At 32.7% G+C, this 130,957-nt stretch overlaps 7 protein-coding genes and 1 pseudogene across 12 annotated transcripts; 4 read left to right on the top strand and 4 right to left on the bottom strand.

Moving 5' to 3' along the window:
• Positions 1 to 5,883: 5,883 nt before the first annotated feature.
• On the bottom strand, positions 5,884 to 9,230 carry LOC114759654 (zinc finger BED domain-containing protein DAYSLEEPER-like). Of its 2 annotated transcripts, none has more exons than XM_028948866.1 (3): positions 8,852 to 9,230; positions 6,274 to 6,607; positions 5,884 to 6,172 (listed from the first exon to the last, which is right to left on the bottom strand). In XM_028948866.1, exons 2-3 carry the CDS (start codon positions 6,569 to 6,571, stop codon positions 6,075 to 6,077), a joined length of 396 nt encoding a protein of 131 aa, XP_028804699.1. In that variant the 5' UTR covers positions 6,572 to 6,607; positions 8,852 to 9,230; the 3' UTR covers positions 5,884 to 6,074. The 2 variants fall into 2 exon arrangements, with proteins under 2 accessions (XP_028804699.1, XP_028804698.1); XM_028948865.1 differs by lacking the exon at positions 8,852 to 9,230 and adding an exon at positions 6,749 to 6,771.
• Positions 9,231 to 20,181: 10,951 nt separating this feature from the next.
• LOC114759603 (uncharacterized) lies at positions 20,182 to 20,877 on the top strand. The gene has a single exon (XM_028948808.1). The coding sequence runs from the start codon at positions 20,182 to 20,184 to the stop codon at positions 20,746 to 20,748; it is 567 nt and encodes a 188-aa protein (XP_028804641.1). The 3' UTR covers positions 20,749 to 20,877.
• A 4,678-nt stretch (positions 20,878 to 25,555) lies between these two features.
• On the top strand, positions 25,556 to 28,087 carry LOC114759624 (uncharacterized; annotated as a pseudogene).
• A 10,613-nt stretch (positions 28,088 to 38,700) lies between these two features.
• LOC114759605 (probable dolichyl pyrophosphate Glc1Man9GlcNAc2 alpha-1,3-glucosyltransferase) lies at positions 38,701 to 43,650 on the top strand. Of its 3 annotated transcripts, none has more exons than XM_028948813.1 (5): positions 38,701 to 38,845; positions 39,357 to 40,268; positions 40,868 to 41,074; positions 42,433 to 42,670; positions 43,221 to 43,650. In XM_028948813.1, exons 2-5 carry the CDS (start codon positions 39,570 to 39,572, stop codon positions 43,637 to 43,639), a joined length of 1,563 nt encoding a protein of 520 aa, XP_028804646.1. In that variant the 5' UTR covers positions 38,701 to 38,845; positions 39,357 to 39,569; the 3' UTR covers positions 43,640 to 43,650. The 3 variants fall into 3 exon arrangements, with proteins under 3 accessions (XP_028804646.1, XP_028804644.1, XP_028804645.1); XM_028948811.1 differs by having other exon boundaries at positions 39,338 to 40,268; XM_028948812.1 differs by lacking the exon at positions 38,701 to 38,845 and having other exon boundaries at positions 39,230 to 40,268.
• Positions 43,651 to 51,630: 7,980 nt separating this feature from the next.
• On the bottom strand, positions 51,631 to 52,188 carry LOC114759623 (uncharacterized). The gene has a single exon (XM_028948832.1). The coding sequence runs from the start codon at positions 52,186 to 52,188 to the stop codon at positions 51,631 to 51,633; it is 558 nt and encodes a 185-aa protein (XP_028804665.1).
• A 17,099-nt stretch (positions 52,189 to 69,287) lies between these two features.
• Positions 69,288 to 73,192, bottom strand: LOC114759621 (E3 ubiquitin-protein ligase RNF181-like). Its single transcript, XM_028948831.1, has 2 exons — positions 72,895 to 73,192; positions 69,288 to 69,616 (listed from the first exon to the last, which is right to left on the bottom strand). Exons 1-2 carry the CDS (start codon positions 73,190 to 73,192, stop codon positions 69,288 to 69,290), a joined length of 627 nt encoding a protein of 208 aa, XP_028804664.1.
• A 1,455-nt stretch (positions 73,193 to 74,647) lies between these two features.
• LOC114759635 (dol-P-Man:Man(7)GlcNAc(2)-PP-Dol alpha-1,6-mannosyltransferase-like) lies at positions 74,648 to 94,446 on the top strand. Of its 3 annotated transcripts, none has more exons than XR_003741933.1 (19): positions 74,648 to 74,971; positions 75,594 to 75,635; positions 75,740 to 75,785; positions 76,361 to 76,447; positions 76,666 to 76,721; positions 79,241 to 79,358; positions 79,729 to 79,787; positions 83,228 to 83,299; positions 84,703 to 84,766; positions 84,909 to 85,012; positions 87,632 to 87,703; positions 88,671 to 88,757; positions 88,831 to 88,898; positions 89,462 to 89,530; positions 89,603 to 89,685; positions 90,943 to 91,023; positions 93,701 to 93,766; positions 93,993 to 94,086; positions 94,167 to 94,188. XR_003741933.1 is itself a non-coding variant. In XM_028948839.1 (19 exons), the coding sequence occupies exons 1-19, from the start codon at positions 74,849 to 74,851 to the stop codon at positions 94,242 to 94,244; spliced, it is 1,485 nt and encodes a 494-aa protein (XP_028804672.1). In that variant the 5' UTR covers positions 74,652 to 74,848; the 3' UTR covers positions 94,245 to 94,446. The 3 variants fall into 3 exon arrangements, 2 of the variants coding, with proteins under 2 accessions (XP_028804672.1, XP_028804673.1); XM_028948839.1 differs by having other exon boundaries at positions 74,652 to 74,971; positions 90,943 to 91,039; positions 94,167 to 94,446; XM_028948840.1 differs by lacking the exons at positions 75,594 to 75,635; positions 75,740 to 75,785; positions 76,361 to 76,447; positions 76,666 to 76,721 and having other exon boundaries at positions 74,653 to 74,971; positions 90,943 to 91,039; positions 94,167 to 94,446.
• A 1,350-nt stretch (positions 94,447 to 95,796) lies between these two features.
• On the bottom strand, positions 95,797 to 99,311 carry LOC114759620 (receptor-like protein EIX2). Its single transcript, XM_028948830.1, has 3 exons — positions 98,783 to 99,311; positions 97,163 to 97,967; positions 95,797 to 95,821 (listed from the first exon to the last, which is right to left on the bottom strand). The coding sequence occupies exons 1-3, from the start codon at positions 99,309 to 99,311 to the stop codon at positions 95,797 to 95,799; spliced, it is 1,359 nt and encodes a 452-aa protein (XP_028804663.1).
• Positions 99,312 to 130,957: the final 31,646 nt, after the last annotated feature.

Raw genomic sequence — 130,957 nt, 5'->3', positions numbered from 1 at the left:
ATTTTCTTGTTTGGCACAACTCTGACATTTACGAATCAATTAACAAGTCAATATACAAATGTCTATTGGGATTGTGGGGGAGAAAAGGACATATCATTTTGGATTGGACCAAAAGGATCTCAAGGACTTTCTATCCCTGGATCAGCTAGACATTACATGGATTCAACTAGTAATAATGTGATTCTATTTGATGATCTATATTTTTTGATTGCTCATTTTCAACTTATATGTATGAACTAATTTTTGTTTCATATCAAATTGATGATGATACATACTTTCACAACTTGTGCTCTTCTATGGGAAAGTGACATTTGTATGGATTCATTTGTCTAGCCGCTTTGCAACCTTTAAAGAATATTTTTGATAGGCGGATAAAGATACATGGATAATACCATTACAGACACTGACTTCCCTTGTTATTTTGCTCCAGTCATTGAAAAGTAAGTTGCTTATATCTATATTTGTATATTTATATATTTAATTTTTAATGAATCTTTACCGGTTTTCTTTTCTTTTTATATTTTAGTCGATATTGGTTATTGTGCATTCCTTGTCCTAGAGATAATGTCATTTACTGGTTTAATTCATTGGGCTATCCTCCAAGTGGTAAAATGAAATGTGTCTTCACCACGTAAGTTTTGTCATCATATATTTAGTTTTCCTACTTTATTAAGTTGTTATAATGTCTAGTCATTTCTGTTTCATCATAGCCTTTCAAGACATATTATATACAGGGTGGGAAGCACGAGGGAAAAAATAGCAAGACTGTTTGGCACAAACCAAAAGTAAGTGTTTTCATTTTCAATTCTTTAATGTCATCAACTATATATATACATATTCATCTTTACTACTCACTTTGATTTTACAGTGTCGTCTACAACCAGGAAGTGCAGAGTGCGGATATTTTATTATTCATTTCATGTACAAAATTTTGAGTCCCAATGTATAAAAATTTTGAGATGGTAATAATTAGTTTAATTATGATTATTTGTTTTTTTTCTATTGAATTGTTTTTCTTTTTAATTTAGAATCTTGATGAATTCAATATTCTTGTTGCTTACAGTTTTTTGATGATGACAACTGCTACAAGGATGAAGAGATTGGTGCTATTCGAGATCGTTTGGCAAGACAATCTCTGCAAGAGTTTTATTCTCAAAATGATACATGAGGTTAAAAGCGTTAGATGGTACTGAAGTTTTTTGTATCATGCATGTAGTGTAGGGTTATTTTGATGGTTAAAACATATAATGTTATTAAGATTGTGGATTCTTTTTGTATGGAATGGATCTGATTTTGCTGGCTTACTATTGTTATTTTAGTTGAATTCAACTTATACTCTCTATTTTGGTTCCATCTTTTAGGGTTTTTGGTAAAGAAAACAAACAATTTTGCATGTAGAAAACGTTTAGGCAATCATATTCATTTGTTTTCAACAGACACGTATCAAACTTCTATCTATGTCTCCTTCATCCACGTCCTCCCTTCAACAGACCAAAAAAGGCCCCAAAACAGACGAAAATGACCCTTTTTCAGTAGGGGTGGGACCAAGTAGGGAATGCGAGTACTAATTCCTTCTTTCCTTTTTACCAATCTATGAGCAATAGGAGCACCTTGAAAGTATCACTCAATCGTATTGGAGCATTTTGCAACTCTGCCATAGACAAGATAATGATGAGTAGTCCATGATTACGTTGGCTGCTATTTTGTTCTTGCCGCGCCGTTGCACTTTAAGATGCTCATGATGACAATGGCATCATTATTCCCAATCTACTACTTTCCTATAGTGTTAATGAAGGCACCTCATGTCATCCGTTCCAATTGTGGCAGTTTTGACATCCATGTTTTTTGGTTTACAGTCTTGGGAGCTTTGGGCTTTTCCCTTCTCCTAGGTATTGTCGTTAGAACTTTGCTTTACCTTGCTTGGAAGGTTATGATTAATTGATGATGGTGAGGGTATCTAGCCAAAAAAAGGTTAATATAATCGTTGGTCCCTCAAGTTCATCTTCATTTTAGTTTTAGTCTCTCAAGTTTTAAATAATAGATTTGGTCTCTCAAGGGGCAAAATGGTTCAAGTTTTTATTGGGTTAGAGGGACCAATATTTTTAATAAATAAAAACTTAAGTGATCAAAACCAAAATGAGGGTAAACTTAAAGGATCAAAGTTATGGTAACTGTATGATTTTAATTTTGTCCACTTTTGTTTATGTTTTAGATATGTGATTTGTAAAACCCTTAACCTCATAACATTATAATCTCGTCATAAAACCACTACTATGGTAGAAAAGGAAAGCTGTTAAAATGAACTACCATAGTAGAAAGAAATTTGCATAATTTTAGAAATTGACTTTCAACTCGGGTCAAACCCAAACTCCGTTGCATGCAACTAAGAATCATTCATTCATATGCACTGGGCCTCCGAGCCTCCGGCCCGGGTAACAACATACAACAAAACAGCCCATCCAATTAGTTTTCAACCATGTAACAAAGTTTCATAAAACAATAGAAATGGCCTCCGGCCAACTAAAACGAGGAGATAACATATTCTCCAATTTACAATAAGGCCGGGTAATCAAAATATTTCAAAGGACCCTAACTGTGGCAATATATAACTGGTCATACATAAACAAAGGCTAGAGGCCTAAAGCTAACCAAGCTCAAGCCTCTGCGTCTCTTCCCGAAGGCGCACGCCTAGAACCTTCATTTGAAAACATTGTAAACCACGGGGTGAGACAAAGTCCCAGTAGCTAACCTTTCCAATTCTAGGTACTACTAAATAGGTGCTCGTGAGGTGTCAAGTGGGGCAGTTCACAAGTAATATGATAACAAGATAGCCACAACAAGTTATGCAAGTGCGATGATGCAATTCTCATCAACCATATCCCTCACTTTGGGGGATTTTCAGAAGCCGAACCCGGCCTATCCCTCACTATGGGGGACGTAAGGAGCCCAAAAAGGCCTATCCCTCACTTTGGGGGACGTAGGGAGCCAAAAGGCCTATCCCTCGCTATGGGGGACGTACTGAGCCAACCATCATGCATTAATGGAGGCCTTACCATATGGTAGTAACTATCAAAAACTCTCACCAATTTCCAATTCATGCATCATGCTCAAACCATAATCAAATAGTAATTGAACATTTCATAAGTAACTTCATTCAGTGGCATATCCTTCACAATTTCAAGATTTCATTCATCATCAATCGAAACCCCACAAGACGGTTTTCCTTTTTATACACAACATACACTTTGAACATAATTACTACTTGGAGCACAAAACATAAATCTACTCACAATACCACAGAAGCAAGTACTAAGGATTGGAAAGTGGTTACCTCTCACCTGAGCAAGGAACAATAAACCAACAATGTGGCCCCGTGCACCAACAAGACTCACAACCGGTCTACACAAGCACACAAACACACAACCATCATGTATTAGCTTTCAAACTAATAATGTGGCCAACACAACATTTGGGGACACAAAATTCCTAGCTCCAACCAAAACTCTACCCAACTCAAAGGGTATAACCATCAAAACAACACTCTAAAGTCATAAAAGTCCATTAAAACATCAAATCCCCTTCCAAGCATCAATTAGAGTTCAAACCTCAAGGACCCACTATAGGAATTCTATACCCAAACATCCCATTTGAACAATTGAAGTTCCAACAACAATCTAAACCGATTAAACATCCAATTTAATCCTCCTTAACACAATCCAAATCACAAAACTCAGAATCAACCTCTACATTATCAACCTCAATCACAAACCTCCTATTTCCATAAACCCTAGCTTCAAAAACTCAAGATCCTTTAAATCCAAGAAAACTACACTGATTAAATACTTAAACTAACCCAAAGCAATCAATTAAACTCAAAACAATCGGTCAAAAACCTCAATTCCATTACAACTTAGAAAATCCTAGGGTTTTACCACAAATCCTCAGAAATTCCAAGAAAGAAAGTAGATTAGAGGTTAAAATCACTTACTTGAGGTAATGGATCCTTAGAAATGTCTTTCCCAAGCCTCAACACCGAAACCCTAGCAGAGCTCCTCTCTCCTCCTTCAGATTTTCTAATTTTCGCACACTGAACCCTCCAGCGTCTATATAGATTCGACACCTTTCGTTGCGGCGAACTAATCCCGAGAGGGATTACTCGCCTGAAAACTCGATTTTGCCGCAGCGAAAGCTTCCCAAGAGGAAACTCTCGCCCGCCCAGAAAAACTTCATCGCGACATGCCCTCACCTTTGCCGCGGCGAAACATTCCCGAAAGGATACTCTCCCCTGGAACTCTCGGTGCGCCGCGGTGAACATACCCTGATAGGGGTACGTTCACCTATTCCTCTAACATACCTCAAATCCAACCCAAACACCAAGATCAAGATTAAATCACTAATCTATCCTCAAAATCAACCAAAAGAGGTTATTAAAAACCCGATAAAACTTAGGGTGTTACATAAATCACTAATCTATCCTCAAAATCAACCAAAAGAGGTTATTAAAAACCTGATAAAAACTCAGGATGTTACGTGATTAGGTAGGGGTGGGTGTGGGTAAAGTAATGGGAGGGATCACACCTTTTTATTGTTTAAAAACATAGCGTCTGTGTAATTTTTGATTTTACTTATTTTAACATCTTTTTATTTAGAATTAATGTGTAAATTTGTCCTGAAAAATTTTACTCATAAGCTTTAGGCATCTAAAAATTTTTTTTGAGCAAATTTGCCCTAGAATTTTAAAATGATAGCAATATTGTTTCCAACCCTTAAAATCTAATATTGACCGTTGAAAGTTGCTCATTAAAATTTTTAACGGTAAAGCTTTTAAACTTTTGAGTAAATATATTTTCAAAAAAATTCCAAACACCAGCACTCTTGAGTAAAAACTCTGGGAACAAATTTGCACCTCGATCTTTTTACTTATGAACTATGTGCATTTACGATGCCAATTTATATGTTGAGAGGTTAGTTTTGGCATTATGGAAATCATTCTTCGTAGAGCCAAATTAAACTAGCTAGTGTAAGTGGAAAGCTGACAAACTAGAACTTGTTTGGATTGGTGGTAAGCGTTTTCAAAAATAGTTTTTAAATCATAATTTACAAAATATGAGATAATTATAGAGGGAGAGTTTTGTATTGGTTTGCATGAACGTACTTAGAAGTACATAAGATAAGTAGCTCTAAACAAATCCCTAGTCACTAGGTCGGTCTAAAATATGCAGCAAACCAGTGGACAAGAAAACTGGTGCTTTATTATCATGTTACATCGTAAACCAAAACTTGATCAACATGGTCAAGTCCAATCCAAATCTTTGGGAAAAAAAAACAAGAAGAAAAAGAAGAACAAGAACAAGAACAAGAAGAAAGGCAAGCCAAGCACTTGTTCAAGCAGTCCTTTCAGGCGGCCATGTCAACTGGGGCCAATGAAAAACTTTGTGGTTAACTAGTTATTCAACGGTAAAACAGGGACATGGGTAGATATTAAAATTTTAAATCTTGCTAACATAACAATAAAAAAAAAATTCAAATCACCACATGCAAGTAATGGAAAACGAATGAATGCCTTGCAGACACCATAACTACAAGTTTTTTTAGAGTTGCAAGTTTGATGATTACATCTAGAGCCGGTAATATGGGCCAACCTGCCGATTATGGGTTGGCCCGTGGCGGGCCTGAAGCTTGGCGGGCTGGGATTTTTAGGACCGCTTTTTGGCGGGCTGGAATTTTTCCAACCCAGCCCGTCAAGGTGAGTTGGCGGGTTAGGCCCACCAACCGGCCAACTTTTTTTAACTTTTTTTTTAAATAAAATCTACTCAAAGTCTCAAATTCCTAAATACCTAAAATAAAAATACAAATAGAAATTATCATAAATAAAACATGAAATCTATCCAAAGTTTCAACTTTTAAATATATCAAAATATTAAACATATGATTACATAAACATGATATGTCCTTAATAATTTAACAAACATCTCAAATTAAAACATAAATCCAAATTAACACCACTACAAAGTCACATGTCACTACATAAATCACTATCAACTATCAAGTGCTCAATCATCACTCATGAGCTATCAGTCAATATTGATAGTGTTGGAGTTGGAGGCATGATTTGAAGACATGAAATTATTTGGTTGAGCTTGAAAACCACCATCTTTTTGCTCAGCTGGTTCTGTCACAAATAAAATTCAAAATACAAAGTGAAAAATACATTACATGATTATAATTATAAATAATGAAAATGAGATAAAGAAATAAACATAATTATATTACCTTCATCAGAATCATCACATGGAAAACCAAGCATCCAATTACGGGTACAAATAAGGGCTTGCACATTTTGTGGAAGAAGACAACTTCTATATTTTGTGAGAACTCTTGAACCAATACTAAATGCTGATTCACTGGCCACTGTGGTGATTGGAATGCTCAAAATATCACATGCCATCTTTGATAGATAAGGAAAGCGAGCTGCATTGGTCCTCCAATAATCCAAAACATCCATCTCCAGAAACAGATTTGGATCCATTGTTGCTTCTTCTAAATAAAAGTCAAGTTCAGACTTTTCCATTGATGCAGTGTCCTTGCTCTTGCATTTGAGATAATCCTACAAAATAAAAAGTGTCAATAAAAAATCTGAATCATTATTTGGAGCAACAATAAGACTAGGAGGCCGATTTGATGTTCAACAAAATAAACAGATTTGGATCCATTATGACAAATAAAAATGAAAGAATATCAAACTTACCCCAAAAGCCATAGTGTTTAGGCGCCATGTCTTACAATACCACCTTTAGATGGATAAGAAGGAGGCCGATTTGATGTTCTTGGCAACATAATGTTCATGTCACTAACATTAGAAGAACCTGAATCATTATTTGGAGCAACAATAAGACTAGGAGTTGACGATGATGATCCAACCACACCCATGATTTTATATTCATTGAAAACACAGTACATCTTCTTCCTAATATGTTCAATCTTCTCAGTATGATTCACAGGATCAAGCTGTGCATAAGAAAACCTTATTATATCAAACTTCATACGTGGATCAAGAATGATTGCAATTGCAAGAATGACACTATAATCACTCCAATATTTGTCAAACTTTTCAAGCATATTTGCAGCCATATTTTGGATCACAACATCATCATGATCTAGAAATTCTTTCAACAGTAACTCAATTTTTGATATCTGCACAAAATACAAGTTTGAAGTTGGATATGATGTGCCAGAAATCAACTCCGTTATTGTTGCAAATGGAGCCAAGAATTCACAAATCATCTCTGCCCTAGACCACTCATCAATTGTCAAAGAATGGTGATAATTTGTATCATTGAAAGCCAAAGTAGCAAAAGCACGACGATAGTAAAGAGCACTTTCAAGCATTGAATGAGTTGAATTCCATCTAGTAGGAACATCCAACCTTAAACCCAAGGAACACCTAACACCAACCTGCTCAATGCACTTCTTGAAATTGATTGCCCTTGCCTCTGATGCCTTTACATATCTAATGCTATCCCTGATCTTTTGGATAGCACTACTTGCTACTTTCAATCCCTCTTGAACTATGAGATTTAAAATATGGGCACAACATCTCACATGAAAAAACTCACCATTACATATCAGGCTATTACTCAAATTCATCCTCTCTTTCAAAATGTTTTTCATACTATCATTTGCTGAAGCATTATCAACAGTAATAGAAAACACTTTCTTTTCAATCCCCCAATCTACTAACAATTCATACACCTTTTTAGCCAATTCAACTCCAGTGTGTGGTGGTTCCAAATGTGTGAATGCAAGTATTTTGCTATTGAGATTCCATTTCTCATCAACAAAGTGAGCAATCAAGCAAAGATATCCCTCGGTAGTTACTGAAGTCCAACAATCAGTGGTTAAACACACTCTACTTTGACTTTTTGCAATTGTCATTTTCAAAATTTCTTTTTGCTTAAGATACAAATTCCAAACATCAGCCACAGCAGTTTTTCTAGTAAAATACCTAGCCTCAGGATTCAAAAACTGATGTGTTTCCCTAACTACTTCGTATTCATAATAGGAATATGGCAAATCATGCACAATGATAGACTTAGCAAGCAATTCCCGGAATTTGTTATTATCAAGATGTCTAGCTCTCATTTTCCCAGCTTGGTCTAACATCATACTACCAATGTCATGGTATTTAGGGACTAAATGACATGAATCCACATAACGCCAAAGGGTGGAAGTGCCATAATTCTTACCCCCAACAACAAAAGCCTTTCCACAGCCATTACATGTAGCCTTTTCTTGCCCATCTACTTTGCCAATTTTAGTAAAATACCTCCACACTTTAGATGTACATTTTTTAGCTTTCTTTCCAGTTCCATTGTCATGCACAGAAGAGTCAGCTTCAGACCTTTTGTCTCCATCAACAACAACATTGGTTTGAGAGGGAGACTCATTAACAACATTCTTACTAGTACCACCATCATTAGGCACAGGCACATTAGGACTAGCAGATGACATCCTATATACAAAACCAACAGTCCAATACGTTATACAGCCACCAACACAGCAAGTTCAATTCGTTATAGTGTTATACAGCCAATTCAATCTATTTTACATTTCAGATTTCACAACAATAAACAATATATTAATTTACCAAAAATCCAAAGTGAAACCGTGATTGTGAAGAAGAGACAAAATCAGAACAAGTTCATATTTCATATTTAGACTCCAACACAAGCAACACTCGTGTCTGGAGTCTCGAGCTCGACCAGTCTCCAAACTCCAGAGTCCAGAGGCAGAGAGGGAGACGAAGACAGAGAAGGAACTAGGAACTACGAAGAGACAAAGTATGGTATACCTGATGATTGACAGACTCACGACTTGCCGAATGCCGATGCTCAGGTCTTGCGTGTAGGTGTGTAGCGCGCCAACGAGACTTGAGACTTGCCGGCGTTCAAGACTTCAAGTCGACCAGGGGAGGTAGATTCAGGTAGGGGCAACGCGGTGAGCCTGTGACGAGCTCTGAGATCTGAATGGGGGCGACGCAGCGACAAGCTCTGAAGTCTGAAATTGAATGGGGGCAACCGACTCTGGAGTCTGGACTGGACCTCTGAGGCTCTGATCGTGGAATGTGGAAGATTGGAAAATGAACTAGGGCAAAGGCGCAAGCGCAACACAGAGACAAAGAGCGGCCGAAGGCGAAGAGCTTGGGGCTTGCCGGCTTGGGACTGGCCGAGGGCGACGCGGTGATGCTGACTGGGAGACTGGGTCGAGGTCGAGGAGAGTGAGAGTGTTCAGTGTTGCGGGGGAGTCTGGCCGTCTGGGACTCTGGGACCGTGTTGCGGAGTTGCGGTGTTAGCTTAGCTGAATCACTGAATGGCTGTTGGGCGTTGGCTGTTGCCGACTTGCCGTGTTGAAACCTGTGGGACATAGACTTGGAGTGCTCGGTGAGTCAGTGTGGTGTGTGGAGTAGTGGACTGTGGAGTGTGGACTGGGCCGAGATTGATAGTGTAGCTGTATACAGACCAAGTGAAGAGTGACCAACTGAGTCTGACCAAGAGGCAAAAGAAAAAATTTACAAAAAAAAAAAAGGTTAAACGGGCTGGCCCGCCAACCCTGCGGGTTAGCCCGCGGCGGGTTTGGGTTTGGCGGTTATGGGCTCAAAACTTCCATTTTAAAATGGTCCTAATTTTTATCAACCCAACCCGCCACCAAGTGGCGGGTTGGTGGGTTGAGCCTATTACCGGCTCTAATTACATCTCATTTGATACCATCATATAGCTGCAATTTTTTGTATCAACATACAATACACAACATCAGGGTTTGATACTTACCGTAAATGATCTAATTAGGACATTCCAAAGAATCAGACGTGACTATGTTATATTAACCTCAATAATATGTCCTATTAAACTTAAAAGACTACACATAATTTGAAAAATGATTCCCACTGTTTATGCGCAACCCTCAATGCCCAAACCATTTTCTTATGTATGATAACGTGAAAGAGCTTAAGAGAGGTATTCCTAGGGTGAGGCTACAAATTGAGCCTGTGAAACTGAGTGTGAAATAACTCATAACCATGGTTGAAAGGAGATGTACCGTAATCTGCAAGCCACTGAATTGAGCACCAACAAGAAGCATTATTAAAAGGGACAAAAAATAGGCTGCGAAACTGATCATCCAAAACGATAAGGTTGGCCATCTGGACGAGGATTCTTGTGATTCTTTGAACTCAATTAGGTGGCTATCCATTGCTAACAACAAGATCACCAATGAATATGTCAAAACAGCTAGCCATGATGAGATCTTTTGAAGTTTTGCTCGGAGATCCCTTTTCATGTTCATTTTGATCGACATCTTCCAACGATGAAAATACAAAGAAAATCGAAAAGCCCAAAACAGAAGAGCTGCCAAAGCCATAAACCACAAGACTAACGTCTCTTGTAATGAGATAATGTAAATAGAAGATAGTAATGGCAATGTCAATATAGGCAATAATCGATCAATGGAAGTCATTGTGAAAATGACTTGTGTAACATCCTTATTTTTATCTAGTATTTAATTAAATTTATAAATAAATATATTTTAGTATTAAGTTAATAAAAAAAAGGTTAGATATAGGCAAATTATTATTATTATTATTTTAATAATGTTTTTATGTGTGATTGTGTGTGTGGATGGTATTCTAGAAAATTATACCATGGTATAGAAGTCCCACATCGACTAATCTTTAGAGCGAAGGAGTTTGAGGAGCTTATATATAGGAGATAGTGAGTGGAGCTTGAAGTGAGTAAATAATATTCGTACATATCTGAGGTAGTCTCAGAAAAGTGCTAGTTTTGAGTTTATTAACCGTTGGATCGGACTGAAATTTAGTCAGCCCATTTGGGACATCCAAATTGTTAATTTCAAGGGTTGGATCATCATTTTGATTTTCAAGTTACAAGTTATTAGGTACGTTTTTAACTTATATCTTTTGGATTTAGCAAATAGAGTCCTGAATAGTAAATTAGCATTTTAAAGTTCATTCACCGTTAGATTGGGCTATAATTTGGAGGATAGTATCATGATAGATAGGAAATTAAATTCAACGGTTAGATTAAGGGTTTAACTCTGTAGTGAGAATAACCTGGTTCATACTAAGTCTATTTGTCTAAGTCCTTCGAAGATGGAATATAAGTTATAAATTTATAGTTTGTCTATTTACATTATGAATTTGATGATTCTAATAATATAGTATAATAATTAAAGGATACTTAAGTAATGAAATTTTTGGAATCGGGTTTAAATCATCATATATATGTTCTTACCCTAAATCTTAGAAAAAGCCTTTCGAGCTAGAATTTCGAATAACAGCTAAATGTATTAGAGGGAGCGTTAAAGGTTAGAAATTTGTGAATAGTTTACTCTCATACTGTAGAAATAATATTTTAATTTTAATTGTAGATATAAATCCTATTGTGGCATTTTTGAGTACGGGCCTCGTTTGTACTTGATTGTTAGCTAGGAAACCAGGTAACTAAATTTCTATCTGTTACATGCATTGGTATGAGGTTGGTGAGTAATTTTATATCCAAGTTTTGTATACATATATTATGTTTTGTATGAACTGTCTGGTGGGATACTATTTTGAAAATGATTGAAATCGTTTGTATTATTAGAAATTAATGATTATGACTATCAGGTCTTATTCTAGAATTCGGTTAATTATGTATATAAATGTGTTATTTTGAACCCTATGCATCTAGTTTGGGTGGGGGAAGGAGATGATTGGAGTTATTGAGATTTATATACTTACCAAGTGGTATCGGCCTCCATACGGAGCTCTAGGGTTGGCCACTATTATTGTCCCACTAGTTCTTCGAGGGATTACGATACCCCACTAGTTCTTCGAGGGGGGACCCATGGTCCATCGAGTGCTCTGTGGTCTTTGGCCGGTCTATATCACTCGAGTGGTGAGCTTGTCAGAGTAGCCAGTCAAATGGAAAGAACTTAGCCCATGGGTCCAATCGGCGGAAATAAGGAGGATATAAGGATGAATTTGGGTTCATGGGTTTCATATGACATGGTATCTTCATTGATATTTATATCTTTGGAATAAATAAAAAGTATGTTATCTCTTTTGAAATCATCAGTTGCTTGAGATTGGCAAATATATTTCACCTATATGGTTATTGTGAGTTCAACTATTAGCTAAGTGTCTATTGACTATTATTAACTATGTATATCCCACCTGACACCTGCTAGCCCATGTAGTGTGTGTGATAGTTAGGGATTTAGTTACTGAGACGTTGTCTCATTCCTATTGTTTAACATTTTTCAGGTGAAACTTTAAAGGAGGGACGTCAGGGAAGGTTCAGGAGGAGTAAAGCTACATTAGCAACTTGTAGTGTCTCCTCGATTTATGAGCTATATTGTATCCTGTATATTGCCACCTTAGGATAAATTGGTTTTAATTGATTCATGCATTATTATTTCTTATGTCCTTTGAGTGTACTATTGTGGTATGTGTGCTGATAGGTGGCCAGAGGCCTAGGATCGCATATTCGCATGTGATTTATTTATGAATTTATTATAAAGTATGAATTAAGATTTAATTTTTAATATTTTGATTTATGAGCTACATTATATGTTGTTTCATAACCATATTAGACAAGATTGATCCTTTTTTATATAGTTTGTATTTAAATGAGTTAAGAAAAGTTCTTTTATCCATGATAGGATGTATAATTGGATGCTGCTCTTTTCTATCACGGATAACAATATTATATAATTAGTTAGTGTAGATGATTGTGATATAATTTGAGTTTGTATTTAGCATGGTTTGGTTATAAAAAGTTATTTCTTAAAGTTACTATAAAAAAAAAAGGGTTTATCTGTTTATTTAGGAAGGTTGTTTCAACTTGGATAATGGTAATTGAGCTTTTCAAATGTTTTGTTGAGTTAGAAAACACAACATAAACCGATCCAAACTGTGATTCTGTGTCGTGTGGGTATTCTAATTACTTTAGAAAACCCTGATAAGGAGGTTTTTGCCGATCGATGAACTTGAAATGAGTCAGATATATATCTCAAATATATGACGGGTGAATAGGGTGCATTTTGTATATACGATCTGAACTATACGAAGGAAATTTGATCGGTGTACATTTACAAAGGTGAAGAAAAATAATAAAATATAAACCATTTTGAAAAATCAAAATGTGTCTATGAGATTATTAGCCAGTCCTTGACTTTCTGGAACCGCACACCAATTTTGATAGTGCTTCTGACGAACGGTTCTCCTAGTTCACTTAGCATAAAAAAGTTGACTTTTTTCCAAAATTGCTTTGATTTCCAAACAAGGCACTGTTTAATAATATTGACTTCGACTTCCGCGGTCATTTGTCTTTCTTTCTTTTTTTCTTTTTCTGGCACAACGCGTGACCATTTGTTTTTTGTTCGAATGATTTAATATTTCTTCGATCCAGTAGCTTAATAGGAAACATGCTTAAAGAATTTTCCTCAAATTACTCTTAGCCCTTACATTATTGATAGTGAAATTCAAATTTACAATGTTATGTTAGATGAAAACCCAATCTTTTGTATCTGTTTGTTGGTTGTCTAATCTAATTAGAGTTTCTATTAATTGTTTCAACAAGTTAATACAATCTAGGTTGATTTCTATACTACAAAGTTAGCCTAGTTTAATTTGGTGCGCAATACAAATAATGACTTGAGTTGAATGACAAACTAAATCGAGTTGAAACACATAAACACAGGGAACATATTTTATGACACATTTTCTTATTTAAGTCATTATATTATCCTACGGAAATAAGTCTTCGCTAATTTTGTTATTGTTTGACTCTTGGTCCAAGTCCACCCTTGATGGGCTAGACTGTTTGATTAGCAATTGATTAAATAAATCCTAGTCAATCAAGAAAATAAATCGTCATTAAGAGATAATGAGTAATTGAATAGGGAACCAAATCAAGCATTAAGGTGCTTATTGAGAATTGAGGAGAAATCAATCAGGCTTTAATAGTTTGATTGTAAATCGGAATATATTATCCTGTAATTAGTAAGTGAGATTATATCTTTCTAAATTGTGGTCACCCTAACCCTATAAATAAGAGGTATCTCTCCCCTTTTGTCAACACCCAATCATTGAGTTTTCAGGTTATCTCTGCTTATCTCTTTGTTTTCTCTTGTGTGGTGTTATACTGTGCTATTCAAGTTTAAATTCTAGTAGTCTAAATTCTACGTAAGCATTGGTAGCTCAGGATAGATTTGACCCAGTACATACTTTTTGTTTTTATATTCTGTTAGTTATGTTATTCAAAACATTATATCTAACTATGGATTTTTTTTTTTTTTTTTGCTTATGATCTCTACATATGGGGATGTTTGTTCTCTGCTTTAGATTGGTTTGTTCTTTTCTTATAGTAATAAATAGATTTGTAATCATTTGGTAGTAAAATAAAAGAGGGACAAGATAAGCATATTTGGCGTACAATTTAGGTTGGATCACCAAATTCTCATGCAGATTTTAAACTACTAAGGTGAATATGCACCACACAAGAAAAGAAAATGAGGAGAGAAAAAAGGAGACAGTCAGAAAACTCATACGAACAAAAAGAGGGAGGCGCCGCTTATAATAGGAAAGTTGAAATCTCCATATAATGGGAAAGTTTGCCTACTCCTCATTTTAGGAAACCGGCATATTCCAATTTTTAGAAAATGATCCTTGTTTTTTCCTCAATTGACAATGTCACAATGAATACACTATTGTATAATAAATTAACAAATTCTAATTTGATTTATATATTTAATTAGGTAAGGAACTCTAATTAAATAATCTGACCCATCATCAAGGCATCAAGAGCTAATACAAAATCTAACATTTTTATATGTTGATGCTTATATTATGATCATAGCTTTTATTTTTAAGACAAAAACAAAAGTATTTTTTAAATTTGGAACGCTCAAATTGATGGTGCATCATTTTCTATTTTCCTTATGTTTTGAAAAAATTATTATTATATTTTTGCATAAATAAATTAAATATCTGATTTGAATAGTTCATAAATATAGTAAAAGAAAAATAGAATAAATTTACTCATAAAATATTTTAATAATAGTCTAAAGCTATAAACTGATCAATGAGAACGTTGTTTTTCAGAAGAAACGTCCCAGGGCACGACTTTGAAGCCATCGCAAAAGTCAAACGGCGGGTGGAGATGTGGGCTAATTTTTTGCACGCTTTTATAGAGTTTCGTAGAGTGCAATTTCTTTTCCCCGTAAAACTCATTTCAATATTTAATATTACCTCCTATCTTAATTATAAGAGTTAGTTAACTAATTAAATGAGATTAATAAAATAAGTTAAGTTAGTTATTTGTAATAAATAGATATTATCTTTCCTAAAAATCCTTACTAATCAAGTGTGTTGGCTTAAACTATCATTATTAGAAGAACTACCTTGAGAAAAAAATGCACAAATATTATAGATAAAAATATTGGAGTCTTATATTAGGACCAAAATAAAAGTCTAACGGGTCTTATATTAAGGATTGGAAGTAATATAAAAATCTGGACCTGGAAAAGAAAATATTTATTGTTTTGAATAGGTGAAATAGTGAAATTCACCTATATATAAGATATTAATTGGATATTTTCTAATTGAACAGAGGTACCATTCTATTCTACTGGTAGTGTGTTTGTTAGACGTAGGCCTAGTAAGGATTGAAAATTAGTTTATCACGTTATGATGAAGTAACCAATTCTAATAAATCCAATCCCCATCGGTAGAATGATTAGATATAATATACACAAATAGAAAAATATTTAGATCTAGTTAGTTAGTATATCCATTATGTTAAAGATCATTTATGATCATGTCTTTTATTTTTTTCATGTGGATTTATGATTAAATTATATTAAATGTTACTCAAATAATTTGTAATTAAATTATCTTTAAATTATATTAAAGAAGATGATTAGGATGTTTAAAAAAAGATATTAACTAATTTAACTAACATCATTAATCTACTCAAATTAATTAATTAAGTTTTACATTAAGAACTAGAGGAGTAATATTTCAAAAATAGAATACATGATTACATATAATTAAAGAATTTGACATAATGACATAAAAAACTTGACTTATACATTGTTGATATAAATGTACGGATGATTCTCATAATTTTATTAAAAATTCAAAATTGAATTGGAGAATTCATTTACTTTCATGTGGGGTGAGGATTAATTCAATTTGCATGCTTATTTTTATAATAATTCCAAAAATATTTCTTGGTAGATTAGTTAGGCCTCTAGATTGGGAGTACTGTTCATGAGCTAGCAATTCAAATGCATAGCACTGAGTTATTCAAAATGCAACACATTATTAAAAATTTTTTTTTTTAACTTACTGTCCTGCAAAGTTGAATCTTCATTTCCAAATTCGACTTTTACTCCCAGTTTGAATTTATTACAATTTTTCAAATAAAGTACGAAAATATAGGAAAATTACGTATATGTCCCTGATAAGAGACTTATATACAAATAAGACCCGTGAATTCGCTAAATGTCATTTTCTTACATGTGATAAAAAGTCTAAATGACCCTTTGACAAATGTAATGCGGCTTATCTGCAGATCAAAGAGGTCTTACCTCCGAAGTAATCAAAAATTATACAGATTCATGTGTAAATTAAATATATATTATGTTTGAGTTGTAAATTTAGGAAGTAGACTTGTACTATCCATTTATGTTTATCGAAAAATTAGTTAAAATCAGTTTAAAATAATAAATATGTAAGGCATATATTTTTTTAAATTAAAAAAAAGGAAAGAGAATATATGTTAGGATAAAATTGAAAAAAAAACCATTAAATACTTAGATGAAAATGAATGTTATCTTTAAAAAAAATAAGCCCCTCCACTAGAGTTTATCTTATATTTTGAACTAGAGGGGGTAGATTCATTCATATGTAAATTTTGAATGGTTAGCAATTGAAAATAGGCCATCCGTTTTTGGAGAAAAGGGGCATTAATTACAGGTTTGGAGCAGAGTAAGGTTTCTGTTTTAGAAATAATTGAGCTAAATAAAATACCCTGAAATACCTGCCTAGCTTCACTAGCCGGAAAAAAAGAAAAAAAGAGCATCGTTTATTATCCTGACATCCAAAATATAATAAGGAGAACGAAGAAAAAGAAGAAAAACGAAATCAATAACTCTACAAAGATATGATAAATTTTTATTGGTTTTTATGACATTTTTTAACCGAATTTGAACATGGTCAGTTTTGTAGAGATTTTTTTTAATAAAAGGAAAATTTGATTGATAGAGATTTCTATCAATTATCCAGATTCTCTGCTTCTATACACTTTTAGATAATAAAAAAATGAATGGTCTAAGGTTAATTTCTTATAAAATTATTATTATAATATTTTATCAATTAAAATTTTTCATTTTTTATATTATAGTTATGAAATGTGTAGATCAAAGTTTAATTTTTATTTATTTCTATAATGATAGCTATAAAAAATATTAGACTTTAGTCATCAATTTTTTATCCAAGGGCTATAAGAGTATGAAAGGCCAGTATAAAGAGGGAAATGAGAGGCTTTGGATTTTTTTTCCCCATATGAAACGATATTTGATTCAATTTTCATATCATAACACTACCAATTCTATAGCTGTGAATCCAAAATGCCTGACGTTAGTTCTTAACTCAACTCGAAGTTTAAATTGACGGGGTTTTTCTAGGTTATGTATTTATTTAATTTTTTGGGTTAATATATCGTTGTTGACCCTTACTATCAAACTCTAGTTTTGATCTTTTTAGTTTTAAATTGCAGTTTTTCATCTCTATAGTTTCTTCTATCTAAAATATTAGTCTCTATAATTTCATAGAGACTTCCATATGAGTTTAACGGTATAAAAACCACAGCAAAAAATCATTAAGAATATAGAGATTAGAACCAATGCTGGTTAAAAAATCATCAATAAAAAAGGCAACTTAAATGCAAAATAGAGGACAAGGAAATCGGCTTTGACAGAAAAATCTATTCTGAGTGGAAAATTCAATTTGCAACAGAAAATTGATTTTCAACGTGTCATTTCACGCTTTAATTTGGCTTCTTCTTTTTTTTTAACTTTCTAGTCAAAGTTCGTCAATTTGAAAACAATTTTAAGTACGTGTAACTCTTCTCTGTTTATGTGTAACATATTTTTAACTATGTGTAAATGACTTTTACATTAAAAACTTTTGCATATAGTTTAGAATATGTCACACAAAATTGAAAAATTGGAAAAAATTTTTATTTGTATTTTTAATGAGTTTTGGTTCTAGTCCCTATATTTTAATGAATATTTTAACTTTGGTCCCATGGCTATGAGTTTTGGTTTTAGTTTCAATACTTTAATATGTTTTGATTTCCTATAGTTTTAACGAATTTTGGTTTATAGGATTAAATTCTAATTCAAGTTCGTATGAAATATTGAAATTATAGGGACTAACAATTTGGATGGATAAAACTACATGGGGACGAAAAACTAAGATTTAAAACTATATGAACTAAAATCAAGATTTATTCAAAATATAAGAACCAATAATAATATTAACCATTAATTCTTGCCAAGTAAAACGGGAAATGAAATTTAAAATCAAGCCAAAGTATACTTTTGGTCTTTTTACAAAACTCGAATTGGCCCCTCAACTTTAAAAAGTATACTTTCAGTCATTTAATACTATTAAAAAAATATATGATATTGAGATATTAAATATTGATAAAATATTCCCAAATACTAAAATATAATTTTAATTTTCAAAATAATCATAATTGTTACAAAAGAATGCTATCTCCAGTCCTTAATATTAGAATTAATTGACCAATTTAAACAGATTAAGAAGGTTTGTTAAGTTAATTTTTTTCTTGAAAAATTTAATTATTATTAATTAGAACTACCATTTGATTAAACCTTTAATATGTGCAAATACTACAAGAATTATTTTTAAAAACAATGGATAAATGTGAGAGGTGAAGTAAATTGAGATTAATGTTAAACTAGCTCCTATATTAAAAAGAAGGTAGTATCATTTAAGCATAATGATTTTAAGATTAAAGAACTAAAATTTTTTTTTAATTAAGAGATCAAACTAAAATCTTATATAAGGTTAAAAGAATAAATGTATATTTTTTTGCCTTAAAATCGAGAGACCAGGGACGTTTTTGTTTTGACACTGGGCCTACCCAATAAATTAATAAAGAATTAAATTCAATATTTGAAAATTGGAACCACGTTAGTTTTTTATTTCGTTGTTTTGTTAATATGTAGTAGAACTCATCAAAAACAAAATATTTGAAACCACAAGAAACGTTCTGACATCTAATAATAATATATACTTATATGTCATTTCCAATGTTAAATGATATAGTTTAGGTCAACCAAGCCGTCTTTTTTGAATTCTATAATGAAAAGGATTAATATACAAGCTACTAAAATTTTATCTCATTTTTAATTAAATTTTTATAGGATTCTTATCCCTATATTATAATTTGTTAATTGTTTTGAGAGAGATGGTAGTAGCTGATGATGAGTTGACTCTCACTCAACATGCATCGGAATTAATTTTGCCAACATGAATCTAAATAAAATAAAATAAAAAATACTATATTACAAATTACACATAGATGAAAGTTGGAGAAGATTACAAGCCTAATATTTTTCAATTTTTACATTGATAATAAATAAATTTTATATTGTCATTTTATTTTTAAAAACTAATTTTTATTTGTATTTTGTAACAACTTACATATGACTCGTTGGTATCTATATCAATCATATTTAACGGATTATGAGCATAAGAACAATATCAATAGTTGAAAACGTTATAAAGACCCGTAAAAAGTATTACAAAAATTAATTAAAAATTAGGCTAAACCATGGGACTCGCTAATTAACTTTTCCTTCTATATCAATCTAATGACAAGTTACATTCAAAACAAAAACTATTATTGTAATTTCATGACCAAGTCTCTATTCAAATTTCAAAGTCTTCCACTAGGAAGTTTCTCTTTCCTCTTGAAGCTACAAATTAACACAGGCCTGATCGAAACCAAGCAAACAGAAAAGCTCTCTCTTTCAAAACTCTCTCTTAGAAGGTCACCTTAGAGTTTAATCCAAAATCACCAAATCATGGCAAGTTTTGGAACAACCCAGAGAATTCCCACATCATCAACACCAATATCTTCATCCACCAACGAACCTTATGAACCAAAAGCACCTCGTGAAAAGCAGTTCAAGGACTTCAACCTTTACTGTCCTGTTAATATTCCCCTAACCCCAGTATCTGCAGCTCTTCGGATCATCAGAAACTTGGGCAATTTAGGGTTATATTACACACTATTTGTCTGGATCATACTCTTCATAGCCTTAATCCCTGAGCGCAAGGTTTCTCTGATTCTTCTGGTTATTATGAGCTATGTGACAACCTTGTACTTGCTACTATTAAGGGCATACCCTAGTTCTTATGTCCTTCACAGAGTTATAGACAAAAGGTTTGTTTTGGCTCTACTTGCAATTGCCACTATGGTTCAACTAATTGTAACAAGAGCGGGAATTCATCTGGGTGTGACTTTGGCTTGTTCGATGCCTCTGGTCTTGTTTCATTCTGTTCTATGGATTAGTCATCAAGAGATTTCTGAGAATATTGAGGCTTCTGGTGTGGAAGAACTGGCTCCTCTTTCTGATGATAGGGTGTGATCATTTTTGGTTGTTGATATAATTTTAACAGAGTCTTTTAATTTGGATATACTACGTTATTGTCATGGATACTTTTCAAAGATTTATGCGATTAGTGTTGAATTTTGAGTAATAAATGTTGGATACTCGATCAGATTTTCCTGAACAGCTTGTACTAAGTTGAATTATATATTGGTGAATAATCACAGACCTCAATTTAAGGTCTCTTCTTTGCGAGCTTTTTTATGCTGGAACAATTGATGCATTAAGTATGGATAGGTTGATGTAGAAATTGAATAGTTGAAAATGATATGTAATATAATTTATGAACTAACTATTCTAAACTATTTTTTTGGCCAGCATTCTAAACTAGCATAAATATAAGTTATAAATAAAGCAATGTTAGAGGAGAGTAATATTCAAGAGCAATAATTGATCTAATGCAAAGTTGCATCTGGATTTGAGGCTTCTAATACTTCAACTTTTCAGATGCTTTTTCTGGTTTCTTTTGTTAATTAAATTCTACATAAAATGAGTGACATTTTGATATCTTATGAGCATCAAAGGGCATTGTTTTTATTTTTCCCAAAAAGAGAAAGAAAACTGCACAATTTTAATGTTTTGGAAAAATCATTTAAAAAAACTCAAAATTGCACCACTTTGTGCCTATAAAATATCAAAATATCACTCATTTAATGTAGAATTTATTGATTAAAAACCTGGCATTTTGAAGAACATTAGAGAGAGGCGCATTAGAAGCCACAAGCCGGTTTATTTCTGTAACTCAACAATACGACACCGCGTTTTGCAAAATGTAACACGTTATTGAAATTAAATAACTGAATAAATCCATAATCAGAAGAGGATGGTTCATTCATTGACAAAAGTGTGAAAAATATACGATATATATATTCATAGACACAAGCACACATAATAGCTGCTTTATAAGTATAGATTAATTAAATTTCATGTCTTGTGGTAACAAAAAAAAAAGTTTAAATTTCATGTGACTCCGGTCAGGTAATGCCAGAACAATGGGCGCGCGCATAATATGCTTATGGCGCCGCCAGGGTAGTTCGAAACTTCTAGTCGTTTGAAAATTTGTGTTTATGATATTACTACCTCCTATCCGTAATATAAAAACTTATTTGATTTTTATTTTAGTCTTAAATAAAAGATTTCAATCTACTTTATCTCTTACATTTATCCTTTTTTTTCAAAATAACCCTTGTAATAATAGTAATTCTAGCCAATACAATTGATTAGTAAGGATATTTTAGGAAAAATAACACCTATTTATTATAAATAACTAATTTAACTAATTTTTTTTAATTTACTCAAATTAATCAACTAGCTTTTATATTAAAGATCGGAAGTAGTACATCACTTCTCAGTATTAAAACGCCTACAAAGTGACGCACGCACCAACACACAAAATAAAGCATAACTGAATAAATGATAGTATAGTAATTATGTAAGCAATGAATATTTGAAAAACAGAGGAAAATAGGGCGATGAGAATCGAATTTGTAAATTAGCCAAACTTCAATTTGGGTTGTTAAAGTTGAGAGATCATTCATTTCAATTTACCTCAATGCTTGTGAGCTACTAGAAGAGAAAAATTGATGATAGTTTGGTATTGCAAATGGAATATTTTGAATTGTGAAATTTGACTTGTTAATTTTTAAGGTTGTCTTGTACTTGAGTTAAAAGAGGCTTATTGCCCAAATTTTGTTACAAACGAAAACTTATGAATTATGAATTGCGAAATTTGGATGTCAATTTCTAAGAATATCTTGAGATTGAGTTACAAGATGTTTATTGCAAAAGTTTTGTTATATGAATGCGAACATGCGAATTGTGAATGAAAACTTGTGAATTGAGAAATCAAACGTGTTAATTTACAATAAAGCTGTCTTGCGCACTTGAGTTATAAGAGGTTTAATGTAAATGTTTTGTTGTGAAATAGAACTTGTGAATTTCAAACGGGAACTTGTCAATTTCAAATGGGAACCTATTAATTTCTGTGGATGTATTGAGTTTAGGTTACAAGATCGTTGCAAAAATTTTATTACGAATGAGAACTTGTAAATTACAAATGAAAACTTATGGATTGAAAAATTTAACATGTTAATTTCTAAGGCTGTCTACAGATGAAAGGATACTAATACGAGCATAATACTTTTTAATTTTTACATTGATTATAAATTTAAATAAATTCTATTCTATCATTATATTCTTAAAATTAATTTTTATTTCTTATTTCGCAACAACATACAGATAGCTTGTTTAGTATCTATATCAATCAACTAATATGAATAACTGAGAAATTATAAAAACCTAATAAAAAATAGGGAAACATCTTAAAAAGTTAAATGAATAACCCAAATTTCAATATGGGTCACTAAACTTTTGAAATCTCTAATCAATTCAGACGAGCCAAAGAGAGATTTAGAAATTTGGCAAATTACGTTAATGCCCCCAGTTAGATTTTCAAGTTAATTTTGATTTTCAATCCTTAATAAATTAACAATTACCAATTTATGTTAAACAATTCACAAGTTTCAATTTAAAACTAATAACTTCCCTTTCCAAATGAAGCATTTTCAATAAATCTGCAAAAGAACTTAAAATGCATTCTTAAGAATTAACAATTTACATCACTCAGCTCATAAATTTTAATTTGAAGTTAACGACTTCCTTTTCCTACAAAATATTTCCAATGATTTCAAATAGGACTTAAGTACAATACATCCCTAACAGCTAAAAAGGTATATTATGCAGTTCACAGGTACTGATTTGAAATTAACAACTTTCCAAACTTACAAAACATTTTCACTGAATCTCAAAAAGAACTCAAGCATAATACATCCTTATATAAATTCCAATCAGTCTAAGAATGAAGGCACAACATTAAAAGCGCAGCAACGCACTAGCTAGGATAACTTCCTCTACAAACTCTATGGTCTTTGTTGTTCATAAAAATGGGGCAAATGGAAGAGCTAAAGGCTAAAAAGTGTAACTACAAACCACTGTCAATGTGACAAAGTGTTAACTTCAAAAGCTTCATATCTTTTTTTAACACATTTTCCTCCTTAATTTCCTGTTCTTAGAGGTAAATTGTGCTTAGAAATAGAGCCATTAAAAAAATATATGTTTAGTCTAGCTCCTTGGGATATCTTATGATAATTGTGATTATTTTGAGTTATTTAGAACTCATACTAATTAGAGTAGCTAGAAGGAAGCATGGAAAAGCTTTGAGGACTAATGTAACAAACTCTCAATTTCAAGTGTATTTGATGTTGGTTCAGCACAACCAATGCTACAACGAATGAAAGGAAAATTTAACCCGAGAGGGGTGAAATTTATGGCTACTGGTTGTTGGTTCGCCATGGCCAACCTAGAGCAAATGAAGAAAATATGTTACTGTGTCATTTGATTACTATCATGTTGTTAGGGTAAAAAGGGAGGAGAAACATGATGGCTAGACATTCTGGACAAAAGGAGAGGCGATTTCACACTACTAGGTCTCGGGAGAAAAGGGTTTTGAAGAGCTTGGGAGCCTTGAAGTGGATTCATGAAGAGATTTTTATAATTCTCACGCTTTTTTTTTATTTTGCTTTCCTTCTCTTTTCTACTTCAAATCCGATATGACTGAGATGTATTTGTATAGTTTTGGTTCATTTTGGATAATGAGTAGCTAATTAAACTCTTGGTTCTAGGATTGCTTCGAACTATTGTGAGGATTAGACTAGTTTATTCCTCTCTTTTAGTGATTAATGAAGTTATGTGTTAATTTTATCTTGTGCCTATTGCTTCTAAGTGTTTGATCACCACTTGTGTTGTTTTGTTTATTTGAATGGAGCCTGAGAGAGTCCATTTGGTTGCAGAACTTAGGTAGAATTGTGTTAGACTTAAAGTTTTTAAGTAAATGGATGGTTTGTTAGTAGATAGAGATATTCCTATTAACCTAAAATTGCTAAACTAAGAGTGGCATTTATTGAGATTCTTTAATTAACATTAAATAAGAGATTGTGAAAGTTTATTAAGATTGCAAAGCTTGGTTTTGACTTGAGAAAGCTTAATCAACATTTGTGAACCTCGGACTAATATAGATTATCATTAAAATACTAATGAGAAGTTTTTAATCAAGTTTTATGAACCATAGTACAAAGAAATAATCCTAAATCCTTTTTTGTCTTAAAGTCAAGTTTTCAAATACGATTTTAATCTTTGTTTTCAAAAATACTTTTCTTTAACAACTTCATTTGCAAAATGATTTCACTTAACCTAATCATGAACACAAGTGTGATTTTTTAACTAATTGCCTTAGTCTCTCAGAGAATGATACTTTTTATACTATTTGCAACCTTGTATGCTTGCAGTTAAGTTAAACAGCGAACACAGAGGGTAGTGAAGTCATTTTACTTACATTTCAAAATCCTAAATTCACTCAATGACCTAATTAAAAAAAATTATTGAATTTATCAAGCTCATTTGGGATTTCATTAGTCTAGTTGACTTCATATGGATTTTTTCCTAACAAATATTATAAAAAATTAATTAAAAATTAGGTTAGACCAAAAGACCGACGGATTAGTTTTTCCTTTCACAATAACCTAATGATAAGTTACGTTCAAAAAACAAAAACTACTATTGTAATTTCATGACCAAGTCTCTATTCAAAGTTTTCCACTAGGAAATTTCTCTTTCCTCTTGAAGCTATAAATTAACAAACCTGAACGAAACTAAGCAGACAGAGAAACTTTCTTTTTCAAAACTTTCTCTAGGAAAGTCAACTTAGAGTTTAATGCAAAATCACCAAATCATGGCAAGTTTTGGAACAACCGAATGAATTGCCACATCATCAACACCACCATCTTCATCCACTAATGAACTTAATGAACCAAAAACAACTCATGGAAAGCAATTCAAGGACTTCAACTTTTACTGTCCTATTAGTATTCCCTTAATCCCAAAATCTGCAGTTGTACAGATAATCAGAAACTTGGGCAATGTAGGGCTATATTACACACTCTTTGCATGGATCACGCTCTTCATAACCCTAGTCCCTCAACGCAAGGTTTCTCTAATTCTTCTGGTTATTATGAGTTATGTGACAACCTTGTACTTTCTTCTATAGGGCATACCCTAGTTCTTATGTCCTTCACATAGTTATGGATAAAAGGCTTGTTTTGGCTTTACTCTAGTCCCTCAAAGCAAGGTTTCTCTTATTCTTCTTGTTATTATGAGTTATGTGACAACATTGTACTTTCTGCTATAGGGCATACCCTAGTTCTTATTTCCTTCACAAAGTTATAGACAAAAGGTTTGTTTTGGCTTTACTCTACAAAAAAAAAAGCAATTAGCAACGAAATTAGTAACGGATTAACGATAGAATCATATTAGTAACGGAAGATTCTGTTGCTAATTCTTCTGTCACTAATTAGATTAGCGACAGAATTGAAATTCCCTCGTTGCTTATCAATGAATATTTTTTGTCAGTAGTCCACGCTAATTAGTGATGGAAAATGTTCATCACAAATTAGTGACGAACAATTCTATCCCTAATCAATCTCTAATTTGATTTTTTTTAAAAAAGATTAAAATGCCACGTGGTGCCTCCACATCATCACCGGTGACGGTCACCGGCTACCTCTGGTGTCGCTGCCACCTCACCCTCGCCTGTCATTTGTCACCATCTGGCATGTCATTTTATGACCCCACTTGTTGCCACCATCTAATCCTTCTTTAAAGTGACTTCTCCATGGCTCAAATCAGGAATCTTATCTTTGCACGCACGCAACTTTACCAATTGAACTGTAATGAACCTATTAACTTATTATGCAAAAGTGTATATATATATAGTATTCTTTTCCACAAATAATTATATATACATATATATTATTAAAAACTAAAAATAAGCTATATGATAGTTTTAATCCTAACAATTTTTATGACAAAATAATTTCTAAATATTCGTTTTACTATTTATTTTATAATGTTTTATTTTTAAAAAATATTTTTAATATAATATTAATTTCCAATGACACTAATTTTGAATCTTAAATCGTAATAATTTTTTCATAGGTATACTTTTTAAATTTAATTCTTTAATTAATATTGATAAGTTATATATATAATTTAATTATATATGTATTATATTACATTATATTAAATTATCTATATGTGTTTTGTCTATTTGATGAAAACCATTTATAATTAGTAAAAATATCTTGTTATTCAAAAAATAACTACTATAATAAAATTTAATAAATATTCCATAAATGATTTGGAAAGATATGTATCTTATATAATTTATCTTCTTAAAATCCTTTGCATATAACATTTGTTTTTGCATTGAAAACTAAAATCAATCTATAGCATAGGTATCAATTATATAATGATTAGATTTCATTGTTTACTTATTGAAATTTAAAATTCACTTCACCATTAGTTTGATTTGTAATCATAAATTGAGGCAATTGAGGCGTTCCTATAATTAAATTCATTTTTTAGTTTTACATTTCTATTATATATTACATCTTTCAATATATTATACATATAATAAAATTATTTCTTTCTTATATCAATTTATATAAAAAAATGTTATTAATATTGTTATCATATTTGTTTAATTATTATTAATAATCAAAAGGAATTGATCTTAATGGAATATAAACGAATTTTCAAAGAAATTGTCTTCTTATTCTCAATATGCATCTAATGATGAGATGAATGGGGATGATAACTTCATTAACATCAACTCTACAAATATATCAATTATTTTAAAATTAAAAATGTATTTAAATCATTATATTCTTAATTATGTTATTATATAAATTGTTGTAAGATTATAATCTAAAATAATGAAATTTAAAATTAGTGACGGATTAATGACAGAACTACGATGGAATAGACTTAATGACAAAATTAGTAACAAATGTGACAAACAATTTAGCAATAGAAAAATTCTGTCACTAAAAATTTTATAATTAAAATTAGTGACAGAATTATTTACAGAAATTTCTGACAGAAAAAATTCTGTCACTAATTCTGTCGCTACTGATAGATTTTTTTGATGGATTAATGATAAAATTTCATTCCATCACTAATCCACCACTTCTTGGTCATTAATCCATCACTAATAAACTGTTTTTTTTGTCGTGTTACTTGCAATCGCCACTATGGTTCAACTAATTGTGACAAGAGTAGGGATTCATCGACGTGTGACTTTAGCACTTGTTCTATGCCTCTTGTTTTGCTTCATGCAGTTTTATGGATTTGTTATCGAGAGATTTCTGAGAGTTTTGAGGCTTCTAGTGTGCCTGAACCTGCTCCTCTTTCTAATATGGTGTGATTTTTTTTGTTGTTGATATAATCTTAAGAGAGTCTTTTAATTTGGAGATACAATATATTCCTCTAGTTTTAAATATAAGAACCATTTTATAATATAAATTACTCTCCAAAATATGTTTTATATTTAAGATCGGACAAGTATGTTATATACATGCATGGATATTTTTCAAAGATTTATGTTAGTGTTGAATTTTGAGTGATAAATATTAGCTAGTCAGATTTTCCTCTGAGCAGCTTAAGTTGAATTATAAATAATAATAGACCTTAATTTAAGGCCTCTTCTTTTAATTTGCAAAGCTTTTTGATGTTGGAGAAAATCGATGCATTAAAGGATGAGGTTGATGTCGAAATTGGATAGCTCAATATGATGTTTGATATAATTTTCGAACATATTATATGTAAGTTATAAGCAAAGGAATATAAGAGGAGAGTGATTATTACTCAGGAGCAACTGATCAAGGGCAAAGGCCTAATTCTGTAACTAAAAAAACTGCACTGAATATTACAAAACGTTATTGAAATTAAATAATTCAATAAATCCATATTTGAAAATACGAAGGTTCGCTCATTGAAAAGATATGTGAAAAATATATCATATTAATATTATACACACGCAAACACAGCTGATTGAATTTTATGTCACTCCGACCACGGTAAGACTAGAAGTCTAAAACTATGGGGCCGCCCATATAAACATGTGGCGCGGCCGGGGTGGTTGTTCTAGTGGTTTCAAAATTTTTGTTTTTATTATAGTATTACTTCTCAATATTAAAAAGCCTACATTAATTAAACCAAACTTCAGAGGGTAAATTCGTCAATTACAAGCGGCTGAAGCTTTTGGCTTGATTGACCTTTTAATTTGCTTAATTGTAAAAAAAAAAAAAAAATCTTGAGATAAAAGTCTTTTTTTCCCTTAAAAAAATGATACCTACCGATACACAAAATAATACACAAATAAATCAATAATACTCCCTCCAGTCCTATTTATAAGTTTCAAATTAGGAGAGGAGTGTTGTTTATTTTATAAGCTTCAATCTCGTATTTGTCTTAACATTTTATGTATTTTTTTCTAATTTTATCCTTAATTATTCATTCTCTCTCTTTTGTCATAATCTCTCTTATCATATGTTCCCACACATTCTCTTTCTTGTTTTTTTCTCATTTATTACAAAAGCATATTTGAAAACAAGAATATATTTCTAACCTACTTATTACTTTTAACTAATTTTAACTAATTATTTATTATCCTCCAATTGGTTATCTATACTTGTAGGGGTTCATAAATACTCCTCTATCCCTTATTATAAGATCTAATTTTTTAAATGGGTTTGTCCTTTTTTATTAGATCCTTTTTGAGTTTCACTTGAGCATTTAATACATTATTACCTATTTTACCCCTAATTTAATACATTTAATACATTTTCTTTCTTTATTTATCTCATTATTACTCTCTCGCATTTACCCATTTATATATATGGTATATTTGGAAAAAATTGTATTTGCTACATATTAATTTCTTTTAACTAATGTTAACTGTTTTCTTAAACCACATAATTTAATTAAAAAGATCTTATAATAGGGGACGGAGGGAGTAATAATCAATCAAATTTCCTTCCTCTACATAGAGAGAATCCTGGAGAGAGAAACTCCTCCCTTCTTTGATTCTTGAGAAGAGTTCGTCGGCTTACCTTCATCCTTTCTAGTGTGTTTGTGCCATTTGGTTTTTCAATTTTCTTCGGTTTCTGTTCCTCCCTTATCTTCTTTCTATTGTTGTTTATTGGTGGCTACTGTCTTTTCCCTATTAGCCTGGGACTCCTTGATTACTAGTCCAGTTACTCCTTTGCCTCCGAGTGTCGTCGTCCACTCTACTTTCTACTTAAATACCTCCATTTTTTCTCTTTTTCAGTCGTCCCCCTCATTAGTCGTTGGTTGCTTTTGATCTTGGTTTCCTTTCATTGGCCTCTCATGACCTTCTTCTGCTTCTCTTATTCGCCCATCCTTCTTTATTAGTTATGGCAGGGGTTTGCAGACTACCTCCGCCCCTCCGCCTTCCTCCATTCCTCCTCCCCCGGCTAGCTAACACTTCTCCCCTTCCCCCTTATCCCATGCCTCTTACCTTTATCTTCAATTCCTTTTGCCTTTCTTCTTGCTTCCCGTGAAATTTCATCTCCTACTCATTTGGTTGTTCTATTATCACTAGAGAAAAAAAAACTTATAAACAACAAAATTAACGATAAAAAATTATTCTTTCCTTTCTGACAAATTATCTGTGAAAATTATGCCGCTAAATTTAGTCATAAATTAGCTATAAAAATTTCATTCTGTTGCTAATATTAATGACGGATTATAATGGAATTTCACTAAATTTTGTTGTTAATTTGTCAAAAAATCTGTTTGTAAATTTTTAGCAATGGAATTTTTCTGTCAGAAATTTCTGTTGCTAATCCGTTACTAATTTTAATTATTAAATTTTTAGTAACAGAATCTTTTAGTCACTAATTTCTGTCTTTAATTCCATCGCCAATTTCACCACTAAATTGTTTGCCACTAAAATTTTTATCGTTAATTTCATCGCTAAGTTTATTTTGTTGTAATTCTATTACTAATTTGTTGCTGACCTTAAATTTAATGACTTTAGATTATAATCCTCCAACAATTTATATAATAATATAATTAAGAATGTAATGATTTAATTATGTTTTCAATTGTAAAATAAATTGATATATTTATAGAGTTAGTGTTAATAAAGGTATCATCATTATTCATCTCATCATTAAATACATACTGAGATAGAAAAACAATTTCTTGGAAAACTTGTTTTATGTCTCATTAAAATCAATTCCCTGGATTATTAATAATAATTAAACAAATATGATAAGAATATTAATAACTTTCTTATACAAATCAATATAACAATGAAATTTGAGGATGATATAATTAATAACTCAAAGATTGATTTCGGTCTTCAATACAAAAACAAATTGTACATATAAAGGTATTTTCAGAAAAAGAAATTATGTAGGATATACATATAAGTAAGAGAAGGACGTTTATTATAATCTAATTCAAATCAATTAATTTTTTTTAATATAGCATAATTTAGGGAGAATTACAATAGGTCCTAAAAAAGGAACAAGCCCAGAAGTGGTTATTTTCTACTCATAAACTTGTTATTACTTGCTGCTTAAGTTGACGTTAGGATTTTTTAGTAATTATTTTTTTTTTTGAGACTCGATTGTAATTATCCCAATAATTTATTAGGTTTTATTATTATAATTATTTTTTAAATAACTATATTTTTTTACTAATTATAAATGGTTTTTTATCAAATATATAAAACACAAATAGATTATTATAATGTAATATAATATATAAAATTAAATTATATATCTAATCATTCTTAATTTAAAAAATTAAATATAAAAAATGTATTTATGAAAAAATGATTTACAATTTAAAATTCTAAATTGGTTTCATTAGAAATAAAAGTTATATTAAAAATAATTTTTAAAAGAAATAAAATTTTATAAAATAAATAAGTTTTTAATAATATATCTGCATAGTCTGGGTAAAAGAATATTATAAATGTTTAATATTAGTAGGTCCATCGCAGCTCAACTAGTAAAGATATGTGCATGGACACACAATGTCCTTTGTTCGAGCTGTAGCGATGAAAAAATTCCTAATTAGTGATGGAAATTTTCTGTCACAAAATGGAAAAATTTCGCCACTAATCCAATTAGCGATGATAATATAATTCTATCATTAATTCGTCACTAATTCTGGTACTAAATCAAAAATTTCGTCATTAATCATATGTTTTTTTTTTTTATAGTGTATGTTTTCCCTGTTTCTGCTTGTATCACTATGCAGCGCTCCGTTGTCAACCATAGCCAGACCTCTGGTCCTAAATTCTAGCCTAGTCTCTATTTCAACCCTCTATCCATGCACCATATTGTACCTACTTTGCCTCTCATGTTGTGGCCATTCTACTTGATGTGTTCATTCCATCTCAGCGGAACATTTAAACACGTGCCTTCATTCGGCTTGGGCTTTGAAACTTCTTTTCAGTTGAAGGGGAAGATAGATCTTATCTGCTTCTGTGACCCTGAGGACTGGGAATTTGTCATTCACAGTTGACCTGAGGTCTATTATAATAACTCTCTCCTCATAGTTGATCAATGACGGTCGAACATGCTACTAATAATTCCAATTATTACGTTCCCCATGTTGGTGCAAATTTGGGGCCTGCCATTAAAGTAACATACAGCAGAAGCTGCTGATAATTTAGGAGACGTAGTTGGTGACGCCGTCTTTGCTGGTAGGGATGTTCGCAACTCCTCCGTAAACTACTTCCTTCATATCAGGGTCCTAATCAACCCAAGATTGCTGCTTATTTGAAACATCATTATCGCAGATTTACAAATATATGACACCCACTACATGTTAGTTAAAATGTTGGACCATCAGATATGGTGAAACAAAGATCGCACAAACAAATACGTGATAGTTGCAAAGTAAACTATCATGTGTTCTTAAATTCTTAATAGTCAATTAAATTAACCCTCAAATAAGGTTGTCATTTTTTTAATTAAACAAATATTTAACTGTTTTTTTGTGAAGAACTGTCATGTATTGCCTATGAAAAATTTTTAAACAATAACATGCATTTATTTAAAAAATCCTAATTGCTTGTGTGTCCACTCTACAATTTTGAACCATTTTGGTTACAACCTCTCTGCCTCACTTATTGTGGTAGTTTTGTTTGGCGCCACCGTCCTGGATCTCATTCTTGGTGTACGTCTTCATTCCGACTCCTTCTCAACCATTTTTGGAGCTTATCATTATGGGTTTCATCCTCCTTTTGCCATAGGTCTGGCTATGTTACAATAGCTCTCATTCTCCATAGTTGGTATCTGCTTGGTAGTCGCCTCTCTTCCTTCTTCTTCTTTTAAATCTATCGCGCCTTCTTCCTTCTTTTTTTTTCCTTTTCTTTTTTTGTCTTTATCAACCTAAGTGAGATTTCTCTGGGCTCTTCTTAGTTTAGCATTCTCAAGATTTTTAAATATCTAATTAGAGTTTTTTTTTTCATCCTCCTCTTTTTATGTTTAGTTCTGGTGGTTGTCACTTCTCTTCCTCCTCCTTCTTTCAGAGCTACCACGACTTTTTATTCTTTGCCTCCATCAACCCAGGTATGATTTCTCTCAGCATCCCTTTTTTCGTTCTCAATATTTCAAAGATCTAATCAGTGTATGATTTTTTTTTGTTCTTTTTTCTCTTGTCATTCAGTTTCCTTAACTAAATCTCTATATAAAAGTAAATTTCTTCATGTAGTTCTCTCTGTATAGCATCTTATCAGCACAAGCTAAAAGTTTTTCAAGACCAATTAATTTTTTGTACTAAAGTTTTGGTGCTTTTTTTTTGTTAGGAAATGAGAAGTAGTTCAACTCCTATGAGGTGTTAATAATGCTTACAACAAGCTAAACATATTAACAGAACTTGTGTGCAGTGGTGGTAGGAAAACAATACTAGTCATGAATGTATTAGTCAGGAAAGATATAGGATTACAAGGATTTAAAAATTGCATGAGTTTGACAAATTTGATTACCTAAATAAGAATTTGAGTTATTTAATTATATTTTTGAGGGATTTTCTATTTCTTTCTTTTTTTAAAAAAATTTATATTACATGAATATGATCAACACCAATTTACATAAATAAACCATGTAAAAATCAATGGTTTTATAACAAACAAATTATTATTGATTAAAAAGATGACACATAATATACTTTTTCCGTTTTTAATATAGGATTTAATTTCAGAGTTGATGCTGATCCTAAGTATAAGATTTATTTTTCATATTTATCAATTTTTTCTAAATTAACTGTATTAATATTTTTCAATGATAATCAACTAGGAGAGGGAGGATAGAAATGAGGAAGATGGTTAAAGTATTTCAGAAAAAATATTATATTAACTAATTTAATTAACATTCTTAATTAACTTAAATTAGTTTATTATGTCTTGCATTAAGGACTGGAGGCATAATTCTTTATATTTCTATTTAAATTTTAAATAGAAATTTAAATAAAATTTAAATAATTGTATTATATTATATATTAAGAGACAAACTATTATTTAAATTTCTATTATATATATTTAGGTCTTATATTTAAGACTGAAGATGGTACATATATACATTTATTAAGAAAATCTGTTACCTTATTTTGTGAGTGTGTGTGTGTGCTTTTTTTTTTCCAAAAAAAAAAACTCTTTTCTTATTTCTACCCTAATCCCAACGAGACGCTGACTCTTCTCCTCATTTGACACGCCTCCTCCTCATCAATTTGTCCATCTCTCTCATGCACCAAAAACTGTTTTCTTCAAATACGATTGCGGCATTGTTTGGAGCCACGTTTTGAAAGCCCAAAAGCTGTTTTTGGAGGTGATGAGGAACCCGATGCTCACCGTATCTTAAATTCATCAAATATAAATCATTTATATTTTATTTAGATAGTTAGGATTTGATTTTTATTTATTTATTTAAAATAATTATTGTAGTATGGATGAAATCTAAAATAAAGATAATCTCATAACTATCATTCTTTTAAAAAAATAATTTTTTTTATTTAAAATAATTAATTAAAAATTTTAAATCTGAATCATTCAAATCAGATATAGATATTTTATATTTGATGAGTTTAAAATACTTATTAAAATGATGAGTATAGAGGTAATAATTATAAACACATTTTGCAATTTGTCACATCTAGCTTATAAGTCCGCATGAGGTGCTCATCGCATCTGTGAGCACCACCGGCTCAGAGCCCAAACGCCATCGTTTTCACGTAGGGGACAGGCAAATTTTTTCTCCGTCCCTTGTTCGGTTACAATCAAAAAAGATCTTGGATAATTTTTTTCTCCATCCCCACGTGGTGCCTTATTTTCCCCATCTCTCTGCTTTCTCTCTCATGCTGTTACTAGTCATGTTCTCTTTTTCAGAGATCACCCAATTTTTATTTTAACATCTTTAAAACGAAAAAAAAGAGTCAAACATTGCAATTGTTTTTATAATTAATACAAATATATATTATATGTATTTTTAAATTATATTTAAACTGAAATTAGGCCTCCTTCAATGTGTCACAAAGAAAAATCCCAACAACATGGTTTGATTGTCCATCATTTTTATGAGGATTAAAATACATCTAACATCGTAAAATATTTTTTAAGTTCTAAAAAATGCTTTGAGCTTGTGTTGGATAAACTACAAATTAATTTTAAAAAAACATTTTGTAAGTACCTATAATTTTTTCTTAATTTCTAATTTGATACCTGTATTTTTTTCCTCTTAAGTAAACACTTCAATTTTGCTATATTAGCACCGTTAGTTTCTGTAATTTTACTCTATTAGTACCATTAGCCCCTGTGCAAAAATTAGTTATACTAATAGAGCAAAATTATAGTATTTAATTAAGAGAAAAAAATACATATCTACCAAATTAAAAATTGAAGAAAACTATAGGTACCTACAAAATGATTTTTCTAATTAATTTAGTGTACTAAATACTACTTGACAAATATTTAAAGATGTTGGGTGTATCTTTTAAGTACTAACAAAAGTTTTGAGGTGTTGAATAAATCACAAATTAATTTAATATACTAAATACTACTTAGAAAATACTTGAGGATGTATCTTTTAAGTACTAAAAAAGTTTTCGGGTGTTGGATAAACTAAAAATTAATTTAGTATATTAAAAACTACTTAAAAATACTAAAGAATGTTGAGTGAAATTTTTAGTGCTTTGAAAAATACTTTAAGATGGATGTATTTTAACCTCTACAAAAATTATAGGCAATCAAACCGTGTTGTTAGGAATTGTTTTCTGAAATATTGTAGGAGGCCTAATTTTAGTTCAAATATGATCTTAAAATACATGTAGTATATATTTGTGTTAATTTAAAGGTAATTGCAAAGTTTTTTTTGGTTTAATTTTAAAGATGTTAAAATAAAAATGGGGTGGCCTTTTAAAAAAAGGAAACGTGATTAAGGAAAAAAGGGCAGATATGGCGAAACGGAGGGATCGCGTGACGTGGGTGGAGAAAAAGTTATTTGCCTCTCTCCTGCATCAAAACGGCGGCGTTTGGACGCTGAGCATGAGCTGCTCATGGATGCGATGGGCACCTCATGCAGACGGGCTAAAAGTTAAATTATGAGGTACGATATCGTGCTTATTTTGGCCCGGCGGATCGTTACAAGCAGAATAATTTTTCTCTCTCTTCTAAGTTGGTGGACCATTCTTTTGGGTTGCTCATTTTATTGTGCCTAATATAGTTTTCATAATAATATTTTTAATTTCTTAAATTATTTATCATTTTATATTTACATAAATCATTTTTATAATATTTCTAAATTTTTTAAATATATTTTATTCATTGAATTTCCTTTTTAAATAGCTTAACATTATTATATTATGTAAATTGATCATTTTTATCATCTTTCATGATTTAATAAAAGTTATATCCATTTTGATAAATTGACAAACCAAGCTTACTTATTCAATCATAATTCAAACAATTTCTATTTTTACTAATTAACTTATTTATATAAGAACCAAACATAAATCACATTACCCAATCTAACTTTTATAAAAGTCAAATTGAAGATAAGCTATTTTTTCTATTACTAGTTCAAATGGACCCTACAAAAGAACTTGAAACTTGCTTATAGCTTATGCAAAAGTAACTTTTTGTAGTCAAAAGCTATTTTTGCTCCTATATCTTTGTTATCTTTATACTTTTCTTTACATATTTCTTGTGCTTTCCAACCAATTTTTAGTTATTTATTTATGATTCTCTCTTAAATGAAAATAACTTTTAACATAGTTTTTTATAATATTTTTGTTTTTTAATATTATTTTTATTTTATATTTACATAAGTTGTGCATACAACCAATTAATTACATAAAATTACTCCTCAGTTTTAAATATAAGACCCATTTTATACTACAAGTTATATTAAAAAATGGGTCTTATATTTAAGACTGAAGAAATATTTGATTGGGTCAATATAATTTTTCATTCCTGAAATTGGAGTCCATTTTGATTTTGTTCTCTCAAATTTCAAACCCATGATTTTAGTCCCTAGATTTAATTCGTTTTAAAACTTTAGTATCTAAAGATTTAACAGTGTTACAATTTGCTCAAATGTCGTAGACGGTGATAAAGTGATGAGTGTTGACTTATCAGATAACATCTAGATGAATCTTTTGTGAATAAAAGAGGGAAAAAGAACAAGTCTTCAAAACATAACTATTTAGTCCCATTTTTTGGTCGGTGTTCATATGAGAAGTTATTCACTGTGTTGTGTTTTGAAAACTCATTTCCATTTGTTCTCCACATTACATTTAGAGGACTTGTTTTTTCCTATTATCTGCACAAAGTCCAGCTAGGTGTCATTTGATGAGTCTGCATAATTGTCGTGTAAAACACTTCATTTGATGAGTCTGCATATTTTAATACTATTACACCTCCAAGGAGTAACATTTTAAGACAAGTTCAATTTCAGAGATTAAAACTAATGGTTTGAAATTTAAGATACCAAAATTAAAATAAGCCCAAATTTGAAGGCCAAAAAATTATATTAACTCTATTTGATTCAAAATTTTTCATGTGAATATGATTTCTAATTTAAATATATTTTATTTATTAAATACTACCTCCAGTTCTAATTATAAGAGCCAGTTGACTAATTTAAAAAGATTAAGAAAGTAAATTGAGTTAGTTATTTGTCCTAAATAGGTGTTGTTTTTCCTAAAATATCCTTATTAATCAAATGTATTGACTAGAACTATTATTGTTAAAAGGGCTACGTTGGAAAAAAATGTATAAATATGAGAGACAAAGTGGATTGGGGTTTTATATTTAGGACCAAAATAAAAATCAAACAGGTTCTTATATTAAAGACCGGAGATAGTATAACTTCTTCCTATTATAATTCAAAATTATTACATTATGTAAATTTGTGAATTTTTTATTTTTTATTATTTAATAAAGTCATACTATTTTTGGTAATTTTACAACTAAACTTGCTTTTTCAATAACAATTAACAGCGCCTACATTTACAAACCTGCTTAATTATATGAAGTTAATTTAAACATAAATTATATTACTCAATCTAACTTTTATTTAATTAAGTTTTTAAAAGCCCAATTAAAAATAAGCATATTTTTCTACCATCAATCCAAATGGTCCCTTTGCTTCTATTTTTTTTATATAGGTATATGTATTTTTTTTATTAGAAGTGATCTTATTCAAAATACTATGAAATATGAAATGTGATATTTCTTTCAGCAAGAATTTAAATTTTGCTCCATCGGATAACAAAAGACTGGGGAAAGACTCAAGCTTGGTCCAAGTTTAATGTGGTTTTTATGCAAAAGGCCAAGTTGCCGGACCGCTAACCCAAACGCCAAATAGCCCAAGCAAGCTTAGAGGCTTCAAAGCAACTTTTTCAGATCCAGACATGGATCCAAACTGAGCATTCCTCAACCAGGCCGTCCATCTATCACCCTCGACTCTCGCTCTTCAAGACTTCAAACTCGGCAATCGGCAGCTACCAACCTCACTTTCAACAATCGAACACAGATATCAGGCCCAGCTTTAGAGTTTCCTTTTCGATCTCGCTTGTCGCTCTCGACCTCTTATTCCCGTCGTCGGCCGTCGCCGGTACCTTTGAAGATTTGATTTTTCATGTGGTCTCTTTCTATCTCTTCGGCTATACCCCACTCATGCTTGCTTTGACTTTTCTTCTCCTTTTTAAGTTTTCTGTTCATTTATCATACACCTTTGTTTCCTTTATGGAATGTTCTATTCTAGCTAATGTTTCATGAGATTCTTTAGTTGATCTCGTCTGACATATAAGAACTTGATTGAAGGTGCCATTCATTTATGCTAAATTTGTGGTTTCCTTTCCCTTGTTGCTTTTAACAAAGCCGTTCAATTGTATGTCTGGCTAGTTTAAATGCACCAAAACTTATTTTCATTAGAACATCCCTGCGTGCCTCTTTTTCCTTCAATCACATTTTATCTTCTACTCATTGAGGTCGCAGATCAGCCTCTTATTTGTGTATTCATTCATTCTTTTTTCTAAAATGCAAGTTACATTCCATTCAATCTAGAACAGGACAGTAGTTAATATAAATCAGTACTTAAGCCTGTTGATGTTATGTTGGTATTTCTAATTGCAGCTGATTAATGGCTATTCAGATGCGGGTTCACATACATGTTGGAAGCCGAAAATGTCTACGATCTTTGGTTCGATATTGGGTTCAAAATTGAGATAATTTTCATCTCAGAGTCCAAGCCAAACTCAGGAGGGTTCCTCATCAAATATATATCTGCATTATTGTCTTGTTTCCTTCAGTCATTTAACAGAAGCCAAGCCTCATCAAAGAAGTTCAAAATTCTTGACTCCCCAAAATGACAATCTGGTGGTTCTTTCTTGTAGCCACTTGCTTAAAACTTGTTCTCCTCCATTCCTACCGGAGCACAGACTTTGAGGTCCACCGGAACTGGCTGGCTCTTACTCACTCTCTCCCTCTCTCTCAATGGTATTATGATGAGACCAGTCCATGGACACTTGACTATCCACCATTTTTTGCCTATTTTGAACGCTTTCTATCAATTTTTGCAAACCTAATTGATCCCAAAATAGTTCATCTTCAAGAGGGCCTGAATTACAGTTCAAACACGGTGATTTGTTTTCAAAGAGCCACTGTAATGCTGTCTGATTTATGCCTTCTCTTGGGGGTATATAGAATGACTAAGAATCTGGATTCAAGAAGGAAAAAGTTGATCTGGTCATTGGTTCTTTGGTCACCAATGCTATTTATAGTAGACCATATGCATTTTCAGTACAATGGATTTCTCATTGGGATTTTGTTGATTTCACTTTCATATTTGGAGGAAGGAAGGGATGTGTTGGGTGGCTTTGTGTTTGCTGTGCTATTGTGTTTCAAGCATTTATTTGTAGTGGCAGCACCAGTCTATGCCATTTATTTATTGAGGCATTTTTGCCGTGGCCGACTGCTTAGAAGTGTTGGCCGATTCTTGCTTTTGGCAGCTGTAGTTGTAGTAGTCTTTGCAGCTGCATTTGGGCCCTTCATCTACCTTGGGCAGGTAACTGGAGATCTTATAATTTTTTAAAATGAAAAGGGAGATAAAAAGACAATAATGAGCTTCACTTGTAGGACAAAAGTCGGATCAATTTTTTTCAATTGCACTTATTATTTTGCTATTATTGTTAGTTGTTAAAATGGGTATGTGCATAACTATAAATTCATCTATGAACTTGACTTAATGGATTAAGCAATGTGATTTAAATTTTGTCCTCACTATTATCGTGTGGCTCTAGAAAAGATATGATCTACTCTTATCTGTCTCCCTTCCCACTTCATATAAAGTTACCTTAAGATATGCAAGTTTATTTATCTTAGCATTGGCTAATTTAAGATTTAGGAATATAATATGGAGAAGTTATGGAACTGACGTCTTTGGTGAATCCTTCATATTTCTGGAATTATAATCATAGATTAGTGTAGTGGAACTTAATTGCGTCAGGCGAGATAAATGAAGACCAGAGAGTTGTTCTACTAGTGAAGATATTTTTGCTGCTATTAATTTTCTGCAATGTAGTTTTGTCTGACAGAAAATAAAAGAAATTGTAGATGTTTTTGAATTTTGGTTTTCTTAATAATCATTCAGATGTTAAATTGCAGGAAGTACAAATCATCCGTAGACTGCTACCATTTGGCAGGGGGCTTTGCCATGCATATTGGGCCCCAAACTTTTGGGTATTTTATATTATATTGGACAAAGGGCTTGCTTTTATGCTCAGAAAACTAGGATTTGAAATTCCAACAACAACAGCTCCGTTCACTGGTGGGCTTGTAGGGAATTCCTCTCCATTTTCTGTGTTACCTCAGGTATGCTCTACGTGAATAAAATTTCTCTGTTATGGAAAAAAATAGGAAAAATTACTGAGGTCCCAGGGGAGGAATATATAATCACCATAGAGTCCCAATGACAAGTGAGCAGCAAAAGTTTTGTTGTCATTTCTTGCATTGGAACTTGTCATTAACTTGTTATGAGACTCAGTAATTACTTTCCTTATTTGTGACCATATAGTGATTTTCCTTAAAAAAAAATATGAACAGATATGTGATGCCATCGTTAGCTTGCTCATTATGTGTTTGCATCATAGTAGATTTCTGATATAAGTTATTATATGCATTTTGCTAGTTCCTGTATTGATTAGATGTGTTTCTTGCGAATTGTTTAGAATTTGATGAATAAACTACATTGTTCATAGCTCATAAATGATATGACTTGTTATATATGTTATGATAGAAGTTGTAATAAAAACAATCTTTTCTAGAGGATGAGAAGAAATTTAATCACTAAAAAAGCCGATTCATATCAGATGACTTTCCCTAAGCTCTCAACGCATATTTAGAAGTAAGACCCGATGACTAAATGCGTACCTATAAAAGTGGTGTGCCAGTGACCTATAAACATGGAAATCATGAAAAAAATGGCAAGTTATGTCTAATATAACTTCTACTGTAATGTTAATTATCATTCTTCAATCATCCTTGCATGCTTCTTATTTCTACTATATGTCAATATTGGGGAAGTGGTACTCTATAATCTTATTATATATAATGATGATTTTAATAAAAAAGGCTCAATCCATGGTTGTGTTGGTTGGCCCACTTAACCATAGCCAACATGATCCTAAAACATGGGTACTTCATTAATTTAAGTAAATCACAGAAGCCAAATAAATTAGTTAATTTTAACAAGCATGATACAATCTCCTTAAAGTACCTTTGAATAACATTAGATTATATATATGTATGTATATCTCAATTTTTAAGTTAGGTAAATTAGTTTGAGAAAAAATAATATGACTAACAAAGTGGATTAAGGTCTTATATTTAGGATCAAGTCTAACTCCTTAACTAGCTCCTATATTAAGAAGAATGAGTTAAACAACTCAACAATAATCGTTTACCATGAAATGTTTGTGGAATCAAGATGATTTTATGGGTTAGAATTGGTTGAAGAATGGTTAATATCTGCTTTAACATTGTCTCCATTTTAGCCATTTCAACTTCCTAAATCTGGGTGTCCATGACATTACTAGCTGAAGACTAGTGGTTTCCCACATAAGACGTGGTTATTGTTTTATGTTGAGTTTAATAATGCTTTAATCGTTCAATTGTGAGTGCCATGTGTATTTATATGCTTTAGTTACCAAATCTAACTAATCTGCGTGCAGGTCACTCCCTCGTCAACCTTTACAATAGTTTTGCTTGCTTTATCTCCTTGTCTTATCAAAGCATGGAAGAAACCACAGAAGCAAATGATTACTAGATGGGTAGCCTATGCTTACACTTGTGGTTTTGTCTTTGGGTGGCATGTTCATGAGAAGGCATCACTCCATTTTGTTATCCCCCTTGCCTTTGTTGCAGTGAAAACTATGGATGATGCTAGGCATTTCTTTTTGTTGTCTGTAGGTATGCAACTTTATATATGTTTTTTTTCCCCCAGGAAACAATAGTACATTGCATTATTGACATGGCTATGAATTTGCTAATTGCTATCGAATAATGACTTGTACTTGGGCAAAAGAACAATTAGTTGACTATGGTGCATGAATTTCTAGTTATAGGTTAATTATCGTTCGGTGTTTTTTTTTTTTTTTTTTGGATAGAGTTATCATTCAGTGTTTATTGCAACAATGAGCATCATCATTATAATGACAGTTAAATTGACCAAATTTAATTTTGATAGCTCAAATATGAAGTTTTTAATTTGCAATTTTTACGTGATAAATATGTTTTTGTAAAGAAATTATAATCAGCAGATGCTATTTATTTCAAATTCTCCCCTTTCAAAAAAAATTCAAAATATAAAATCAAATTAATTTAGAATCAGATATTCCAGATTGAATTAAAATGGTTTACATTTGTAATGAGCACTCCATGCCTATCATGGTGATAGGCATGCGAATCGATTATGCTAGTCATCTTATCTGGCAACTAATGCTTACATTTCTAATTGCAGCATCTTGCTATTCACTATTCCCACTGCTATTTGAGGCACAAGAATATCCAATCAAAGTTCTATTGCTACTTCTATGCACCATTTTGATGTGGTTAGAGTTTTCAGAGCTATTTTGCCATGCTTGTGATTCGGAAGCATTAAGAGCACAGGCTGTTCATACAAAGAAAAGAGATTATCATTATGGTTCTACAAATGATCCAAGTTTAGCTAAAGAAAAGAAAGTAAGTTTGGTTGGGTGGATTGGGAAGAGTTATCTGGTTGGTCTTGTTATTGTAGAAATCTGGGGGCAGTTTTTGCATCCTCTAGTTTTGGGTGATAAGCTTCCCTTCCTACCTCTTATGTTAGTATCAATATATTGTGCATTTGGCATCATTTACTCTTGGATTTGGCAGTTACAATCCATAGTTAAGTCCTCATGAAATTTTGTGAATTGGATCTTCTACATAATCATACACCAGCATTTAGAAGAGTGAGATGAGAAAGTATGATTTTGTATACAGTTTATTTTCTCTGTTTACGTTATATTTTCTTCGTCCCCCCCCCCCCCCCGGGGTCTTACAATAAGTAGTACCAGTTCCGGTATTGCTTTTCGCATGTAAGTTGTTCAGGTTATTTTTGTTATTTTTTGTTTTAAAAAAAAAGGGGCTACACAAGATGAATGGTGGGCTGAACTTAGGGGGCAATGCATTTAAAAACAGATAGCAAGGCGCCGGTTTGTGCACAGCCATATTTTATATGGATAAATAATTTATTCATACTTCAAACATAGACATAATGAAAATGAGGGTTAATATAATGATTGATTTTTGTAGTTTTCATTCATTTTGATTTTAGTTTTTCAAATTTATTTGTTTAAAATGTTAGTTTTTCTATATTTTAAAAAGATGGGCTTAGATTTAATACCATTAAATGCGTGCTTAGCTGTCGCTAATACCGTTAAAAGTGCTTTTGTGGATGCTGATTGGGTCATGAGTCTCTAACTAAAAGGAACATTTGGCTCCTGTCTCGCGACTTGTTGCACCGTCCGTCGTAGCTGCCAATGCCGGCAGTGGTTAGAGTCATCGTGTTGGTGATCACTGATTCAAGAAGGTAACCATAGTGATCTAAAAGTAGCCACTACCATGGCGATCTCAGCAGCAGATAAAAGATGTAGAGGGTGGCCTGATTGAGCCCTTGGCATTAAAGTGATTCCTGTGCATTATGCAACAACTATGAATGAGAAGATGCATAACTAATAAAAGAAGAATGGAAACATTCCTTTTGGTGAAATTCGACATTGGAAACAGAGCAATATCTCAATGTTTCTTTGCATGCTGAGAGGCATATGGAATTTAACTGACGATAAAGATGTTCAATAACCAGAATTTGACAGTCTCCAAACTGAACATAACCTACCAACTATGAGATGCCATTTTTATGCTTGCCTTTTATTATACATAATGCATCTGTGTTTTGGTCTATGATTCAGTTTAACCAACTTTCTGTACTGAAACGTATTTAATAAATATTAACATCTCTAAATAGTAATGCGAGAAACATATTTTTAGAATGGCCTTTTCTACACCAGTTGCTACGGAAGCGACGTAGAAAGTGTGATTGGTGACATATTTGTTTATAAGGAGCAAGACTGTTGACTTTTTCTACGTTAGATTCTATGTTTTGATCATAACCTTCTGAAAATTATTTTCTGAAGTTTTCTAACTCGAGTCAACATTTTTTCATGTTATTTTCACACAATTTTTACATGAAGATTTCATTTTTAAAATTTAAATTATGAAAGTCCGACTCCTTTTCTTCAACTCCCAAGGCCAAACATGAACTCATATATTCATAACAATTTCATTAATTATCAATGCTCCCAATATGCTCTTAACATTTTCCCACACAATTTTGCGTTCTAAAGCCATTGGAATTCTTAGATTCCTCAAAACTCAACACCTTCTAGCTGAAACAAGGCTGGCCGAAACAGGGCAAGGAAGAAAAATTATGAGTTACATTCTATTGCCACCAAACACAATCTAGGGGCCTTTAAACATGTCTTAGGTGTGATTCTATAATGTAATTAAAACACTTAACCCACATTGAAGTACCCTGAAACAGTGAGTGATTTCCCGGTCTTAGAGTCATAAATAAAATTCAAACTCAAATCTTCAAGTATTCATCCACATACAAAAGATATTTTTGCCATCACTTACAATTAATTACCACTTGTACCTTTTAATCTCTTAGCATTTGAACACTTAAAACATTTTCTGAAAATTTGTACAGCTTTATACTTTTTTCTGGAAAATTTTCCAGATTTAAAATTGCGTCCCACTTTAAATTTAGCAACATTAATCATCGAACCTTATACCAACACTATATAATACTACCTCCGGTCCTTAATATAAGACTTTATTTTATTTTTATTTTGATCCTAAATATAAGACCATAATCCACTTTGTCTCTCATTTATACTTTTTTTTTCCAAAGTAGCCCTTCTAATAATGATAGTTCTAATTAATACATTTGATTAGTAAGGATATTTAGGAAAGACAACATCTATTTAGGACAAATAACTAACTCAACTTACTTTCTTAATCTTTTCAAATTAGTCAATTGGCTCTTATAATTAGGACCAGAGGTAGTATATCTCTAGCCTTTAATATAAGAACTAGTTAACTAATTCCAGTAAATTGAGAAAATTAATTAAATTAGTTATTTGTAATAAATAGGTATTGTCTTTTTTAAAATACTCTTGCTAATTATATATATTAGCTAGAACTATCATTTCATAAAACCTTTAACATATGCAACTACAAAAATTACCTTAGAAAAAATGATCAAATATGAAAGACAAAGTAGATTAAAGTCTTTTATTTAAAACCAAAATTAAGTATTATATTAAAAACCGGAGGTAATATGTAACCATTAACTTCTAGGTGCCCTGGTATCCTTAAAAATTCGGACAGCACCGTTATTAAACCTTTAAAATTTCCAGCTTCAGTAATAGCATATAAATCATCATTTTAGTATCTCTAAGCATGTTTTAATCATCTATAATAATTATTCATTTCCTATTAGCCTTAGTCTTTTATACATTTTCAGCTTCAAAAGCCAAAGAGTCAAGCCTCCAGATCAACACACATACATCTCGCATTCTCAAACATACGATCATCCTGTAACATAATCTTTACCCATGCCTAGTGTTGGCCCAAATTATAATCTGGAAATTTCCATATTTTTGAAAGTGAAAATAATCTCCCCCGAAGCAAAATCAACATGCACTATATTCACATCTGCGCTCATGCCGCACTATAAATCACTTACGAAAACTTGAATATATGACTAACTATTGGGTTATAACTAGTTCAACCTTGGTAGATTAGGGCCCAAAAGTGGGGCTGCTATATGAACAAGGATAGAACACACACGCACGCGCGTGCACAGAGAGAGAGTGTTTTACCCTCATGATTTAAAATTCAAATCCTAATATGCACCAAAATTTTTTGGGAGAATTGCCAGGAAGTCCCAAAAAAAATTTAAATGACTAAAAAACCCCAATAACAAGTGACCAGTCTAAATCTTTTATTATTTCTTACTCTGAAACCTGTTATTACTTACTCTTCAATTGTCCTTCAAGGTAATTAAATCCCATTCCTGAGACTTGTAATTCTCTCAAATTTTTTCAAACCCTAATAACTGCCCGTGCATGAGACATGGAGCACATATGTTTAATAGAGTCCTTTTTGGATATATTAAAGAATAACTCATGTAACTTCCCTTACTCCTCTCTTCCATGCGGTCTATTTGTCGTATATAACCATGCAGTATCACCTGGCAGCCTGGGCATACTGTATTACTCATCGGATTCTAGGTACGTCTGAAATCCTTTACCAGTTATGTTCATTTCACTTGCACGCACCTTCATTTTCTCTCTCTAGAATTAGATTTTAAACATCCTCTTCCTCCCTAAAGACGCTTGATGGAAGAAATAATGGTGGGAGAATGATTAGGAAACTTACCCAAGCCTTTTAATCAGTTTGCATTTAGGTGTTCATCTCCTTTCCTTACTCTTCTTCTGCTTCTTCCTTACTAAACTAGAAAACTTTGATGCTGGGATGAACTAAATGAGGTCCGAAGGGGTGAGGAGGTGGCTGAAGATTTGGTACGCATACATAAGAAGAAGCGATTTTTTAGTATTGCAAAAATTAATGAGTTGACCATTTTACTCTCTATCAGTACAAAAACTCCCAAATAAATTTCAGGAGTTAATTTGGGGTACTTTATACAGATTTTCTCTCCCTTATTTAGCTTATTTACTTTATAAAATAATTTTCTCAAACTTTTCTGAGACCAAACTATAACTATTTTTCATTATCTTTGCAAGAAAAGAGGTTCTTGATTCTAAAAAAATAGATTTAAAATTATTTAGGATATTTTCGTAGAACTAAACTGCTTCATAAATTTTTTGTTAAATCCCAAAATAATATTCATAATATTTTATCAATTTTTATGTGCCGTGATATAATTTTAGAATAATATTTCTAGCTTCGAAATCTCTTTCAATGTTTTTCTCTAATTTCATCCAATAGTTTTTGTTATTTATATTATTACCTCTGAACTTACTATGTTTTTTTTTACTTTTGGCCCAACTTATTTAAGGGAAAATGACAGATAAAGAAGGTGGAATATCTGAAATTCCAATTTGGGAAGCTAAGCAAATGTAATGACAATGAGGGAAGTACTTCCCAAATTGAAATTTTGAAATTCAGTGAAATGACAAAAATACCCTTTGTCTTTTTTTTTAAAAAAAAAACACCCAACCTCTCACCGGTGGCCGGCCGCCGGCAACCGCCGCCGTCGGCCGGCGGCCGCCGACGGGCGGTGTGGTGGCTGCCGGTGGAAGTTTTTTGTAATAGTTTTTTTTGTGTGTGGGAGAATATTACAAGAAGTGGTAGGGGTGGGATTTGATCCCACGACCCTTTGGCCATTTGGGCCAACAAAAGGACAGATGACCATTGGGCCATCAAAGACTTCTTAGTTTTATAATGCAAATAAAAATATAAGTTGACTCTTTTACTGTGACTCCAGCCCATGACAATAATTTACCTCAGGATGACAAGTCTTAATTGAGAAATAACAAGTCTAAATTTGATATTAACAAAGCGACTTTTCCTGATACATAATAAGAAGTAACAGTATATTAATTAAAAATGATAGTTTATTTGAATATGACACGTCTTTACTAAAAATGACACGTCTAAACGTGAGATTAACAATATGCCTTTTTTTTATATATATATATAACAAGAAGTAGCATGTACATTAATTAAAAATGACCATAATTTATTTGAAAATGACACATCTTTACTGAAAAATGACAAGTTTAAACTTAAGATTAACAATGTGTCTTCTCCTGATACATAACAAGAAGTAGCATTAACAATATGTCTTCTACTGAAAAATGACAAGTCTAAATTTTAGATTAACAATGTGTCTTCTCCTGATACATAATAAGAAGTAGCATTAATAATATGTCTTCTCCTGATACATAACAAGACAAGTCTAAACTTGAGATTAACAATGTGTCTTCTCCTAATACATTACAAGAAGTAACATTAACAATATGTCTTATACTGAAAAATGACAAGTCTAAATTTAAGATTAACAATGTGTCTTCTCCTGATACATAACAAAAAGTAGCATTAACAATATGTCTTCTCCTGATACATAACAAGACATGTCATTTTCAAATAAATTATGGTCATTTTTAATTAATGTACATGCTACTTCTTGTTATATATATATAAAAAAAAGGCATATTGTTAATCTCACGTTTAGACGTGTCATTTTTAGTAAAGACGTGTCATATTCAAATAAACTGTCATTTTTAATTAATATACTGTTACTTCTTATTATGTATCAGGAAAAGTCGCTTTGTTAATATCAAATTTAGACTTGTTATTTCTCAATTAAGACTTGTCATCCTGAGGTAAATTATTGTCACGAGCTGGAGTCACAGTAAAAGAGTCAACTTATATTTTTGTTTGCATTATAAAGCTAAGAAGTCTTTGATGGCCCAATGGTCATCTGTCCTTTTGTTGGTCCAAATGGCCAAGGGGTCGTGGGATCAAATCCCACCCCTACCACTTCTTGTAATATTCTCCCACACACAAAAAAAACTATTACAAAAAACTTCCACCGGCAGCCACCACACCGGCGGTCGGCGGCGGGGCCCGGTGGCGGCCGCCGGCCGACGGCGGCCAATTGCCGGCGGTGGTTGCCGGCGACCGGCCACCGGTGAGAGGTTGGGTGTTTTTTTAAAAAAAAAAAAGACAAAGGGCATTTTTGTCATTTCACTGAATTTCAAAATTCCAATTTGGGAAGTACTTCCCTCATTGTCATTACATTTGCTTAGCTTCTCAAATTGGAATTTCAGATATTCCACCTTCTTTATCTGTCATTTTCCCCTTATTTAACCAGTACTTTAAAGTACAATATAGGGGAAAAAATAGAGAATATAGGAAATCTGTTTATAGTTTTATTACTTATATGTTTGCCTCTGAATTTACTATATTTTCTACTTTTGGCCCAACTTATTTAACCAGTACTCCAGAGTACAATATAGGAATAAGGCTAAATAGGGAAAAAATAGAGGAAATTAGAAAAGCATACTCGGAGGGAAAATTCTCAAATATTTTTTGACTATTTTTGAAAATTTTTCTTCTTAATATTCTCTCCCCTATTTATAATACCACCTCCTGTTTTTAATATAAGATCCTATTTGATTTTTATTTTGGTCCTAAATATAAGACCCCAATCCACTTTGTCTCTCATATTTATACATTTTTTTATCAAAATAGCCCTTATAACAATGATAGTTCTAGACTTCTAGTCAATACACTTGATTAACAAGGATATTTTAGGAAAGACAACACCTATTTAGGCTAAATAACTAACTCAACTTACTTCCTTAATCTCTTCAAATTAGTCAACTGACTCTTATAATTAGAACCGGAGGTAGTATTTAAATAACCCATCTTAGAATGGATGACTAGTTAGTGACAACTATAAAAGGATCATTTTATTATTCTCTTCGATAAGCTATTTGTTTTCCCTTTTAAAAACTTTGAAGTACTAGCAAATCAACAGAGGATCTCAAGTCAACCAGAGCAGTCCATAAATTACATCACATCATTCTTTTTCATTCAATTTCTACAATGTCACCCTTAAACGCATCAATTTTTCCAACATTTAAAAGATTTAACACTGAATTGGATATATGATTCACCAATTCATTCAATTGTTATGCGTAAAATGATGTGTCCAACATTTACTACCCCAACAAATTAAAAATAAAAATAAAATTACTCCATCATTTGTTGTGTGTGTTGGGTTTGTATGGTATTGGCACAACTGTTCCTTGTTTGAGACTGATTTCGTTGGACCTGTGGATCCTGTTCTCATCATTTTGAGATATGCTGGGGACATCAATGAAACTTTCGTGATGAACGAAAAGGGAAGGAGGGACATCAGGGTGGAAGCCAAATGGGAAAAACCGAGAGAGGGCTGGCTTAAATTAAATTTTGATGGTGAAGTAGAAAGAGGAGAAAGAAGAGCTGGATGTGGGGGAGTTATCCGTGACCATAATGGGCAATGGATGTGTGGGTTCTGGAGAAGATTAGGACGATGTGAAGTGGAGGAGGCAGAACTTTGGGGCCTATTGTCTGGGATTTTAATGCTCGAACAGGTTCACAGTAGAAGAATAGTGATTGAATCAGACTCCAAGATCATTATTGAGAAGCTAGAAAAGTGTTTGTTTAGAGGGGAAGGAGAGAACAGATTTTTGGCTCGAGTATGCTCCGTACTTGAGGATGGGCGGGAAGTTGAATTGAGACATGTTTGGGGAGAGGGAAACTGTGTGGCTGACTGGCTTGCAGAAGGGAGCTTCCTTCAAACCAAATCCGTCCAACTGCTGGAGGAACGGCCTAATGGTTTGATCATCTGGTTGCATGGGGATATTGCTGGGCCGAGTGTGTTCAGAACTCAGAAGTGTTATCTTCTAGTTTGTTTTCGTTTGGGCTTTAGCCCCACTGCCCCATTACTGATCCAAAAAAAAAAGAATTCAAGACTAACTAACATCTTCAAACAAAGTATCTCCAGAAAGGACTCTATGATTATGAACAACCAAACATCACAATATCACACCTCATCCCCTAATGTATCAATTTTTAGCAACATCAAACAGCTTTGCAAAGAAGAGACCCTAAATTGAGGTCTATGATTCACCAATATATATAATTCAATTTAATACAAGTAAAAGCTGCTCAGAAAAATTTGAGCATATAACATAAATCTTTGAAAAATATCCATATAGTACCTCCAAATTAAATGACTTTATTAAGATTATTTCAACAAAAAAAAATAATCACACCCTATCAGCAAGAGGAGCAAGTTCTGCCGCACCAGAAGCATCGAAATTCTCAGAAATCTCATGATGACTAATCCATAAAACTGCATGAAGCAAAACAAGAGGCACAGAACATGCTAAAGTCACACCTAGATGAATCCCTGCTCCTGTCACGATAAGTTGAACCATTGTGGCAATTGCAAGTAGAGACAAAACAAACCTTTTGTCTATAACTCTATGAAGGACATAAGAACTAGGGTATGCCCTTAGTAGTAGCAAGTACAACGTTGTCACATAGCTCATGATAACCAGAAGAATCAGAGAAACCTTGCGTTGAGGGATTAGGGTTATAAAGAGTATGATCCATACAAATAGTGTGTAATATAACCCTAAATTCCCCAAGTTTCTGATGACGCGAAGAGCTGCTGATTCTGGGGTTAAAGGAATGCTGAAAGGACAGTAAAAGTTTAACGTGAACTGCTTTTCATGAGGTGCTTTTGGTTCACAGGGTTGATCGTCGGATGAAAGCGGAGGTGATGATGTGGGGATTCTCTGGTTTGCTCCAAAAGTTGCCATGATATGGTAATTGGATTAGACTTTGGGTTATCTCCAAAGAGGGAAACTTGAAAAGCAAAATAAGATATGGATTTCTCTGTAATTGTTTGGTTTGGATCAAGCTTGTTTAAATTTATAACATGACGAGGAAAGAAAATTATTCTGTTTTTGCTATGAATATTCCTGGGGGAAGACTTTGAAGACCTCGATGAAAGACTTGGTCAAGTCAAGAATCACGGATACGTATAATTTGCGTTGTTGAATTTAACACAACTACTTCTGTGGATGTAATCATTGATTAGAAAAAGTACTATTGAAGATTCAACTTAAAACAGGAAATCAGTTCGGAGGATCCAAGAATTCAAAAAATAATAATAATAAAACTTGAACGAAATTTAGGACTTACCGATTTTTAATCATGAAATATTTAAAAATAAATATTCTCTACTTATGGTTCTCAGTTATGATTTTCTGTTCGGGCACCCAAAAAACAAAAATTTATAATTTTATGAAATATACAATTTTTTTAATTTAGGTACATACAGCAATGATTGGAAAACCGGACCGGATCAGCTGGAAACCAGTCAACCGGCCATCAGTCCAGTTCGATTTAGTGGATAAACTGGGAGGAAACTGACTCAGTGTGGATCAGAATGAACCGGTTACAACCCGCGTAACCCGCCAAGTGCAAGGGTTATCCGAGTCGTCTTTTGAAAAAATCCAAATGCCAAAAAATCAAAGAATGATGAGGGAGGCTGAAGAAGAAAGGGGGGTTTGAAGACGAAGAGAATATGAAACTTAAATCTCTTTCGAAGATCTAGATCAGATCTCAGGAGTAGCCAAGAAATCTTCAGGGCAAGTAAGAAATTGAAAAGAAAATGTGGAGAAAAACCTAGGACTTAGATGATTTCATGTGAAGGGACTTGGGAGACGCCAGAGATGATGGAGGGAGAAGAAGAAAGGTCGAAAGGAAGGTGATGGTGGAGATTAATCAGAGACGGTGGCCTTTGGGGTGATGGTGACGCTCGCTTGTTGATTTGTCGACGCTGTCTCAGTATCAAGGTATGAGAAAATTAGAGAGGATTGAAATCAAAATGGTAAAAAAGAAGAGAACCTAGAAGACGGAAGAGTGAAACTAGAATAAAGACGGGTACATTGGTTCACCTTCCCATCAAATGAAATAAAATAAAAACACACACAAATAGAGATTGCACATCAGACAGACAGACAATAATGCAAACCATTAACAAAACACTTCCGTACTAGCCTCTTGTTTCTTTTGGAGTTGGTTCACGTCTTCAATGAGACATGACTCTTATGTCCCATAACAGTCCCGTGCATATGAGCATATTTTAAATTTAATTAAAATTCTTTGATTATTTATATTCAAATATTAATATTTTTAATTAATTATATTATTTTATTAATGACCGGTCTGACCTCGATTTGATTCTGGTTTAACCTACTAACTCTTGAACTACTGTTTTGACCGGTTCAATGACTGATATGATTTTTAGCACCTTGACATGTAGCATATTCAATTTAGAGTACTATTTTTAATTCTATATATATGAGGTAAATGAATAATTTATAGAAACTACAAGTAATCAATTAAAAATTAGTTATTTGTAAACTGTGTGTTTTTCACCCCCTTGCAGTACATGCATACTCATTTGTATTGAAAACTACTCATATTGATAGAAATCCCTATTTAATATGCGTAATCAATAAGAGTAGTTAAGAGTGTGTTTGGCTCAATAGAAGGATGGGAGGGGAAGGATTTTAATGGAAGGAAAAGAGATGAAAGGAAAAAAAAAAAGAAATTTTAATATTATCTTGTTTGAATTAATAAAAAGAGAGGAGAAGGGAGGAGAGGAATTTTTAATGTTATCTTGTTTGGTTTAGGAAGGGAGGTGAGGCAAAATATTTTTGTATGGGCAACTCTGCCCTTATATTATTTTTTATCTTGATTTTTACAAACTTTATAGAATAATTAATAAAAAAATTTAATATATGAGATTAATTTTTTATGATTAGCATAATTAAATAAATATAATGATAATACATAATTAATAGCTGCTATATATATCTAATAACTATAATTATATTTATATTCAAAATCTAGTCTAATGAAGTAAATATGTTTAATTTGAATATGTTTTTTTCAGCTCTTATTTTCTTCTGTGTTGTTGGTATGAGTAGCCAAATAATCTTTTCAAAGATGACATAGATGAGTTATTTGTATGTTTTTGTTTTAAATGCTTGATTTGTGTTTCGAAATTAAAATATATTTGATAGGAACTTTTTTTTAATATATATATTTGATGGCATATAAATAAGGAAAGAGAGGCATGATTGAATCCACAAGCATACTAAATTACATACAATTCGGCGTTGAAGGTAACATGGGATTATTAGAAAATAATATGGGTATATTAGCAAATACAAGCCAAAAGATTACTTTTTCCCTCCAAATTTTTTCAATTTTGAAGGGGAGGGAAAATATTAAAAATTTTTCCCTCCCCTTCTAAAATTTTTATTTTACTAAATAAGAAAAAATGATCAAAATCCTTCTTCCTTCCTCTCCTTCCCATCAAATCCTTCGTACCAAACGCACTATAAGAGATAAATTATAAATTTAGAAGATTAAAATAGATTGATATCTTATATTTATAATTAAAATCCAAATTATATTCTTACTATTCTCTTAGGGTCTATTTAGTAGGAGGAAAATGGGAGAGGAGGGGAATAAAGGGTAAATTATAATGGATTTGATTTGAAAAATAAAAAGGTGAGATCAAGAGCTTTAATTTCAATTAATTTTTCTTATATAATGGGTTTGATTTAAAAAAATTAAAAAGGTGAGATTAAAGTTTTAATTTCAATTAATTTTTTTTACTCTTTTATCTTACATCTTATCTTTATTAAAATTTTATAACCCCACTTTTCTAATTTTTTAAAATCAAACCCGCTGAAATTTTTCTTCTCCCTCTTGTTGTTTATTTCCCTCCTACCAAATATAGTGTTAGTAGAATGTGCTAACAATATATCAATTACAAAGAAAAATTCATAAATTTCTTTCGTTGACTGACTTGTGGAGAATGGTCATCAAAATCAAAGGGAGGATCTGTCACAATTGAAATTAATATTGGAAACTGCTGTTCAATTAAATAATTCCATGAAATTTCTCACGTTGACCTGACTGACTTGTGAAGTAAGCCCACTGAATAGGAACCGATCGTGGAGGGGAATTAAGGAGAAACTTCTTTAGGTTGCGGGGCAATTTTTGCTATGGCCATTTATTAAAAAATAATTCCAAATTTTTTCTTCAAAAATAATTCCACTATTTTAAGTAGGAGAAAGGTTTTTTTTCCTCATGCAATACAACTTAGTGATCTTTGAAACTTCGTGGACTAGTAAAAAAAAAAGAGTTAAGGTGCAAATTTACTCAAAAAGTTTTAACTTAGAAGCACTAAGCACCTAGAAATTGTTTAAGTACAAATTTGTTTTAAAAATTTAAAATCACACTAATATTGCCCCTACTACCGTTAAAAATGTTAATGTTTGATTTTCACTATTTTAATATTAAAATGAATCTTTTAATAATAGGAGGCAATGGCCAGCAGGGGTTGGATTCAGTAAAAAGAGCTAGTTTATCACAACATGGTAAACTAAAGTTCGCATCCTTGCTAGGAGAGATATTTACATTTAATACCCAACATTGTCTCGAATAGGATTATCTCCAATAAAAAGATATCTACATATAGCCAAAAAAAAAAACAATAGGAGACAATACTGCTACTATTTTAAACTTTTTGAAATTTACATCCCAAAAAAACTTTCAAATACCTAACGTTCTAAGTGAAAAACTTCGCACCAAATTTGTACCTTAACTCAAAAGATAACTTCAAATTGACTCCCTTTTTGGATTAAAAAAATGAATTAACATTGACAGAGTTGTGCTTCACAGCCTTTGTCAAACTAATACAGTGATTAAATATATTGGGATTATTTTTTTGGAGAATAAATTTTAGAAAAAATTGATGATGTTTGGATGACATTTTTTTAAAAAAAATTGTTAATGATAAAATTTAAAATATTCCAATATTGTTATCAAAATCACTTTTTCATATGTAAATTATAAAAAAAGAATATGAGTTGATATGATAAGTTATAAATTGTAATTTATAATTTTATTTTAATTTAAATAATTAATTAGCAATATGCAAACATATATAAGTGAGCAATTTATCATTTATATATATAATTATTCAATATCTATAGATAAATGAGAGAAAAAAAATACTAAAATACCCTCAAAAATATAAAAGAATAAATTGGGGTGGATGAATTTCAAAATCCCAAATCAAACCACTTGTACTATTTTAGAATTTTAAAATATTATGAAATGACAATATTGTCCTTATTTTTTATAACTACTTTTATATAATTATTGACTATTCTAGTTTAACTATTAACTATTTTTGTTTTCAAAGTTACGGTGACTACTCTTATATAGCTATTAACTACACAAGAATAGTGAATAATTAGATAAAAAAGTAGTCATTAAATCTCCAACAACACTTAATGCATTTTTTGAATTTTTGAAACAAAAGTATTCAATAGCGAAACTAGAGTAGTCAATAGTTAAACAAGAGTAGTCACCAATATTTTAAGAATAGAGTAGTTAGTAACTAAATAAAAATACTCATCGGAGTTCTAAAAAAGAGTAGTCAATATATAAAAAAGAGTAGTCAATGGAGTTCTGGCAACTAGTCACTGGAGTTTTGGTGACATGTCGCCAGACCTCCAACAGCTGGCCACCAACACCAGCAACTGAAAACCGGCGAAGGGTGCTAAAGTGACAATATTTTAAAAAAAAAAGAAAGTAAAAGGCATTTATATAACTTTACAAGATTTGAAAATTCTAAAATGATATAAGGGGTATGAATTGAGATTTTAAAATTCACAAACGTGATTTGTTCTTTAGCAATTTTTAGGATATTTTGTTATCTTTTTTTTCTAGATAATTTTATAATATTCATTATATTTGTCATTTTCCTTTCCATATGATTGTTTGCTTGGTAAAATGCGCCAACACAGAAAAAGGGAATACGAACTATAGATGAGTTGATTCTACTAATTAATTGTAGGATCCGCGTCTACAGGCACTGTATGATGATGGAGAACCTGGACTGTGAGAGGATGGCATTAGACTAGAAAGCTGAATTTAATTTTCAAGGTTTTTTTCTTTTGGGTAACCTCATGGATTTTGATAAAGTTTTAAAAAAATCATAATTGATTTTTAAAAAAATCAAAATAGACTGATATAAGTCTCAAAATGAAACTCTGCGCATCCTCTTAAGAGGAATATATATGTGTGTGTATATAATCTGGCCCAATTTTCCAAGAACTTGTTTTAAAACTCTGAAGTATGGCATTAGAGTAGAGAGTTTCATTCGTCCAATATCGTTTGCCCTAATCTCACTTCAATCCAAGATTATTGCTAGATATGGTAATATGGGTTGCGTCCATAGCCCAGCCTGTCAAACCGTCAAAAGTGATGAGTTGGATTAGCAATATGTAAACTTGTTTTGATACAGTTCTTTTTCAGCCCACAACTCCCTAACCCGCAACATGGGCCAATCCACCAACCCATTGAAATTAGCCCACCAGAAACCAGTCCTTTTAGGACTGACATGCATGGGCTTCAAGATTACCAGCTTTAATTAGTGCTTATTAAGGGTGTCTTATCCTTCCATTACATCATAATTTGCATGACTAACCCCAAATGTCTTGCATACATGTTCCCACGCTTGTTATATCATATACAACATGGTTGGACAGTATTTACGTAACACGCATGTTTTTGGTCATGCATACATAATTACAAATGTAGCCAAACCATAGTAGGCCTACAAGTTCCTTTCAAAAATATAATATTTACAACAACATAACATAGCCTTTTAAGCTTCATCCTTCAAGTTTGCCTTTGTCCTTGATGGAACTTGGTCCTATGATAGTAACTGCGTTTTAAGATAAGAGTGAGATTTAATCAAAATCTTAATAGCAATAGTGACTAACAATCGCATTAACATGCTTGATCATCAATATGCAATCATAGTTTTATTTTCGTTGCAATCTAAATAAATATATAAGGGTTAAGGTGTAATTTTGATAACAAAGTTTATTCCAATGAACACTAGGCACCATAAAGTTTACTTAGGTATAAAAATATATATGAAGTTGTCAAAATTTGCCATTTGGCATCACACGGGTCCGTTAATTTCACATTAGCGGGCACGTAAAGTCAGTTTTAAGAAGCATTTTTAATAACAAAGTTTACATCAAGGGGCACTGAACATCATAAAATTTACTTAGATGCAAAAAACACATGAAGTTTCTAAAAGGGAGAAAAAATAACAAAATTCATCAACTCCTATAAACATCTATTAACTTTATTCTTTTTAGTTCCACCAAATATCATATTTTTTTTCTCCATCTATTCTCACTTCCAAGTCCATCCATCTTTCTCTCATTATAGTCAACACACACATATTCTCTTTGTCTTGTTATTTTTTTAGCCTCCAAACCTTTTACATATATTTATCCAAGATGACATCTTTCCTTTCTAAGATACAAGGTTCATTACTTGCATCTAAGTATTGTCTCAGGTCCGTAGTATAGGACACAATTGATTAATTTGAGGAGATTAAGGATATTAAATAAATTATTTTAAAATATTATATTTATTATTTTTCTTCAAATTAATTTGCTTGGCTTATATACTAATATATAATCTAATGATGCATATAAATAAGGTTAAGCTACAAAAATACCTATAAACTTTTTTTAAAAGTGTGCCTAACACTGTATACTTTTCTTATATGCAAATCTAACTATGAAATTTTAAAATGAGTGCAAAAATGACAAAACCATTAAAATAAGATAACCGTTATTTTTGCACTTATCTTATCCATAAGGAGAGGTTTATTACAAAAGCCAAAAGATAAATCCTGCTGATTAGCAATTGTTGCAAAAGTATCAAAATAGCATAGCAGTCATCTCCTTCTGATGGAACCCATCTTAAATCCTCTTTCATCCTTTGAACAATCACTGTATAGGCTCCAAATAGCCTTCCATCCGAAATAAAGCAAGCCAATGTTAAAATTGCAGCAAGTTTGAGCTTAAAAAATCCACCATCAAAGTTAGAGCTACAACTCAAGCTATCACCATATTCATTAACGTCAAAACCAGAGACTTTATTATACCACATGTAATCTGCCACTTCAATGCAATAAAACCAGCACAAATATTCAATCAATCTCACAGAAATCATGTACCACACTACACTTTAAAATGCGAACAGTCCCCTACAAAATACTTTATGAATATTTTTGCACCTTAACTTTTTTCTTCAACTTTATTGGCCAATTTTTTTTTTTTAATTTCCATCATTCATTTTTGTATTTGTTGATTAAAACAGAAGTGCTAATTAGCCACTGGATGATGATGTAGAACCTGGACTGGGAGACAGCGAGAGAGTATGGCATTAGACTAGAAAGCTGAAGTTAATTTTCAAGGTTCTCATTAGTAACCTCATGAATTTTGATAGACTTTTAAAAAATCATAATTAATTCTAAAAAAAAATCAAATGATGTAAGTCTCAAAATGAAGCTCTACACATCTCTTAAGGAGGGGGAAAAATAATATAATCTGGCCCAAATCTCTAACCATTCATTCTAAAGAGTCATGTAAAGTGGTACTGTTTATTTGATACATTTTAAAACTGTGAACAATTCCCTACAAGACTTTCTGAACATTTTTGCACCTTAACTTTTTTTTTTTTAATTTTTTGGCAAACTTTTTTTTATTTTCATCCTTTGTTTTTGTTTTTGTTGATCAAAACAGAATTAAATACTAATTACCAACTCGTCCACCAAATTACAAGAAAATAGTTAGAAATTGTTTTCGCCCCTTTTATTTTCTAATGATATGGCACCAAAAACGATGGGTACGTCTTTTTTTTTTTTTGACCAGCACGATGGGTACGTCATTACCCATACATGGGGGAAAAAAAATTAAATAGTCATAAGAACGCATAAATGATATAAAGATGTGTTATATTTGTATTGAAGATTCAAAAACCATAACAAGAATTAAATCACTAAAAGTTTTTTCTATAGGAAAAGAGATAACATAATTCCTAAGAATTGTTGTCTACAGGCATTTGATACCGGCATAAAGGGCATACATGACTTGTTTTTAACCAATGAACAATACAGTTTTTGTGAAAATTATGATGACATGGCATTGTTGAAATCTCAGCATCATCATCATTAAAATCTTCGAAACAAATGCAGCACTGATGATCAGTATTTTCTCCAAGTTCGGCTTTGTTGAGAGATTGAATGGCTTCTTCAGAGGCAGGAATCATTCTAATCCTTTCCATGGACTCCTCCAGATCAACCATCTCCATGAAATCCCCAACATCCATATTCATAAGAAATCTAATCGTAACATCAATAGCTAAAGGAAATATAATGATCCCATCATCACGTTCAAGAATAGAAGCACGAGAACGATTATTATGTTTATTATTGTTATTATTGTCGAACCATTGTTGAGCTTTGGACATGATGTTTGGTATGAAAGCATCAAGTTCTTGAGGATCAATTAAAGGGTGGGAAAGATTCCTACGTAATAAACTTGAACCAGTTCGAAAAAATTCCTCGCATGATATGTAATGCGACGAAGTTGGTGCTGAAGATACTATGGTCGGAGATGTCTCACCTGAAGTAAAACGAACTTGGAAACGAACATGAAGTCTGAGAATAAAATTTTCTGTTCCTGTGAGGTGGTTTTGGATGGGTAAGGTTTGAAAGACTTCGGGATGATGAGGATGGTCGGAGACACGATACGAGAAAAATGGCGTAAGAGTAAGCATGTTGAAGAACAAGGAAGTACTAAATATGAATTATTTGTGAAAGTACCAAGGATTTATTATACTCCTCCGGTCCTAATTATAAGACTCAATTGACTTATTTAAGGAAATTAAGGAAGTAAGTTAAGTTGGTTATTTATAATAAATAAGTATTGTCATTCCTAAAATATCCTTGCTAATTAAGTATATTGGCTAAAACTATCATTATTAGAAGGATTATCTTGGAAAAAAATACATAAATATAAGAGACAAAATGGATTGGGTCTTATAATTAGGACCAAATAAAAAGTCAAATTGGATCTTATAATAAGGACCGGAGGAGTATTTCACTATATGAAGCTCTGATTTTATAATAATCGTAAGAGTTTGAGATCAAATAGGATTTATTAGTTCTATCATAAAGAAGGATAAATTATCTTTTCTACTGATTAAATTGAGATTAATTAAATACGAGCAAGAGATATTTTTTGGCCAAAATATATAGCATGAATATATTGATTTATATAGGTTAGGCTTGAGGTAATATGATAAAAACAAAAGAAAGTTCATCTTCAAGACGTTTTTTTTAATTTTTAATTATAACTTTTTTCATTTTTGATATAGTTGTATTTAAGGAAAAAATCATATTTCTTTTGGCAAATGATTAATATATATTGATTATGAAATTTAAGTAAATATAATTATTAAGGTTAAAATTAATTTTAAATTGAATAAAAGATTTTATAATTTTATTTTCTTCATTTAATACTTCTACAGTTTAGTATAAGGGGATATTTGATGGCCATAAAGCATAAAGGATATTTCAAAATCAGATATGCTTTGAAAATTTCCTTTTCAGCTTTTTTAATACTAATCATAAATCTTACAAGTAGATCTTCTTATTGTTTTGATCTCCGCCATATTGAATAAGAAAAAGACAGGGAAAAGGAAAATGTTAAAAATAATGCGGATGAGCCATTATTTGTGTTGAAAATTTTAAAACATTCTTATATATTTTTTATTTTTCTCATTTCATTATACTCCTCTGGTCCTTAATATAGGACCTAATTCTTGAGTTGGTTTTGATCCTAAATATAAGATCCATTTCTTATATTTATCAATTTTCTCTAAATTACCCTTATGGAAACTCCCTCAACTATAATCAAGTAAAAGAAGGAGAATGGGTATTAAGAAAGATGATTATAGTATTTTAGGAAAAATGTGTCACTTTTCTTATAATTAACTAACTTACCTAACTTCCTTAATCTAATCAAATTAGTTAAATGGGTCTTATATTAAGGACCGGAGGAGTACCATTTATTCTTTTATATAAATTAAAGGATATTTTTGGCCAAAAACAGGTGAAGGATATTAGAAAATCAGATTTGTTTTGACAACTAACTTTTTAAATCTATAATTAACTCTAATAAAAACCCTAAAGTAAGCTGTGACGTTAGTCTTATCGAATTACAGTTTTTGTCAAAATAATTATTATATGATTTAAGCACTTTTTTGTCATACACATACAAATTAAACATTTGCATGAGAGTATATTTGTCTTTGTCATCTAATTATCCAATAATAGTGATTGAAACAAGTTTAACTTTGTCAAACATTTCATTTTTAAAATAAATATTAATCAACCCACTGTTGCTTGAGGTGATAAATGATCTCATTTCGTAAGGAGGAAAACGTTTGAGGTAGTAAATGTGTTGTTACTTACTTTTCAAATATTATCAATTATTATTAAAATGTAATAAACAAGTGATTTGAAATTTTTAAAATTCAATTTTTTTTATTTAAATTCTCCCTTAATCTTTAAAGATCGGTATGGTGCCACCTGTTCTCGGAAGATCATCACAATATTTCTCAATCTGAGTTATTAGCAAAAGTTAGTGGTTGGACTTTTTGCACGGGTTCTCGAGACATCATCACAATAATTATAACTTTTTTTTAATTCTCCCTTATTTTTGTTTGGAGATCAAGTTTGAAAAATCCACCTTGTGGTAATCAAAAAACAAAAATCAAATAAAAATATCCTTCCCGCAATAAATAGTAATAAAAGAAAAAAATAAATTTAAATGCTAATTGACCTCCAAGTCACGGAGTGTGGGGTGGACTCATAAAAAAGAAAAATAAAAAAATCATAAAATAAAAATAAAGATCCCTAATTTAAAGATGATTGGCTCCCCAGAATTGAAAATTAAATTTAAAAAAGTCAGAAATTGATGGTGATTGGTGCTTAAATAGAAAATGATATTGTAAGTCATAATTAAGAAAAATTAAAAAATTAAAAAAATGGAAAATCTTAGTTGAAGCCCTATGATACTGAATGAATGGGAAAAAGGAATATCTTACTTTCATTACTTGCTTAATCAAGTATCTATACAAATAACCAATACATAACAAAAATTAGTTTCTAACCTAATAACAAGTATTAATTCCCTAACACCCCCTGCAAAGCTAGAGCATGAATGTTTTTCATGCCTAGCTTGGATATGAGTTCATGAAATTTGGCTGGATGTAGGGGCTTGGTGAAAACATTTGCTAGTTGGTATGAGGTTCGAATTGGAAGTAGACAAATGATTTTGACTTGTAACTTTTCTCTAATCAGATGACAGTCTAATTCTATATGTTTTGTGTGTTCATGGAATGTGGGATTGGAAGCAATCTAAATGGCAGATTGATTATCACAGTAGATTAGTGCTGGATCTATATGAGATAAATGGAAACTGTTTAATAAGTATATAAGCCATTGCAACTCACAAGTTGTTGAGGCTAGGACCTTGTATACAGCTTCAAATGAAGATCCAGAGATTCTGGATTGTTTCTTGGCTCGCCAAGAAATTAAAGAAGAACCAAGGAAGATTACAAAACTAGTAACAGAACGATGGGTGTTGGGACAACCAGCCCAATCAGAGGCACTAAAACTTTTCAACTTCAAATCTGATGTAGAAGAGAAAAGGAGACTTGTACCAGGAGATGATTTATTATATCTCAGGACTTGATGTGCTGCCTGAAGATGAATGTCAGTCAGGGGAGACATGAATTGACTCAATGGTTGAGTGGCAAAGCTTAAGTCAGGCCTAGTAGTAGTAAGGTATTAGAGTCTATTGATGAGTTTTTGATATGATTGTGGATCAGCCAAACATTCTCATTTGTCTTTAAAAAGCTTTAGATGTGGATCCATGGGAGAAGATGCAGGTTTGCATGCCAAATAACCAGTGTCCTCAGTTAACTCTAAGGCAAACTTATGTTGAGACAAAAAGATACCATCTTTAGACTATGCAAGCTCAAGACCGAGGAAGAAAAGGTCTTTAATTGTGAAAGCTGCATCTAAACGCTACTGTACAAGATTAATTTCAGTCAAATCATTCCCAGCAAGAACAATATCGTCAACATATACCAGTATAGCACTAAGAGAATCAGAAACTGCTTTAAAAAAGAGGAAATGGTCAGAAGCTGACTGAACATAGCCATAGGAAATCAAGGGAGATAATAATTTTGAATGCCACTGCCAGCTTGCTTGCTTTAAACCATAAAGTAACTTTTGTAACTTGCAGATCAGATTCGGGGAAGAGGGTGTAAAGCCTTTTGAAAGCTCCATATACACTTCTTAATGTAGATCTCCATGGAGGAAGGCATTATTAACATCCCATTGGTGCAGAAACCAATTTTTAGGAGTTGCAATGGAAAGTAGTAATCAAAGAGAAGTCACCTTAGTTGTTGGTGAGAAAGTGCCAAAGTAATCAATACCCTCTGTTTGTGTGTACTCTTTTGCTACAAGTCTAGCCTTATATCACTCAACTTCACCATTGGCTTTATACTTAGTTTTGAATACCCACTTGCACCCAATAGTTCTCTTACCAAGTGGTAAAGTAGTTAAAACCCAAGTTTGATTCTGTTCTAGAGCATGAATTTCCACATTTATAGCATCCCTCCATTTTAAATTTTTAACAGCTTGACTATATGTCTTTGGATTAGGGGTGGAAGTGACAGATAAAAAATTTTTTGCTGCCAAAGATTAAAGGTTGATTCTGATTTTGTAGTGGCCAGATGAACCTGAGAAGTAGGAAAGGATGGAAGCATATCTGCATTTAGAAGAGAAAGCCCTTCAAAAATTTTAGCTATACCAATCATTAGTGAAGGTTGGAGCAAGTATATCTGACATAAGTGAGAATAAAAAATTAGAAAACAATGAAGGGAAAAGGTTAAATAAGAAACTGAGATAATGTTGAAAGCAAAATTCAGAAGATATAAAATGTTATATAAGACCAAAGTAGAAGAAAGAACAATAGTACCAAAAATAGAAGCTATAGAATGAGAACTAGTAGGAAGACTCACAGAAATGGGTGAAATGGATTGATAAGAAGAAAATAAATCCAAAGAAAAGTAGACATGATCAAGAGCAATATAATCGATTATCCAAGTACTAGAATGTTGAGAAGAAAATGAATGACAATTATCTTTAACCAAGGAAATAGAGGTGGAAAAATGATTAACAGAAGCAGAGGTGGAAGGTTGAGAAGGGCTTAATTAGGAGTGTTAAAAGGTGTTGATATTGCTCAGCAGAAAGTTAAGGGAGAATGGACGTTGTTTGTCTTGATTGATATGGAGGAAGAGGCTTAACAGTATGAATTTCTTGAACAAAGGAAAATCTTGAGTTGAAAAATTATTCACCGTGGCAGGGGAATCATTGCAAAACTTGAAGCCTGGTGGAAAACCATGCTTTCTATAGCATGTTTCTTCAATATGTCTTGGTTTTCCATAGCAAGTGCATTGTTTAGTGGTGCTTGGTTTGGAACCAGAGAAAGAACGGGGAAGAGAAGGTCGTGGACCCTTGGCAAGCATAATCTTGGACTCTGGTGTAATATGAAATTCATGTTCTCGTTGCAATACAAGAGAAAAGGCTCGATTAATGGGAGGTAAGGAATCCAGCATCATAACATGAAATTTGACAGAAGCATATTGGTCATTGAGGCCTTTGAGAAATCTGATGATGTAGTCCTCCTCTCTTTGTTTAGCAGCAGATCTACAGGAGCCACATGCACATTGCTTGATTGGACGAACACTAGAAAGTTCATCCCAAAAAATCTTGAGCCTAGTATAATACTCAGTAATGCTCACATTTCCTTGTTTCAGACTATGTATTTCCTCCTAGAGATTGGCAATGCGAAATATATCAAACTGAGAGTAAGGAGAGCAAAGATCAGTCTAGATGTTGGAAGCTCGATCAAACCAAAGAACACTCTTCGTGATGGTAGGAGAGAGCGATTTGGTGAGCCAGCCTTGCACCAAGTTGTTACAACATTCCTAGTATGGAAACATCAGATTAGAAGTGAAGAGGGAGAAAGGGATCCATCAATAAATTTGAGTTTGTTCTTGGATAGTAATGTCAAGCACATTGCTCGCGCCAAGGTGTGGTAATTGGAGCCATCATGCGATGGTACAACCGGAACCAGAGCAGGATTTTCATTAGGATGTATATAGTAAGGGCTATTCTAATCAACGGAAGGAGAAGTGGTGGATTCAGAGATGGTAAAGTCAGCTATGGAAGCTCGAAGAGAAGGAAAAAGATTGAATAGGACAAAGGGTAGAGAGAGAAGAAAAAGAAGAAAGGAAAAAGAGAGAGGGAGAGAGAATTTGTTTAGGCTCTAGTTACCATGATACTGAATGAATGGGAAAAATGAATATCTCACGTTCATTTCTTTCTTAATCAAGTATTTATACAATTAACCAATACATAACAGAAATATACATTACAGAAATTAGTTTCTAATTTAATAACAAGTATTAATTCCCTAACATCCTATATAGGAGAGTAAGGGTTGGAGGTGGACAAACAATTATTTGAAGAGCAAATAGCAGTAAGGGTTTGAAAATTGGTGGAAGTGACCATAATTGAGTGAATTTTATTATTTATCTTCTTTTTAGTCCCACCCAAGGAAAGCCTATGGCTTTATGGTGGTTATCATATATGTAAGCCTCAACACCAATAACTAGAGGGTGGACTCTAACATGATTTAAATTAATGCTTTCTTATGATTTCCTTTCTTTTTATTAGATGCTTGATTTTTGTTTTTTCTTTCTCCTCCCCTTTCCTTTTTATATATTTCGTTTTGTTTTTGTTTTTATTCTGTGCCTTTTGGGTCAGCCACACAAGTTTCACATTTCTCATAATTCATCTTTAAGGAGTGTATGAAATGAATTTTGTTTCAATTTGTATAAAAGCATTTTTAAAAAATGCTTTCAAATTACCAAACACCCCGGTGTATATATGTGTGTGTGCATGGCCATTTGGAGTCCGCCATTTTGACTGACATTTCCTTTCCTTTTATCATTCATTCGATTTATTGTGGTTGCATAATCACTTCCCGTCACTACTTTGTAACGTGTTGTTGGTGCCCTTTCGATTTTCACATGTCTGCACCCTTTTGCTTTTTTCCATTGACTTCATCCCTTGTCTTCCGTATGCTTCATGAGAAGTACTTCATGTAATGCAGTGATTTATATTTTAGCTTGTTCATTAACTATTTTGCTTGTCTTTTTGGGCCAACTGATAATGGAGCAAGGGTGCGTCCCTTCTCTACTGTGCTTGATTAGGATTTCATGAATTGATTTTGTGTCTCGTCCCTCTTTCTATAAAGGTTTTCTTTTTCCTTCCTCTTCCAAGCAGAGATTGCATCCTTTTTTTCTTAATTTATGCCATGTGAAATTTTAGATTCTCTCAAGACATCTATATTCATTAGTAAACCATGTAAGATTATGAGAGTTTCCACAGGTATACCAATGGGATTGCATCTTTTACTTAAAATAAATAAAAAGGAGAAAAATAATTTTGACTTGATTTTTAAAAATGAAAATAAAATAAAAAGTCCTCCTTTTTGTAAAAAATAAAATATTTTCAAAATAAATGCCTGCTTGAGTTGTGTAAGGTTTTAGAATCTCCGCAAGCTTGAACAATTATTTTTTTTCCTGTAAGATTATGGGAACCTTTATTTAAAAGAAATCTTTTCCAAATAACAACAAATGAATTGATTTTATCAAATAAAAAGCATCAAACAACAAAAAAATATTTTTTAATAAATTAAATTAAATAATTTTCTAAAAGATGACCGAGAGACACGCCTTTTTACCTTTAAACTACGTGGGTGTAGATCATACACTTTTTATCTTATGTCAAGTCAAACTTTGTAAATAATTTTTTTTCACTTTAGTTTTCTCCTTTGGTAAATAAGAAGTCTGTCTTTTTATTGTTTATATTTTTATTTCTTTTTAGGGACATTGAGCTCATTAAGCTTCTAATCTTTTTTCTTCAGTTGCATCAGCCAGGTTTCTTCTTCTTTTTGTTTTTTTTTTGGTTTTTGCACCACCTTTAAGGGTCACCGGGTAAATCTGTACCACATTAAACTCTAGGATGCCGGGAATTGCTTACAAAATATTTTGTGAATATTATTGTACTTAATTTTTTTTTATTTTCATGCTTCATTTTTGTTTTTGTTTATCAAGACAAAGGAAATGATTGCCGATTTTTCCACTAAATTACAAGAAAATAATTATAAAAACTTCCACCCCTGTTGTTTTTAACCACGGCACCAAAAACGATTGGCACATCATTAGAATACACGAAAAATAAAATTAAATAGGCATAGGAACGCAGAAATGATATAAAGATGCATTATATTTGTATTGAAGTGTTCAAAAACCATAACGAGAATTAAGAGCTTGTTTGTTTTTTTTTTGTTTTCTTGTTCCTAAAACAATTTTATAAAATTATTTTTTAGAGTAAGTTTTAAAAAAAAAAACAAAAGAATTTGTTTGCATAATCATTTTAAAAAAACATGTTTGAAAAAAAAACCATAGAAAACCACACTTAGTAGGTAATAGTTGTCGTTAAAAATAACAAGTGGTGGATAATAGGTAAGAAGAGAAAAAGATTTCTCAAAAATTTTTAAAACAAAAAATAAAAATACAAAAACAAAAACAGGAAAACATATAAAAGTTGTTTTGATTTCTTGGTTTTTAAAAACATATTACTGCTTTTTGTTTTTTAAAACAATCAACTGAAAAACAACTTACCATACAAGTTTTTTTATTTTTCTGTTTTTAAAAACAAAAAGTTGTTTTCAAAATAAGAAACCAAACAAACCCTAAATCACTAATAGTTTTTTCTATTGGAAAAGAGATAATATAATTCCTAAGAATTGTTGTCTACAGGCATTTGATACCGGCATAAAGGGCATACATGACTTGTTTTTAACCACTGAGCAATACAATTTTTGTGAAAATTATGATGACATGGCATTGTTGAAATCTCAGCATCATCATCAGCATCATTAAAATCTTCGAAACAAATGCAGCACTGATGATCAGTATTTTCTCCAAGTTCGACTTTGTTGAGAGACTGAATCGCTTCTTCAGTGGCAGGAATCATTCTAATTCTTTCCATCGACTCCTCCAGATCAACCATCTCCATGAAATCCCCAACATCCATATTCATAAGAAATCTAATGGTAACATCAATAGCTAAAGGAAATATAATGATCCCATCATCACGTTCAAGAATAGAAGGACAAGAACAATTATTATTATTATTATTATTATTATTATTATTATTATTATTGTCGAACCATTGTTGAGCTTTGGACATGATGTTTGGTATGAAAGCATCAAGTTCTTGAGGATCAATTAAAGGGTGGGAAAGATTCCTACGTACTAAACTTGAACCAGTTCGAAAAAATTCCTCGCATGACATGTAATGTGACGAAGTTGGTGCTGAAGATACTATGGTCGGAGGTGTCTCACCTGCGGGAAAACCAACTTGGAAACGAACATGAAGTGTGAGAATAAAATTTTGTGTTCCTTTGACTTTCTTTTAATTTTATTATATTGACATTAAGATTGAATTTCTTTTAATTTATTATATTACCTCAATCATAATCTAACATATCAAAATTTTAGGGTATATATTTTGGCCAAAAAAAAATCTCTTTCCCTTATTTAATTAATCTCTTAAGTTACATTTTTAAAAAAAAAAAAAACCTGTCTTTCCATAGGATAGGATTGACAAATCCTATTTGATTTTAAACTTCTCCGGATGGATTATTATAAAATCAGAGCTTCATATTGTGAACTATAAATCCATAATACTTTCTCAAATAATTCACATTATATTTCTCCCTTTATTGTTCTTCATTATGATTACCCTTACGCCTTTTTGGTCCTATGATGTCTCTGATCATTCTCACAATCCTGAAGTCTCTCAAACCTCAATCATCCAAAACCACCTCACAAGTGATGTGCTTTTGAATTCTTAATTATAATTTTTGCATTTGTGATATAATTATTCAAATTAAAATTGATTTTAAATTGAGTAAAAGATTTTATAATTGTATTTACTTCATTTAATACTTGTTTAGTGTAAAAGGGATATTTGATGGCCAAAAAGCGTAAAGGATATTTCAAAATTAGATATGCTTCGAAAAATTTCTTTTTCAGTTTTTTTTTTAATCCTAATCATAAATCTTAAAAGTAGATCTTCTGATTGTTCTGATCTCCCGAGTATTGAATAAGAAAAAGAAAATTGTTAAAAATAATGTGGATGAGCAATTATCTGGGTTTAATATATTTTTTATTTTTCTCCTTTTATGATGCCTTTTATTATTTTATATATAGGATACTTTTGGCCAAAAACAGATAAGGGATATTATAAAATCATAGTTGTTTTGACAATTACTCTTCTAGCTCTATTTATAAGGCAGAGAGATAAAATATTTTTTTGGTTCTATTTATAGAACACTGAAAAAAAGTCTTTATATGGATGTTTTTACCCTTCATTTATTATTGCGTTGACTTGGTTTCTATGAGGTAACAATGAAGTTTAAAATTTTTTTTGTTTGTATGAAATATGTTGAAAGTGACTTTTAAATAAAATTAGAGGAGTAACATTTTAAATTTCATGATCAGAATCTTCAATTATTTTTAAGTAGATATCTTTTGAGAAAAGTAAGGTGAGGAAATATATGAGAGAAAAAAGTACTGTGGGCTTGTTTGGTTTGCTTTTGTAATTGGTTACGAGAGCCAAAAACACACTTTTCTTGAAAATATACAAGCACCTCTGTACACGTCAAAATCAATTATGAACTCAAAACCAAGTATCTATATACTTCTTCTGATTTTCATTTTGTAATGTAATTATACTACAAAATGAATCTTTTATTTAAAACCGAAGGAGCATACACACACAGAGGTTATGAATCCAAAATTATCACTATTAGACAAAAGGCCTTTAATAGCGGTTAAAATGAGTTTTCCACGACGGTTTTGGAGGCGCAGTGAATTCCATCAACGTTGTAAGGAGAATAAAACACAACGATTGTAAACTGTCATAAAAAAAATAACTTTTCACTACAATTTTTTTAAACAAAACACCGTGGAAAGTGAATTTTTCACAGCGGTTTTAATGACCAAACTATCGTGGAAAGACAACTTTTAACGACGGTTATTAAAATAACCGCCGTTAAAAACTCCATTTATTTTTTAAAATTCTGTGTGAATTTTCTTTATAGCCTCTTTGCAATCTACAAACCCAAATCAACCAGCAAAGTGCAGAAGAATACGCAGAACAATTTCAAGATGCTTATCCTAACTAACATCCAATTCTTATTCAATCACCTAATATATCAACAAATATTCAATTAGTGTTAATAATCAAGCAATAAACTAAAATGTGATGAATGACTTAACTATTTCACATTTTCAAAATTTTGTAGTAAGTATCTCTCATCAAGTAGATTTCCTCCATGTCATATGACACATTATTTTATAATGCCTGTAAATTGAAAATAACATATCATTAGTCAACTTGATAAAAAATATGAAAAGAATTGAAGAATTACATGCAATATAACCTATGTTTACCTTGTTTAATTTCTCATTCACCCCTGTCTCAATGATGCTATTCATATAGCATATGACATAATATTCGCATTCAACACTCCCGGGTTAACAACGGTACTAACAAAATGAAATTTAAAATTGAATACTTGACTTTGATTATCTAAAAAAAAAATTGTAAACATTAACTTTGATTATTGAAAAGATTTATAAGCATATATTTAGTTTAAAACAACATACTTGTAGGAGAATCTATGTTGGTGGTTGCCTATTTTGCTGTTTAGCCACAATATTAAAACTATGAAAAGCCCTATCAGCAATAAAAAAAAGATATTAGAGCATGTTTTTATAAACTTTACATGTAATAAATATGTAAACATAAACTAACGTGTCAATGACATCTCTGGTTTCTTCTTATAGACCTCCACAGAGTGAATCGAACTAATAAACTTTGTTGTCAAAGAGAGCATAAACAATTAGGGTCTAAGATAATTGCAAAATACGAATCATGTTAATTATAATCCTATATATATAACTTGTATATCTCAAATACAATAATACAATTACTCTTCCACGTAAGGTGCAAAATATATTTTCTTTTTCGTCTGAGTCATTGTGGTCATCATAGAGATCGACCTCGCTTTCATAGTATTGACTATTTTCTGCACCTTTTGAGGACACATAAAACCATATGTTCCTTCAAGTCCTCCCTACTGACAGACTTGAGTAAAGTGTTTGTTTTTCAAATAAGAAATATTAGAACATGCATAAATATAACATGAAATAAGAAAATGATATTATAACTTACAAAATAGCCAGCTGCATAAAGAATATATCTAGCTCCTCAAAGTTGAGGAACTGAATGAGGTCCTTCTTGTCAATGATAAAATCATATGTTACATTTGAACCCGCAATCTCCAACGGCATCTTGAAAGTAAGGGGTTTCTCTATGTTTGCTACCATGGAATGAAGAAGCGCCAAATTGAAATACATAACCGCACTGTCATTAGGAAGAGGCAGGATGACAAAATTTGATGCACTCTTTGTTGCCTTCTTCGCTATCGCCTTCTTTGTCACTACCGGCTTTCCAACAAGTCTCTTTGGCCACAAAATGAAATTTTCTTGAGTTTGAGCCGGTAGTTGAACCTCATCAGCAGGGTTGGACACTGGTGTACCACCTTGACCACTATGGATCCTATCCACCATCATCCTTGCTTGATCCTTCGGAGCTTTCTTGCCATGGATCGTTGTGCTTGAGAATGCTCAACCATTAGCAATATGAACAGTGTAATCTTCAAAGTCCACATAAAGGGCACATGGCATTCCATTGTTTTAGGCAAAGTTAGGGCTAGGATAAGGGTCAAACACTGTCAGCTACTGCGTCTGATTATTATTGCTCTTCCCAAACCCTGAAACATAAAAAGAAATTACTTAAGGCACATTAAATAAGTTTAAACGGATGAAGTGAACTTTTAGAAGATTTGAGAAGATGTGTGATTATTACTTACGAAGGTTCAGACACTTGGGGTATCTGGAATCCGGTCATGCCTATCATTATCATAGCCTGTGCAAACTTGGCATCACACTCCTCATACATCTTTTGCATCTCCGCCTTGTGTTCTTGACTAAGTTGAGCTTAATATTTGATAAAACTACCCCTCTTGATAACATCAATTGATATTGGATGTCATAGACTCAAGGATATCAATTGATGTTATCAAGAGGGGAGTTTATACACGCTATACTCTTTTTTCCTTGTTTATGGTTTTTCCCTACTGGGTTTTTCTAGCAAAGTTTTTAATGAGACAGTATCGAATAGTGTATCAATGAATGTGTACTCTTTTTCTTCTGTTATGTTTTTGTCCCACAAGATTTTTCCTAATTGAAGTTTTTAATGAGGCATATCCTTATATAATAGACATTCAAAGGGGAGTGTTATGAATATTATCAATTATGAATGTCCATCTCCTCTTCTTCTTTAACTTTATCAACTCCCACTACTTTCATTAGGCATTAATCTTCCACTACTCTATTACTTCTCCACTATGCCTTGAATTTTGTAACTCACCTCCACTTCACATTCATGTAGTTTATTATCCATTATCTATCATTTAAGTATAAGTGTAACATATGTGTAAGACTATGCCTATAAATAGGACATGTTACTGTGTTGTGATAAAAATGAAACAAGTGAATGAATACAATATCATTCTCTTATTTTTTTTATCTACTTCTCTTCTCTAATATACTTTTATTGTTAGTTAATTTCATAACATCGATTACAATTTTCCAAAAATTCCGTTATTTAAAACATTTATGCAGTTTTTCAAAATCACTCATTGAGATGTAATTAATAATATATCAAATATGGGTAAATTTTATCTTTTTTCATTTTCAAACAATATTAAGGACTTCACTGGTATCTCTTTTAAGATGGCTATAGTAATGCCTTATGATGGGGAAAGTACATGAAATTGCAATATTTACCGCAATTACTTAAGAACAACTCAAACTCTGCTGCTAACGGCGAAGCACCGAGTAACTTTTAACTCACTCAATTTTTTTGGGGTCTGAATTAACAAGTCTGATTAATTAGAATTAAATTAGTTGAAAGCAGAATTTCGATTTGTCCTCGCAATTTTATTGAATGTCCACCGGGCCGAAGCAAAACAGGAGAGCATGAGCGGCTCCGTTGATTCTATGCCCTGACCCAGAACTTTGATCCAAAGGCAGGGAGGGGGGAGGAGGGGGGGAGCAGAGAGACCTGTGAGTTCGCCGATTCACGTTCCCGTCGTTTGAGTCTCAGACCAGTGTGGAGTCGCTGGTCTGTATTCTGTATTCATTTTCTCTGCTGCAAATACAATGGCTTCAAAATCTTCTCAATTCTGGGAGCATTATGGCTATGATTTGCTGTTGGGATCAATAGCTGCTTTCTATTTGCTCATGGCGCCGTATACCAAGGTTGAGGAAAGTTTCAATATTCAGGTCGACTTCGACTCTTCTCTTTTCCCACCCTTCGCATTTCTTTGCTGGGAAATTATTTGTCAGAAAATGGCATAATAGAAGCTTGCTTTGTCGGGTGATTTAATTTGGATAAATTGTTTCTTTTTGAACTCAAGCTGAAAAGGAAAAGGGTGAATGAATTGTGGAATTTATATACTGATCAAAAGTTCAGAGGGTAGCGGGTATTTGGATAGTTGGAGAAAAAGCTTTAAACGGAGGGATTGAATGATGTATATTGACTTACGCATTATATTCAACAATGTGATTCCTTTTCAAGGAGCTTCTCTTCGGTAAAACTGTAATGAGTGTTGTCGTTTGTTCTTCTGCTGTTTCTATGCATCCCAAAGTGTTATTTTTGATGTATGAAGTTGAGTCTGGCATCCTTTTTTTTTTTTTTTTTTTAAGGGTAAATATTGGCACCTAATAAGATGCAGTTGAGTTATTTATCCAGAGTGCAGTCAGTTGCTTTATCTGTGTTGGAGTCAAAGTTATCTTGAAATTCTTCGTTAAATGGGCAACTTATTACTGTATAGCTCGGCTTTGGTAAAATCCTGCATTTCTGAATTCTGACCGTTTGCTCATTTTGTTTTGTTGGGTTCTCAAGGCAATGCATGATATTCTTTATCACCGACATCACTTGGATAATGTGAGTCTAGTTGTTTATACCTGTCAGCATAATTCTATAATTTAAGTTGGCTTTCGCTAGACTTTTGAGTGAATTTATTCAATTTTGTGTTGTCTTATTAATAGTATGATCATCTGGAATTCCCTGGGGTGGTTCCTCGCACTTTCATTGGTAAGACTTATAATTTCTTTCATTTTTCTTTTCTTGTAGTCTGAAAGCTTTTTGCATTGATATCATAAAGAATAATCTATATGGAAAGATTTATACTAAGATATTAGGGTGGTCTGATAGTAGATTTATATTCAACCACTAAGGTAATCAAATGGTTACAGATGTGGGCTTTTAGCAGCAGATCTTATGTTCAAACTTTTGTTCCGCCATGTGATAATAAAAGGAGAATTATATTATGTGATTCTAGGGGGATCAAGCAATTGGTTCCCGTTGCTAACTTCACATTATTATTAAAAAACCACAGTAGACTGCAATTTGAGACAGTAAACTTATTTGTTAACGAAGTAAGTTCCTGTCCGAAGAAATAAACCAATCTTTGTGAGTCATATGACTTGGAATGCAATATACTTGTTTCTTAATCATTTTTATTGGGTTGTTTGATCAATTCAGTATTAGAAACATAGTAATCTGCATTTTCATCTCTGATCAGATTGTTTTGAGTTTTATTGAAGCTATACAGCTTTTTGTCATCACTAAAGTTGACCTCTATCTTTTTGGATTTTGTTATCCTTTAGGTGCCTTGCTTGTGTCACTTCTTGTGGCTCCATTTGTGTTGATTATGAGTTTGCTGCAATTGCCAAAGTTTTACGGTCTTTTAATGGGTAACTTTTTTCCCCCCTTCTTGATGCCATCATTGCTTGTTGAACCATTTTTTCTTTTTGGCAGTGAAGTTTAATCTTTTGATAGCGTACTCCCCGTAATTTTGTTTTTAAATGATGAAACATAGATGCCAATTTAGCATTGGCATAACTTGTTTATTTTTCTTTTCTTACTTTTCTATTATAAATAAATCTAATGTGTTCTTATTGTTTGTACCCAGTTCGAATGGCTCTGGGGTGCATCATATTATATACCCTAAGGTTCTTTCGTTGTCAGGTATTTGCTTTTTCATTCTTCAAGATCCCTGACTCTCAATTATCAATCATTATAAACTCAGGACCTTTCATCTCCAGGATTCGAGCTGAGGTCCTAGAAAGGTCCAGCACCTCTCACGGCATGAGAGGTGTTTAATTCAATGAGGCACCAAAAGTCAGATGCCTTTTGTGCCTTCTCCATTGTGAATGGCATGTGCCTTGATTGGTTTGCACATTTGAAGCAATGAGCTTATAAATTCGAGTTCAAAAACTATAAAACACAACCTGAAAACTCCTGCCTAACCTTTAATATTTAAGGTAATAGGGTGAGCAATAGTTCTTACTGTAAAATATTGTTCAGATTTTTATCGACTTTTTAGGGTTTTGTAATCAGTCATGAAACCAATGCCAAGCAACTTCCTTTTACTATATTGAAGCCTAAATGTGAACATTCATCTGTACGAACAATTAAACAACTGCTTTATGAACTATAGAAGGGAGGGCTTGGGTTAAATTCTGTTTGTAAGAAATTTATTTCCATGAATAGGATTCCCAAGAATGCAGAAGACATAGATAAGGCATATTACGCTGATTTTCTTCTTGTGCAATTATTGCATCAAGTAATTATTTTCTTCACTAGGTAAAGTTCTAGTTGCCAATGAGGGCAATAAACTTTTGTAGCATATGATTCTAATCCTCACCACATGCAATGTGATCTTTTTCTTTCCGGCCTAGATTGAAGAAACTATCATTTGTGTTGGAATAAGAGACGTTGCTAGTCATTCTAGATATATGGTTGATATCCTTGTTATGTTTCTGAAGTTCTTCATCAATACCTATTCTATATCTTGTCCTTTATTATATTTTACTTCTTCTGGAGAGGGGTTATTGATGTCAAGTTCTGTTATGGTGATGGTGGCAGTTTGTTTTTATTAGTGGTTTTTTCTTTTTCCCATGGAAAGTTGGGGCTAACGTTTGTAGTTTGACGTGGGGTGTTGTGATAGTTGTGACCATGAAAGTTGTGTATTGGCGACTTTGGTTGGCGTTTGGCTCTGTGGTGAGTGAAGATTTTGATGCTGAAAGGAACTACTTATTCCACTTAAAAGTATTGCTGTTTATAGGAACAGATCCCAGACAATAAGTATGGGATTTAGCTGAAATTACAGAGGTAAAATCAAAACAGAAAATCAGATGAAAACTTTCTAAATAGATGATGACAAGAATTGCATAGAATCAGGGAATAGGATCAGCATTATTCTGAGTCAAATAGTAGAAATATCTTTGGCCCACTTTGTCCTAATAGCTCGCCAACAGTGAGTAACCCAAGCTGTGGATATTGAGTAAGAGATAGTTAAATAACATACACAAGAAGTTGGTCAGGAACTTCTTTAAGCTGTGTCATTTTATTTGATTATGTGATTGAGGGAAGCAGTTGAAAGAATTTCGAGACAGCTTTTTTTGGTAAACAAATGAGAGTTACGGGAATGGTGTTATCTTTGCCTCTACCCTTGAGATGGCTTGACTGAAGTAGTTGAATTGATTGGCCCAAATACACATTTACTTTTCTTTGCAAACGAAGTAGAGTCTTTGAGAGACAACCAAAGAAACAAAATTGGTATCTTTGAGAATTTGTAGACTGATGCTTAAGTGTCTTAAATGCTCTTCCTATGACCCACTATACTCCAAAACGTGGTCAAAGAAAATGAAAATAAATGTCTTAAGAATGGACTTCAATAACCTGTCCCCCCCCCCCCCCCCGCGGGAAATGATGCTGGAGAATTGGTGTGGCTGAATGTCATAAAAAAAAGGTCATAGAGGCCTACATGTGTCCTAAAATTTTTTTCGATGACATGATGATGAATTCTTAGCAAGTGATACTTGGCCTAAGATTTATTTTAGACAGAAACATTGGTTCATGTGATTCATCTACTAGTGCTTCAACTACTGGCGTACAAAATATATTCTTGATGGTTGTTTAGTTTAACCTTCCATAATCCATGCAAAAGCTTTGCAGGCCATCCTTCTTTTTGATTGGTACCTCTAGTGAAGCAAATGTGCTGGTGATAGGGTTGTGTACTTTTGTTCATCGCCTGTCTTTGGTGCTGGTACATGGTTCTCTCAAGGGAGTTGATTGTCTAGTATGCAGAGGGATTGGTCAACTTGGTTTTAGTATGTTGTTTGACTGATTTTTATTTCAGGGGGTCTTTGAATATCACTGCTGGTACTCCAAAATTCGTTACGAACTTCTACTTAACTGATGTTTAGTTGGAAAAGCTTATGTGTCAGAAGCTTATCCACAAAACCTAAATGCCATAGAAGAGTCAATTTGGAAAATGCAAGTGGGAGTTATTTTGACCGTTTTGAAACTTAGTTTGGCAAATGTAACTTTTGGCAAACTGTAAACCAAAAACGCACTTGTGATGAAGATGATTTCAAAAGCTTTCTTTTTCTTTTTGGTTCCTGTTTTGGTTCAAAATGATGTTCAATAATATCAAAATAAGTCGGCCATATTCTCCTTCATTTTTTGCTTTTGTTATGCAGATAAGAGATAGATACGGGCATCAAGTAGAAGCCTTCTTTGTGATACTTACTGCAATTCAGTTTCACTTGTTATTCTATTCTACACGCCCGCTTCCAAACACACTTGCTTTGGGTGTGGGTAAGTTCTTGGAGTATGACTCTTCAACAGTTTTCTTGGCTCCTCTTTTCCTCCTGCTCATAATTGATAGTACCATGCGTTACAATAGAAAGGGACAGTCCCTGTTTGCTGGATGTTCATGGGGTTAATTATTTGACAATGCACAATTTGTAATCTAAATCTTAATGAGTTTGTGGCATATGGTCCTTGATGATTGGTGCTGATTATAAAATTGGCAAGCCTAATATATTTTTCTATTTTATTTCAAAATTTTGCCAACCCCCCACCCCCAAAAATTTTCAAATGATTTTTCTTTTATGCTACAAAATGTAATGAATTCTTGTTTCCGGAAATTTTGTGAGCATTTGGTGATGCACTTTCTACTTTGCAGTCAATTTGGCATATGGATATTGGTTCAAGGGGAACTTTTATGCGGCTTTGAATTCTCTGGTATGCCTCAGTCCAAAAAGGAAAAAAACCCTTTGGTGTGCATGTCACATTGTTTCCGTTTCATATGATGTGCGAAATATTAATTCTCGTGAATGTTAGTATGTGAGGATATGCTAGAAACTTAGATTTTTTTTTTATCCTTTTGCATGAGCTTGATAACTTATGGCTAGGGCATTTAATATATATATATATATATATATATTGGTTTTGTTCATATTCATATTGCACCGAAGAGGATGAGTGGTGCAATATTTGTGATGTTTTTTGAATCATCGAAGTGGGAAAGAAACAGGGTAATGCAAGTTGTGACTTTGATATATTGATCCTCTGATAATTGATGGGTGACTGAAAATGATTGTATTGGAGGGAAGATTGAATTAGATGGTGATAGGAACCAGAACCGGAAAAGTACTGAATCTCAATAATATTAATCGGCTCTGCCTTCCCAGGGGTACAAGGAAGAGGTTACAAGCTAAAGAATACAGCAATGACTCTCAAAATAATTCCCAGAGCTAGCATTCGAGAGGCTAGCACTCTCCTCACCAAAACACTCTCCAAAATATGACCTGCCTTTCCTCTGGACAAAACCAACGACTGTATGCCCATACAATGGTCAACACGGTCCCCCAAAATACCCTAATACAATCACAGGTCTAAAGCACACAAAAGCAAACTAGGTTACTGACATTTCTCTAGAAAGGTAGGAATCAGAAAGTCAACTTATAAAGCGGCCTTTCCATTTACTTGCATCTTCTTATCTCTCCTCGTGTAAGTCTGTTTAGCATATGGCCTCTATCATTTCCCACCCCTAAAAGTTTCACCTTGTCCTCAAGGGGAAAATTAGGAAACTGTTGAGAAATGATTGCAGCCTCTTTCCATGAATTTTCAAAGTCTGGTAGGTATTTCCACTTACGAGCACTTCCAACTTACCATTCGTTAGTGTCCTTGCCTTGCAAATGTCCTGTGGCTCCACTTGCAGCTCCAATTGTTCGGATAGAGCTGTGGGAAAATTAGGAGTGACCATTGCTGGCTGAACCGATTTCTTTAAGTTGGAGACATGAAAAACCGGATGCACCCCAGCTGTAGGAGGAAGTTCTAGTCAATACACCACTGCTCCAACCTTTTCCACTATTTTGAAAGGTCCATAAAAATGTGGGCTCGGTTTTTCATTGATCCGCTTAGCTAGGGTACGCAATCTGTAAGGTTTGATCTTGACATACACATGGTCTCCTACTTCGAAGTTCACATCTCTTCTGTGCTTGTTGGCTTGGTGCCTCATCTGTTCTTGAGCCTTAAGCAAATTCGCCTTGAGGGTGTCAATGACTACGTTTCTCGCCTGAATCTGCTCATTTACAGCATCCACTGCGGAACATTCATCGTGTAACTTGAGGAATGTCGGGGGGTCTCTACCACACACTGCCTTGAAGGGTGTCATACTTGCTGCACTCTGATGTGTTGTGTTATACCAGTATTCAGTCCACGGTAACCACTGCACCCACTGTTTGGGTTTCTCACTGGTGAAACACCGCAAATAAGTTTCTAGCCCCGTGTTGAGCACTTCCATTTGTCTGTCAGTCTTTGGGTGGTAAGCAGAACTTAGACAGAGCTGTGTACCTGCTTGTTTGAACATTTCTTTCCAAAACAGACTCATGAAAACTCTGTCTCGATCTGACATAGTAGTTCTAGGGAACTCGTGGAGCTTAACAACCTCCTGAATAAATATTTTAGCCACGTCTTTAGCAGTAAAAGGATGAGTGAGTGGTAGGAAGTGGGGGTACTTGGTGAACCGGTCAACTACCACCATTATGGTGTCATACCTCTTTGATTTAGGTAGCCCTGAAATGAAATCCATACTTATATCCTTCCACACTCCTTGAGGGATAGGAAGTGGCTGAAGCAAACCGGCAGGTGTAAGGGCTTGATATTTATTCCTTTGACACACTTCGCATCTGGCTACATACTACTGGATATCTCTTTTCATGCCCTCCCAGTGCACCACATTGGCTTCCTTTGACACACTTTACTCAAGCTAAAATCCAACTGGAGGTAGACGAGATCGGTGAATATTCAATCACGATGGGTGATGGGTATACATTATGGAGGAGACAGCGGTGCAAGGCAGTGAATATGAATTTGCAGGGAATTGAGGTAGTGCAGACCTTCTATCCATATCCCTTGAATGGAATTGACGCTGTTTTAGGAGTAGAGTGGTTGAAATCCTTAGGGGAAGTGAAAGTGAACTTGGGCATGCTGACCATGAAGATTGGTTAGAAAGGAAACCGAGTCTACTTAGAGGGGGACCCGTTCCTCTCACGCACCCAAGTCTCCTTGAAGTCACTGCTTAGGGCTGTTAAAAAGAAAGGGCAGGGATTCCTCATTGAATATAGCAGCATAGAGGGCGGTCTGGAAGGTTATGGTAATATACTTGAGGAGGTACAGAGCTTGCTAGATCAATACTTGGTGGTGTGTCGAGCTCCCGACAAGCTACCACTGAACAGACCGCAAGATCATGCGATAGTGATTAAACCGGGGGAGCAACCACCGAATGTGCGCCTATACAGATACCCACACTGCCAGAAGAATGAAATTGAGGTGATGGTAAGGGATATGCTGCAAGCGAGGATCAAACAGCCAAACACCAGTCCTTATTCCCGTCCGGTGATATTGGTTAGAAAGAAAGATGGAAGCTGGAGGTTTTGCGTGGATTATCGGGCCCTAAACAAGATTGCGGTACCAGACAAATTCCCTATTCCGGCTATAGATGAGTTGCTAGATGAACTTAGAGGTTCCACAGTATTCACAAAACCAATGACTATATGCCCATACAATGGTCAACATGGTCCCCCAAAATACCCTAATACAATCACAGGTCTAAAGCGCACAAAAGCAAACTAGGTTACCGACATTTCTCCAGAAAGGTAGGAATCAGAAAGTCAACTTATAAGGCGGCCTTTCTATTTACTTGCATCTTTTTGTCTCCTCGTGTAAGTCTGTTTAGCATATGGGACTCTTCAGATGGTGAAAGAGTTACTACCATGTTTCTTATGATCAAGAATCACATTTGAATTATGTCCATGCTTGAACCACTGCAAATTTGAATTAGATAACTTTGACTCTACTGATGGTGAATCTTGGTTTTACCGGAGAGGTAGAGTGGAAGATGCAGGTAATGCTGGTACTGGAGATGATGCTTGAGCTGTTCATGAGCTTAGCAACTCTTTTTTTTTCCCCTTTCATTTGAAATAATAATTTTTGTGATTTGCCCATTTGTGGATAGATTTTGTTCGCACAAGTGTCTTGCATAAGTTTCTGTGAAATTGCAAGTTTGATGGTTTTCTTTTCATAATTAAATATATTATATTTTGTCTCTAATGCTTGATGTTAGTAAAGCTCTTTAGCATCTCTGAATTAATAAGTTGGTATTTTTTCTTGATAATCAGATTTTTGCTACTACTGTATTCAGATGTGATGTACTTTTACTTCTTTGCCCCCTTGGGCTGCAGCTTCTGCTGGTATGTTGCTTTCCTCTATAAATTATTTTTCATTTTGATTTGCCCTTTCCTTCAATGCACAACATGGTTTCTGTTTCTTGTTCTTATTCATGTCAACTTGTGACAATGCAGACCTTTATGTCATATATCTGGCTATGCTGCTTCTTTTTTAATAATTTTACCTATTAGACTATGGAATCTTGAAATTAATGGGGGGATTTGCTTAATATAGCTTTTAATTTCAAAGGAAATATGTAGGTTTTCAAGTTAAAAGAGTGATCTTTGTAATTAAGATGGAATACACGGGGAGTCAGTACATTTTACTCTAAACAATAATTTAAATGGGAGAAATTTAATCCTCTGAACTTGTTTATTGCATACCAACCGTGTGCATATACAAATGATAAATGGAGAGTAGATTGTTACTGCAGTCGAAAGATGTAAATCCTCCTCCAACTAAAATATATTACTCTTAAATAAGATGGCTCTATCCTAATAAATGCATAACACCTACTTACTCGTTGGGGGATAGAACAATAGAAGAAAAGCTTCAGTCTACCAAGTGAGGCTGGCTGCATGACTTGGACGAAGCCATTGGACTCCAATAACAAATAACTATTAAGAACTATTATTCACTTTGGGATTTTGTCACACATAGGGGATACAGCCTCAAAATAAAATATAAAAAGTGCCACAAATAGATGCTAACAGTCACTTGAAGATAAAACTTATGACAATGAAACAATTGTGATCGATATGCAAAGTTCTGTATCAGTCTGAGGGAGTATGTTTGAATATAATGATTGCTTGGTTGAAGGACTTCTGTTAAGCAACCAATAGCCAATGCATCCTTTTGTTTTACTGACGTTGTACCTGACTTATTTTTATCCTTTAAAATAGACGCATAGGGAACTTGATTTTGTTTGAGCTGTTAATTCCATTGCCCTTTCTTCTTCTGTTGCCTCCTTTTTCTTTTTCACATCTCTGTTCACCTATCTTTTTTTTGGGCATGCTTTTAGGTGCTATAACTCTAGGATGTGAAGATAGACCAGGTTATTGGTTTGATTGTCATTTTTTTTGTTTTAGCTTTATTTTTATCTTCTGTTCCTTTTTTCCTTCTTTTAATGTTTAGCAGTGCCTACAGTTGAATGTTAATGGTTCATTTCTTATCCTGTAATACTTAGGAATTAGTGTACTAAGTTCCTTCATTTTGAGCGATACTCCTTTCATATAGAATTTTTTGAGTGAAATCCTTGTACGTAGAATTTTAACATAGCAGTTCTTTTCTTTGAATCTTCCTATTATTTTCTGGCCCCCATCCTTGGGGCATTACAGTGAAATAGGTCAACTTGTTGTTGCGACTATTTGAATTTTAAATTTTAATTAAGCTTTGTGCCTAATAAGAACCATCTCTTGAAGGGAAGACCAGAGAGATTTCATTATGGGATGCCCTGAAATACTGCACTGGGATGGCTTTCTTCAGTATAGGTTGGTGAAGTAAACTTTTTGAATTCCTGTTAAAAACCATGATCATATGTGTTCAATAACTGTCATGGAGGATTTTTCTTATTAATTTTTTTTTTAATAATTTTTTAATCTTCTGACCTTGAGGCTCTCGTGCCCTAAACAGGTCTTACTATGTTGATTGATTCAATTTTCTGGAAGAGGTTATTGTGGCCTGAATTTGAAGTATTTTGGTTTAACTCAGTACTCAACAGGAGTTCTGAGTGGGGTGTATCCTTATTCAAAGTTTATTTTATTGCACAGATATATAGCTCTAGAATGTAAACATTTATGTTCTATAAGTTTTATGGCCCAAATTGATTCTTGGTGCACTAGCATCATGAAGATATAACTTAAACGTTCTCTTTATTGTACTTAATTTAGAGCTTTGCTTATGGGGCTTACTGTAATATTTCAAAGACACTTCCTAGTTACAAGTTATTCTTTGAAAACTGCTTCAGTGGAGTCTATAATTTTCAATTCATGGAAATGGGTACAACATATTTGGTTGTATCAAAGATTTCCCTATGGATTTACCAGTTAGATTATATTTTAGTGATTTGTGGAAAGATTGGCTGGAGTTGCTGCGTTCTTGAACCTTCTTGGTTTTCATTTCTTTTGCACTTTTCTTTTCCATGCTTTATTTAGGTTCATATTTTATCTTTCTTTGAATATTCTCTGGTCTCAATATAATTTTCTTTTGTTTTTTGTTATGTAATTATAATTATAAATAAGAAAACACTTAAATATTATATAAATAGGGTTTAAATAAATATTATTAGGATTTAGATAGTATTTAATTATATTAGTAGGATTTGGATAGATTAGGATATCTAGATAATATTTAGATAATATAAGGATATTTACTTAGATTTATATCTATTAGGACTTTTGCTTATAAATAAGTATTTGCCATTCTTTGTAACTCAGTTTTGGAATGTAATCAGAAATTATTCAGTTTCTCTTGGTCTTCTACTCTTCTTTAATTCTCCTCTGTTTCTATTACTCTTTTCCCTTTCTCTTTCCTCTTTCTCTCTCCTATTTCTTTACTTTTCATAGCATTTTTCAATTGAAATATGAAGTAGAAACTCAATTATTATGGGAATAGGAGTGTTTCCCTTTATTCAAGTAGGACAATTTTGGACTATTTAGGGCTTGTTTGGTTCAATTCCAGGACCTTTTGAGGAATGGCAATCCAGATTCTATTGCTAGTGAAATTACATTGGGTTTCTCTTCAGGCTGTAGATGGTGTTTCTCATGGCAATCGTGATAGCCAAAAGCATTTCAATCCCCATTCCTAGTTCCCACCCTATTCATTGCCCTTCCCACTCTCAGACATGTTTTTGAAAGGGCTTCTTTTCCCTCCAAATTGTTGAGCCATCTACCATTAATGCCAACCTTCCTTCCTCAGTCTCTTTTGCCGTTGACATCATCACCACCAGTGACATGTCTTCCCTGATAGTACCACCATCAGCCTCTCCTCTTTCACATCCTTCTACTCCTTTCTCTCCTTATCTTTGAATCCTGGGTTGTGGTGGGCACTCTGGTGCAACGCTGTCCTCTCTCACCACGGCCATCTTCCTTCAATTTCCCATGTCAGTGAGAAGAGCAACATGTTTTTCGCAGACTTGGGTTCTGTTGCATCACAGATCTTCCTTTGATTCCGTCATATTGTGGGTTCAGTGGTGTTGCAGATATGACTCGTGTTGCTATGGACTCCCTGGACTCTTGCAAATCATAGGTTGGATTTGATTCATCTGGGTTTCCTTGTAGGTTCAGGGGACATTTATGTTTCTAATCAGTTTTCATTGAAATTTTTAGTCGATCAATTTTGTGTTTCTATGTTCTTGTCTGGATTTTGTTTGTATTCGAGTCAAAATGTTGATTAATCAAATTACTAAGTAGTTTGTGCTGCCAGTGAGGAAAGAGAGCAGGAGAGGGAATTTTTTGGTTGAGGACATTTTGGTCATTTCATTTTATATGTCTTTAATTAAAGTTAAAATATTAATTTTCTTTTACTCAAGTTTTAATTTCTTTTAACTCGTTCTCAATATCATACCAAACAAACTTATGGTGAGGTGATCAAAATTCCGTTCTATTCCTTTTCTTGGGCCTTCGGGAATTGATCCAAACAATCCCTTAAGTTTGTAAAGCTTACTTAGAATTATCATTTCTGTCAAGGAGGGCAGGAAATTTCTCATTGCGATGCAATCAGCCTAGGATCATTTTATCTTCTTATATTCTCTCCTGTTGTCATTAGTTTTATAGTATGGTTAATCTGATTTCTTCCTAACACAAGTAAGAATATATCTAATAAAAACCCTATTCATTGTTTTATTTTGCCTTAAACTTATCAACCTGAAGTTCTGTTCATGAAATATTCAAAAGATACAATATGTAAATGAACCCTAAAACCGATATCTTTTCTGTTGCTAGTTGGCCTCCTTTCAACATTCCATCAATGAATCTTCAAGTGACAATCTGTATGTCATAGCAAAAGCCTAATTTTCAGACTACTAAATTTAAATAACACTTTCATTCAATTTTTCTTAATCCACTGAAAGCCAGATGTGCTAGAAACCCTTTTGCATATTGGCGCTTTCAGGCTGAAATGTTACATTTTGTCACAATTTTTCTAATATACAATGATAATGGGCTTTTTAAACATTGTAAATTTGTCCATGGATATTTGGCTTGTTTTTGCTTTTATGGATAAGTACTTTATTTCATGGTCTAATAAACTCAAACTGTGGCAGTTGCTTGAATTTTCATCCATGTTCTGACGTTAGCTTTTTATAATATTTTCCCTCCTGTATTTGATCGTTTATTTCCTTTACAATATTTGTTTAGACGCATGCTTTCCATTGGTACTTCTCCTCAGCACTCCCTCGATCATTGCTTGCTGCATATCCTCTTTCACTGGTAGGTGTTGGTTAATAAAAATCCGTCACCTGCTATGACATTGTGCTGACTGCTTATATAGGCTGTTAACTTGGCATACTGACTCATATATGCTTCGATTGACCTGATTAATACAATATATTATTTTGACAAGTACACTTTTTGGGTATTCCTTTTCAGAAACATAAGTTTATATTCCCATCTATCATCTTTGAGGTGAACCCAAAATTTTATTCTTATGGTATCATTTACTTCTGTATTAACTATACTAATCTTAGAATGTTTCATGTCTATGTGCTTTCAGAACTTACAAATAAGCTGTAGGTGCTAGCAGATGTTCATAGAATCCATGTTGTTATATGTATAGCCTATTTCCTCTTTCTCTCACATCTTGCACACGTCATGGGGCTCAACCCTGGTTCATTGGATAGGGGCTCATCATATTTTTTTTTACATGGCTTTTTTAAGATTTTATTTAACATGTTAGAAGACTATGTAAGGAAATTGGAGATCAATCTTCTTATGTTATAAAGGTAGCTTTATTTTGATTTACAGAATAGAAGAATTGTATAACGAAGGAAATGGGAACATAAAGTATATTGCTATTTTGTGGGCAAGGAAGTTTATTTAAGATGAGGTTTATGAAAATAATCACTTTTTGTCAGTTGTCTTGTTTTCTGGTTATGTAAAATAATTTTTCATTGTCAGATTATCTATTCTGATGGTCATCAATCAGTGCCACTAACCTGCATTCATTTTCTAAAGAAACATCATCGTTATAAGCAATATGGAGAGGTCAATGAACAGTGAATAGACATAATTAGTAATTGCTAATCTGTTTGTAGTACTAGAGTTAATTTTGTTCCTCTTCCTCCAAACCCCAAAAAAAAAAGAAAAGAAAGAAAGAACAGGAAGGAGTTAAAAAAAGGTATGATAAAAAGTAAAATCCCATCACTTTTCCTAATTTGGCCGGTTGCCTTCTTTTCAGCTCAGTCTTTTCCTAGACAGAAGGGTTCGGTCTTTCACTGTCCCAGTTCTTTCCTTTATTCTGATTTACTCCAAGCTTCCCCACAAGGTAGGATGCGTACTTAATTGTTCATGTTTTATATCATGAACATTGTTGCAACTCATTTTTATTGATGCTGCAGGAGCTCCGTTTTATCATAAGTTCAGTTCCAATGTTTAACCTGTCTGCTTCAATTGCTGCTAACAGAATGTAAGATCCTGTTGCTCTGTATTACTGTTTGAGATATAATATTTTGAAGCTTTTTGGGCAAAATGTGTTGCTGTTTCTATATAGTCTTTTTCAGTATATCTGTCTCTGTGTGTATTTGTGTGTTCATTTTTCTTAAGCTTGTTTTTGTTTTTGTTTTTATATGTTCCAAGTTGCAATATTTTTATGTTCTTTAAAATAGTTTTGATACCTTAACCTTTTACTTACCTGTCAACTTGTTCCCAAGCCCTGGTTGACCTTTAATACCTACACCTTTTACTTTACCATTTACCCCTTTAATCAAACGTTCTTTCTAATTTGGGCTCAGTGTAAAAATATACATTTTGATGACCCAGTCTATTCAATCAGAGTTTTAAAAGGACAATGATGAATTAGTCTTTTTTGGGGACTGTATTGTTACTGAGTAAGCAAGTTTAAGTGCTTTTACATTTATAAAGGAGATATGAAAATGGAAGAGGCTTCTTTCATTGAATAATTGATGCACATGTTTTATTGGTCATTTATTTTTTCATGTTCGAGTTACTAACCGATGTCATACGTTCCAGTTTCAACAATAAGAAGAAGCCTTTCTGGAACTTGCTTTTCTTCATGTTGGTGGGACTATTGTTAATAAGGTTGGCTGACAAGTCATTTTGTTTTGTTGATAGTTGTATTCTTCGTTTTGTACTTATTTTTATGTCTTGTAGTGTAGGATGCTCCATTACAACTTTCATGGCATCATACTGGAATTACCCTAGCGGGCATGCGTTAAAAGAATTGCATCAAATTGGTGAGTCCATGAATCTTAAGATGTTAGTGCATTTGCTACTCCATGGGAAGCTAGAATTTGCTCGAGGAAAACTATTGTTATGTGTCCTCAGTGTAGCATGATGATAGAATCTATCTGAGAATTGAGAAAGGGGGAGGATTGGAACTGGAACGTATGGCATCTATCTAAGAATTGAATCTTTAGGAATTCTTTGAAACAGAATCTAAGTCTTGGAACTCTCCTAAAGCCGATGGAGAATCTCCTAAGTCGTACTGAGTAATGTATATTTTATATCCTTCAATACATAAGTAGCAATACATATCCATTATTGAAAATAGGGTAAAGTAGCACATAAAACCCTGATCTTAGTTCCCAAGTGCATTCAGCACCCTGATATTATTATTAGTTACATCTAGCACTGTAATCTTAGTTATAGTTTAAGGTGCTGGATGTACTATAAATAAGATTAGAGTAGCGGAACATCCCCCCCCCCTCCCAAAAAAAAAAAAAAAAAAAAAAGAAAAAGAAAAAATCAGGTGCTGGGTGCGCTTGGGAAATAAGACCTTGGTAATAGATGCTACTTTACCTTTGAAAATAACTAACATCTTAATCAAAGGACAATACAGCACTTAATCAACCCTTATCAGTCACATGCATGACAATATGTTTTATGCAATTACTAAATACACTTTTCAACTTTAGCCTTCTTATTGTAAATTAGCAATGGAACTTCATGGTCGAGAACTCTATGATGCTGGGACATTTTGCAAGACTTGAGGCTCAGGGGACTTTAAAATTGTATCTGTTATTAGGATTCGGATTTTATCACTCTCCACATTAGAATGATTCTATCGTAACGGCTGACCATAACCATAACTCCTATAATTAAGCTGATTAGAATGTTTGTAGTAAATAAAGGATATTTCATCACTCTTAAAAATAGCATCGTTTTTCATGTGGGGGCTGTGAGGTGTTGAGTACATTTTCCTATTCTTTTGTAGTGTATTGTCATTTTATGAACAATTCAAGTAGCATTGAATTGAATTTAAAGTATGGTACTCAACTTTTTTTAAATAGGATGAAGTTTGTTCAACTAACATGAACATGACAATATATTTCAATGGCAATGTCAATACCTTTTGACGTTGATTTTCCAATGCTTGACTGAGTACATCATGCAGATAGATGAATGACTGGCTAGCATCCTGGTCTTTTATCTAATAACATATCACATTGTCTCGAGTCTGTTTACCGTGATATGGTTGTTGCTCTTGGCAGGTGTTCTTAATGATACAACTGAGCAGTGGGTTCACATTGACACCTTTTCAGCCATGAATGGTATATCCCGCTTTTGCGAAGGTGATTCCCCATGGAGGTATATTATGCATATTTCTTTTATATCATACCTTTATGAAGCTCTTCGTATTTGATGTATTTGCCAGAGACGGACCTACTCATAATGCTATGAGGGCAGCTGCCTTCATTACCTAGTTAAAAAGAAATGGCTATAGAAAGCAAAATTTGAATGTTTTCATCAATATGCTATAATACCACTTAAGCAAAGCCAAAAACTGAGGGAGAATACATACAGTCTGATATTCAATACGAATGAAAGATTTTAGAGTGCTGTTATCATCAAATTTTACAAATTCAAAGTCGATATCATAATTTACAGAAAACAAGACAATGAAACGGGCCTTTTTTTTTTTTTTTTTGGATCAAACATGGCAATAAAACTGATACAGTTTGCTATAACAGATAATTCTTCTTATAAAGAGCTGTTATTGAATGAGCTGACAGAAGCTGTTTGAGTTCAAGTTTGAATTGTCAATTTGTACTTTTTTTTCCCCTAGGCTTTGTTGTTCTTGTTAGTCTTTTGTAGGTTTGTGAGGCCTTTTTTCTAGGTGCAGTTCGCTCCTTCTCAGATGCTCTTCCTGTTTCCTCTTTCTTGCTCTATCTTTATCACGCATGTAAGACAAGGTAGTGCAAATGTAAACATACCTAATGCATTGTTTGCCCGTGCTTCATGAAAATATACATAAAATATATCGTATATGGAATAAGTCTATGATATTTCTCAGGGTGTTCATGTGGTTGCGGTTCTTCAGGTAATGCAAAAGGTTTGGATGTGATTGATTGTCCATACCACCTGGGCTTGGCTTTCTCTAACCTACATCCAGCCAGCCCCATGCTATGTCATTTTCCTCCTAATCCTGCCCTCTCCTACCCTTAGTTTCATATTCACTATACTCATTCTCAAAGGTGCCTACATCCACCGCCAATTTTTCCTCTTAGAATTTTCCTCATCATTAGACCCTCTCCAAAGGCATCTCTGCCGCTTTCCTTGTTATTCTCCGCTGGAAGCCAAGTCTGATCAGCGGCTCTACCTCTTGCTTCCATTTTAATTTTTGTGCTCTAAATTTTCGTTAATCTTTGTCTCTCTGCCTGATAGACAAAACAACAAATTCATATTTTCAAGATACAATATTATAACCAAATCTTGAAAAAAATTTGAAAAATAATTACATCTATACCTTTTATGCCTTTGCAAATAAGAATGTTTTGACTTCCTTTTGCTCACTTTATAGTTCAATACCATTGGAGAGCTGAAATTGCTTCTTGGCAACATGGGGCTTATGGTAAAAGCAAACATCAAATATGAGCATTGGTGTGATGGCTTATTACATATGGATTTGTTTCTTGGAAGGAAATCCCATTTGCAGGGAAAGTTTTTCCCTGTCGTATAGATTCTAGTTAATAACAGCCTCCATATCCAAGTTCTTTTAGGTCGCTATAAACATAAGAAAGGTATTAATAAAAGCTTACGTCACTTAATTTATTTGAACAATCATCTTTTTGTTTCCTATACAGAATGGTATGAATTTTTCAAAAATCTTTCCAACCTTGTAGCCCATTTACAAAGAAATGAGAATGATCTTGGCAGTTTGACATGAAACAGAAAAATAAAACAAAAATAAGAAAAAAATTTTAGTGAAACCAATAGAGGAATAAAAAGTAGAAGAAATAAAATTTGAAAATAACATACCATTACTAGGACCTACCAATGCCAATGCTTCCTTATTTTGGTCCCTTTCATGACAAAATGTTCTCAAATTATTATGCTTCTCCTCATGCATATTCAGATATCCATTTTATATATTGCAGAAAATTTTTATATATCGCTTTCACACGTGTGCCCAAAAAAATTGGTAAACGCTAACCATTCTAATAAAAGATTAAGTTGTTTTCCTGGTACCAGTATTCTTTAACATGTCCAAATTGAAGCCTTTCTTCCAAATATACAGTATCGTATTTGGAAATATTTCTGTGGCAATAATGTTTGTTTGAGCTTTTCTTTTTCCTTTTTTCTTGGGTTACGGTGGGTTTTCCGTGAATTGACAAGCCAATAATATGCGAAAATGTTTTGAATCATAAGCCATGATCCACTGTTGTATAAGCTTTTACATCCATTTCATTTTTGGATTGTTGCTTTTATTGTCGCTGTCAAATTCTTGTGTTGATGACTGAGATATATGCATGAAATGAATTGGTTCACCCATTAACCAATGCTTGTTTTCTCAATTAGTCCGGACTGGACCAAGCTCTTATGTTTTCTGTTGAATCTGGTTTTTATAACCATGCTTTGGACGACTATATGATGGTGCTTACTTTTCATCTGACATATAATGCTAATGTATCGGTTGTGACAAGTAGAAACTGAAGATTGTATTTACGGAGATTTTGATCAAGAACAAGTACTAAACATTACTTCTATTTAAAGAAACAAATTGAGAAACTCCAAATGAAGTGAGCACAAGCAATTAATGAAAGCAAAACTCAATTCCAATGGGAAAATTAAATTTGGGATTTGGGAGTGTTGCTTCGTTGTTCTCATTGCGGTTATGAGAGTCTAAGTTTCAATTATGCTTCTGAGTGTTGTTTTTATTCACTTCTAACTTCCAAGGTATTTTTAAATGATTGGTTTGTGACATTGAACTTTCAGAATATAATGTGTTCATATGTTTCTCTTATGTAGATACTCTAAAGAAGAACAAATCAGCTTGCAGGAATTCCGCCGGAGAAATTTTACTTTTCTCATAAAGTGAGTTTTTAAAGCGTATCTACTTATTCGAAGAATAAATTTTTCAACGGTTAAATGATTGTTCATATGCTTGGTGTAATGGGGAAGAGATAGTTATCAGTGAGGAATGTAGAGAAATGTTTCCGAAATGGTACAGTGGAGACAAATCCATGTGCCAATGCTATATGTGTTCACATTGAATTGTTTGGTATGCCTTACATGTGTTTTTTAAAATTCTATTTAACAGTGAACACCCGGTGGTTGATGGATTCAAGTGTCTATTCAGTGAAGATGGGTTTGTTAGAGCTCGTTTTAGATTTGAATTTCCGCCGATTGTACTGGTCAGTAGTAACAGTAAACTCAAAAATTGAATGCTTGATGCCTTTGAAATGTTGTTTTAAATGCTTTTGATCCACTCCAGGTTAAAGAGCCCAAAGTGTATGTCCATGGAAACCTGGAAAACCGGATGATTGTTCAAAAGGATTGGCCAGGCTGCTGATAGTCCTTCCTGTTAGTGATAGCTTTTTGAGCTAATAATGTGAGTCACAGGCGGAGTTTGTTTGGTGAAAATGTTCTCCTTTTGTATAATAGTTGATAATTGATATCATGTAGCATTTTAAATTGATTTATCATTATCGTATTTCCATATTTGTTAATAGATAATTAAGACCATGCTTATTCAACTGTCAATTCTTGATGCATTCATCGTGTGGCAGGTATTGATTAGGCATGTCTGTGTTTTGAACTGCTTGGTTTTACATCTCAAAGCAAAGAGAAAGAACAGAACAGTCTATGTAACTATTAAATCATGGAAAGTTACTTAAAGATCTGTGGTAAAAAGAAAAAAAATAATAATTACAAGGTCTCAAAAATTCATATTTACAAGTCAAAATAATCAATCACTGCTTGGTCTGTTCGTGGGAGAGGATTGAAGGTTAATTCATGTTGCACTTGTCAACAAAGAGTACTTGAGAAACAATGCAATAATGCAAAGTATTAATGTATGATGTAATTAGGAAGTTAATTTTGATTCTATATGTAAAATGTTTATTAATTTTTTTCAAATTAATTTTATTGGTATTTCCTGAACAATAATTAAATAGAAGGGAGAGAAAGAATTAAGAAAGATATTTAGGATATTTTAGAAACAGCATATTATATTAGTTAATTTAACTAACATTCTTAATTTACTTAAATTAGTTAATTATGTATTATATAAAGAATTGGTGGAGTATAATGCTGACATATTATGAGGATAGCAAATAATACAAAATTATTAAAACCAACCTTCAAACCAATCCCCACGCGAATGCATATACAAGGGAGATAAGAGGTGAGTCCTTTTTAATGTTCAATGCACGATATGAACTTTTTTTCTTCTCAGCAATTGTTTTACTTAGCTTGGATTCTCTCCCATGACAAGAGAGAGACACTTCAGGAGAAACACAGAAATGATTCTCACAAATGATTAATGATGCATCGAGTAAACCAATTTATTATTAGCTTAAGTTGACATTTTTTTATTAGCACAAATTTTCCCTTATTAGACATTTGTTCAATGTATTGCCCAACACTGAATATGGACACTTTTAGAAAAGACTGTATGTGGACACTTCTAGGAAAGATTCTAATCTTGATTAGTCATGGTACTGTTCATAAAACAGTAAAAGTAGAGACCAGTCATTATGAACAAGAAAATGGCCCAGCTTGGTTTTGATTTTTATTTAATTGGCATACAAATTTCAAATTTGGTGAGTCATAGTATAAGAAATTAACTCTTTCCGCTATATTTAGCACCCATTAGTCGCTTAAGTTGATATTACCCTATAGAAATGAACTTAGTTTTTAGAAAAATCTTTGTTGGATTTCAAAATTCTAAATTGGGAATGTAATAACCAATACTGATTTGGAATTTTGAAATTCAATAATCATTTTTTTTTGGATTTTTCCTTAGTTTTTTAAATTGTGAATTACTTTCATGCATAAATTAAGTCCTTTTTTTTGGTTAAAAAACTTTTTTACGGCTTGCAAAAAAACCTATACAAAATATTTCATGCAAGAAAAATGTCAAGAGTCCTGTACGCAAACAAATTATTGGCAAGAGTGATATAAGAACAAGAAGGCGTAGTTAATGGCAAGAGAGTTATCTATAATTTTCCATGGCATTTCTTAGAAGTTTTAGATGTCAACAAAATTAGTTGAAAATAACCATGAGTATTATATACAAATCACCTTAATAAAATTGATACTTTTCATGATACCCACACATGGGCGTGCATGTAAATAATTTACTTATAATAAACACCGCAGCGGATATATATATATATATATATATCTATATATAATATTTAGTCGTTTCCATTTTAACTTACTACCTCTAGTTTGGAAATTATCATAAATGTAACAGCTTAATTCATTTTATCTTTTTATATTTATTATTTTTTTTAAAACTACTTCGCCTCACATATAAATGTTGTATGAAAATGTGTTGCAGTTTTAGTAGGAAGATTTTGTCACACTTATTATAATAATTTTTTTAATTAGTAAAGTAGCTGTTGTATTAAGCACAGGAGAGAGTAACATTACGAACATGAAAAGACAATAATGACATCATAACCAACATAATAATACCACAAATCTCCTAAAAATAGTGATATATAAATATCCTGCAACAAATCTCACAAAATAAATAGTGAAACATTATATCTTAAGGTTCACCCCAAGGTCTACATAGCACGACAATACAATCTTCTGGCAAAAAAAAGAAAAACAAAACAAAAACATGACAATACAATAATCACACCATTAATAAAAGATCGCAGCGAAAAGATTCGTGAAGCATGCATGCTCCAAAGGTCTTCAACATGTTACCTACTCATCTGGGGGAAAAAAAATTAATAGAGGTCACAAAAAAATTCAAGTATATTATTTTCATAGGTATATGCATATGGACGATACTTAATTACTTTAACTTACTTATATTCATTATGTCAAGTTTTTCAAACACACAATATCATGTGTCCTATTTTTGAAACATTATAATTTAATTATAAATCCCTATTTTAAAAAAAAAGACACATGATGAATATAAAAAAAAATGATCTAAATATTTTTCTATCAGTAATTATATTAAAAATAAATTGTCAGGCCATTCAAAGATGTAATGCTTTAGATAAAGAGAAAACAATTTTGTAGGCATTCATACTTTCCTCTCAATTTTTTTTTTTTGTTGTATGTTTTTCCCCCTTAACTAATTCCTTTCATTTTATTTTGTTAGCAGCATTAGCTCTTACGTATGGACGAACGGGACTAATAGATCAAAATTACAGGAACTAATGGTTTTACTAGAAGAAAATTAAAAGATTTAATTAAAAAAATATAGATACAAAATTAAACATTGAGAGAAAGTATATGAACCTGGAAGGCTGGAAACATATATCATAGCCTGTCACGTGTCTGCGAAGCCATTTTTTCTTCAAAGCAATGAAGACATAAATTCGATCATACATATTCCTGAGGAACCGAAAATAGGCATTTCTCCATGGGTAGATGAAGAATAGGGACAAACATACACCCCAAAAGCTGTAAGCAAATCCAATTGCCATGCCCATCTTGAAACATTTTGAAAAATCATCATCGCTTCCTTCAATGATCTCTTTTTCCTCATTGGGTATTTCTCCTTCTGGATTATCTTCTGTTAGTGGACCTCCGTAAAGTTCAGGATTGCCCATGTAGCTAGATGCCTCAAAAGTCAGAAATTGGGTGCCCAAGGGAATTTTTCCACTCAAATTATTGTATGACAAGTTCAAGACTGATAAAGAATTTATATTGAACATGCTTTGAGGAATTTCTCCAACAAGTTGGTTCCTTGAGAGGTCAAGCAACTCCAACTCTTTCATATGCCAAATCTCATTCGGGATACTCCCCGTCAAACCATTACGGGATAAATTTAAAGCTGCTAAATGACCTGACATAAATAATTCTGGAGGTATTGATCCTGAAAGGTCATTCATTGAGAGGTCAACAGCCTGCATTGGAAGAACTCGAAAATTCATAAAATCAGAGTAGCCGTATTTGTCGCAGTCTCTATAAAATAAATGTTGATATTCCTCACAAGTCCTTGAAGAATCTTGAACAGTCCTTTGGGTTTCATGATAGTGAGAATCATGGATGAAATCATCCAATGTTTCTCCAATGTTACCCAAGCATTTTGGGAGTGAACCTGAAAGTTTGTTATTAGCAAGGGCTAACGTATTAATTTTATGAAACTGGCAACTTTGAGGTGGAATACTGCCACTTAAATTATTTGATCGGAGATAAATCTGCTTCAATTGGTTTTTCCGATGTATCCAACAGTCAAGAAACTTCTCAGAAAAATTATTGTGAGTCAAATGTAAAACCTTCAACTCTTTATTCCCCGCCATGACTTGGCATAAGAAAGGAGAAAGAGATCCTGACAACTGATTATTCCCAGCATGAAAGAATTGCAATTCTGAGTGTTGCCCAAGAGATTTTGGGAGACTGCCATTTAGTAAATTGCATCCAACATGTAAATATACCAGTGACGATATATTTACTAAGGTTTCAGGAATGGGACCCGAAAAAGAATTGCTGGAAAGATCAAGAACCTCTAATTGCTTGTATTGTCCCACCCATTCTGGAATTGATCCATCCAAATTATTGAACTTCAAGACTAGGATTTTCAACAGCCTAAAATTTGACAGTTCTTCAGGTACATGACCTTTAAGATAATTGAAGCTAAGGTCTAAATTTGAAACACTGCTACTTAGGTTAAATAGCCATTTAGGTACCTCAGAGTGAAAATCATTACGAGAAAGATCAAGAACTGCTAGGGAAGAAGAATTGACATGCTCAAGGGACGGTTGAATGCTTTTCAAGGAACAATGACTTAGGGTGTGTTTGGATAGAAACCAAACCATGGTTTCAGAAGTGCTTTTACGGATTACGAAGTAAATATGTGGAGGAGATTATCTCGTTTTGCGGAAAAGTGCTTTTGAAACCACGGTTTTGGGATACCCAAACAGGCCCTTAGTCGTAACTCCCTAAGTGAAGGGAGCAGGTTAACCCGTTGAAGCCAAAGAGTTTCCTCAGAGAGATCAGCATTGCTGAGGTCAAGATATTTCAGAGAAGATAGCTGCGAAACCCATATAAGATCATTGATTCTGAGGTCATCGTTTTGTGAAAAATCAAGATAAACAAGATTGGAGAAGTTTGCACCATGGTGGATGGTTGAAATCAGTGACAAGTTATGGACGGTTGGAATATAAATAGCATTAAAGTCATTCCCATGCAAATCCAAGAAGCTGAGAGATTCTAGTTTCAGAACATACAAGTTTATCTGACCCCCTAATCGGTTATCAGAAGGGAAATTCCGCGAGAGGTCCAGCTCCGTGACTCTTCTTGTGAGGTTATCACAGTGAACTCCAAACCAGTTACAGCAATCTTGTTCAGCAGACCAAGAATAGAGTAGGTTCCATGGATCTTTAATGCTTCCCTTGAAGACTTCAAGAGTTTCTCGATCTCTTTCATTGCAACCAACGTTCATATTCGCATGGGACGAGCCTGAATAGAGTATGATGATGGCACATAGATACCAAAGCAAATTAATAATCGTTTTTGAAGTGTAGGAATCCATCATAACAGCACACTTGAAGAAAGAAAGCAGGATAGTAAGTTTACTTGATAGTGATACTACTCATGGTCATCATAAGAGAATTATATACAGGAACCATTAATTATTTGATAATAAGAAGGTAAAAAAAAAACGAAATTAAATGATACTTCTGCAGAATTCAGATGGTCAAAATCAATTGTTGTTTATTCAAAAAGAAACCAACTGGTCCAACACGAATATGAACCGCGTTCATCATGCCCCACAGGCATCCTATAATTTTCTACGCATTCACTTTTTTAACTACATAACACTGTCGGGATGCTTCTTCACTCTTTCTGCTCAGGTTTCAATTTTCCTAATTTACAGAATTCGGTCATACTCCGGTCCCATGAAACGCGTCTTAGACCCTAATGATTAGGTAAGGGGTAGCAAACTAAAGTGAGTGGACTCAAAAGTCGATGTCGGGATTTGCTCAAGTCCGTTATTATGATTCAATCTTGATTCTTTTTGTTAAAAAAGATTGACCCGATTTTTAAGTTATTTTTATTAATTGAATCATCAGTGGTTCTTTTATGGTAAATAATGTAAAATAAAAAAATGATAACCAATAGTATAACATCCCAAAATTAGATATGACTGCTTACAGGTGAAAATATATAGGAAATTCTGGCCAACAGATTGGACAAGAGCTCAAGGACTCAAACCAAGTAAATGATAAAATAAAGCGATCTCGATAGTTAACTATTGGAAGTTTAACAACATCGAAATTCTTCTAATGGCTATGTAAATCATACTCCTTTATCCTTTTTTATAAGCAACAATCACCATCATCCTCTTGTCCTTAAATATAAACAGCATTTACAAGTTGTTCTAAATTTTTGTAGCAAAATTTTTATTTTGTCCCCATTAATTACTTATTTTAATATCCAGCATATTTATCATCTTATTTTTCAAACCATCATTTCTTTCCATCCACATTTTCTCTCTTTCATAAATAAGGGTATTTTGAAGAAATAACTTCCAATTTTACCTATTTATTAGTTTTAACTAGCTTTTCGATCTACGTGATGGAGTCTAAGGTTATTTATTAAAAAAGACGAAATGAATATTAAATATGGACACAAATTTGTTGGAAATAATCATAGGCCCATTTAGCTTTTTCTAGCCCATGTAATGTATAGTTATTCTAGATCTTTCTGTTTAGGGCTACAGGTCCCTTCTTTCTGTATCACCGGAGTCTATATATACTACACTGTACATATCATATAATCAAGGCAATACAATACATTTTCTCTAAGCTCTAAGGTCTCTATACTTCTTTAAAGTTAAAGTGTTAGACTTTGATTGGACAGTGACCAACGTTAGTAGCAAAGAGCTTTCGTCCTGAGTGAACTCCAAAAGGAAACTTCCGCTGCGCGTGTCTTGGCTTATTACTCTGTTCTAAATTAATAAATGATCATTTCATTGACTCGCACCACTGGCTCATGAAACCAAATCAAATGACGAAATTAAACCAAGTCATTTTACTCCACAAATCTGAAGCGGTGAAGAGCATGAAGAGGCATTCGGATTTGAGTAAATGGCGTCATTAATTCGGTGAGCAAGAATAAAAGGTGGAAGGAAGGAACGAAGAGGAAAGGAGGAAGGGGGAAAAAAAACCAAAAGAAAAGAAAAGAGGCATTAAATGTTTAAAGATCTTCAACGTGTAACTTATGAATTTTAGACACATGCATTCAAAAACTTGTAGCTTATAATAAAAGAATGGAAGGAATAACTTACAAACCAGAGGTGGGATAAGAAATGGATTAGGTTCCTCATTTACTTTTCATTAATTCCATATCCATGTTAAGTCATCATCCTTTTACATTCCTGTCTGTGGCCTTGGTGTATTAAAAACAGAGGGAAATAAATAAAACAAGTCATTTGGTCATAAATATCCATAAGCAATCCATTTATACAAATTTGAATGGAGTAAGTGGAAAATCATGTGTTAGGTGGCAAGATGCGCTGAATTCCACTGCCAATGCCTTCACCTATTGTTGGTCCTTTATTCGTATGAGGAATAACCTAATTAGTCTCTCTCTATCTCTCTCTCTACACACACACAAACAAACACGTGTTTTGCTAAAGTAGGTTTCTTTTATACTTTCTTTGGTCCTTAATATAAAAGCTAAATAACTAATTTAAAAATATTAAAGAAATTAACTAAATTAGTTATTTGTAATTAATAGGTGTTATCTTTCCTAAAATACCATTGTTAATGATGTGTATTAGTTAGAACTATCATATGATAGAACTTTTTATATGTGCAACTATACTATTATACTATAAAGATTACTTTGACAAAATTAAATAAATAAGAGAGACAAAGTAGACTGAAGTATTATATTTAGAATCAAATTGAATATCGAACTATCTCTAATATTAAGGCAAAAAAAAACTAGCTTTAATATTAAGGATCGGAGGATACTACTTATTATTATAATGTATTAAATGGTTAATATGTCCTGTACCATATATGTCTTGTGGACATGGAGTAAGTTGACTAAATACACAGTGTTAATACAAAAATTCATTAACTAAATATATGTTTCATAAATACTATGGGTACAGTTTATATGGTTATATATGTGAATTGCATATTTGAATAAGTTAATGAAGGGGTGAAGGCAGGGGATTAAAGTTAAAGCGCATCAATGTACGTAAGAAAAATTGATGCGATATTCGAAGACGAAGTTAATTTATTCACATACTTGGTGTAATGAGGAACAGTAGATAATCATAGGTGGGGAATGTAAAGAAATGTTTCAGAAATGGTATAGTGAAGACAAATTAATGCGCCAATGCTTCAAGTGTACGTTTACAATGAATTGTTTGGTATACCTTATATTTCCTACAGTCTTCTCTATGAGATACAAATACTTGAATTATGCAGATCAAAAAATTAGTTAAAAAAATAAATCTACAATGGAATACAACTTATTGTCACGTTCCAAAAAAATCAAGATGAGACCGGCGCAAAAAAAAAGGAGAGAATTTACATCCCTCGAGTCTTAGCTATATAAAAATCTTAATACTTACATATATATATATATAGATTTATTTACAATGCATAATATAAAATCTAATAATATATTGCATATAGCAAAAATTTATAAACTTGCTATGAATATTCTAACTCCTCAAAAATTCCACAACATCTTGGTGCAAGTGAGCTCTACTCCTCAATCGTAATGGTTTTAAACTTGTACTCGGAGTGTTATTCTACACAAGAACCCCTTCTCTCTAAATCTGAAATAATTGTCCAGACTTGTATCAATGTTGAAATCAACTCTTTAATGCTTCTATTCCAAATCTCGAAATTTTCCAGATTTATAACTTTGTGTTCCAATTCAAATTTAACAAAATTAACACTTCTGGATGCTCTTTGTAGTCGCAAAATTTGAACCTTTAATCGCTCCTTCACTTTTCCTTCATGATAGCCGAACTAACTTAACTCCCTTGTACCATAGGCTTAATTCTAAAGTTTCGATCCTAAATTCCAGATTTTAAATTCCATGTCGCTATTTTAAATTCAACAACCTAAACCCATGACCTACAGCAACATACAAACATATATATTTCTTGCGCTCTTCCTTTTTTCCCCCCTACATAGGCCAAAACATACACATTTATTTCTACAAAATCCCATTACCATTACAAATGTTTTTAGTCGTGAACTTTCTTGGTTTTATCTAAATTAATAACTTCAGGCTCTATTCAAATTTTTTATTCTATAGCAATCTATCTTCAATTATTTGTACAATTATTGTAAATGATCTTCTATTCACTTTTCTACTTTCTTGAGTAGCCTTGTCCTCCAATATTAAGTTTTCCAATTTCATAACACTCGATGCTTCAATCTTAAATCAATTCTTAAGCTTCCAATTCGGACAATAGCAGCAAGATGTGTGTGTGTGTGTGTGGTTTTGCTCCTTCTAGCTACATGAAGCAAAATCGCGCACAAATATAAATATAGATACACATATATATAGTCCCTGTTTCGAAACTCAGCTGAAGAGTTCAAAATCCAAACATCATACTTCTTCCTTCCGATTAAGAGTTTCGAACGGCAGCACCCTTGACTGAGATTTCCAGATTTTTACAGCACATATGTATAATTATACAATACTCTACTCTTTCCATTCTACAGAACCGAAACTATAATCGCACAAGACTGGAATCCCCTGTTTCAGCCATCACAACTAGAGCAAAACAACAACGTGCAGAAGGGATAAGTTACATGAAAAGTGAAAAACATACTTCATAGTCATCAATAAGCATCATTCTTTAAGTTTCTTGATTTGAAGGTTAATTTCTCTTCTTGAGCACAGATTTCAACAACCCCACAACTTCCTAAAACCTCACACAAATGACGAAACAGAGGGTAGAAGGAGGACTAGGAGGCTCACCTTTATCAAGATCACCGTTAGCATGTCAGAAAACGGCCTCAGATCATTCGATTCTTCTCTCTCTCTCTCTCACACACACACACACACACGCTCGCTCGCTCGCTCGAGGAGAAGGATGAGTCAGATGATTTTAAGAGTGGCAGCACGTGAGGTTCATGTGAGGGAAAGGAAATGACCTCCTTGCCCTTCTATCCTTTCGTATTTCCTACTTTATTCTTTCTCTATTTTTTCGAAACCATAAAATAAATTTAGAAATTAATCCATAATGTTTTATATGTATTTTCTTAATCTATCAACTTCTTTGACCGATAAAATAATTTTCTAAAACATTTGGGTCAACAATTATCTCCCCACTATTTTTCTTGAATTTTTTCAAAAGATAGACTTTAATTTCATAAATTAATCCCTAATTCATTTTAAGGTTTTTCTACCTCCATTAGCTTCTTTAACTCAAAAAATAATTTTCTTAAATATTTCAACTTAAACATAGACCTCTAACTATTTTTTCTCGAATTTATGAGAAAATAAGCCATTTTTGCTCCAAAAATTAACTTTAAAATTATTTAAACTATTTTTATGGAAATAGTCTTTTCCATTATATTTCCAAATTCTCAAAACTAACATTCCTTAGTCCTTTCCCAAATTTTTTAGGAACTAAATAATTTTAAGAATTTTATTTCTTATTTTTTTAAAGCTTCAAAATTTAAGATGTTATAACTACGTAAAAAAAGGGTGAGGGGAAGAGAAATCTGTTATAGAACACTCACAATAATGGCGGACGAAGCTTGCAAACACACCAGTGACCATGAGTAGAAAAGAACAATGGTGAAAGAGAAGAAGGATACCAGAGGAAGTTCTTTGATTTTTCCCCAATTCCTGAAGCTTCCCCAATTATTTTTAGGAAAAATTGGATATAAATTCCCATTTAAACAATTAATTGTAGGATGGGACCTAAGTTTTTGAGGTCTTTTTGTAGAATTAAAAATGAAAAAGAAATTACCACAATACCCTTAATGAAATGTAATTAGGATCAAACATATGTAACTAGAGATCAAAGATATGCAATTATGATGAATAATATGCAATTAGGTCCTATATACAACTAGGCATATGCAATATATAATTAGGATCAAATATATACAATTAGAAATCAAGGATATGTAATTAGGATCAATGATATATAATTAGATCCTATATGCAATTAGGCATATGCAATATGTAATTAGGATCAAGCATATGCAACTTAGGATCAATGATACACAATTAGGATCAATAATATGCAATCAAGTTGTATATGCAACTAGGCATATGCAATATACAACTAAGATCAAACATATACAACTGTAGATCAAGAATATGCAATTAGGATCAGTAATATGTAATTAGCTCCTATATGAAACAATGCATCCTCAATATGCTAATAGAATCAATGATATACAATTAAATCCTATATACAACTAGATGTATGCAATATGCAATTAGGATCAAGTATATGCAACTGAAGATCAAGAATATGCAATTAGGACTAGTGATATACAACTAGGCATATGCAATATGTAATTAGGATCTAGCATACGCAACTAAAGCTCAATGATATGCAATTAAGTTTCATATGCAACTAGATATATGCAATATGCAATTAGAATCAAGTATATGTAGCTAGGAATTAATGATATGCAACTCGAGTTATTTGGTCTTTTTACCTCTCAAACTTATTGTCATCTAAGGTTAGATCCCATTCTATAATTAATTTTTCAAATGGAGAGTTATCCCTAATTTTTCTTTATTTTTATTCATAAATATATATGTTAAAATAAAATACACATATCCTCTCTTTTTCATAATTAATCAAAAATTTTAAATATAGGTGTGAAATATGCAAATCATCATCATCATCATCATCATCATCATCATCATCATCATCATCATCATCATCATCATCTTTCGTCGATACCCATTGATTCTTGGGAAAATTATAATGAGATTCCAAAGAAAGAAAATAATTACTAATAAGTTCTAATAACAATCAAAGCAATTTATAATAACAAGTTTTAAAGTAAAAAATGACAACTGATGGAACTTGTTTTGTAATTTTGTTTTTTAGGAGCTCATTGTAATTCTCCCTTCATTTTTTCCTTTTTTTTTTTTCCTTTTCTTTCCCTTTTTAAATGAACTTGTTTTATCAATCAATCAATTCTTATACACTTTAAGAATTATCTAATAATTCTTGGGTTGTTACACTTATTTTTCAAAATGCCTCTATTTATTGAAATGGTATGTGGGATGCAAAATGAGTGGGAAAAGAGACTAGGGTGAATTAGTGAAAAAGACATACAATTACTCGACCAAGATGATATAACTTCATAATTGCTGCTACTAAGATATCTATCCTTCCAGTCAGAGTGAAAGATCCTTGACTACTCTACTCCTCAAATACATCTTATAACATTCAAATAATAAACAAAAATAAATTATAATTATAGCAGAACATGAATACTATTTTAATTTAACTACTTACAATCTTATTAATAATGTCAACAATAGTTAGATTGATATATTGACCTTTCTTTATCCTTGCATGCTTTCATACTCTATGTCGAGAAGGAGGATTAGGTGCTTGAATGACAATATTGGGATCTGATTTTGCAGCTTCTTGCATTTGTTTTAAATCAGCTTCCATAACATCTTGTTGTGCCTTTTTGTAACCCCCACGACACATGTAATGTTGATATAAATTTTTTAACTACTTCTCTTCATTTGAAGTACTTAATTTATACAAAAAGTAAACAAAATAAAGTTACTTAAATAAAATGATATTAATTTTTGTAAACAAAAAATTAATGATCAGGAGAAGTTTACCTAAAATTCAGAATCTAATTGTGATGCCATATGTTGTCACATTCTAAAAAATTTTATCTGGCAATAAAGGATCAAAAATTGGGATGAGAGTCAATATAGGAGTTAGACGGGGAGATTAAACAACTTTTGATATGAAACTCTGAAAAGGTCTGGATTGGAATTTTCATAATCATCGGTCTAGGAAGGGCAAAATGGAATTTTTTTAGAAAATTCCAGAAAATCCCCAAAAAATGGGAAAAGTGTAGAACAAAGGTTTTGAAAACTTGGTTGAAGCCCAAAAACTAAAATTTCAGTGAAAATGATTTATTATGAAATTTCCTGTAAACAGAGGTTTTTCAGAAAAATATTAGAAAATCAGAGAAAAACAATTATTCTAATTAGTTAGAGGCCCCAATAAATTTGGGAGATTGATGAAAAATTTATATAAATGTTCATTTGAATTTATAAAATTGATTTTAGGCCTTGACAGTTCAGAAATTAATTTTAGGGAATTTATTTTCCCGTCACGACACCGATATAGGCCTAACCGGAGAAAATTCAAAATAAAAACCTAGAGATGGAAAACAATTCTGAAAAATTTAAGATCATATTCCCATATTAAAAGGTGAATTATCATAGAGAGAAATAAATTTTTGGAGGTCCAAAAAAATTATGGAATGTTACTAGTGAATAGTAACTGATAAAGTTTCTAATTGGTTTGAGATAGTGATTTGGTTTGTGGGCCAGCTTTTTGAGCCAGTCCAAACCATTTGTGGGACCCACAATGGACCTAAGAAGGGCTCAATTTCGTGCACCTTCCAGGTCCCTCCATTTTTATTAAATAAAATGTGAAATTAAGGGATATTTGTGTGGAAAAATCTAGAGAAAAGCCACATGGTGAGATCTGAAGGTTTGAGGCACTTGATGGCTGCCAACACACCCTCTTATCTGTCATTTTAGGCATGCTAAATAAGGGGGAAATGGAAGATTATTTGGTCTATAAATACCCCTAGAAAATACCAAGAAAATATTAGAAAATTGAGAAAAATAAGAGGAAACTCTGCCACTATTCATCCAGTCACCTTTCAAAAATATTGAGGTGTTTTAGGCACGAAATCATCCAACATCCACCAAGAAAACATTAAAGTATGTCTGAGCATCATTCTCCCCAAGTTTTACATTGATCAAATAAGGATTTTTGCTTGGAAAAATACTGAAAAAATGCTGAAAAATTCGGTTGAGATGTGTGATGCTTAGGGAAGGATAGAAAAATTAATAATCAAGTAGAATAAGGAAGATTAAGTGGTGTATGGATTGATTTTTGGAAGAAAACCAAGTTAGGATTTTGGTTCTTCATTTCAGCCAGCATTGTTCACAGGGAAGGAGGTTGTTTTTCATTGATTTGATGATTCTAATGGCTTTAAAACATGTTTTTGTGTGAGGATATGTTGTTGGAAAGTGTTCAAAATCATTGGAATCAAAAATAGAATTTTTGGAAGCATATAGCCCCCTATTCAGCCAAGTGAAGATCATGGGGAAGGAGTGTGAATTTCAAAAATCTGATTGCATCATTGGATTCCTCATGAAAAATTGTGTAAGATTGAGTCATGAGATGATTGATTCCAAAGAAGGAATCATTTTGTTAAAAATTAAAGAAAAAGGGGGGAAATTGTTAAGTTGAAGTTAAAGTGTTGTAATTAAGTTGTTTAGTGGTTAATGTAGCCTATGTTTATGCTTGGTTTAATAGGCATTGAGAGGAGGAATTAAGGAGAAGCATTGCTCCTTGGAGGAATTAATTGGACAAGCTTTACAAAGGTAGCTTTGAATTATAATTTGATTGTTTATCTTGCTTTTTTGTTGTGATTGTTGTTGCTTGGATTAGAGGGGCTTTGTGGTGACCTTGATTGTTTGATTGACATTGGTTATGCTTTGGCCAAATGCTTTGTGGTATGTCAATATGGATAATTTGATGTTCCTCTCCTTGCATGACATTTAGTATGAATTCCTATGAGTTGGGAATGGTTTGGATTACATGACATGTCACAATTAAACTTGCATTGATTTACATGATAGATATAATTCATATGCTATTGAGATTTCTTTGAAATCTCATTCCTCCTATGTTATTTTATGCACTAATTAGGAAATGGACCAAGCTTAGAGCAAGGGAAAGAATTGGCCTTGGGATGAAATGGCTTTATAAATATTATGTTAGGTTGGAAATTTTTATCAAGTGTATTAAACTTTATGTTGACTTTATGATAAGTTATGAACGATATTTTGATGTAAATCATATTGTTATTCCATATTCCAATGTTGGAATTATGCTTGATGCATTAAAGAAAGAGTGTGGATGAAGGAAAAGGAGGAAATAATTAAGAAAGTGGTAATTAAGGAATAGAAATTCCCTAAAAAGTGTCAAACTGGTGGCATATAAAATAACATGGAATTAATGAATTTTAAACCTGAGATTTTGCAGGCTAAAAGATCTCATTTTTAGTTTTAAAACAAGTAGTAATTTATTAAATTTGGAGTTGTGTGCTAAGAGTTATACTCTTTCAAAGTTGGGTAAAAATACTAGAAATTCAAAAATTTACCAAATAAATAGTACATTTTGACGGATTTCCTGGAATTATGCTGGATCGAATTGGATCTAATGATTATTTTTTCTCCACAAAAATCTTAGCAAGCTTTGCGTGAAAATTAGAAGCACATCGTTTTGATTTTTCTAGATTTAGTTATGAATTTTCAAAGTTGGCCTAATTTCATATGAATAGTGCATGGATAGGATGAATAGTAAAAATTCTGAATTTTAAATTTTTCATTTGGAAATATTACAAAACGACTTATATTAGTTCTAATTGACGTATAATAGATTATAAAGAGAGGTGTGACATATGTCATAGCGTGTTAATTTTAACCCTAAGAATAAGGAATGGGTCAAGCAGGGTAGCCAATAAAGAGATAGCACAACTTTTGAATTGAGATCAGACCGGGACCATATTGTTATTTCTGGAATATCCTGTCATTATTGAACAGAAAAGTATTATAGACTGAAAATTCAGAAGAGTTCCCCAAAATCATAAAAAATAGAATAAAGGGTACAAAACAATATTTGAGTCCTGAAAGATGAAAATAATTTATTTTAGAATTTTCTGTATTTCCTAGAATTTTGTCTAATTAAAGGAAAATTGGTCAAATTGAATTATTTAAAATATATAAAGGCCTCAATAACTCATGAAAAAATTATAAAATTTATTTGAGGAATTATTATGAATTTTAAAATTATTCCCAACCTTTAGAAAAGTAGAGGTTAACTTTAAATTATTTAAAGCTAGAATTTCTATTAGTAAATTGCTAATTTCGAAGAAAATTTAATTGGAGGAGCTATAGATCAAAATAAAATTTGAGAAAATTTGAGGAATCATTTCTCATTAAGAGGAAGTTATTGGTGTAAGGAAATGAATTTTTAGAAATAATGAATTTAACAAGATCTGAGAAAAATTTAACTAATTACGTGAAATTACACGGTATGTTGACCTTAAGCTTCTTATTAGTCTGGCTTGAATGATGCGCCATTTATGAAGGTTGAGGACCTAGATAGAATAATATAATTTGTTGAAGGATATAGTTGGAAGAATGGATTTTTGAATAATATATGTGAATTTTTACATGTAGATGGTTAGATGTCCTATAAAGTGGTAATTGGCATTAATTTAGAGGACACGTAAGTTATCAATATAGCGCCATATCAAGGGAGAATGGAAGAGATTTGTACATATGCTATGTGCTAAAAATCAAGGGACAAGATTGTAACACATGGAAAGTTAATTTTATGTCTATATATATCACTTGCTCTCTATTCTTTCCACCTTTTATTTTGGTCAAAACTAAAGCTTTGGAGGCAAGAGTGTACGGTTATTTGAAGAGGAAGAAGAGGAGAGAAAAAATAAGCTAAAATCAAGTTGAATCAAGTGTTTAATCAAGGTAATAGCTTGACTATCCTATCTAGTACTTGGTTCCCTATAGTTTGATGGTTTTAGACTTGATTTTGATGGTTGAAATCCTAAGGGATTGGTGCTGTATGAAATTATCTTGATGATTTATGATTGATATTGAGTTATTATATAGTTTAAAGGGTCAGAAATGATTGTTAGATAGTGATTAAACTTGGTTATTTGAAAGATATCAAGTTGTGCAAGAGAGGGAGACTACTCGACCAAGTGAAGAAGGTTACCCTAAAGTTTGATTTTTGTTGTTTTGATGCTTCTAGTGAGTTTAGAAGGTGATTTTGTGTAGGAATATAAGGAGAACATGTATCTGGAAGCATTAAAGTTGAAAATAAAATTTTGAACCCTAAAGGTACCAATTCGGCCAAGAAGAAAAATGGTAAGAGGAATTGGATTTTAATGAATCTAAGTTCAAAAATGGATTTTACATGGAAAATTATGTAGGAAACACCTATGGAAGTTATGGAAAAATTAATGACACTAAAATCCTAAATTAATGGAAAAAGGGGTAGGGTTTTAGGAAGAATTATGTAATGAATGGTATGATTGACTTGGGACACCATTATTCTTGTTGTTTGATAGGTTCTTTTAGCAGGCTATTGGAGGCTTAAGAAGTTAGGGAGGAAGCCATGCACTTGGACTCAAAGAGGTAGCATGGAATTTACAATTTTAATGTCAAATTGCTAGGTTGTTATATGATGTGATTCTTTGAATATATGCCATGTTATATTTGAATTTAATTGATGGTGATGATATGAAGGTTGGTTGCATTGTTTTCCTTGGCAAAATGCATCAACATGTTGACTTTGAATTGATTGAAATGATCCTTCCAAGGTATAGGAACAAGTGAATGATTATGAACTTGTTTATAATATACCTTGCTTGTTTGACATTATTATTGTGATTCCTTTGCTACTGAGATTTCTACGAAATCTTATTCCTCTTTATGTTTAAACGATACCAATAGGGCAATAAAATGGTATGATCAAGGGCAAGGAAGTGGTATCTCCATGAAGAAAAATGTTATAGAAACTATGTTGAACTTTATGTAAAAGCTTTGTAATATTTATGGATATATGTTTGGATGATTTTTAAGGGCTGTAAATTATATAAAATTACTTGTTATATGATGTGATATGTGGCTAAACTATGCTGGAATGGCTATGGTTTTAAGTCGGCAAGTTAAGCATGAAAGGGGTGAAGTTGACCTAATTAAGGGCAAAGTTTGACCATGCAAAATTTTTAGTAAATGAAGGAATCTAGATATGAAACTTAACATTGCAATAGTTCATATTTTTAGCTTTAAAATAAGTAGTATTTCATAAAATTTGGAGTTTTGTACAAAGAGTTATGCCTTTCTAAAGTTAAGCATAAATTCTAAAAAATTGGAAAAGTTACCAAGTGAACAGTACTTTTTGTCATTGAACCTGAGCATACACGAGCTAAGTTCATACTCTAGATATATTTTTTCTTTAAAGATATCATTGAAAGCTTCAAGTAGGACTTGGAATCATATTATTTTGATTTTTTTAGAATTAGTTATGCTTTTTCAAAGATGCGCTAAAGTTAGGGTTATAATGAATAGTAACCCAAGAAATTAAGTTCAAAAATTCAAAATTTTCTAACATAATGCCTTGAGAAATGGTTCTAATGGCTCCCACTTGATGTAAAATTGGGTAATAAAGTAAGGTGTTATATTTTTGGTATTAGAGCAAAGGTTCTGGCATGTTTGGTATGTGCTCTTGCTATATATTTGGTTCTGTGTGGTTTAGTCTTTCATGGCATAATTAAGTACAGGGAAGAAAGAAAGAAAAACATATGGCTTGCTGTGAAGAAGACTCAGGGGAGACAGTAAACCAAAGGATGCCGAGAGAGCTTTATCCAGATTGGTGGTTCTTACCGGAAGAAGAACCTGTAACCCCTGTTAGTTATTATACAGGACTGGGATGCATGTTCGGATTACCTGAGCATGATAAGTCTGAAGTAGCTTTCAACATAGTACATGAGGATGTTGATATATAGGTAATGAGTATCCCCAGGTAGAGCATGGACGAGGAAGGACCTAGTACTCACCTTATGCCTCAACCAAACCCAGATCAAGTAGGACCAAGTAGAATGAAAGATCTCCCTTCTAAGAACAGACCTTTAGAAATCTAGAAAGAGTTTCGTATACTAGGAGAGCTCATTGAGGAGTTCAGATTCGAGGGACGATATATAAAAGGGGACAAGAATCAGTATGCCCCCTCTTTATTTGGATTTATTGTGTCAGATTAGGAAGTTGCATTAATTGGTAACCAAGGAAGATGAACTTTAGATAAAACAACATGGGGAATAGCTCTACTTTCTACACTTCCACAGATAGCCATGTGATAGTATTGATACGTGTACTTTCGACCAGCTAATAGATATGTTAGAAATCTTTGTTCTACCTACTTTCCCGTTTTCTTTTAATTAGTTAGTTACTTGATGTGTAATGTTAAATATGTAACTAGATATTATTGTTATGACCATAGTTAACTTTTAGGTGAGGCTGCTATATATATATGCAAGTATAATAAAATATAAAGGTTTATATGAAAGTAATGTTCTTGTTTCTTTTGTAGTTAAGAAGAGTATCAGCAATGGTGAGAACTGGATGATCTGTATAATCAGGGGAAGCTCATGAAAGACCCCCTGTAGACTCTATTCAAGTAATACTGAATAGATTAGAGGAACAATAGTAGACTATACAAGAAATATGAGCTACACAAGCTCGACAGGAATGGGAAAGAGATACAACAATAGCAGTAGCAGTAGCAATTACTCAGATACAACATCTCGGACTAGGAGTGGCTGAAGCAACCTGCCCAATCCAACCTTAAGAACCTTTAGGTAAGCAGGCACAATCTGTATTGGAACCTGAAAGCCTACTGATAAATCCTTATTTTAATATGTTATTTGATATCTTTCTGGGGATATTTATCAATTAAAGTGGGATAATTTGGATTGATTGTGGATATTTTGAATTAAATACTGATTACATGAAATTAGAAATTTAAAAGAAAATCTTATCATATTTTTATCTCCTTTTAAAATTGATTTTGGGATTTATGATAGTATCTTAATTTATCTTTTACAGGCCTTAAAAAAGGAAAATAAAGATAATAGGAAAGCTGAAAGGAAGAAGAAAAAAATTAAAAAAAGGAAATTGGAGACATAAACAACTTGAGTATCAAGGCATCAGATTGTTACATTATTTATATTCTCATTGATTCAAGAAAAAAAGCACGTTGGAATTATCCACACGCCGCTAACCCTCCTTCTATTCCACTCATATATACCCTCTCCTTAATGCACAGACCATACCGCAACATCAAATCATAGCCGCACACACATAACAAGTTTCATATCCTCTCCTCATACATAGTCACGTTGTAACATCCTGACTTTTGGGCTTAAAAGTATCAGAATTGGCCTAAATTAGATAGGTTATCAGACCCTTTTTAGTAGAAATCCCAAAAATGAGAAAGAAAATCAAAGCAGCTCTGAGGACTAAACTACAAAGTAAGAAAGTCTAGGAGGCAAACATACAAGTAATATTGAGATTTTAAGAGAGTCTCAAGGGCTCAGAAAGAGAAAAAAAGGCTTGATACAAGCCAAAGTATAAGTTAGAAGCCTCAAAGAGATGTTTTATAAGATTAAGTCTAAATAAAAACTAAATTTTCAGAAAGTTACGGCTAATAAGGATAAAATAAAAAGTATACAAAAAATTCCTGAAAAATCCAAAAAAATGGCAAATAATATCCTAAGATCTTTTGTGGATGAAAATACCCCTAAGGAAGGTTAAATGGAATTTATAGAATTATGGCTAGTAAAAAGCACACCGTTTCAGGTAATTATTTGAAATAGCAAAAGACCTTAAAAATATACCTAAAAATGGGTTAAATAGTTAAAACATTATACTAATTTATAAAATTGGTCCTGCTCCCAGAAGGCCAATGGAATGGCTTTAATAAAATATAAAGCCTATTATGCTAATAAAAAGGCTTTTTGAAGAATGATTTTTAAGTGGGGCCTATAGGATGAGTCATGGCTTGAGAAAATTTATAAGTTTTCTCTAAACAAAAAAAGAATTTTTGGAGTAGACAGAATAATTTTTAAAGCTCCAAAAAGCTAGGAAGAAATTCTGATAATTGAAGGCTAAGTAAATAGAGGAAAATATATAAAGGAAAAACAAAAGTAATAATGGCTCATTAATGCACCATGTGGAACAATTATGAATAGAAGGGATTAAGATGCCACTTGTTAAGCTATGTATGAAGAGAATTTTGACTTTTGATCCTTTTGCATTTTAATTAAATTTAGATTTATTTTAAGGATGAAATTAGTGTAAGAAGCCAAATCAAGTGACATCTCACAAGTACAATTAATATGGTTGGTGAGAGTTTGGCCTATAAATAGAACTCTCCTCCCCTCTTGCAAGACACTTATTTTTGACCAAGAGGGAGAGGTTCTTGCAAATTGGTTTCTTGAAATTCAAGCAAGAAGAAAGCTACTACTTTTGGTCAACCAAGCTTGGATATAAGGTTAGTAGGTTATTTTATGTTGTTTCTTGCTTTGTTTCATTAAGTTTTATGCTTGAAAATTTGGTTTCTCCCTTGAGAAACTGCTGGCAAAAATGTTATAGGGTTAGGGGAAGGAGGTTTTGATGTTAAACCTAGTTAAAACACATTGATTCAAGGTTGTTTCAAGTGGCTTTGAGTTGATTTCAACGATTTCATGTTTGGTTGTTGAAGGGTACTATTCATCCACTTTAAGATATGTACCCTAGGATACATTTTTCATAGTTTTCATGCTTCCATTGTATTTAAAATGAAAAATAGTGTAGGGTAAACCTAAAGAACAAGCATTAGAAGCATTGAAATTAAAGTTGGAATTTTTGGATTTCATGAACCCCCATTCGGCCAACACTAATTCTTATGGAAGAAGTTTTCTTTTCGTGAATCCAAGTTCATATTTAGATTCTTTGGGCAAACTTGTGTAGGATTAGCCTAAGGAAACAATTTTTACAAAGCTAGAACATTAATCCAAAAATTTAGAGGAAATGTTAAGTTCAAAAGAGCTAGTCTTGAACATAATATAATCTCTTGGTCCTAATAAATTGTATGATCAATATGGCTATGTTTAGGACCTTGGAACATCCATGAGGATATTTGATGATGTTGACAGAAAGTAAGTTGGTTGGGAGATCAAAGGAACAAGTTCAAGAATAAGAGAAAAGCTTACAGTATAAGGTAGTGAACTTACCTATTATCATTACTTGATGTTGTATGCTTGTGTATTGCTATGTACATGATGTTTAAATATTGTTGTGTCATGTTTTGCTGCTGTAATTGCTAATTATGATGAGTAGGTTATGTCTCCATGGCCATCCATAAAAAAGGTAGCTTTAAGCATGCTAATATGTCACTAACTAACAAGAGAATAAGTAAGTTCCATATAATGCATTAGCATCCATCTAACATGATTAATATGGTATTGTTTGCTACTGAGATTTCTCCAAATCTCACTCCTCCCTAACCAACCATTTAGGTCAATCAATAATAGGCAATAATGGCATATGAAGGAAGGAAAAGAAAGTGGAGAATTGTTAATGTTAATAAATGAGATTACAGATTAATGTATAATTCTCCCATTATGTACATTATGTTTATGGATACCAATAATGCAACATAATTAATTAGAATATCTATGACATGAATGAAAATGTATCAGAATGAATGGGAAAGAGTAAACCCAGGTTATTGCATGCCAAAGCAATAAAAAGAATTAAAGCAAGTAAAGGTATAAAGAAAAAAGTAGGTCCTAAAGTAGTCAGTTTCGAGCTTTAGTTTGACCTATCAAATGAATGAATTAAGCCACAAAATTTGGTACGCTTATAGTACACATCCCAATCTTTAAACCAAGAGATAGATCACCTCAATTGGATGTGTACACAAGAAGATATGAATTTTCAAATTTAAGGCAAGAAATTTGAAAGTTCCAAAATTTACCAAATGAATAGTAATATTTATGGATTAAATTGTATGAATTAACAAGAGATAAGTCTACTTTGATATTTTTTTCCTTAAAGAGCATTGAAAGATCTTCAAGTAGAAATTTGGAACACCTCCATAAATTTTTGTAGAATTAGTTATGTTTTTTTAAAGTTGAACCTATAATCTGAAAATTGCACAATGAACAGTATTTCCGTAAATCAATGTCCTAGTTATGTTTTTATGAACTTAAGGCCATCCACAGTAATCAAAAATGGTTCTAAATGGATTCTACGGTATAATAGAAGTAAGGTGTGACAAATGCAACCGCACATTACTCCCAATGTCAGTTCTTTAATTTCACAACGTCTCACTTACCCCTTCTATAAATAATCTCCACACCCACTCTTCTTCTATGTAGGGGTGCACATGGGCAGGGCTGGGCAGGGCAGAGCCCCTGCCCGATGCCCTGCCCGAAGTAAGAGAGCGCTACAAATTGCAACCCGATGCCCGGCCCTGCCCGTAGAAGCCCTAACCATTTTGGGCAGGGCATGGGCAGGGCTGGGCAAGGCGGGCTTTGTTGCCCAAAGAGTGATGCCCTGCCCTCATATCATGGGGAAAAAATTCTATACACACCTAAAAATTACATTTTATAATTCTACATTTTAACACATTAAAATCATCTAAAAATAATTCAAAACAAGTGAAGTCATCCAGAAATCATCCAAAACATATCTTAACAATTATCCAATTAAATAACATCAATAATGCATTTCAAGCAAGACAATCTCAATATTATAACTGAAGCTTTGAAGTTCAAAAGGCATCACTCTCCACAATTTCCACAAAAAAATAGAACACCTGAAAAAATACAAATAAAAGTAATTATAACTTTAACATATTAGAAACAAAACAATTTTAAAAAAAATGTACTTCTAAATTCTAAAGAATGAATAGATGCACCTTACCAACTTAGCCAATCACGCTTATAAAATGACCCTTCAACCACCAATAGCCATTCAATTCTCTCCTCCAGATGTAGCAACACCTAGGAAAGAAAATCAAAGAATAATTACATACCAAATTATGAAGTAATATATGGTGAACACTTTACTCTTCAATGAATCCAAAAGGTGTAAAGCTATTTCAGTTTTGGTATGATTGTTAATTGATTTAAGCTAAGAAATAAAAGCAACATATATATATATACCTTTTAATTATTGAGGCTATATGAATTGAACAAAGATAATCCTGGACAAATTAATTAAAAGGTATACCTCCGCAAAGGTTGAACAAATTAATGAGCTACAATAATACTTTACTATAACAATATAGCAAAATAAGGTGTTCCTTGAAGCCAAGGGGTGATTATTATTGAATTCTCATACCATAATTAATCTCCTTAAAAATTGGTCATATCTTCCGTATTTGGGTCTAATAAAAAGGAATGGCCAAAACAGCAAGGCGTCCAATAGTATCAAAACAAAACACATCAAACTGCTAGCTGCCTAAAGAATAATCCTGATGGGTGATGGCACAAATTAATGTCTATTCATTTTTTGGTCTACCTTTACGAAACCGCTAGCTAAGAAGCAATGTCTTCATTATCAAATTTCCAAGCTTATTCATGTTCCCACCATTGCTTATCAGATTATTTAATCAGAGCAACAAACTAATTAAGTAATTAATCAGTGCATCATACATTCATACTTAATTCATTTCCTTGGATCGATTAAGACGACGGGCCAAAAGTATAAGTTAGACGCAGCCATATAAAGTAGTTATTTTAGTAACTTCATGCAAATTAAATTATTGCAGATTCACTTAACTAATATATCAGATAGCCTCAATAACATGCACACCAAAAATGAAACACGGATAGAAAATGGGTGGGAGAGACTAACTAACAGAGTTGGAGGCTGCCTTGCTGTGAGTTGCTTCGCTGGTTAGTGCCGCTGCTTCACTGGTCGGTGGTCGCTGCTTTGCTGGTCGGTGGAGGAAGATGAAGTGGAGCTGGTCGGTAGTCGTTGCTTCCGGTAGACCGTGACACAGCGACAGGAAGAGGGAGACTGAGAGACAGAGGGAGAGCGAGAGGGAGACTGAGAGACTGAGAGGGAAGAGCCGAAGAGGGAGATTGGGAGAGGTAGAACTCGACACGGCGACAGGCGAGACTAAGAGAGTGAGACGGAGATTGAGAGCGGGACTTCGTTCGCGAGGGGTTAGCGGCTGCTGCTTGGCTAGGGCTGGTCGAGTGGTGAGTGGCGTGCCTGAGCTGAGTGAGCGAGTGTGAGTGTAAGTGGTCGCTGGCTGCTGCTATGATTGGTATTTTGGAAGACAAAAAAAATAAAAAAAAAATAAAAAGTAATATGTCTCGAGCAGGGCCAAACGGGCAGGGCAGGGCACCCTGCCCGAAGCCCGGCCCTGCCCGTGATATGCCTGCCCAAAAGTTTTTTCTTTTCGGGCTTCAATTTTTCGGGCCGGGTTGGGCTTTTTTTCCCCGGGCTTGGGCGGGCGCACCGGGTGGATGGGCATCGTGAACACCCCTACTTCTATGGATTCTCATTGCTTCAAATATATTGTGGATTTTTATAGAGCTATGAGAGGCTAAACCCATTGTGCTTCTTGGAGATGGAGGAGTAGCTTGGGCTTGGAGCTTCATCTAATGGAGTATTTAGTTTTTCAATTAATTTTCCCTTGGACTTCATTAGATTTTTCCTTTGTTAGGAATATTTTTATTTGATTTGGAGACTGAGATTATACATTATAATTTCTGTTAATTAAATTTTTGCAATTAAATTTGAGTTGTGTTACTTGGGATTTGAATTTATATATAATTGTTTTGGATTCATTAAGATTGTTTTATCTAGCATATTGTTGGATTTTATGATTGAGATGTATTGCAATTAAATGTCTCCGTGAGCATTCTTTAAGAGGAAAACAAATTTATTAACTCAATTTAAATTACACATTAGGTGATTTTTAAAGGTGGGTTAATAATATGATTACTATCTAGCGTTTAGGGTAGTCAAGTGTTAAGTTTACTTGACTCAAACCGTATTTAAGGTTGCTTTTTAATTTGGTACATTATTTTGCTTCCATATTTTTGTTAAGCAAGGATAGCTACATTCTGTTTTCAAGAAACATTCTCATCACTAATTTTCAAAAACCCAAATTTGCATTTTTATTCTCTCTTTATTAAAAATATTAAAAAAAAGTAGTTTAGATTTATTTACTTATTTTCATAATCAATTTTATAAAAAGTCAAATCCCTTTTCAAACCCATCATTCTCAATTCTTTTGTCACTTAATTAACTTAGGAATTAATAAAAGGTTCTTTAAGAGACACAACCCGAGTTATACCTTACTATATAATTTGATTTTACTTTTGATTTAACCCAAGGCGACTAAAAAAGTTCAAATCAAGTGGCGCCGTTGCTGGAGAGCCAAGTAATTAGTTCCTTAGTAAACTAGTGTCAGTTTTTTTTTTCCTTTTCTTTTTCTCTTTGTTTTTTTCCTTGAATTTTTTTTTCTAGTTTAGACTACATTTGCATATCATTAATGTTTTTAAAAAAATTCAAAAAAAATCCTGATTTTATTTTATTTTATTTGCATACCTCACATTGCATTTGGCATCCTTGTATTAACCTTCATTCATTTTTGCATATTACTGTTCTGAATTTCCTTGTGCATGACTAGAGATAAAGAAGCCCTACTTAATGATTCTGAGCTTGACATACCATTGAAACAACTTAAAATGAAAAATAAGAAAAAGGGTCAAAAGAGTGATAGGGAACTTCTTTTAGAGTAGCACATTCCTAGTACACCTAACCTAATTCTAGACATAGTTGATTGTATCGGTAATGGGGGTAATGGTGAAAATAGTGGAAATGGAAAGAGGGGTAATAGGGAGAATAATGGTCATGGGAAAAATAATGGGTTTAGGAATAATGGTAAAGATTAGAGTAGTCTTAGAGAAATAAACAACTCTACTGTAAACTTTGATCCTCATGGTTTTTTCAATTTTAATGCCAATTTAGAAATTAAAGGTAATTTGATTAATGCTTTGCATATATTTTTTGACCTTTCAGGAGATGACCCATAAGGACATATTGAGACCATAATGATGGTATGCTCCACCATAAAGCCCCAGGGTGTTGATGTGAGGAAGTTTTAAGGAGAACCTTTCATTATACCATTGAAGGAAAAGCTAAAGAATGGCTAAGAACACTTTCCCAGCACTACACTACACTTACCTGGGAGCAACTCAAGATTACATTTCTTGAAAAGTTCTTCCCTGCATCCTAGTCTTCTAAGCTTAAGAAAGCTATTTTTGGTGCACAATAAGATGAAGGAGAATCTTTTAATGAATATTGGACTAGATTTCTCACCATGATGGCTTGTTGCCCTCATCATCAGACTTCTAAATCTAATCTAGTTCAGTACTTCTATAAGGGTCATTTGCCACTTCATCAGAGAATTATTAATACTGCTGCTATTGGTTCAATACTCAATCTCACTCCATAAGGTGCCTGGGACTTATTTGAGAAAACTGCGACAAATGATCAACAGTATAGCACCAGAGACAGGAAATTTGTGAGGGAAGTAGCGTCTTTCTCTTCTAGTGATGAATTAAAGTTATTTATAGAGAAAATTGATAGAAGAGGTCTATTAGGTACCCTGATGTTATCTTAGAATCATATTAGTTAAAGTGAAAGACCTTGTTTTCCCAACTAATTTCTATGTCCTAGATGTGTCTAATAAGTTAGCCAATGAGTCCACTCTCATCCTAGGCAGGCCCTTTCTTAGAACGGTAAATATCATTATCAATATGAAAGAAGGTGCCATAATCATGGAGGTTGGGAATCATAAGATATGCCTTAACATGTATGAAGCCATGAAACACCCCTATAAGGATTACTCTTTGTTGGGTGTTAATGCTATTGATTTGGCCATTGAAGAGGCAAGGGATAAGTTTGAATTGAATTTGCATGATGATAACTACTTGCTTATGCCTATTGAACATGATTCTTCTGAGCTTGATGATGCTATGTCTACTTATAATGAGTATTTTTCCTGTCTTCCTTCTATATACTCTCTTTCTAATGCTTGTGATACCAACATGATATATTCTGATTTTTGAGATTAGTAGTACCCTCTCCACTTCACAGGTGTATACTTTTTCTCTTTGTGATATTAACTTACTTTACAAGTGACCTTGGTTTGGGAAAGGATTCACTTCTTGAATCTACAGATACTTTTATCAACATGAAATCAGAGATTGTAGCTGAAACTGATGATGTTGGCTTAATAGAGAGGTCAATTCTAGCTAGCCTCCTATATATATCTTTGATCAGCAACCAAGTTGTGATGCAAGTGTGAAGGATGAAAACGCCAAGTTTTTTGCTGCTATAGGTCAACCTTTTCAAACCCCTCCTTCTCAATTCTTTTGTCATTTAGTTAACTTAGGAATTAAAAAAAGGCTGCTTAAGAGACACGATCCGAGTTGTGCTTTACTGCATAATTTGGTTTTATTTTTTATTTAACCCAAAATGACTAAAAAGGTTCAAATCACTTATAGCAGTGGATTATGCATTTCTGTAAGCATTATCCACTTGCCTTTGAAGAAACACTAGATGTTCAAGTAGCCGAGGATTGGATAACTCAGGTAGCGAATAATTTTTTTAAGGTTTTGGAATGCCCAACAGAAAGGAAAGCCCAAATGGCTATTTGCAAATTAGAGGAAGAGGTTGACAAATAATGGAAGAATACAGAGTTGGTACTCCAAGCTAGTGAGACACTAATTACATGGTAATCCTTTAAGGAGCAGTTTTATTTGAAGTATTTTCTATGCTCGGTGAGAGACAAATAAGAAGCTGAATTTCTCACCACAAAGCAAGTGGAAAATGAATCCTTTAATGAATATCTAGCTAGATATATCAAATTATCTCGATACTCTACCTATCTACAACATATGAATGATGAATAGTGGTTCACAGAGAAAATGATTAGGGATCTAAAACCAGAGTTGAGAGAAAAGGTAGGCCTGAGGAAGATTGAGAACTTTAACAAAGCGATGGAAGCTTGCCGAATCATTGAGAGCAGTTAGAACCACAATGGCCGTGTTAAGACAACCGTGAAGGCTGATAGATCTCAGGCAAGGGTGATGACCGAGGGAGCTTACTATAATAATAGAAAGAAGAGAAAATTTAATTTTAACAAAAATCCCAAGAAAGGCATACATTAAGAAGGACCAAACACTTTTAGGCAAGCTAGGGTTTGTGAGACCTGTGGAAGAAATCACGGAGACTTGCCATGCACAGCAAGTCAGCACTTATGCTATCATTATGAAAAACCCAAACATTTTATGAGGGAGTTTTTGCAAGGTATCTATAGTTTCTGACCGCAGACTCAAGGCAGAGTGTTCACCTTGACACAGGAAGAGGCTTGTAAGTCAACTGAGATGATCCAGGTATGATCAGTATAAATAATTGCATAGTGTGTGCAATGTTTAATTCGGGCGCAAGCCATTCATTTATATCATGTGATTGCGTAGGGCAATTAGGCCTTACTGTTGATACATTGTCATATGATTTATGTGTTTTCACTCACACTAGTACTAGAGTGGTGACCTCTACTGTGTGTTTGAATTGTGTTGTCCTATATACACATTGTTGTACTGTTCTTGCAACTGAGCACACTTGAGTTGAATTTGTACACTGGATGTATTTTTTTCTTTAAAGGACTCATTGAAAGCTTTAAGTAGGACTTGGAACCATGTCATTTTGATTTTTTTAGAATTAGTTATGATTTTTCAAAGTTGGGTCAAAATTAGGGTTACAGTGAATGGTAACTTAAGAAATTAAATTTAAAAATTCAAATTTTTCCAACATAATGCCTTGAGAAATAGTTCCAATGGCTCCTACTTGATGTAAAATTGAGTAATAAAATAAGGTGTTACACTACAAATCTTCTGCAAGTGTTTGCCTCAATAAAAGTGTATATGTCACATGGGTTTTCATCTTTTTTTACTGCTCAAATGTAGGTGCGAGTGATAATTGTCATAAAATCTTTCCACTGCTCACATAGTTAGTCTAACCAATGTTTCCTCATCTCAAAGGTGAGACAAACATCATAGCTTTATTGTAAATTTTATGTATAATGAAATTAGAATTGATAATTATAACTATTTAAATGTATGAAAGATAGAAAGTTAAATGCTAATATATCTTGCCAAATCACTTCCTTCATTTCAGGTGGTACTTTTTTCTAGTTAGAATTGTTAGAATCAATCTCACCCAAGAGGGGGGTGAATTGGGTGAGTTAAAAAAATTGCAAAATTAAAACGAGACAATATAGAAAACAGAGAGTTAGAGTCAAGAGCGATTTCACCGCAGAAGGAAGACACAAGATTTATACTGGTTCGGTCTTAACCACTTGACCTACATCCAGTCCTCAAAACACCTCTGAGTATTTCACTATCTTCCAAGATCGATAGGGCTCTTGGTGCCTCGGTACAGTAATTGAATCACTCAATCACTCCCCCTTACTCCCGTAAGGATACAAGCCCTCTCAAGAGTCCACACTCTTGAGTATCACTCAATAGTAATTAATGAAGGATAGTTATCAACTCTCTTACAGAGTGAAATTAATGATGAACACTGACGCTCAGTAGTATTGAAGAAACAGAGTATTGAATGCTAGACTTAATAATCACAGATGGTAGTTCCGGTATTCAAATCTCTTCATTAATGCTTCTTCACGCCTTTTATAGTTGAGATCGTTAAGTAGCCGTTAGACGGAAGAGCTTCTAGCCGTTGTGACTCCGTTTGCGTGTTTTGCCAGTTTCAACAATTCCCCCATTAATGCATCTGAGCTTCTGACACTGTAGGTTGTAGTCTACGTAATTCCGTTGAAGAGCCGTTGTATTCTTTCTTGGTAATCTGCATATTTTAAACTTTAAACAAGTAAGAGTCTTGCGGTGTAGACTTTAATTATGAACAAGAAGAAAAACAAATTTATCATTTAATGATTCTGGACGAAATGATTTCTCTGTAAAAGAGCAGAAAGATATCCTGGTCATGCTTGATCGAAGTGGTGATCGATTGCTTGTTGATCGATCAGGTTATCGATAAATAGAGTGAAAGCTTTTTGAATCAATTCAACAATATTATTGATCAAGTGTTGGATCATTGAATTTAAGAATCATCATAGTTGACGGAAAACATTCCATGATCGAACAAGTGATCGAACACTTGTTGATCGAACAGATTATCGATAATTCAAATGTTATTTGAAACTTCAATCATAGATGATCGAACAAATTATCGATAAATGGATGATGGATAAGGTTATCGATAAACAATGAGTAAGAATATATTCAGCAAAAAACACAGACTATGTGGATTAATCGAACAGGTGATCGATCAATGAATATTCGATCAAGTGATCGATAAAATGAAAAACAGAGATTTAATCCTGTAAGGTAAAAAAAACTGATTATCGATCACGTTATGTGAAAACAGGAGTTTCAGGAAATCGGATGATCGATCATTTTATCGATAAATCAATGATCGATTAGATGATCGAAAAAAAATGGTTTAACATAAGTTAATGCGAAGATAGCAATCCTGAGACTTTTTATCGATCATGTTATGTGAAAAGATATTATGCAGACAAGTTAAATTATCGATAATATGATCGATAATTAGGTTGCAGAAAAACTAGATATGAGTAGATAAAACATTGATTATCGACAATATGATCGATAACGTTCTGATCGATAAGGTTATCGATTCAGCAGTTATGATGACTACCTGCATTAAGAGGGTTAGAGCATAATGTTCGATCATGTGATCGATAAACAAATGATCGAAAATATGATGGATAAATGATAACAGAATTAATGTGCAGAATGAGTAGAGTGTGTTACCTCTTATCGAAGTCGTTATTGATAACTGATTTATCGATCATATGATCGATAAATGCACTTCAGATTTGGTTCTCTTTATCTGTTACTTGTTTGTTTATCTGATGTTATCGATCAAGTGATCGATAATTAGCTGTAACCTTATGTGATTTCCATGCTAGCGATAATCGATCATTTTATCGATCAACAACTTATCGGATAGCTCTTTGATCAAAATATCTACTATAAAACTGATTTATACCTGAACAGTTATCTGAAAACTTAGCGATAAACGTTTGATCGATCAGATGATCGATCAACATACTTAACCCAATTAATCTAACTTTGTTATCATCAAAACTATAATCCTAACAAGAATAAAAAATGTTAACTTTGGTGCATCCTAGAAGTCCTACATAGCTTATGTAACATCCTAATTTTGTTATCTCTCTGGTTTAAAGAGACATTTATTATGATCTAGTTAAAAAAGGTTGAATATATATAAGTAATTAAAATAATTATGATCTTATGTGTGTGTGCGCGCGCGCAATGTTAAGAAGTCTCGTATTAACTAAATAATGGAAAGATGAATAAAATGATAAAATAGAAATGTTGAGAAGTCTCACATCGACTAAATGATGGGTAGATAGAGCTCTTAGGGGCTATATATAGATGGTAGTAAAGGAGTGTTAAGAGTAAGCTAAATAATTTTCATACAAAACTGAGATAGTCTTGGTAAAGTGCTATTTACAAGTTTTTGAACTGTTGGATTGGGTTGCAATTTGGTCAGTTGGTCCTGGACTTCATACTCATTAATTTCAACAGTTGGATTGTTAATTGAATCTTTGAATTACAAGTTATTAGGCACATTTTTAATTTTTCTTTTTTAAGATTTGGTAGATAGAATACTAGATAGTAAATTAACTTTTTTAAATTTATTCACCATTAGATTAACCCAAAATTTAGAGAGTAAACTTGTGACTTGTAAGACATTAAATTCAACAGTTGGATTAAACAATAAGAATAAATTAACTCATATTGAGGTTGTTTCTTGAAATTCTTCGAAGATAGAACATAAGCTATAAACTAAGGGTTCTCTATCTAGGTTATGAACTTGGTGATTCAAATGATATAATTTAATAATTAAAGATAATATAAGTTAAGGGAACCTAGGAATTGAATCTAAATCCTCATATATATGTTCTTAGCCCAAACCTTAGAAAAAGCCTTTCAAGCTATAATTTTGAGTAACAGTTGAAGGTATTAGAGGGAGAGTTAAAAGCTAGAAATTTGTGAGTAGTTTACTCTAATATTGTAGAGACAATATTTTTATTTCATTTGTAGATACAAAATACTACTATGACATTTTCGAATATAGGCCTCGTTTGTATTTGACTATTAGCTAGGAACCCAAGTAACTAAATTTCTATATATTACATGCTCTGGTATGAAGTTGGTGAGTGGTTTTATAACTAATTTTTATGTTTTATATGAACTATCTTGTGGAATACTAATTTGAAAAGGGCTAAAATCATTTGTGTTGTTAGAAATTAATGATTACGACTATGAGGTATTATTCTAGAATTCGGTTGATTACGTATATAAGTGTGTTATTGTGAACCCTATGCATCTAGTTTGGGTAGGGGAAGGAGGTGATTAGAGTGACTGAGATTTATATACTTGCCACGTGGTATTAGCCTCCATACAGAGCTCTATCATTGGCCACTATTATTGTCCCGCTAGTTCTTCAAGGGGACTATGATACCCCACTAGTCCACCATGTACTCTGTGGTCTTTCACTGATCCATATCACTCATGGATTACATATGAGATGAAATCTTCATTGATATTTATATCTTTTGAATAAATAAAAATTATATTATCACTTTTGAAATTATAAACTGTATGAGATTGGTGAAAATATTTAACTTATACAGTTATTGTGAGTTTAACTGTTAAATAAATTTCTATTGACTGTTATTAACTCTGTGTATCCCACGTAACACCTCGCTAGCCCATCTAGTGTATGTGATAGGTAGGGATTTAGTTACTGAGACGTTATCTCATCCTTGTTGATTAACATTTTCCAGGTGAAAGCTTTAGAGAAGGGACATCACGGAAGGCTCAAGAGGACTAAAGCTACATTAGCGACCTATAGGGTCGAGTTATATTTTTTCCTATATATTGCCACTTTAGGACAAACTATGTTTAATATTGATTCATACATTATTATGTTTTATGTCCTTTGATTTGTACTGTTGTGGTATACATGCTGGTAGTTAACTAGAGGCTTAGGATCACATGTGATTTGTTCATGAATTTATTATAAAATATGAATTAAGATTTAATTCTTACTATTTTGATTTATGAGCTATATTATATGTTGTTTTATAACCATATTAGATGGGATTGATCTTTTTTTACATAGTTTGTAGTTGAATAAGTTAGTTTGTAGTTGAATAAGTTAAGAGAAGTTCTTTTATCTGTGATAGGAGGTATGATTGGGTAATGCTCTTTTCTATCACGGATAACATTATTATATAATTAGTTAGTATATATGATTGTGATATAATTTGAGTTTGTGTTTAGTATGGTTTGGTTATAAAAAGTTATTTTTCAAAGTTACTATGAAAAGTTAAGTTTATTGGCTGATTTAGAAAGGTTGTGTCATATGAACTTTTGACCCTCTACACCAACCAGATTCATTTCATCATCAAAATCCACATGTTTCTTATGAATATGCCCATGATGTATTGCAAGTTTTGGCATCCTTATGGTCCCTTTACCCTTCTCTAATAGGTTCATCATTCGCTTGATTATCACCAGATTCTTCATTATTACTATGATCGTCCTGTATGTCCCTATTAAGAAGTCAAGATCAAATAGGTCAGTAAATTGGAATGAAATAGGTAAACAAATAATATATAGTAAACACAAAAATACATTAAAACGCATAACTATTTTATTATGATCTTACTTTACGTATTTTTCCATATCCCTTTACAATGATCATATCGAACAGCGTATTCATCATCATCTACCAATTCTACTTCATTTTGTGTAGGTGGATTTGTAGTAAAAGACAGTATCTCATCAAGATATAAAGTTAGATCACCATTTTTTTTGCTTTTTACCTTGAAGGATAATAGATGATTTTTTATTTGCTGAATCAGTGACATAAAATATTTGTTTTACTTGGTTGCTAAAATGAAGGGCTCATCTGTATAACCAACCTTATGAAGATCAAATGAGATATATCCAAATCGTTGATCTATCTCAACACTATTATTGTTGACCTACTTATACTTGCAGACAAGAATCTTGAAGTTGGTGTAACTTACTTCCCATGTCTCTTCAATAACTCCATAATAGGCCATGGATACCAATTTAGGGTTTTTATCTGTGGAGCTATAAAAACATGTCACTTTAGCTATTACCATGACCCCACTATTCTACATAGTACTTTTGTCATCTTGAACCTTTATGTAGAAAGAATACCTATTTATATCATATCCACTCCAAATGGTGACATCAAACTGAGGCCCCTATTTTACTGTATCAGACACATTGTTTTCTCTTAGAAACTTTTCATTGAACTACATTATAAATGTCTTGTTATGCTCATTAGTAATCGCCATATCACTTTTCTTTGGATATTTATCTTTTAAGGTCCTTTTATGGCCATCTAAGTATGCTTGAACTTCTTCCATATTGTTCAAAATGTGTAAATGCGCTTGGAACACTTTGTCACGACCTATTCTCTTCACTTTGAGCCCCTGTGTTCCCTTACCTATTCCATCATCATGTCGAGACTGTGCCTATACCCCAGATAAATATCCTTTGCAAAAGTCCATAACCCCTTCAGCTACATATCTTTCACCAATTGATGCCTCAAGGCGATATTAATTCTTAGAATAACCTTTTAAAACTTTTATATATCTCTCGAACAGATACATCTACCTTAGATGAACAAGGCCACAAAGCCTTACCTCTCTTACCAAATGGACTATCAAATGCGTCATGATATCAAAAAATGCAAGAGAAAAGTGCATCTCTAGTTGAGATAGAATAACATACTTCTCATTTTACAATTCATCTAAATTTTCTGTGTCAATGACTTTTTTGCAAATAATATTAAAGAAAACACATAGTTTAATTATGGTTCTTCTCACATCATCTTTTATTATGTCTCGAATAGCCACTATTAATAATTGCTATATCAATACATGGTAATCATGAGACTTCAACCCTCCTAACTTCAAATCATCTGTCAAGGCAAGTCTTTTCACATTAGAAGAGTACCTTTACGGCACTTTAATGCTATGAAAATATCTTCACAAGCCAGTTTTCTCTGCTTAGGACAACATGTGTGCTGTTGGTTTTAAATAAGCCCTCTTACCACCTTCTTTCAATTGTGTATGTAACTATTCTCTTATTCCCATTTCTGCCAAGTCTAATCTCACACTGATTTCATCCTTAGTCTTTCCTGGTATCTGCAAAAGAGTGCTAATCAAGCTATCACAAATGTTTTTCTCCATATATGTCACATCAAGACTCTGTCTAACATCAAGATTACACCAATATAGAAGATCAAAGAAAATAGATCTCTTCTTCTAAATGTTCTTCTCACCTACGATTTTCTTACTCTTCCCAAAGACAACATTACTTCTTTCTACCTTTCGATAAATTTCTTCTCCATTCAAAGGCTTCAGAGTCATTCTGTACTCTGGTAAGCCATTAAAAACTTTTCTTAATCTACAGTATGGGTAGAATCGATATAAGAAACCTCCTACGACTAAGGTAAATTGTCTTCCTTGCAAGTTTAAGTTGATGGAAGCATGTGTCTACTTCACATATAGAACATGCTTTATGTCCTTCACACTATAACCTGATAAGTTTCCATAGGTACAAAAGTAATTTATCGTGATCAAAATCATTGCACACAACTTAAACGACTCTTGCTTATGTGCATTAAACACATCCATGTCTTTCTCCCACAATTTATTCAAGTCCTCAATCAAAAATACCAAATAGACAGCAATATTATTTCCCGACTATTTTGGTCCCAAAATCATCAAAGACAGCATCATATACTTGCGTTTCATGCACAGCTAAGGAGATAAGTTGTGAATGACTAGCAGAACTGGCCATGCACTATGTGTGTTGTTCAAAATACTATAAGGATTGATTCCATCTGTACACAACCCAAGATGAAGGTTTCTTGGCTTACTATCGAATTCAGGAAACATTTTATCTATTTTCTTCTGCTGAGGAGAATCTATAGAGTGTCGGAGATATTTTTCATATGATATTTTCTCATTAAAATGCCATGTCAACTTTTTTGCCTATGTTGCATTAA

Source organism: Neltuma alba, unplaced genomic scaffold, assembly GCF_004799145.2.
Source record: "Neltuma alba isolate B1F8T4 unplaced genomic scaffold, ASM479914v2 tig00010875_pilon, whole genome shotgun sequence".
Lineage (NCBI taxonomy): Eukaryota > Viridiplantae > Streptophyta > Magnoliopsida > Fabales > Fabaceae > Neltuma > Neltuma alba.
The sequence above is the reverse complement of the archived record's forward strand: the minus strand, read 5'-3'. Positions and strand labels throughout refer to the sequence as shown.

Excerpts from the sequence above, each read along its gene's own strand:
- LOC114759654 (XM_028948865.1), bottom strand. Across the intron at positions 6,173-6,273 it reads ATGTGATGATTCTGATGAAG|AACCAGCTGAGCAAAAAGAT; the intron begins GTAATATAATTA and ends TATTTGTGACAG.
- LOC114759603 (XM_028948808.1), top strand. The coding sequence starts at position 20,182 with ATGGCAAGTTTTGGAACAACCCAGAGAATTCCCACATCATCAACACCA.
- LOC114759605 (XM_028948813.1), top strand. The coding sequence starts at position 39,570 with ATGACAATCTGGTGGTTCTTTCTTGTAGCCACTTGCTTAAAACTTGTT. Across the intron at positions 40,269-40,867 it reads CCTTCATCTACCTTGGGCAG|GAAGTACAAATCATCCGTAG; the intron begins GTAACTGGAGAT and ends GTTAAATTGCAG. Across the intron at positions 42,671-43,220 it reads TTTCTTTTTGTTGTCTGTAG|CATCTTGCTATTCACTATTC; the intron begins GTATGCAACTTT and ends TTCTAATTGCAG.
- LOC114759623 (XM_028948832.1), bottom strand. The coding sequence starts at position 52,188 with ATGGCAACTTTTGGAGCAAACCAGAGAATCCCCACATCATCACCTCCG.
- LOC114759621 (XM_028948831.1), bottom strand. The coding sequence starts at position 73,192 with ATGGTGGATAGGATCCATAGTGGTCAAGGTGGTACACCAGTGTCCAAC. Across the intron at positions 69,617-72,894 it reads GATGCCGTTGGAGATTGCGG|CTATTGATGTTACCATTAGA; the intron begins GTTCAAATGTAA and ends TATTTCCTTTAG.
- LOC114759635 (XM_028948839.1), top strand. The coding sequence starts at position 74,849 with ATGGCTTCAAAATCTTCTCAATTCTGGGAGCATTATGGCTATGATTTG. Across the intron at positions 74,972-75,593 it reads AGGAAAGTTTCAATATTCAG|GCAATGCATGATATTCTTTA; the intron begins GTCGACTTCGAC and ends TGGGTTCTCAAG. Across the intron at positions 79,788-83,227 it reads ATGCGGCTTTGAATTCTCTG|ATTTTTGCTACTACTGTATT; the intron begins GTATGCCTCAGT and ends CTTGATAATCAG.
- LOC114759620 (XM_028948830.1), bottom strand. The coding sequence starts at position 99,311 with ATGAACGTTGGTTGCAATGAAAGAGATCGAGAAACTCTTGAAGTCTTC. Across the intron at positions 97,968-98,782 it reads ACGACTAAGGGCCTGTTTGG|GTTCACTCCCAAAATGCTTG; the intron begins GTATCCCAAAAC and ends ACAAACTTTCAG. Across the intron at positions 95,822-97,162 it reads ATATGTTTCCAGCCTTCCAG|GACTCTTGACATTTTTCTTG; the intron begins GTTCATATACTT and ends GTTTGCGTACAG.